We start from the raw sequence: 143,125 nt of genomic DNA on the forward strand, positions 1-143,125 counted from the left end.
ACCAGTATTTGAGGCGTTTCTGCGTTGCGTACGTTGATCCCAAAGTTGGATACTCCAACTTTTTGGAAGCACAGCTCCTAACGCAGCAGGGCAGTGGAATCACTGAAAGCCTCCTGGGATGCAGGTGAACTGTCAAGCCGTGGGAGGGAAGTCAAGTCTGGGATTCGCTGGTAGGTGCTGGCAGCAATCAGGCAGAGGAAACGGGGAGTACTTCAGAAGTGTTTTGGGGCTGAAAGAGACCGAAAACAGGAAAAGCTGCTTAAATCACTGTGCAGTACTTGTGGTTGCACCAGAGAGCGTGGATTGCCGCTTTGAGGTCAGGACCACAGGGGGAGGTTGACGGGACCAATTTGTCAGGCAGCCCGGACCTGCCCGAGGTGCTCAGCGCTCCGGCAGTCCCATCCCCTGCTGCCTGGCAGACAGCAGCTGTCCTTAGCTCTCTGCTCCCGCCTTAAGGTGTTTCACTTGCCAAAATGTAACCAGTGAAATGCCTGCGAATGGATTGCACACGCTCCGTAAAGGCCTTAAAATTGCTGGATTTATGCTACATGTATGTGTTTCTACCCATCAGATCTGGAATGTTTTTATCTACCCTTCAGTCATTCAGCAAATGTTATTGCTGAGTTGTTATTTTAAACATCTTTTTGAGTAACCTCGGGGATGTGATATGAAATTTTGCTGTCACCGAAAGTAAAATCCGTGTGGTTATGGACCACGTGAAGGATTTCATGTTGATTTACGAAGGCCGTGTCCTGGCTGAGAATCTCTTGGTAACTTGTTTCAAATTCCCAATTGACAAAGCTGTTCACAATCCCCAACAACTTAAACTACAACCTCTGGGAGTGTAGTTACTCCATCCGTACAGACTATCTTGAAAGATGTATTTTCAGTTCACATCCTTGTGCTGTAGCTCTTTATTTAGTAATAAATAAGACACAACTGTGTCTTTCTACCTAACTATTGTTTTTCAGTATTTACCTTTGCACAAATAGAGGGAACAGTTACCCCAAACAGGGTATAAGGAGGCAGCCTACCAAAGGTCCTCACAGGAACTGAAGGTGCACTTCTTGCTCTTGTCATTATTTTGATCTAAAAGGGAAAAACATTCATATTGTTTTGTGAGTGAATGTGATCACAACGACACTACGGCTGGATAGATGTCACCAGTTCTGCAGCAATGTAAAAATGAACAAAATGACCAGGTTTCAAGCAGTGCTCAGCGTGGTCACCAGGCACCTCACAAGGAGGGAGAACAGTCTCTCTGTCAAGACCTGTCAGAGAGGATCAGGATTTAGGGATTTCTTTCTGCAGTTGTCTGGATCTTCGTTACCCCTGCACCTCCGTTTCCTCGTTGATAAAATGGGAATTGTGTTATTTTCTTATTTGCTAGCCCTGGAGTGCTGCCAGGCTTGCTTAACTCATTAATATTCTAAGATGTTTTCTGAGGCTCTGGGATGAAAATACTTCAGTAAAGTATGTAAATAGTGCAAAAAATAATTTAGCTACTCCAAGTGGATTAGTTTCCTTGTTTGGGCTACAGAATTAATACCTTCAACTAAACACCATGTGCCTCTTTATGGAGTAATTTTTTTTTGGTACAACACGTCTGTTTTAAAGAAAAAGAATATCTGAGGTATGTGATTAAAAACCCAACCAGTTCATGTAGTTTTTCTTCTACCTGTAATGACAGATTTCCTTTATGATTTATTACAACCCGAGCTCCTGTACCTGTGAACTGCAGTGGCTTTGTAAATTTTGTTGAGGTTTTCATTTGAACGTATACTGAGAATTTTTTAAACACCGAATTGAGTCTAATATATAACAAACCGAACCCTGTTAAATCCGTCTTAATTGAAAATATTTTGTTGTAATAAAGAAAAAAATAAATCCAGATTTTATAAGCATTTAACGTGGTGTTCATGCTGTTTTTCTGTACCTGTTTGGAATAGGTAAGAGTTGTGGTAACTCTGCAGTGAGCTGCTTGTCTCTGTCTCCGTCCGGGCTGCCTGGATCAGCCAGAGCACCCCAGGCCATTCTTCATATTTAAAATAGCAATCTGCAAAATGTTTGACTGCTTTGCTTTTTAAATCAGGAAAAGGATCAGGAGAGGATGCAGCACATCTTAGCGTTCTGAACGGGAGAACCTTTCACTGGAAACCTTCGATCTCCTCACTTCTTCCAAAGAAAGGGATTGGCGTGTTGAAGATGGAGCCACCACCAATTTGCTTCAGTGTGTTGCCTGCAGCAGTAGTGATATCTGGTGTTAGAGAAGAGCATCCAGAAAACTTCTAAGTCGCTAATAAATGTTAGCAATTCACCAAGGTGTATGAGGCAGGAGACTGCAACCTCACTTTGTTATCCACGTAAACGTTAGGTCCTTCTCTAAGATGCTTTCAGATTTTTTTTTTTTTTTTTTAATTTTTATTTTTTTGTCTCAAACATCCTGCAGTAGTAAGTCTCTGGGGTCCAAATAAACATTTTGCTCAAAAAAAAAAAAAAAAAAAAGTCCCTTTTGTAACTTCTTCCAAAATACTTCAAAAACAGATGCAGTCTATCTGCCTTTGCAGGTTTTTTTTCCATCTTATACGTATCTCTCTTATGCCCCTCTGGTCTGTTTGTCTTCCCAGAGGTGAGCAAACCCCAGCAGTGTGGGTTTGGGGATACTTTATCTTATTTTTATTTTTTTTCTCTTGCAACCTTGTTTCTTGAGGCAAGGGCACAGGTTTGCAGAGGCTCAGCTCCCCTGAAGCCCCTGGGCTTGGAGCATCCTCCTGTTGGCTTTGGGCATCAAGAGCTTTGGCGTGTACAAAATGGGAGGAGGTCAAAGAGTACCGGTCCTGGGTCAGAGACCACAACAGGATCCTTGGTGAAGTCCTGGCCCAACCAACCTGTCGCGTGTTGATTGCACGCTTGGATTTTGTTTCTTACCTCACTTCAGCTGCCTCCAGTGACAGCCACACTCCAGAGCAGGCAGCATCCGTGAGGTGCTGTTTAAATTATCATTAATCATTAAAATGTTGCCACTCTCTGAGCGTTATTTTGCATGTCAAAATGTTTTTTTCTTAATTTATGGAGAAAAAGACATTGACGGTGTAGATATGTTTAATTCTACCCCCTTTATCCTGCTATAAATGGAGTGGCATCGCAGCTTCTCGCTGCATTCCCCATGGTTACCTTTTTCCGTGGAGGTTCTGCAGAAGCACAGTGCTGCTTCTCTGGATAAGAGAAACCCCAAACCGCAGGGACGTGGCCCTGCAGCGTGGAAGATGCTTCTGACCCTTGGGCTGTGGCAGCGGCCGTGTTTTCCTTTCTGTCTGCCGAGGAGGAGGACTCGCGGTGGCGGCTCCTCGTGCAAGAGCGGAGGGAGGACAGAGCAGATGGAGGATGCAGGCCACTTGCTCCCCCTCCAGCTTTCTGCATTCTCCGCATATTTGTAAAACAACTTTTGTTGTACGTTGAATTGAATTCTAAGAGCGCCATTAAAACACAGAAGCGCTTCTCTCTGACCTATTACTCTGCATTCATGTTGGTAAAATTTTGGATGAGTTTCCATCGTCCTCCCGCCAGTTCTTTGTCAGGGTGAAGGGTTTAGTTGGCTCCGCTCAGCCACTCTCTAGCTGAAATTGTTCATTTAAATCGTTATAAAAATCCACTCTTTTCCAATGCGAATCCTATATCCCCAGATTCAGGCACCGCTGCCAGTGCAAAGATTTCGAATTCTTTCAGTGCAATCGCACTGCATCAGTCCAAAGCCAAATTACAAACACTTATCCACAATTCCCCTTACTCAGCTTTACGCTATTTTTTTTTTTTCCAGCAGGCAACAATAGCCATAGAAGTATAGGAAAAGATTATTAGAGGGGCTTAAGGAATGCTCGATCAATTCCTTCGAAAGCTGCGGTATAATTCTAGCACAGCTTCTCACAGCAGAAGGAAAACCGTTCAGCTCTGTCACTGAATATATTTTTAGTGCGCGGTTCTTTAATGTCCCCGTAATTAAGAGAGATCACCGCCACGGGAAGATGAAGCACGCAACAAAAGATCAAGTGATTGTTTAAGCTAGAGTTAAATGAGCCAGGGCGAGCAAGCTCACTGACGTGGAGAAAAAGCCTCCTTTGTATCCTCTGTTCTTTCGCAATTAGCAGAGCCAAGCGCACTTGTGGGACTTGTTTGTTCTACCTCCAGTGATGGATAGCGCTCAGGTCACGAAGCGACGCCTTGGTCGGTCGGGATTTCTCCTGCGGGCTTGTTAAAACATCCCTCACGTCAGGCCTGTCCTGGAGCCCGGGGACGAGGGACCGGCCCTGCTTCCCCCTTAGCCAAGGTTCAGCCCCCCTGCAGGCAGCTACCAGAGTTGGTTGGGGTGCGAGGGGGCAAAGCCTGCTGGAAACACGGGCACAAGAGCGGGCTCCAGTTGTGGCGGCGCCTCACGAGAAGCGAAATTTCCGCGGCCAGCGGAGAGAGGAGCGATCACTGTCCAGCAAAATTACAATCTGAATGGTCTGCCATTTTCGGTGCTGGGATGGGATGGCAGCGATTGCTATAGAAACTTCTGCGAGCGAGACAGAGAGGTTTTCCAGCGCTGGGAACTGCAAATCGAGGAGGTTAGACTGGGTGCAAAGCCCATTCAGTGAGGCAGCTGCCAGTTGAGCCTCTTTGCCAAGTAAATTGGAGGAAAAGCTGAATAAAATGGCCCCCGAACGCACCAGGCAAATTAAATTTCAGTCCCAGCCTCCTGGCTGGGGCTGGTGGGAGATGGCTCGGGCGCGGGGTGCACCTGCGGGCGCTCGTGCTCTGCCTGGGGCACGGCAGGGCACCGGTGAGATGAGGGACGGAGGGGGGGCTGATAAAGGGGGTCTGTGGGGAAAAAGCAAAAACACCTCTCTGTGAATCGATGGGATCGCCTGTCTTCCTGTCTTGCACTTTTCAAGGATTCTGGTCCTTCACTGGAAAAAAAATCTTGCATTGAAGTACAACAAATTATATGGCACGTGTTCACAGGAGCAGTGCGATTTGTCTTACAGCATCGGGGTGAAAAATTTAGCAATATAGAGCTTATCAAATCCATGAAGTGTTTACCATACATAACACTTCTCTGCAGAAACAAATGATGCACTTTTGGTATTAAGTGTAATTGGCAGTTCGCTCTAACTCTATTCATTTACAATTTCTAGATACAGAGATCTTTAAATCTTACAGACATCCTCCTCTGCTATCGGAGCATCTGAAGACTGCTTGCTCTGATTAAGACAATGTCTGTTGTTGTCCACTTTTTTTTTTATTTTTTTATGTGCATTGATTATTTGTTTTACTAATGGCTAATACGGAGCTGCCACACGGCAGGTACCTATACACACACATGTATGTGTACTCGAGGGCCTACTAATGGGCTTTTCAGCCCTTGTGGACTGTAACTGCTCCCGCAGTCAGGAGTTAAGGCTTGGTTAATGGACTCTAATCTGTCAATTCTTGAACAATTTAGGAAATTAGTTATTGACATAATGGAGAAATTATCTGAGTGTATCACAGCAACCCATACTTGAGGACACCTCCATCTGCTAAGGTTGACCCTAATAATTAACAGCCTTGCCCAGAGCCCCAGAGGTGCTTTACAAGGCACAAGGCTGAAGGTTAAATAGCTTCTGTGCATCAGCTGTGCTCATTACACCAGGATGTCTGTAATCACTTTCCTGAAGCCACAGCAGCTTGTTAATTGATTGCTCTCATTTTACCGTCCTTCCATGGCTCCCCTGGACCATTGCGAAGCTTTGCCCTTGTCCTTGCCCGGTTGCCTTTGGCTGTTCAGCCTGCGACCAGGTGTGCCAGGCAGGACACCAGCAGCCTCCTGTCCAACCTTGTGCCACCACAGTCAGGTATCAAGGCTCCTCCTTTTGGTTCCTCAGGGTTTGTCTGACTTACAGTTTTCCAAAATGAGAAGGTGGTGATGAATCCAAGGCGAGGTGTCATAAGTGACTTGGTGTGTGAGAGCTGCTCCAGCTGGAAAAGCCCAGCAAAACAAACAAGAAAACACGACAGAAAAGCCTTCTGAGTGGATAACTCCTTTGCCAGCCAATGTGGAGCTGTTAATGACATGCTCCTGCCTACATCCCAAGTGAGAAACAAGATGCCAAGCCTTGATCCTCTGGTCTAAACCCTCCAGTGCACTTGGGTACCTCATTAGAGTAAAAGATATTTCCCTAGTAGCAGGAGTAGGGCTTTAGCACCCAGTGTGTAACTGTAAGCAGGGGCTAAAAACAGGGGTTTCAGCAGTGCTTCTCATTTCTTGGCTTAAAAGCAGATGCAAGCTCCCCTCTTCCCATTGCTTTTGCTCCACAACACTTCCCATGCTCATACAAAGGGGATGCACAAAGACCTCTGGGCCGCTAGGAAGATTTTACTAGGGCTGAGATACTCCTGGTGAGCTGAAGGAAGAGGCTAGACAAGAAGTCAGGATTTGTCAATTCCCCGTTAACTTTGGTACGTTTAGCACCAGTGGCAATAAACAAGTTCACTGCTGTATTTTAGGCAGCATTAGGCAATGCTCTTCCATAGCCAAAAACGTAGAACCCAGGCTGAAACGGGATAAGCCAAAAATGAACATGAAATTCTGCACCTGAGCACAGGATGCCAGTCCCTGCTCCTGCTCTGCAGGAATACCTTTGTACTTGGACTGTGGAGGCCGAACCCCTCATCTGCCATCATCTAGCTCCACCATGTGTTGGGATCTCTTGCCATAGGGGAGAGATTTATTTATTTTTTCTCATGCCAACTTGCAAGCAACAGCGATATTCTCTCTAAAATGTTGTGTTTCAATACTAGCAGGCAGTTCTGCATAAATCTCACGTTATTTGTGAGGTTTGGTAGCTCTTTCTGCTGAAACTTGTTCCCCGTTCTCCTTCATTTGTCTTCTCCAGAGCACGCATATCTGGCCTCTTCGCTGGCCAAAAAAATAGCAAGCTGGGATGGTGAAATTCAGGTTTTGCAAAGATGTATCTGGGTACCTGTCCTTAGAACAAAGGAAGGAGCCACCAGGACAGCCGTGACCCCCACAAAACTTGCATCTCCTGGGGCTTGAAAACTTTGCCCACCTGCTCTTTAGTCAATTATTTATTGGGAGATTGGACTAGATGACCTCTCAAGGTCCCTTCCAGTCCCCAAAATTCTGTGATTATGTGATGTATCCCTGGTGATAAAATGGGTTGTGTGAACCAGGACTGTGACTAAGGCTTTCTCTTACTCTTATTTATTTAATAACTTTAATAATTAAAAAACGCATTGGTAAACTTACAGAAAAAAAAGTTCTGTCAAGACTCGGTTGGCGTTTGCCTGCAAGTAAGAGGAAGACCACGAGATGGCAGGGTCGTATCACGGCATCGGTCCTGCTGGTTTGAAGCCACCTGGAAAGGGAGGAGGGATTTGATGCTGCTTCTGCCACGCTGTTGTGCAAGCTAACATTGACAGCCTCTGGCCGGATAATCGCTGTTACTGTCAAAGATTTTATTTTATTTTTTTTTTCCCCCTACAATTTCCAAGAAAGTAAGAAGTGGATAAAATATGCAGATGGCTTTCAACTTGCTGCTAGACTGAGAACAAAATAAAGTACGTATACAGTACTAACTTGGATGGAGGTGGACTTTAGAAAGTGCCAGGAAAAAAAAAAAAAGAGAAGAAAAAGAAAAAAGAAAAAAAAAAAAAGTAAACTCTAAATACCTGTGCCCCTGGCACAGCATAAAACTTCAGGCTCTCTTCAGCATAAGCCAGATCTCCCTTTGGCATATCTGGCTTATGCTGCGACTGCCAGGGCTGAGCAAGCGATGTGCTTCATGATCACGTATTAAGAAGTCAGTTCAACTTTTCAGACCCACCTTGGTGGTTTCGCTTCGCAGTGCACACTGCCGTTGGTGTGACTAATGCCCCCAGCCACCTAGAAAGGTCTCAGCCAAGGCTTTGTTCTGGCACTGCCTTTGTGCAGACACATCGACAGATCCCTGTGTTGCAATTGGCCTCTGGGACTTCATTTAATTCTGGGGTGCTCAGCGCATGCACAGGAGGCCGTGTGACAAAGGGAGAATTACCCAACTTCAGGTGCAGCTGTGAATTACCCAACTTCAAGGCAGCTGCGATGACAAGATACTGTCCGTATCTCAGTGGGGAAATCTCCTTAGTGCAATGTCTCCCTCTTTATCTGCTGGGATCCTGATGTTGTTCTCAAAAATTCATGACACCTGGAACAGATTTGGAGCTGACATGACCTCATTTCTTCCCAGTAGTATGAGCCTGTGGCCCTTTAGCTGGAGAAGTCTGGCTTCTGAGCAAGCCCAAAACTGCTGCTCTGAGATTTGGAGCACTTATAGGATTTGTCTTACGGTGGACTTCTCAAAGAAAACCCCGTGACTATGCCTCTACAAAAAGCGATGGACCTTCCCTGGGCTTGCTGTGGTAAGAGCTTTGGGAAGCTCACCAGTCCTGTTCTGCCACCTCTTCATCACCACAGTCTCTCCACTCCTCCTCCTGCACGTGGTTCAGCCTGCAGCAATCCCGTCCACTGCCTATGCCCTGAGGAGAACGAGCAGGCTGTGCCTGCCACACCACAAGTGTGAAGAAGGCAGGGAAGGAGATGGCTCAACCTCCCTTTAACATGCCATGTACTCTCGTTGCTTTGCTGCTTGTTGTTTGGTTGGTTGGTGTGGTGGAAGCTCTTTGTGGGGGCTTCCCTCTGTGACTTCCTTTTCCAGGCTCATATCCTCGGCTGGCTGGTTCAAGCAGGTCCTTGCACAGCCAAGTTTTGCTCTTTTGAGGCACCCAACTCTCCTCAGGTACTGTGCAAGCACCCCTCACGGCATTCAGAGAGCTGGATATTTGAACAGTCAGTATTGTGGCATATTGAAGAGCCCTTTGGGCTGGATATCTTAGTCCTCAAGCTCTAAAAATGCTTTGATGGAACTGACTTTTCTGGAAAATGAACTGGATCGCCGGGGTAACCAAATCACAAAAGCACACAGGACACAACCAACACACAGAGGGATACAGATGCTTGCTGAAAAGTTCTATGGGCACGGCAAAATTAAACAAAACTGGATGTCCTAGAAAACAGTTTTCACTTTCATCATGTCTCTTGGCTGGATTCCACAGCATCGCAGAAACGTTCCTGCAAGAATTGATTACTTCTCTCATCCTGGGCTCTGGAGAGCTTCCCACGCCACTCAGAATAGGTAGGACTTTTTGAGCACTGGCTTAGAGGTGAGATCTCAGCCAGCTGGGCAAAGCTACCATCTTTCGGTTACACATTACTATGCATATGACTGAATCCTGCCATCCAAGAGCGAAAAGAAAGGGGAGTAAAAGTCCTAGCATCTTATTTTACCCACATGGAGCAGCAGGATGCGCAAATAAATGCGGATGAACTACATGGGGGATGGGGTGGGACAGTGAGCTGAACCAGAGAGCAAAGGTGGATGTTTTCCTGACACTGAGAATAACCTTCGGCTGCCTAGTGATTGAGCAAGTGGAGCCAAGCAACAGAATCAAGTCAAAAGCAGTATCTCCCCTCAGTTTTGAAGAATTGTTATTATATTCATGGGTTCAGTTCAGCCTAGAATTCAATACCACAAGTGAACGTTCTCTGAAGCTTGGGAATATTCCGGATCGGCTCCTGCCTTGGTCTTTTTTCAGCTGCAGTCTTTGCAGATAAGATCAGCCATTGCAAGGCTTCACGTGGTGCCCCGACTGAGCCGCTGCCAGCTCTCCAGCCACAGCGTGATCCTTCCTGTGTCCTCTGTGCCCTCCTGGGTTGGAGCTCCTTGCTCGTGTAGATACTCCTGCTTTCCTCAGGCACGTGGGACTCTGACTTTTTAACAGCTGCATGGAAACCTACTTGCATTTCCTCAAAGAAGAAAGAAGACAAGAATTTAAAAGTGTTTCTTACTCTTAAAAAGATCTTTTTCAACATAGAAATAAGCTCAGGAGTCTCGGTACTTGGACATCTTAGTTCAAATCTCTGATCTTCTTCTGAATTCCCATGTTTCATATGTAGACTCCGCGTACCAGGTTAACAGCTCATGTGTATTGACAGTAACTGGATCTCTCTCCATCCCTCTGTTTGCCTTGTTTCAGCTCTCACTTTGTACCTCTGGAGGCAGACTCCAATTAGAGCTCAAGAGAACAGCAAATTCTTACATCGTCCCAAGCAGACGGGGAGAAAGTGCGAGAGCACCGGGACCCTGGAAAAATCAACAGGAAATGAGAAATTCTTGATTTCCAACAACAACTGGTTTTCCAGGAGAGAAGTCTTGTTTTTAAAATGAGATTAGGACACTTTTCTAGATACAGGTTGCAGGAGAAGTTATTTTGCAAAGATACCTTTGCATGTCAAGAGCTAGAGTATCTACAGATTTGAACTTCTGAATTAAAGAAACTTTATCAAAATTCTCCTGACAAGCTCTTATCTAAGCACAAAACCTCCATGTGAAATCTGTGGAAGAGAGAACTCATGTTGTCGAAGTATGAGAAATAAATGATCCCAGAATAAGTAAAAATACCTCCAAGATCTCCTGCACCAGAAGCTATCAGTGTTGTACAGTACATTGAACCTGGTGGCAAAGGAAATACAAGGAAATGGGTTCTGAGGAAACTAGGAGGCCTGGAGGATGGGTGAGCATGAAGTTTGAGAAGATGAAATAACAACAAACAAAAAGAAAAATGCTCATCCAAACTATTGCACGAGCAGCTGGGCATCACAGCTTTTTACTCACACTCTACTAAGACGAAAGACACTGCGGGCTTGTGGACTGGTGAAAAACTGGTATTGAAATTGGTGTTGAGAATACAGTAACGGAGCCCTGAGCAGGTAAAAGATACAGCCCTCTTAGACACAGGGCACATTAACATGCCAGCGACGGGGCTGTCATTTCAATCCTTCCCTTCCGCTTTCTGCTCAGTGCTATTTTTCTCAGTCTCTGAGAGGTGAAGGACAGATGGGAACCGTTAGATCTTTGTAGATCCTCTGGGAACTGTAAGTCAGCCCTCCTGTATATCACAGCCCTTCAAACCTCACCTGCTTACCTTGACTTAGACTTGCCTACAGCATCCTTCGTGCTTTGAGATGCAGTTAGAGCCCATCCATCAGAAACAAGCCCATCTTGGCTTGGGCATACCTGTAAAATGTGCCAACTGCCCTGACAGCTTGTTGCAGTGATTAATCACCTTCAGCCTAACAAATTTGTGCTCAGGTTTTCATATTAATTTATCCGGTTGCAGCTTCCTGCTACACATTCCCATAACTTACCAGATTAAAGAGCCTTTCAGTAGCTGATATTTTTCTCCCAATGAAGTTCCTTAGCCACTGTAATCAATTCTCTGCTCAGTCTTTCTTTGATAAGCTAGGGAGAGTGAGTGCTGCAAGTCTCCAATTGCAAAGCGTTTTCTTCAGGGTTTGAATCATTTCGTGTGGGGAAAAGTGGTCTGGGGAGAAGATAATCCCCTCCATGTTTGAGTAGAAGGGAACAAAAATACGTGATGGCTAACATTTTATAAGATAGGGTTTGACTAGAACAACAGACACTTTATCTTCTGGCACAGTCTTCTCCCTCATCTTATGTCAGTGGCAGAAAATGCTGAATCACAAACCTGGAGCTTAAAAAAAAAAAAAAAAGAAAAATAAAGAAGTACTTCATAAGCAGAAGAAACATATCTTACATCATTTCATGCTTCCTGCTCTGCTCTCTGGTGCCACGTTCCTCATTTTCAGGCTGTTTTAAAGGTCAATTTCACAGAACAAATCCGGCATGGGAAATATGCTGCCTCATCACTCTGGGATCTCTTCTCACGTGATGACTCCCAAGTCCCATTCCCACAAGTAGAACAGTTCCCATCATCAATGCTGCATTAAAAAAAAAAAAAAATCATTTTTTTATAAGGTATTTTTTCTTTCCGTTCTCCAAGTTAATATTTATTGCCACCACCGCCTCATTTCATAGGCTGGGGGCTTCTTCAACAGTGTTATGCTGGTGCCATCTACGGGCAAGTAGCAGTGCTGCCAGTCCTACAAAGTAGGACTAAACTAACACCTAAACTGACTATTCTCAGGAAAGTTTGAAAGGGCTTTAAAGAGGATTTTATTTAAGATCACCCAACAGCTACGATATAGGATCTGGATAAAAGTTAATCACGGACTGTAATTACTTCTGGTATTTGTCATAATCCTAACTGTGTATTCGTTCAACTGGCTTCATCTTGCCTGAGAAATTTTGATGCTATAATTTGGGCAGGAGAGGTCATGGTGCCGATCCAGAAGAAGTATGCATACTCTATTTATTTAAAACAGAAGAATTTGGACATATTTGAAATGACTACTATTGATTATCAAATGTTTAAAGAATGATGGAGGGCGCGACAGTGAGAAACAAGCTTCAGTGCTATGGGAAAGTTGCAGGTTAATTTACTTGCTTAATAAATTTAACTTTTCTAAAAATGTAAGAGTTTAAACTTAATAGAGGAACCAGTCAGCTACTCTGTTAGTTATGAATTACAAATATATACTGACAAAATAGTCTGACTGAGGTATTAAAGTTACTCCAAACTCCTGCTGGCACAAAGTGCATGGCCATCTTGCCAGGCTCAACCTCTTGGTCTTGGTCCCTGCAGAACTGGTGAAAGAAAAACGTTCAGGTCCCAAGAGCAAAGACTGCCCTGCAGCTTGTCATTCAGCAACAAGCAAGTGGCTCGGGCCCTTCGCAAGAAGAAGGTCCATAAGGCTGTAGGACTGCAAGACCAAACGTCAAGGGAAGGGCTGCAGCAGTTGCACAAAAAGAACTGAGGCGAAAAGTCCCCTGCTAATGGAGTCAGAACAAAAACGTTTGGCTAGGATTTCTGGAAGAAGGAGCCAGAGGTGTTTGCGAATAAGCACAAGAATAGGCACTTCCAGTTACTACCGAATTGTAAACAAAAGTACTTTTGTGTGCACCCGGATTACTTGCTCTTATTTTCTCTTGCAGTCACATGCTTATGTGGGCCTGTACGGTCTGACAACATGATTCATTAAGGCATCTTAAACTGCAACCAAGTATTGTACAATTTAATATGACTTTGCTTGAACTTTCCTGTTACTTAGTATAATCTATTTCATAACTGTATTGCTTACATGGCCAAATCCCCAGTGAATTCTTTAAAAGTTTTTGTTGCTATATGCACTGTATTTCCAAAGTGGTTCAGATTTATGGGCTCCCCCCCCCCCCGTCATTGTTTCATTGTTTCGGGGGCATCCCCTTCTTTTCAGCAGATTGAAACATCCAGTAATGTGAAACAGATTTGGTGACCCTATAGCACTAAATCACGCTTTGCAGTGCTTTATTCCTGCTCCAAAAGACTTTATGCATTAGCGGGTACATAAAATTGCACCAGAGAGTGAATACATATTGAAAAGTAATAAATGATTCCATATGGCCTTAATTTTTCAAAGCAGCTCACCGCTGTTTTAAAGCAATAGTGTTTAATTTTCCTATTAGGAGGATTTTTAAATAGCTCTTCTGACCCATTGATATGGGAACACTCTCACTTCAGGTATTTTCCCCCAGCTTGAGAGTTTTGGGTGCACCAACAATTTTCACAGTTAAATTGTGTCCTTGGGTAGCTGGCTAGCAAGGATACAATTAGCCATGGTGGTTAATTTGTTCCTTTTTTTTTTTTTTTTTCTTCAGAAAAGCTTGTGTCATCACTGCTGTGAAGACACAGGTCACAAAGCCTCTGTGAGCAAACTGAATAGCCTGTGTTCCTCTTCGAGCTTCTTGTACTTGAACATCTGTCAGACCTGTAGTTCCTCCCAGATTTTCCATGTCACTTCCAAGGAAAAAAAAATCCATTTTGTTAACACAAGGCTTACAATAGCTCTACCTTGATACGTTTTAAGCTAAATAGGCCTATCATGAAGAGCAGCTCCTGCCTTTAGAAGCAGCAGGCTCCTCAGCAGATCAGTTCTCAGTGTGTAATCAATTACATGTGCTCACACAAATGCCACACCAAAAAAAAAATAATTAAAAAATAAAATAAAAATAAATAAAAAATCAGGTTTCACTTTTAGTAAAATCCAGTTTTGCTCCAGAGGTAAACAGCAGTGAGTGGCTTAAGCCACGCATCTCTTGCACAGTGGTGTGCGAGGCTGAAGGAAATGATTTTGCAGGGCAGGGTGCGTACGGACGAGGGAATTCAATTTCTCAGATTCCAGGAGGAGTTTGCAGGGCAGTTAGCTGTAATTGCATGCCCCAAGTGCGCTGAAGTGACATTCACATAAGCCACAAGGAATGCAAGTCCTCTCATACCCAGAGCAGGCCCTGGGCTGAGCTGAGGCATTCAAGTCCAGAACCACCGCCCCAAACACTCCTGCTCCTGCTGCCTGATCCTAGAGGCTCCTATTTTTAGTCTGTGAAGATGCAGGACATTCTGCTTTGGGCATACCCAGAACCGCCCCACGCTGGGCAGCTCCACACCTCTCCTCCCCCTTGACCCAGCTCAGGAATTGGGTGCTCGGACACGTCCCTGTGCAAGATGAGCCCCACGGCCTCCTCTGAGCACACCCAGCACATACCAGCGGGCTCCAGCCCCCCAACACAGCCCTGCTGCCACCGCTGTTCCCAAAAGGGGGTGGCGGGCAGGAGGTGCCACAGCAGGGACACTCCGAAAATGTCACCCCATCCCCACCCCCCGGCTGGAGGCAGCTCCTGAGTCAGCAGCCGCCCGGTTCCTCGGGCTGGCGGGGAGAGGAGCAGCTGCAAGTGCTTATCATCGACTTCCCCACCACGTGCCCAGACGACCGGCTGCTTTTGCTTAGCACTTCACCAGCCCCTTTGAACCCTTTCTCAGCTCCTCAGGGGGGCTTCCTTTCCTCCTCGCCCCAGCGACAGGAGATTTGGGGTCATCTTCTCCCCTTTTTGCCTGGTGGGGCTCAGATGGATCTCCCTGAGCTTCCTGAAGAGCACCTCATCAGGCTGGCCCTACACGTGCTCCATGTCCAGCCAGCCTGCCCAACTTGTACCGCTGCCTGAGGGAGAGGGTGGGGATGTGGGACTCATGGGCACGATCACGGAGAGGCCGTGACCTAGCAGTAATAATATGGCCATGGGGAAGGGAGGGAGGGTGTTCAGCCCCCTTGTCCCCATCTGCCTGTGTCGAATGTTTGTCTGAGGGCAAAAGGACTTTATGGGCTGCCCAGAGAGGTTGGGGGTGCCCCATCCCTGGAGGTGCTCAAGGCCAGGCTGGATGGGGCTTTGGGCAGCCTGGGCTGGTGGGAGGCATCCCTGCCCATGGCAGGGGGGTGGAATGAGGTCTTTAAGGTCCCTTCCAGCATAAATTACTCCGTGGTAAGGACCAGCACCTACAAGCTCTGACAGAGATGTGCAGCGAGAGGCGCTGGGTGCTCGGATCTCTTCCAGTCACCTCGGACTGGAGAAAAATGGGGCAGCCCACAGCCTCCTCAACCAGCAGCCATACAGGGCCGGTCATCAGGTGAGGGTCTGGGGCAGCACCACAACCATCGTGCCAGTCACTCAGGGCCGTTTATTACGCAGGGGACTCGTGCAGCAGCACCATGGCTGCGAGGGCGGTCACTCAGCTCCCCTCAGCTAACGGGGCACCGGGCAGGGGCAGCCCCCTGAGGGGCCGCGGTCCCCAGCGGCCGTTTACCGGCCACCTGAGGCAGCCCCGCCGCCCCCCGCCCCGCTTTACTCGATTGTTTATTATTTTCCAGGGGGCGGCGGCGGGGCGGAGGCGCCGGCCAATGGGAGGCGTCGCCGCCTTGACGGGCGTGGGGCGCCGGCCAATAGGCGGCGAGGGTGGGCCCCGGCGGTCACGCGCGGCTCCAGAGCATGACATCATCTGTTTGCACGCCGCAGCCTAGCTTGGTGCGGGCGGGGCCGCGGCCAGGGGGCGGGGCCTCCACGAGGGGGCGTGGCCGCAGCGAAGGGGCGGGGTCTAGGGCGGGAGCGGGCGTTAACGGCCGCGGCCTAGCGCGCGGGCGCGGGGTGCTGTGACTGAGGGGACGGGGGTGGGGGGCGGTTAAACGGCCCCCGGGGCGCTGACAGGATTAAATCCTCTGATGCCACCTGAGCTGAATGCCACAAAATAATAATGATAATAAAGTGTTTCTCGATGGGTCTTAACCGGTTTGGTTCACTTCAGTTGTTGCATTTTCTCCTAAGTCTTCGCAAGCTATGGTGCAAACTTAAAAAAAAGACAATAAAATCAGATTTAAAAGGTTTTGTAAAAGGCAATCAGTTTTATTTTTTTTTTTCCACTCTCTTCCTGGCCCTCAAAGTGTGCTTGGGCCACATCCACAGCACGTCAGAAACTTGGCTGCTGGTTAAGATGGAAGCCGAGCGCCGTGTCCTTAACAGAACTTTAAAAAAGGGGATTTCAGGAAAATACCACTATTCTGGGGCTTGTAAATAAAGCTGAGAGAGCTGGTGGCACAGCTGTGTGGGGTTATGTGTGGCTGTTATTAGGTGAATTAAATACTGATGGAAGCCCTTCTCAGTCCACGAGAGGCTGGGAGTCTTGTCCTACAAAGAGGGAGGCCTCTTTAATAAAAATTTGAAGCTACAGGGTTGAATTTTCCCACCTCCAGTTGTTTTTTTTTATTATTATTTGGTTGGTTTTGAGGGTTCAGTTGTAAAGGTTGTGCTCCCCAAACCATCAAGATCACTGGGGGAAGAGTAGTAATGTCACCGTTTCCTTCTGCTGCTGCACTTCTCTTCCTTCCCCTCCCCTCTGTTACAGCGTTTGGTCAGCCAGTTCGTAGGCTGCGATCCAACCTCAACTGATCTCTAAATTGCAGCTCATCCCTTTGAGGAAAATTTTGGAGTGGGAACTCTGTCGCTGTCTTTGGCAACCCCCTTGTGTCTCCACGGCACTGTTTGGACCCTTGCTCTATGTCTATCTGCCAGTCAGCCAATCTTTCCTTCATAACTTTGGAGCCCATTAGCCAGTTTTAGCCAAACTGGGCAGAAAGGCTAAAGTCTCAAAGTCTGAAGCTGGCTGGCTCCTTGATGACATTTTCTAATCAGTGCTCAGGTTGCTCTGAATCGGGCGCAAAACCCGCTGCCCTTTGCCCAGCCCATGTTTAGTAAGGAACTGTGGGAAGAACAAAAAAATAGTCAGAAGTTGCCGATGGGAGGGCTAGGCACAGTTATTGCAGTGGGCACGAAGCCTTTGGAGACCTGGCTGCAGGTGGCTCACAAAAGGGCCCGTTATGTACTTGGTTGTGTGAAGTCCATGCAGACAATGCAGCCATTGTTTAAGGCAACTGCAATATAACATTGTCTTGCTGAACAGCAGTTACACTTTACAATGGATGGTGATAAGGGTGAGGAAAAGTTCCAGGTCTGCCCCCCCACACCCCAAGGCAACTTTAGCTGTGCCTCCAAGCGTACACCTATGCTTCTGCAATAGCATGTTTGTAGAAAGAGGCAAAGCCAGAAATGTGACCTGCACTTCTCCAGCTACCAGCCCAGCGGGAATGTAGGTTATGGCAGAAGGAAGGAGTGATCAGATCTGGGTTACTGCTAGAAACTGGTGCACGAACATCTGATGAGAAGCTTACTTTCTGAATCAACAAAATGGAAGACTCGGGAGGAAAACTGAGCTGACAATAGCCTTCTGTAGTCGCACATAAAAGCTTAAAAGACTTAATCTCAACAAAGAAAAATCACTTATAAGGAATGCCACCCAGAGGGTTGTCATAGGACTGCTACTTTCCCCTAGGCACTATGCCATAGGCCCCTCATCTCATGGGTCTTGAATGGTCCATGTGTGACCTGGATAACACACAGCAATGACTCAGCTGCAAAGGAGCTGTGACCCTACTGGATCCATATTGGCTCCTGTCTATGGCATGGAGAGCAGCTTTTAAAGGAATACATAACTTAAAAAGGTGTAGGAACACATACATTGTTGTGGAGGTCCTCTGAATTAGATCATCCCTTGCTGTATGAGCATTTAATAGTCATAAAATATTGGAACTTCTTTCTTTCTCTCTTTCTCTCTTTCTCTCTTTCTCTCTTTCTCTCTCTCCCTCTCTTTCTCTTTCTCTCTCTCTTTCTCTCTTTCCTTCATTCTTCAGTGAATCCTTCCTGTGATTCAAGGAAAAGGCATGGTTGCATAGAAGTCACTGAACTCCGTTTTCTGTCCAAGAACGTGATTGCCACGCAACCCTCTCTGCAAGAAGGTGGCTGCCTAATCCACCATGCTGGATACTTGTTCCTAATATCTGCTCTCCCTACTCAAGTGTATAAAAGGAGGTGCGGAGGAAGACACAACACTGAAACACTCTCAGTCTAAGTAGGCACAGTAAGTGAGTGAGTTTTTCAGATGGCCTCGGGGCTGGCCTAACTTTATTCCTGTTGAAGTTAGCGATAAAACTCCCATAAACTGAGACTTTCTGAAAATCCCACCCTTGGGGCATTGAAGTACTTAACAGAAGAGACTGGAAATCGTGCAGGTTTTAGATTCAATTTTGATCAGTTTTTATACTTCGCTGCAGTGGTCCCAGTCACAGCACAGTGGTAACAACGGGTTCCTCTGTCTTTCCATTTGGCTCGCACACATCTGGTAAGCCAAATGTATAGGAACAATTAAGCTGTGGTTTTAATCCTGCCTCTAAATGGCACTATAACGCGCACGCAAATGCTGCGCGGAGGTATGGGGAACCGGTACAGTGACTTGCACGATTAATGCTGCGTGGCTGCAACACCCGTGGATTTTGAGGAGGAAAGGTAATCCTGCAGTAAAGGGCCGGGGCTGGCACTCGGGAGATCTGGTTTTATTTCTCAGTTCTGACACGGGCTTCCTGTATGACCTCAGCAGAGTCATGTAATTGCTCAGTGCCTCAGTCCATCATCTCTTTAATAGGGTTACTACTTATTTCCTTTCTCCCGCCCTGGCCTGCCTTACTTAGGCTGCAATTCTGTCTGGGAGTGGAGCATTTCTGACCACGTGCAGGGCCTTCACCTAGTACAATGAGCCCTAATGGCAATGCCTGTGCAGTAATGCAATGCCAATTAAATAAATAAATGAAGACGATAATATCATTTAGGACGAGATTTTCAGCTTGTAATCCAGCCCAAGGTCAGAGCGCTGCAATTCCCCGGAACCTCGGGACCTGAGGAAACGCTCTGTGGGGAGGTTTCAGCGCCAGCCACGCACAGCCCCGAGCACCGGCAGATTTTGGGAAAGGCTTTGGTGTCCGGCACAGCTTGGCAGCTGCTCTGGCTCTGCTGCATGTCACGAGCAGGGCCTCCTCGTGGACGAACGAGGTCGTTGGCCAAGCACCTTCCCATCACACACCCTCTTGGTTCGTGACTCTTCAGTGTTACTGCACTCCTCCTCCCCTAGCAGCTGCTAGATAGTGTTCCCAACGCCAGCATCAGTCGCTGGTGGTGTCCTTCTGAGGGACCGAGCTGCCTCGCATTCCCGTGAGGGGCCGTGTCGCAACGAGAGCCGCAGCGGGGCACACGACCCAAAAGGGAGCTGCGGTGAAAATCATTTCCATGACCCGAACCTGCATTTATTCTGATTAATTCAGTGTCTCCTGCTATATTTAGACAGCTGAGGATTAATTGTATGCATGCTGAAACGCTGTCCCTGGTAATAAAATCACGCTGAACTACTCCTAACGAGTGCCACTTGAATTCGAAGCCTATCTGGAGCCAGAGGGCTTTGCCCTTACTTAGCAGGACATGTGAGGCACCCGGGATCAGGGCCTCACTGCTCTCTAACCCCACCGAACGGTTTTCAAACCTCATCGCTCGTCTGTGATGCCAGATAAATCAGGAATAATTTCTCTAGAAAACAGCAGTTCTATGGAGAAACGCTTCAGAAGCACGCGTGCTTTTTTTGTCTGGTGCCCGGGTCGACCCTGTTTTTGCCCTGAATCTAGTCCGTGACGAGGCTGACCCAAGACCGGGCAAGAACTGATAGGTACACGTCGCTATGTTCTGTATTTGTAACGACATCCGTATTAATAGCTCTATATCCTTCGGCTTTGTGGGTCAGCCCTTCTCCCAACCCGTAATTAGCGGCGTCGTCAGGCGAGCTGCTCCGGCGGGCTCTCTGCAACAGCCTCGTGCTCGGGGCAGCGGGACTGCGCGCACGTGGGTGCGTGGAAGTCCTGAGAAGTGGCAGGATGAATCGGGCTCCCCAAAATAAAGCTCGCCAAATGTGACTTGTACGCAAATTTACATCCCGTGAGGGTGACCTGGAGGGGAAGCAGCGTGGCTGCGGCTGCCAGCGCTGGTTTTAAGGCAGAGCCAGGTGCTGAAGATGGGTTGGACGTGAGGAGAAAACCCCAAGCGTCGCTTAAAATCCACATGAAGCGAGGAACATGGGGTCCCTCGCAGCACCACGCCGCACTCTGCACCTCCCCCAGCACCCAGCCACTCGGGCCGGCCCCCCAAAAGCCCCAAAACCGCCCCCAGCTCCCCTCGGGGACCAGAGGAGGAGCCGGGGCACAGAGGAGGGACCCACCCCGGTCCCTCCCCGCCGGGGCGGCCCCTGCGCGACGCCGCCCGTGGGCGGGCCAGGCGGCGCCGTGAGGTTAGGTTGCGGCTCCCTGCGTGCGCCTATAACTTTGTGTTGCTGCCCGTGGTTGTTAGGAGGAGGAGGAGGAGGAGGGATGTGCAAGGAGCCGGCGACCAGCCGAGTGACAGCCCGCTGCTGCTGCTGCTTTTCGGGAGGGCTGCGGCAGCCCGGCTGCTGGCATCGCTCGGCTCTCGCCAGCCGCTCGCGGAGGCTCCGCCGCTTTCGCCTCCTTCGCCTTTAAAGGGAAGGCTCCGAGGAGCCCAAGGCGCAGGAGCAGGAGGAGCAGGAGCAGGAGCAGCAGGAGCCGTGCGGCAGCGCTGCTTTTGCCTCCCCGGCAATTGGGATCGCTGCTGCTGCCGCTGCTGCTGGCGGCGAGGAGGTGGCCGCGGACACCCCCCCCCCCCCCCAGCATCCCCTCCCGGTGCTGCTCTCCCCCGCTGTGCCCGGGCTCGGGGAATGACTTGAGCGAAAAGGGGGGAAAGCTGTCAAGATGGCAGCAGCAGGAGCAAGGAGGTTATGAGCGTGGTGTTGCTGCTGGAACAAAACCCCTGCTCGGCGGCGGCGGCCCTGGGGAGGGCTGAAAGCTTCCGGACCTGTTGGAAGACCGGCGATTTGATCTGCTCCTCTGCCTCTCCCTGCGAGAAGAAGGATTTTATCGGCGATTATTTTTTTTTTTAATTATTATTATTATTATTTTTTTCTTGAAACCCCCGGGGTGGCCTTCACCAGATTTTTGGGGCGGAGGGGGCACCGCAAAGTGACGGGCTCACGCTAGCATGCACCTGGCCGGCTGCAAAGACTCGGGCTCCCTTTAGGGCGCTCTGAAGAAAAGGAGGGGAAAAAAAAAAAAAAGAAAAAAGAAAACCCACAAAGTCTCGGCTGCACCCCGAAGGACCGGAGGCTCCGGGACCAAAGGGGGGTGTTTGTGTGTGTGTAGGGGGGGTCCCGTCCCGTCCTGTCCTGTCCTGTCCGCATGGAGTGAGGCGCCCCGGGGCCAAGATGGCAGAGGCGTCGCCCCCCGCCCCGCTGTCGCCGCTGGCCGTGGAGCTGGACCCCGAGTTCGAGCCGCAGAGCCGCCCCCGCTCCTGCACCTGGCCCCTGCAGAGGCCCGAGCTGCAGCCCAGCCCCGCCAAGCCCCCGGGCGAGCCGCCCGCCGACGCCGCCTCCATGATCCCCGAGGAGGACGACGACGACGACGAGGGGGGCGCCTCGGCCATGGCCGTCGGCGGCGGCGAGGAGGAGGCGGCGGCGGCCGCTGTGGTGCCGGAGGAGGCGGCTCGGCTGCTGGCCCCGCTGCCCGGGGGGGGCTCGGAGGGGCCGAGCTCGTCGCCGGGGGGTGCTGCAGGAGGAGGAGGAGGAGGAGGAGGAGGAGGGGGGCTCGGAGGGAGCCCGGCGGCGGCGGCGGCAGCGCCGAGGAAGTGCTCGTCGCGGCGCAACGCCTGGGGCAACCTGTCGTACGCCGACCTGATCACCCGCGCCATCGAGAGCTCGCCCGAGAAGCGGCTCACCCTGTCGCAGATCTACGACTGGATGGTCCGCTGCGTGCCCTACTTCAAGGACAAGGGCGACAGCAACAGCTCGGCCGGCTGGAAGGTGAGGGGGAAAAATTGGGGGTCGCCCCGTCGCCTGCCGCGAGTGGGATGCGGCTGCCGGCGCGAGGTTTTGCTTAAAAATAGGTTTAAGGGGGATGAAATGGGGTGGGGGGTGTGTGGGGTGCGTCGCTGGTGCCCTGTGCAGGTGGTGGAGTGAGGGGAGATGCTGGAGCAGGCTGGTCTGCTGTAGGTGGGGGTGAGCAGGAAGAGCATAAAAAGTGCCCCCAAAAGTCTAAAAAGGGCTTTATTTAAAGCCATAAACATAATTCTCAAAGGCTTGTTGTTTTGAAGTTGCACGCACCGTATGGCTCGCGATTGCAGCGAGCGGAGTTGCTTTCACGCAGCGCCAGCCCTAGTCTCAAAGCTCAGCGCCAGAGCAGCTCCTGTTTCCTTCAAGGAAAAAAAAAAAAAGAAAACACAAAAAAACCAAAACCACAGCAGCACAGCAAACCCAGCGATCTGCCACACGTGCCCCACAGGCAGCAGAGGGAAACCCAGGGCTTGGCGTCTCTCCGGGACGCTGGCCGAGCCGTGGAGCTGGTGGCCGTGTGGCCACCCTGCACGTTGGCTTGGCGTCCCCTGCACTGACGGTGCTGCTCTCGGGGCTCTTCCTCCCGTGGTGGTGCCAGCCAGCAGCCCGGATCGCTGCTGTTCTAATAAATGAGACGAAAAGAAGCCGATGGAGCCCGGTCTGTGGGTTGTTTACCCAGCGCACGCGGCGTGCAGCTGGGGCTTTGCTCTCCTGTGCGCAGCCCGAGGCCTAGCAGCGGCTGGTGCGGCGTGCGAGGCAGGCTGCGAGCTCGTCCCAGACCTGCTCCGTCCTTCCCTGCTCCCTAGGGCCGTCCCTCGGCGTCCCCGGTGCCGAAATGTCAGGTACATGCAGCCAGGAGGGTGCTTCTGGACGCGGCTCCAGGCTGGGGAGGGAGATCCCGGCGGGATGGAGCCGAGGGATGATGTTCGGGGCATCCGACAGGGAGTGAGCAAAAGGTAAATTGGTGGGGGAGTTTGTTGGTTTTACGGGGAAATCGGCTTTTACACTGCGGATCTCTCAGTCTTTGGAGCAGGGGATAACTTCTGTGCGGCAAATCAGTCAGAGCTATCGCAGGGATGAAACGTCTCCGGCTGTGCTCGTGCCAGCAGCTCTGTCTCACATTTCGGTTCCCGAGTAGGACCTGCTGTCAGGAGCTGAATTTTGCAGCTGTACGGTTTTTACCTTCCAGACAGAGCCCTGTAGAGGAAGCATTCTGCTGATGTGCTCGTCTCAGGCTTGGGGAGATACGAGCACAAAGTTTATATCGGTGGCGCAGCTGGTTTGAGACAGGGATCGGTTGTGCAGCTTTCGCTGCCGTGCGAGGTGCAGGGCTTTGAAGTGACTTCACGAATGTGACACGGATCGTGACAAAGGGTTAAACCTCACCACGGCAGCCCCGGCCTCCCTGAGTGGTTTGGCATCATGTGCAGAGAGAGGCAGGGGCTTTAGCTGTCAGCTGCTGTGACAAATCCCGCTTTTTTTATCTGATCCTTTGAATTTTCAGTAAATACCTGCCTTGAAAGACAACTCACCAGGTTATCAAGCTGGTAGCATTTTGGCTGAATTGGGTGGCAAAACTCCCATTCGCTTCAGCAGAAGCAGGATCCGGGCCGTAACGCCAAGTGCTTTACATTGATTAGTATGCTTAATACAGTCACATTTTTTTTTTCTGACAATTTATACTGTTAATTTGATATTGATTCCTTTTCTGAGCAGCATTAACTGGTACTTGGAGCTAATTAAAATGTTAAAAACTTGGATCCCTTGAGATTTCTCCGATATAATTTAGTTCAGAAGTTCCTCGCAAGCCTTCAGGATGACCTTTTGCAGAATACGCAGGCACATCGGTGGCAGAAAAATCTCCCTCTTTAAATGACTGTGAGCTGCCTTTGAAAGTTAGGGTAAGGCGTAGGGTCGCGTTCAGGGAGCGTGCGTTTGTGTGTGGGTGGTAGGGGCGTCCTGAAAGGGGCAAAGGAGAGGTCAGGAGCTAATCATTTGCTAGGCTTCCAGAACTGCAAAATGCAGCTCCTAGCAGGGCGAGAGTTTCTTTCACGCCGTGCCTGTACGTTCAGGAGAGAAATACTTCAGTCGCCTGGAAAGTAAATGAGTTTCTGCAGAAGCAACACTCTTAAATAGAGACTCCATCTTAGTCTCCCGATGCTAAAACACATTATATGTTATTATCATCTCTGTTTCCCTCACAGGTAATGAATACAACTCTTCAGGAACTAATGTCAGCTTTTCACATCAGACTTTTTTTCAGATTGCTAGTTACCCTGAGGTTTTAAATGAACAGAAAATACTTCTGCATCAGGAGGCTTTTATCTTAATTTAGAATATTTTTACACAACTAAGTTCATCCTTGAAGGCTGTAAGTACATTTAGCAACGTTCTCCTCTAGCCCTGAGAGGGAAAATTGTCATTTTAAGCAAAGGTAACTTGTTTGGTTATGTATTATTATATGTGAAATATTAATGCTGTTTCCAGTGAGATGTGCTGAAGACCATAATCCGTAAGCATAGCCAGGATTACACTCCTCAAAACAATTATTCTAAGAGCTATAAATTAAAGTTACAACTATCGTTCGGCTACACTTTTTTTTTCTTTCTTTCTTTTTTTTTCTTTTTCGCCTAGGGCATTAAAGCAGAAGTGAATATTTCAGATGTGGTTAGGAAGGCATATATTACGTTTCCGCTCCTTCAGATAAGGTTTGCCCCGTGCACACGCCAGCAGCCTCCTTGCTTTGTCCCCCGGTGGGATGTCAGCTACGCCAGCGCTGCCCGGCAGCTCAGAGGGGCAGCAGCCTGCAGGGCGTCCCCCTGGAGCCGGCGTGCTTCGCGCGCTGTTGCATGCCACCCTCAGCCCGGCTCGCTGCGATCCTGCGTGCTTTCGAATCACGGGGAAGGATTTAGATGCGTGCTTCGATATCTGCTGACTGTCTGGAATAGTTGTGGCAAGGCAGCGTTTAAATCCGCTATCACCGGAGCTGGGGGGAAAGGTTTGCGAGGGAGCTGGCTCCACTGCAAGGCCGGGTGTTGCAGTTACTTCCACGGGGTTCCTCGATGGGTAGAGCTCCCCGTGTTCCCAAATACGAGTGTCTGTTTCCTGACCCACGTCCTGCAGTCGCAGAACTAGTGTGGTGACTTTTTTCCCCCCATTTTTTTTCCCCAAATACTGAGGATGCAGCAATTTGCTATACTCGGTAGTCTTAACATAGAAAACCAAACAGCCTTCTATCCACGTATATAGTAGAGGTTCCTGGTGTCACCAGAGCATGTTGAAGTACTTCCCTACCTTTTCCTATAACCCTATTTTGTGATTTCTTGCAGCACTGTCTTGTGAAACGCAGCCTTTTCTGCATGAAGAGCACACTAGGGGGACTGTTTTCCTCTTGGTTGAGCAGTATCGCAAGACTGCGAATCTGGTCCCTCATACGCAGATATCAGTAACTCCCAAATTTAAATACAGCTGATTTGCTTAGTTTTGCTTTTATACCAGAAGCTTGTTTGCTTTACACCTGTGGCATTTGTCTTCCTCGAGAAAGATAAATACTAACCGCTGGGATATTTACTTTGGAGCGTAGATTTTTGGAAACTTTGTACACAGACGTTCATTACCTTGCTTTATTGACCGGCATGTCCTGAAGTCTTGCAATTCCTTCAGCGTGGCAAACGTGCGAGTCTTTTCTCTGATTACTGAGACTTGAAAAGACTCGAGAAATTTGCCAGCCATGTAGACAGATGCCTAAATCTGTTAGCCAGATGCTAATATGCAAGATGTGTGGGACGTTTTTTATCATCTTTTTGCAAAGGATGTGGGAAGGAAGCAACACCACTCTCTGTTCTTCTTATTTCTTCTTCCTCAGAACAGCAAATAGCTTCTTTATCAGGAGCAGCAGTGTAAAACTAGAATTTGCATCAGCTTCATTTTTCTCCGTCGCTTTCTTTTTAAGACTTTGTTTCCCAGTTAACTGCTAGCATTAGTATTTTTTTTTTCCAACCTTCTATTATATTCTTTTTTTTCCTAATTTTGAGCTTCCTTGCTTGCCCATGCAGAAGGGCTTAGGTTACAAACTATAGTCTGTTCATTTTAAGTTTTGATCTAGTGGGGCAAGCACGGGTTTAAGCACGTGAATAGTTCCTTGGGACTTTACTGGGATTACTTGTGTGCTTAAACTTACAGCTTAAGCATCTTACCTGACCAAAGCCTTACTAGGCTATAACTTCACGAAATGCTCTGTAACATTTGTAAGTAAAGTTTGTGCTGAGCAGAACAGAGAGATACACAATTCCAGCCCCAAATTCAAAACTGCTAGGTGACAGCTTCTTGCATCAAACAGGAATATAGTTTAGTGTCAAAGTAATAAATGACTTTTTAACTTTGCATTAGAAGCCACGTGTAGCTACTAGCACACATCATTATTTTGTACCTGATCTCACTTTTCCCTTGCCCATACGGGCAGGTAACAGCTATTAGAGGAGACACAGGTCTTGGGTAGCTCTGGAGAGTCACTGACATTGTTTCCTCCCCCGTGCGACAGCAAGGAGCACGTCTGCTTAAGGGCTTGCTAAATACAGATATAAACACATCGCCTCGGTGAATGTCATCGGCTGTAAAGAGTCACAGGCTCTGGTATGGGCAAACAAGTGTTTTTCAGGAAAGATCCAGTCTTCCCCATGTTTGTGCAGTAGGTTTCTGGGCACCAGGCACAGATTACAGTGCCATGCAGTGAGAAGGAGATGATCACACTGGGGAAGAGAGGTGGGCAGCACTCCTGCTGTGGGATGTCCTGCCTCCACTTGGCTTTGCCCACGTACAGCCAGCGGTGTCTCTTGCACGGGGCCATTTTGCATTCGGGTCATTTTGGTGCTTCTGCAAGCCAGGAGCTTGGAGGAGTGAACAGGGAGAGCGTGCAGTCAGCATGAAATCGCCCCCAAAATCACGGCGGGTGCACTTCGTCCAGAGGGGGTGAAGCGACCGTCTTGGGGATAAAGCACATCTCAGGGCGAGCAGCCAGATCATTTCTCAAGGTGGCAGCCTCCTAAATGTGCCCTGCAAGGTTTTGGCAGCCAACTTGTTGGTGTGAAGTCTGGAAACTCCGTTGTGAAGATCACTTCTTGCTTGCAGGGCGATTACAGCGGTTCGTGGTGCAGCAGCAGCTTGCCAGGGGAGAAACCAAAAATGCTCCCGAGTGCAAGTTGCTACTCAGACTAAAACCTTCACATGTTCATGTTTCTCTCCCGCTTCTGGAACAGCTTTCCTGCTATCTCTGTCACGGAAAAAGTGCCCAAGGGCAGGGTTGTAATATGGCAGCTAGAGATTACCTTTTAAAGGTGTACGGCCCTCCTCATCTCGAGGCAGGATCTCTCCGGTGGAGGGTGAGCTCCGAGCATCTGACTGACGTTCCTGCTGCGGCCAAAAGCTCCCGTTCCCAAATCCACGTGGGAAAGGGGCCACAGCCTCGGCGTGTCCTGGGGCTCAGGGCCCGCAGCGAGCACCGGGCCCGCCGATAACGCGGCGCCGAGGGAGCCGCGGGTTTTTTGATGTGGCTTTTCTGGGGGCTGACAATCCGTGCAGCGGTTCGGTAGCACAAAAAACCAAAATGTTGAAGTCATGCGCTCCGCCGTTCGGTTTTCAGTACTGCAGGCTCAGCACATCAGGAGTTAAGTGAAGATTAGGTTTAACCTTTTGTTGGCCCTTTGTTTCTACTTCTACAAACTTGGACTGTTCCTCTTTATTACAATTTCCTGAGCGTTGCCACACACTAAGCTTGGAAAATGAGGTGTATTTAGCCAATTTATGGCCTGACATATGTTAATTAACATTAATTACCTGCTTGAATAGTCCATTTAGCACTTATTATTAAAAAGTGGCTTGTCTACAGAAGGGGATTTTCCTTCGGAGGGAGATGTTTTGTTCTAACTTGCTTCAGACCAAGCCAGGATGGGGCATACCGTGCTTCTTTGCGAGGCTGTGCCGGCTTTCTTGTGCTCCAGTTGTGCGTGACGGGATACCATACGCTGGGCAAAAGTTGTCACGGGTCTAAAACCTGTGAGATGAGGACAGCCATAAGCAGAGATCACTCGCCCAGTCTCCAAAGTGCCAGTATTTCGTTAAAAATCCCATTCCTCGCTTCTCCAACCCCCAAGTCCTCATTCCTGTCCCGGGAGACTCCAGAGGTGTTATTAAGGCTATTGAAAGATCCCTACTGATACTAAATGCCTCTGCAAGGTTTCACTGATGGAAAAACGCCTTTCTGGGGATTTGTACTGATAAATGCCTTGCGAAGATTGGGTCTGCTAACACACTTGCAGTAACGAACAGAATTAATTGCTTGCTTGATCAAAACATGCTATGTACTCGCGAGCTGAATTATGAAATGCGGTGTTCTCACTTGAACTCGTTTATTCAGCAAGGTGTTCTGCTTTTTTTTTCTTTTTTTTTTTTTTTTTTTTTTTCTTCTGCTTGTATTTTGCTATTAATTTCTGCCCCCGCTGGCAGGGCCGGCACTCGCTGGGGTCTGCCCACCCCAGGGCTTTCCTGGACCTCCGTCTCCTCCTGAAGAGCACCCTGGGGACGTGCGTGACACGGTCCTAAGGAAAAGTTTTGGGGAGGTTTGCTGGCTCCCCAGTCTCATGAGGAGGAAGGAGCCGAACCGGGCTGGATGCCAGCGTTTTGGCAGGGAGGTGACATCTGTTTATCGTGGCCCCAGAGGGCTGGGAGGCCAGCAGATAAGCAGGGAGGCTGGTGAGGAGCGGGCGCAGCCTGCTGTGGGAAAGCAGATAGAGGGGCACCCAAACACGCGGGCACGCGGCCGCGCAGCTTTCAGTGGGGGCACAAATCCTTCTGCAGGGGTCCAGCCCAGTTTATCACAGTCCACAGGTATCTGAGAGCAGGGCCTGACTCTTAAAATTCTAAGATTTTTTTTTAATTCCTCTTAAAATGTATTTATTTCAAATAAATTATTTTAGGACATGACTTCAGCGTTGCATTTTTTTTTATCTAGAGTGTGGACCACATTATCTAGATATATCCTCCAGTTATGCATCTCTTAAAACCTCCTGTATTTTTTTTTTCCTCTCCATGCAAGCTCTTCAAGCAGACATTTCAGCGCTCTGTAGATGGGTGGTGACAAAAGGTCGCCCCACCTTCCCACATGAAATTCACTGTGTAAACACACTTTAAAACGCAAGACGTAATCCAGATTAAAACTTTATGACCGGGGTGTTTGTGAAGTCAGACTGTGAACTCCTAATCTTGGGTAAATATATTTGCTAGTGCTTCATGGAGGATTTATTGGTTTCGTATATAAAGTTCTAGATATGCTTAGGACATAAAATGGGTTCCTGATAAGAGTGAACAGTGCTAAACAAAGAGGGTTTCAGTGTAAGACTTCCACAGCCTCCTTTTTTTGCTGGTTGGTTTTGCTCTGAGAGCAGTGATGCGGTTTCTTGAAAGCCTATAACCTGTTGTTTGCTCTGCAAAGCTGCTCTGGCCCTTACCTAATTTCAAGAGAAGATTTTTTCCAGGAATTCTAGGGAGAAGGTGACGCCGGTTCAGGCCGTGTCCTGAGATGCGCTGTAAGCTGAGACCGGTGAGGCCGCTGTCCCTGCTTTGTGCAACACTATCTGCTGGGTTTAAAAGTGTGGGGGAACTCAAAACCATTTGTCTGCCATGTCGGGTTTCAGAGTGACTGGTATTTCTTGAAGTATTCATCAAGACCTGCAGCGGGAGGCGGCTGTGCCTGCTCTGCCTTTGGAGGAGAATAGCCTTGACGCCAAGAGCGATGCTGCCACCGAGAAGCTGTAAAAAAAACCCTTGAACATTTTGTGAACCTTGTGCAAGCAGCTTCTACTTCGGTACAGCCTGAGCCACGTACGTGGCCCAGATAAGTAGGCCACGTCTAAAATCTTGGAACTGAAAATGGAAATCGTGTCAGAGCTCTGAATGGCTCGGGCCAGAGGTTTCCAGCCTGCAGACCTTCCGTGATTATTTGCATCGTTACGGTGGCAGTGTGATTCTCAACTTCCCCAAGCTGATTTATTTCTTGCCCCACTGCTCTTACAACTTGGTTCCTGCGTGGTGAAAGCACTTCAGATTAAAACGTGCGAGGAGGTTTGCATAATTGAAGTGAGAGAGAAATCTCTTACGAAGAGGGGTTTTCCAGAAAACCCTGGGAAAGGGAGCCGTAAAGTTACAAAGGTGTTTGAAAATCAACAGCAAGGCCATTTGAAGTAGGAAAACTGAGGGAAAGTGGTGGGTAGGAGGAGGAAGGGCACTGCGAGCGAGCAGTGGGAAGTAAATCAACCCGAGGTATGTCTGTAGGCATCTGATGTCTACGGGGCCTAGTGGGGTAGCTTGGAGCAGGTGGAGGAAGCATACTGTTTACCTAATTAGAAACATAAATAAAATCTTTCCAACGTTTTACTCAATTAAAACGCATCGGAAGCATATGTCAGGCTTCTCACAGCCAGGAAAACTCGCTCGTGCCCCGCCGTTCCCCGGGGAGGATCTTCCTAGCCCACCTTCTTCAGGGCTCTGTGGGGTAGAAGCTCTCCTGGCCAGAGGGTGCAGGGGGAGCAGTGGGATGAGGCCGTGGTTAAAACTGCGAGGCTGAAATCCTTTACCCAGCACTGTACCCATTTCCAGCAGGATTTGTGTCGTTGGGGAACTGGAAACCCGAGGAAAAAGGTGATGATTGGAATCAGTGAGGGCAGGATTTCAGCTCTGTGTGCTTACTGAGGAGTGGTGGTGGGCAGCAGGGCCTGGGCTGCTGCACAGTACGGGCAGCTCCGTCTCCCCAGTGGATTTTAGGCACCGAGGAGACAACGATGATGCTAATTGCAAGAGAGACTACTTAACTGCTGTGTGCTCTGTTGGAAACGAAGGGGGAATAACGCTGATTGAATGACCTATTTTGACTTTCTCAGTGTAATACGTTTAGTGTTGTAGTCTGTTTCTGGACGGTGAATTATAATTTTATCAAATCCTGCTGGAAATGGGTACAGTGCTGGGTAAAGGATTTCAGCCTCGCAGTTTTAACCACGGAGTTCCTCTCGCCACTTGACTTGGTGGCAAGAAGAGCTTTTTCTCTTTCATCTGGAAAGGTCTTTTGCTATGCAACACAGTGACAGCAGGTTTTTTTTTTAATACAAAATAGGGACCTGTCAGGAAGAATATAAAACGGGGCACTGAAGGAGTCTAATTTAGAAGCAGAAAGGGCATAAATCTCCACCTCTTTCTGATGACAGTAGGCCAAAGTACAGAAATGTTCCTCTGCTTGTAAAATGCAGCCCTGATAGCAGGAAGAAGTTGTGTTAAAGGCACAGCTGTACCTAACCCCGCCACAAGTTTTTCCACGTTCTTTGCAGTACAGGGCTGGATGTTACATAAGGGGATTCTTGGATGACGAAGTGCCTCTGTTAGGATGTGCTCTGCTTATTGTGTAGTTACAGAAATTGTTTGCTGTTTTGGACCAGTGTCAGGCAGCATAATACTGAATAAGTCCCAGATGAATGTGGGTGGTGAAAGGAGAAAAATAACTTCAAATAAAGAGGGGTATTATCAGCTGAACAGCCAGCGTTGATCCTATGGTGCTGAAAAATGGAAGCAGAAAAGAAGTAGTCTATTTTTTCTTTTCTTTTCTTTTTTAAAATGGAAAATCTTAGCCAAAGGATCTGTTTGGACGAGAGTTTGGTGCACTTCTTAAACTTGCAGCGAGCTGGCGTTGGCGCAGCAGTGCCGTGAAGTACACAGAGAGAGGCCGGGAGTACAAACAAGCCTCCCAAACTTGAGCGCGTCGTCAGATTCTTTGTCCTTTTAGGACAACGTGACCTGTAGCGTCACTTGCAGCTGCTGGATCCAAGAGTATAAATAGTGAAAAGAACACTGATTTGGCCAGGAGAAAATGTTCATTTTGGGTTTTTCCAACAGCTGTGTCAGGACTTTACCCTGGCAAAAGCTTCTCACATGTCTTTTTTTTTTTTTTAATTCAGGCTCGTACTAAGCATGTAGTATGACAACACTTTCTAGTTAAAGGAAAAAAAATAGTAGCAAGTTGAGAAATAATGTGGATTTGGTGTACTCTCAGCCTGAAGGAAAAACGGTTTGCTCGAACGCTATGGTAACAATAGCTTCAGAAATTAAGTATGGATTTCCTTCGATTGTAGTTGAATCATCACCTCTTACTAAATTTATCCAGTATTGAGTGCCTGGTTTCTGGTTTGACATTTTCCTTTGGATGGTGGTTGCTTTTTTAAAGCTCCGCATGGGCTGAGGGATGATAGCTTCCTTATTTTCTGCAGGAAACGCTGTCGAGTAGCAAACCACCGATTCCTCCTCGTAGCTACGGACGAGCTCAGGGCCGCAGCTTTAGCCCCAGATATGACGAGTGGGGTGCAAGCCATGGCAGCCACGTGCCTTTCCCATCTGCCAGGAGCAGACAGGGAGCAGGAAAGTAGGATTTCGCATGGCTTGAGTATCTGGAGTATTCCTGTGGATACTCCATGACTCCTGGAGAATCTGCCTGGGTAGTTCTCACTGCTCAGTGAAGTGCCAAACAGAAGGTACTGAGTGAGAGCGTACTTCATTTATACTGAAATCTACACCAAAAAAGAAATGTTTCTATATAAAAGCCAAGTGCTTGGAAGTTGAAAGTGTCGGAGTCGCCTCTCTGGCGTGGAATTTCTTCTCTCGTTCCCTGCGACACCATCATTAGTAACAAGCTCACACGCTCTGTCCACCCCCAGCCTCTAGTTGGGCTGGGTGCTTCGAGGGGTATCAGGGTTTCAGTTCACCCGCGGTGCTCTCTGCGTGGGCCCCGTGCCATGCTGGTTGCACAGCGCTCACACTCAGCTCTGAGTAAGGAAATACGCCCTTCCCTGTCTGCTGCTCCGTGTCATCGCCTCCCCAGCATCCCCATGCTCCCAGGAGAGCATCGTCCCCCTGCTCCTGGCCAGAGCCAGCCCTGCATCCTCTCTCAACCCCAAGCTCCTGCTCTGTGCAGCTCTCCTTCCTTTTCCCATCATCTCTCACCTCCTCACTTTCCATATCAGCTCTCATCTATCTAGCCAAGTTCTTTATCCAGCTCTTGGTTCCCAGTTTCTCCCCTCTCCTGGGATTTCCTATTTCCAGCGTCTTGCCTAGCCCAGGCTGCTTACCCTCTTTCCAATCATACTTTCAGTTCAGGTTTGCAAAGCTATTAGCAACTGGGAGCAGGATTTTATAATAGGAAGTGTTGGACAATATGAGGTGTAGGTGGGGCGCACAGCACCACCTCTAATTTACAACTTTGTTTATTTTGTTAACTAATCCAGCCGTAGGTAAGCAGTCCTGGAGCTGTCGGTGTGCAAATCCTTAGTCATTTGAGTAGTCTTATTCACTGCTGATACCGTGTAAGTAGGGATTGCTCGTTTGTGTAAGCGATGACCCAGCCTTAGAGAGACCTCAGTCTACTGTGGTGTGCCCTGAGCAAGACAGCTAACGCTGTCTGAGATGATTCATTTCATGGTGCTGCTGCACAGTCCTTAAAATAGTGATCATTTTGGACAAAAATCTTGGAATCCTATTCCTTGCCTGCTTTGTGGTGAGTTGAAGTAGGTGTTTGACTGCCCTCCTTTCCCCTCCCCACTGCAAATTGCAAGGTTTTGTTGAGAGAGGATGAAGGTGGCTTCCTACCTGGATGAATGGGTTGTGAAATGGGTTGGAAGTGCTCTCTGGCTCCTCTCCGACCTTCCTGCGTTCGAACAGGCAGCCACAAGGTCAAAATAAGCTCATCACCCATTTTATCACTTACCCAGTGGTCCCCACCTGATTGATCGTTTTGCTGATGCGTGCTAGTTCAGTGACCTGCACTGTTGGCTAATTGTCTTTGATATTCCACCAAAGTCAAAAGAGAAATTAAGCATCAGCTCCTGAAAAGCTTGTGATGTATTTAATGGTACGTGTAGTGATCGTTGTAATTTCCTTGGTGAGAGGCTGATCCTTTTTCCTTCCCTATTGCTGAGGAGAGACTAGACATTACAAGTTCCTCACTGATAGTATGTAAGATAAGAAAGCATACAGTCCACAGGCAGAGCATATCCTGCATCCCTCTGTCTTGGTATATTTAGTTTAGAAAATATTTGAGCCTTTTCTTAGTGTAGCTCCTTGGTTTTCTTCTATCTTCTGCATCTGCTGCAAGCTTCGTGCCTTGTCTTTGATGATCCTGGTAATCATCACCTAGCTTTTGCCATAGTCAGGAGGCAGCTTGCTATGGACCTGGAGCTAGGTGAACTCATGTACGGGCACAAATAACCCTATATTGATCTTTCAAAGAGCTTAAGTGCAGAGCACGTGGTTTATGAGCCCCTTATTTTGAGCCTTATCATGAAGGAACTTTAATCAGGTAACAGTCGGGCCTTTTTTCCATAGCAATAAAGTGCGTGCACACAGGTATTGCAACAAGTGGTGCAAAGGCAAATCTGGCAAATCTCCTGCAAGAGAAACCTGCAGTTTGTTCTCCACCTCTCCTCTCCCAGGCACTCCAGTGGCTCGGGAGGCCGAGGGGTTCACGAGCAGTGGCTGATAGGGTTCGGATACCGTGCTTCAGTTTCCCAGGCTATTGATAACAGCTGTTCGGTCACAGATCCCCGGGTCATGATGTACTGGGATTTTCTGCTGGTTGTGACCTTGGGGGGGAATTAGACTGGATGTAATGCTTCCAAGAATTGGAGACGCCTGTGCCATCGAGCTGGGACACATTGCTGGATCAATTACTAGCACTGGCAGGATTTTGCTGTAGGGGAATCTTGCAGCTCCATCGCAGTCTTGTTATTAGTAGATTATTGTTAATTGGCTTTAATACAAAGCCAGATATTTGCAGGGAGGGGGGACCTTATATAGCTGGTTTCTGTGAAGTGGTTTCCCTGTGTGCAGCCCTGGTGCAGTGCATCCCCTAGTGCTGCACATTTGGCCTGGAATCGACTTCCCCAAAGGAGGAATTGCTGCATGGTGGCCCCAGCCTTCTCCAAAGCAGCCAGCGGTGACACCAGAACTGTCTGCACGAAGTCGTAGCATTTTTGTAATGTGGCCATGAGTCGTGGTTCGGGGACTTGGCACTTCTGCAACTCAAGCTGCCGTGGCCTAGGCCCTCCGCGAGCTTTGGAGGCCGGGTGGCTTCCCGGTGACCCGGGCAGGTTTCATGTACAGCCCCGGGGCTAAATCCAGGCCACAGTCAGGCGACACGGGGCAGTCGTTACGCGATGTGCTGGGCCACATTTAACTCCTGACCTCACAGATCCCCAATGTGCTTCTTCGCAGGGCACCAGCGAGCGCGCCGTGACCCCGCTTCACGGGCTCTCAGCCCCGTGTTTCGGCCTGAAGGATCAGAGCCAGCCCCGGGGGGGTCATTTACCCCTTTTAGCCCCTTTTTCCTTCTCAATGTCTGTTTCTGCACAGCACAGTGTTGGCACAGGGCGGTCGAGCCGCAGCCCTGTTTGTGTTCACACGTGCTCGTGTGGCGGCTCAAGTCACTGGGAAGCTTTCCTCTGTGGAAATGCGGCTCCCCCCTAATCCAGGCCGCCCGCTATTTACTTCCTTTGTAATTGCCTGTCAAAGCATCGCATTGAAATCCAGCCCTCGTAGGGTTTTCCTCAAAATGCCCGCGTGGTATTAAGCCGGGCAGGAGCTCCGAATGTAAACATGTTTACACAAAAACGGGGAGCCGGCAGCGCTTTAGCGGCCAAAAGCAGCGCGATTACGTGCTGGAGGGGCACTGAAAAAAGTGGTTTTGCCTCCAGAAGTAAATCCTGACGAGAAGTGCCTGTGTGTGCCGGGCCTGGTGATGCCTCAGGGAGGGAGAAAGGGTCTGGGAGCCTGTGGGGATGCTCCTCGGGGCCTGAAGGACGCTCGTCGGGCCCTGAAGGAAAACTTGAAAAGCTGAGGGAGATCCTAGGCTGTCTCTACCAGCTCTTTGTTTTAGATTTTCCCGGGCAGCAATGAGGAGTGCTGGGAGGGTGCTGTTTCATAACTGGGAGTTGGGCGTCCTTCCCGGGCTGTCGTATTTGGGGCCGGCACACTCGCCTCCCCCCAACCCCCCCCCCAGCACATTGTTTACTTCCTCCGTACGTTCTGGGACATTCAGTCCTAAGGAGCACGATACGCTTGCATAAACACTGCAGCCAGATTTATCTCTCAATCCTATCTTTCCTTTCCAGTCTTGGAAAGTGATTAATCTCCAGCACACATTTTGTTCTTTGATTGCAGGGCGGTTCTTCTGTAATCATTTACAGTTCTGCAGAGCCGGAGCGCTGACTTGCTGGAGCGTTTCTGCCGTGCCTCCGCTGCTGCTGCTAAGGGAGAGGCTTTGGGAGCGGGACAATCCGCTCTGCAGCCCTGTTCAGCGTACGAAACCACGTGCTTGTACTTTGTGTGCTCTCCAAGCATGGAGAAAAAAAGCCAAATGCACTCATCTATAAGCGCAGACGGGTGTCCGTGCAGCGGGACAGGCTGGGGGTTGGTTTATGGATTGTAAAACTGTTAGGGTGCATTTGTGGGTTCACATAACTTTTATTTCCCATGCACATTGCATATTGAAGCTTACACCAGGTAAAAATCCTCAGCCTGTGTGGTTATAAGAAGCTGCACGTGCCACTTAGTGTCTGACGAAGACAGAAAAGTGAAGAATCAAATCAGAAAATCTGCCCTGTCTCTCCTGCATCGAGGTTTTTCCATGCGCCCTTTGTATTTTTTTGTTTGCTTTCCGTGTTTTCCAGCGTGTGGTGTACAATAAGGCAGAAAGGAGGTAGGAGAGGTGACAACCTTGAGTTAACACGCCGTGGGTTAGAGATTAGGCTATGAAGCAGAGCTTTGTTTGGCGTGAGTGTCTGAGCTGTGAACCGCTCGTTCTTCTTTCAGTAAAACTGTGAAAATTAGGTGCAAAAAAAAATCAGAGAAAGCCACGTGATTTTGGGGTGAGACTACAATTTTGGGTTCTGATGCATTGCTAGTTGTCCCACACACCACTTGGGACAAAGCACTTCCCGTCACCTTACAACAAACCAAAAAAAGCCGGACACCACCCCACTAATGTACTGTCTGCAAAGGGCAGGAAAAGCTGAGGGCACTGCAAGTGCAGGGTGTCTGTTCAGTGAGATGCCCAGGGGACCTCAGGCCAGAAATCAGGACAAAAAAAGTCTGCCAGCAGCCTTCCCTGTTGGTCTGATCTCGAGAGCAGGGCAGGACAAAGGAGGGGGGTTTCCTCTGACTGCAAATCCAGCAGCTGTTTTATATAGGCGGATGTCAGAAGAGGATCCTGGCCACCCCGTGCCAGGAGGAGCACCAGCACACAGGCGAGCAGTGACCCGGGGCTGTTCTTGTAACCCCCAGCCCCTGCTTTACTGGCACAGAGGGATGTCCAGAGCATCTGATCACAAATTTCACTTCTGTCTTCAGCATTTCAGCATTTAGTTGCATTGTTCCTTCCATGAAGTTGTGCATATACTTTTTCTAATTTATCCTAGAAGTGCAAATTTCTGTAAAATCCTTTTGCAAAGTCCTCAATTATAAACAAAAGGGGATTTAAAAGCAAGGAGGAGGAAGACAAAAGCTCTTGTAAAGCGATGTCTCTTCAGGAAAACTGCCAAATGGTGTAAAGAAGAGACAAATTCAGAGGGTGTGCATGTATACAGGTACCCAACTGCTTGGTTGGACTCAGTGCTGTGATAAAGACAGCTGCCCTGTGGCTGAAGGAGGGGAACATGCTGCTTCGGGCTGTGAATTGGCACCATCTCCGTGCCAGTGGGCTTAGCCCCTTGGTTAGGTCATATCTGAGGAAGGGACCATGTAAATAACATTTTCCTGTGGTTGTGAGCACAGCTGTCCGTGGAAGGGTTTCTAGGAAATGCTGGGCTCAGTACAAAGCAGCCATACACTGAAAACTTGAGGCCCCGTCCCAGCAGGCAGAAAGGAGCCTTCACCTCAGCGTGGGTTAATTATTTGTTCATAGCTGGCTGAGCAGGCAGGGTGGTCGTGGATGAGGCATGAGGCTGTGAGACTATGTCCAGGGGACACTAACATTCCTGAGAGTCAGGAGGTGTCATCCTTAGCCCCCCAAAATGTAATGTCATGAGCACGTTAGGGATCGTGCAAAAACCTTGGAAAGAAAAGAAGTTCGGGGCTTGAATGTATTCGATTATGGAAAGATACATGTGCTGACAGCAAGATGTTTTCGAGTGGGACGGGTACCTTGGAGGGAGGTTTTGGCCGAGGACCAGCTGCTGGGAACATCTGTCTGAACATCCTGACTGCAGGCTGGCTGGGCGCAGTCGCGAGCTGCTTCTTGGAGCCCTTCTGAGAGCTTGGTGTGACTGCTGGGTGGAGGTGGCTGTTCCTCCGAGTGGGCCCCTCGGCTTTTTAACTGTGAGGTTAACTCGGCTTTTTTGCCCGCTGTGAGGGAGAATGGAAACAAGATGTTCTGTTGCTGGAGATGGTCATTTTTCCAGCCAGACCTGCGTTTGTGTGAGGAAGACCCTTTGCCAGGCTGGACGGGTGAGTTTAGGAAGGACACAGGGGGAAGCCACTGGCTCCTTATCACACATCCCATCCGTGGACAACCCCTGAACTGTGAAGGTGTCCCAGAACAGTGGAAGAAGCTGTTAAACCGCACGCTGCCACCGTGCCCTCTCCTTGTTTCCTCTCCCAGTGCAGCCAGAGTGTGTATTCATCTTCACCCAAAGAGTTCGTTTTCACGTGGAGTGAGACCTGCCCCATGTCCTATTTTTTGGTCACCCGTAAAGAAACCTGGATGTTATGTTCTAAACTTCTAACGAGGCTGCAATTTAATTTCTTTATTTCATGCTAAAAGTTGGTTCAGGGTGCAGTCTTGAAAGCACCTCCTGTGCAACGTAGAACGGGGCCCAAAGAGAGGAAATGAAATCAGAAATGGAGAAAAGTTATTTTAATCATAAATAGCTGCGGTAGGAAGGTAGCTGTTTATATGTGCAATAGTACAGTACCTACTGTGTGTATTTTGGGAGAACCTGAGAATAGCAGCTGCGCTGAAATACATGACAGCAAAGTCAAATATAGTTTAGGTTTAAAAAGAGAAAAAAAAAAAAAAAGTGCTGCCGAGGGTAGAATGGCAGCCTGTGGGTGTTATCTCTCTCCCCTGCAGGGCAAGGGGCAGCCTGTGACTGCGGTGTTTGTTTGGGAACGCCGAGTTCCAGTAACGGGATCCGTCCCGCTCCTATCAGTGCTGGTAGGCACCCCATAACATTTCCCCGGGTCCTGCACGAGGCTGACAGCTCCGTCTCCCCTGCTCTGCCTTCCCCAAACACCGCGTTTTCAGGGGTTTTGCAGCTGATGGACCTGGCGGGTTGCAGATCTACGGGACCGGGAAGCAGCAAAGCCGCAGGCACCAAACCCAGGGCGCTTGCAAACACGCTGAGGTCAGAAGGATCAAAACCTAAATTAAACTTGTCCCTGAAATTTGGGGCTGAATCACAAATTCAGGAAGTTGTACATGAAAATTGGTCTGGGCACTGTTTCCTTCCTAAGAGTTCTGCAGCTAAAAATAATGTCTTGCGCCATAGTTATAAATAATACGGGCTTTTTTTCTTTTTTTTTCCCCCCCTTCTAATTAAATTGTTACTCTTGCCACGGTGAAAGGAAAGGGAAAAGATAATAACATGAATCTGGCTGAACAAGTATGCAGCTTACAGGTTTCAGCCCGAGTGTTTGCAACTGCACCTGGTGCTGATGGTCTCACACTGATACATTTAGTTGTCAGAATTCAAAGAAGGTGCTCGGGAGGGATCTGCAGGGGGGTTGTGTCTCTGTCGTTTGAGAAATATTGTTGTTCCTGCAATCTCACCCCAAGTGGGCTTTCCTTGTGCTTCCGAAGTAGAGAAGTTACTTTTTGAAAGGAACTATAGTGTTTTTTTTCTAAATTTTGGATGAGCGGGTATCAATCCCACCTATTTCAGGCTCTGCGTCAACGCTGAGGGAAGTTGCCTGCGTTTTGCTGCTGGGGTCTGTTGGCTGCCTTTTAGCAGAATTCACTGTTTGCTGAGGATCGCCCCAGAGCCCACTTGCAGCGGCACGGATCCTGCCAGCACGCCGCTAATGGCCAGTGAAAGCAGTAATCCCGGAGGCCTAAGGGGATAACGACAGTCAATAACATGGCTGCCCATCTTTCAGCTTAATCGTGACATCTTTTGAGGTGGAGAGAGGGTGATTTTTCCGCGTGGGTCCACGGTTTGGGGAAAAAGCAGCGTCCTGAAAATCAGGATAGGGCAGCGAAGTCGGTCTGCCTGGGTGATAAGTGAGACGTACCACGGCTACCTAGCGCTGGGCACACACTCAAATATTTACTGGGCTGAAATTTGCTATCACACACACACAGACATTAAAAAAAAAAAAAAAAAAAAAAAAAAAAAAGGCGGCGAGGCAGCTGTGTGGTTTCCCTGGCAGTGATGCAACGCTGCTGACACACTGGGACAGGACGGAGCAGCACGTTCTGTGACAGCACGGCGTGTTCCCCGTGCCACCGGCGCGGCGTTGCACAGGCTGAAGGCTGTCTCTAATGCCAGCACTTCGCCGAGTGCTTCATTTTCAAGCCGGTGTTTGGACATAACAGCTCGAGGAGCGTTTTTGAAATTAACACGTAGCTATTGCATGGGTATGATTTCTAAAACAATTCCCTTCGCCGTGCCTTCCCGTGGCTTCTATTTGCAGTATTTTAAGAGGTTTAAGACTTTATTTTTTTTAATTACAACGCAGACAAGGTATTTACCAATTTCTCATTCACTTGTCAGCTGCTCTGCAAGAATGCAAATCTAGCAGGAAAAAGAAAAACAAAAACAAACAAAAAACATACTCGAATGTGCTTGCAAACAGCAAACAGAACTCCCAGTATGCTTTTTATTGGTTTACTGCTTTGTCCCGTCATCGTCTGCTGGCCTCCCAGAACAAGCTACAGCACAGGCAGAAAGAATACTGTAATACTGAAAGACCTGAAGAGAAAAAAGCGTAAGCACACACACACACACACACAAAATAATAAAATGAAAAGGGGGTCAGAGAGAAAATCAGTGAGTAAGTGAGTCTGTTTGGTTAAGGAATTGAATGGGTAGCAAATACTTCGCTGTGCGTGTGGAAAATATGAGTTGGCTTTTGCAACAGCGTTTTATGGGAAGGAAGATCAAGGGTTCATGAGCAGAAATACTTATTCATAAAACATAGCTACAAAGACAAGCTACTTGTTGTGCTTCTGCCCATTTGCTTTAAGTCCAATCTGGCTGAATCATTTCTAGGAATGGAGTGGGTAACTGGATTTCCAGCTTCCTCTTAGTCCCTGGCTTTTCTCCGGTGTGGCTGCTGATTAGTGCTGGTTGTACCGAGTTTTATGTTAAGGGCATGTGCCTGTCTGCTTGATTGCTAAAGTGTTTACCACCTTGGGATCTAAGCACAATCCACTTGAAACTGGATTAAAACAGCTGCCTCGTTTCACAGAGGCCTTTTAACAGCTATCAGACAGCAAGCAGCAGCTGACCTGGGTGGGATTTTGATCTGATGCTCAGAAAATGAAAGGCTCTTTCCCATCACCAGTCCTATCACCACACTCTCTGTGTGGTTTTTGACAAAAGCAAACCTAACCCAAGGATTTCCCTGAGTGTCTGAGGTCTTTTAACAAGCTGAAGATGTGGTGAAGCCAAGCTCTGCAGCAGGTGTAACATTTATTAGTGTGATCAGTAGGATTTTTTGTATGTTTCTGTGCAGAATTTTGCTTTTCTTAAGGCACAACCCCACAGAGGTCTGTTTTCCGTTCTTGAAGTGGCTCATATAGAGCCTGAAAAATCTGTCACCTTTTCTGTCCCATTCTTCCCGACTGCTGGGGTCGTGTTGCCTCCGTTCTTCGAGTGTACTGAAGTTTTATTTATTAATTTTTTTTTTCATTTGGTAGCAGAGAAGCAGAAAGCTCAGTGAGTGCTTTTCAGAGGGTCTGGGCCCCTGATGTCTTCGTCATGATTCAGAAATGGTTGGTGCCATATCTGAGGACTTGGTTAGCACTTCTGTTGGAAGGCAAGGGACCCAGTCCCTGCAACACAAGCAAAATTTTGATTTGGCTACAAAAACCTCACTTATCTCGTTGACGAATATAAACCTTTGGGTGTTAGCTAGCAAGTTCTAGCATTTACTATTTTGATTTTTGAAACTCGACTCTGAAAGAGTCACAGTTCGGAGCGTGTGTTCTTTTTCTTCTGAAAGAGGAAAGTTATTTTTTTAAGGCAGTCTTGGTACAAGGTGCAAACTGATTTTTTTTAGCAGCAAGTGATGAAGCTTTCTAGAGGAAGAAGGTTCTCAGTAAAGCTGTCACCTCTGTGTTCTGCAATTAACCTAGGCTTAACAAATGGCTTGAGAGGTCTAACAAAGTTTATTAAAAGCAATTTATTTACCTAAACCAAGGCTGTGTGAAGATGCCGTGACTGAATGGACTCAAAACCGTCTATAATGATTTTGTGGGGACAAGAGAAGTTTTTGGTTTTAATCCATTGATGTGATCTTTTCCCCCTTCGCTCCTGGCTTTTCTACCTCTGTGCCCATTTTTTTTTCCGAGAGTGTTTGTGTGATCCTCCGCTGTTATCAGCCCAAATTAGATTCCAGGTTCCTTGGGGCAGCAGCCTTGCCTTGCCTCATGGCTCTGAAAGGGCTCCACGCAGCCAAACAGATCCCGGCTATTTACAGTTACCACCCTGTTTTTATTGCGTGCCTCTCTCAGGCTCTTCTGCCGAGGCGATGCTGCAGCAGATAAGAAACCTTCCTTCTGCTTTGGAGCAGCTATTGCACCTCGGGGGGACGCCTGCTGTGGGGGAGGATGGAGGAGCCAGGGCACAGCAGCTTCAGCCGGGACGCTCACAGCTTTCCATGCCCTCTGCTGGGGTCTGCCCCTCCTGCTGGGGGCAGCCGAAGGCTGGCATCAGAAATACCCAGTGTCCGTCTCAATTATCCTTCTCGTAGGTCCGAGACGTCTTTTGGTGTCCACCCAGAAAACTTTGCACTAATGTAATCTCCGAGGCAGCTTTTTCTGGGGCTGGGCCGCTTCTCCAGGTGTTGGCTCTGCAAGCTCTCAACTGAAGCCAAGGAAATATTTCACCCTGCCCTTACCGCTCGCCCTGACTCCTTCTATGTTTAAAACAAACAGCATATAAATTAATGTGAAAATCAGCCAAGTCAGTGCCAGAAGCTTTATGATGGCAAAATAGTAATTAACAGCTGCTATCTCTTCCCTTCTCATGGGCTGCCAGGTCGGCCTTTTCTGTCTGTCCTGTTCTCAGTGCCAGGCGAGGCCGGGCTGACCTGCAGCTCGTACCCCTCGGTCCCACTGCCATTTTGTCTTCGGGGCCACCCTTCAACCCCAGGGGTGGGGATCACCAAACCCTGGCGTGTGAGACCCTTTGGCATGGTGTGCTGGAGTCAGGGGTGTTTTAGGAATTTTCTGTCTCTTTTTCCCCCCAGCCACCTGAGGAAAGCAAACCTCTTTCTTATAGAAATAAATATTTATTTCGCTATTATCCCTAATACGTGAAGCAATTAAGATTGTTCGTTATTCTGCAAGACGAGCAAAAACAAAGACGTTCCTCTCTTCCCCCAACCTCTTCCATGTTGTGCAAGTGGTTTCACTTGGAGGCTGTGTGTTTCTGGAAGTTTCCTGACTTCTTGCATGTTAGGCCGGCAAAATTTAAATCCAAAGGTTTCGAGGCAACTGCCTACGTGATCTTGCAAACGTTGTCTCGTATGGGGTGATCCGACCAGGCCATTTGAAGATGGAGGATGTTTACACCTTCTCGCGGCGCGTGGTTTGTGGATATCCTCCCTCAGGCGCTAGGGCATGGACGGCTTCCCCGGCAGGGAGCACAGGGCTGAGCGAGGCTCCAGCGCTTGGCCTCGGTGGCCTGGTCAGGGCCATCAGCCTCAGTGAATCCCAAATAAAGCTCTGCTCCTCGTATATTTTTATTTTTTAGTTTTTATTATTAAATGGAGCTCCATAAAACTGGACTCCAGCACGGCCTGTGCAGGAGGCCGCAGAGGTTGGAGCACTGCCGTCACCTTCAGGGGCATCGCCAAGCACTGTCCCTGCCCTGTCCCTGACACCGACTTGTCCCCTGCCAGCCTCTTCCCAGTGTGCAGGGTCCAGCCCCTGTCAGAAATGGTCCCCAAAAGCCCCTAGGACCTGGGGGGCAGTCCAGGAGGAGAAAGAGCAGCGAGCTGTGTAGGTGTGAGCTGTGCACTGCCCTTGGGCTTCGAGTCCCTGGTGTCTTGTATTTAGTGCTGTAGGTGTAGCCTGAGGGCTTTTAGCCTTTGGTGGGACACAACACCTCCTCCAGTGCTGCTGTCTCGCTGCCATCTGGCTAATCCTCCTCCTTTCGTTAGCTGTGTTGTCTGAGCACCAGCCAACCAAGTAACCAGAGGCCCAGGGTGATCAAGCTGGATACAGGCTGGGCTGTGGTGTTTTCAGCTTTAAATCTCCTACTTCGTGTGTCTGTTCATGAGGAGATGCAGACCTCCAGGAAACCTGTTACCCTGCTTGGGGATGCTAATTCCACTGCTTAGGACAGAGGGAAACTGGCTTTAGGATCCACCCATTTCACGGTAGTGGTCTCCCTCAGAGCAGCCTTTCCTTTCTTCTCTTTCTAGCATAGTCTTCAGCCTGCTTGGAGATGTACATTTGTTCTCAGAAAAGAGCTGCAACATGTGGTCTCTGTCTCAGGCATTTTAGCATGAAGAGGGTGCTGCTGCTTGTCAGGCTCTCAGGACAGGACCATTTCACCCTCCCAGAGCCACCTTACCAAAGGGCTCCGTTGGATGCGGTGTCCAGAAATGTAGCTCAGAAATCCGAAGTTTCCTTTGTGGTAGTTTAAAGATGTAATTCTGTGTAGGTAATTAGATCTGTTCAGAACAAGCATACGATGTGCCTAGTCTTCTGTGCATCATTTCCCTGTGGCTTACAGCAGTAGGTTGGTGTTATCATTGGATCACTCTTTTGGTCGGGAGCTATCTCTCCGTAGCAGAATGAAGATGTACTAATAATATCGCTGCGTACTACAACAGGTGAAACAGTTCCTCCTAAGCAGAAATCATTTTAGGATTTGGATTTAATTGAATCGATTTGAGAACAAGTTTTTAAATCCCTTACTTATTTTAGATAGTTCCCAGTGATTAGGTTTATTTGCCCTTCAGTAACCTCTCCTGTTTCTTTGTCTCTAGTGATTATTTTTGTGTTTCATTATTTTTTAGCCCTGTGTGCATGGTGGTCAGTTTGCTGTCTGGCACGAGTTACTTGGATTCTAAGCAAGAAGAAAATGAAAAATAATTTGTAGTTGCATACTTGTCATTTTGATTTTATACAAGCACAGATGCGGGATTATGCCAGACAAGTCATACGTACACCTAATATTCCATAAGCTTATGGTTTAATTCAGGATGGTCTTCTGTATCGTTTAACTCAGAGAAGTGGGAATGAAAATCAACTTAATGTCATAATGATTACGTTCATTTTAGACCAGAGCTGTTTTTTCCATAGGGTCTTAAGGAACGGTGTGAATTTTTCCAAACAATAGAAGAACATACTGATTGATATATATATATATATATACATATATATATGTATGTATGTATATATGTATTTATATATGTTTCAGTTCCCATGTTCAGGCATCATTTTACAATCTCTTGCTTCAGCATGACAGTTGTTCCATCAAAGTCAGTATGGCTTGGTATGGGGAGAGTTTTTAGGCTGTGCATAAACAAGTGCTGTCCAGAAATTGCATTTTCCCAATAACGTCCTCTTTTCAAGACAAGGACTTGCAGGAGCATTCCCACAACACACGGCAGCTCCTGCTTAGCAGCTGTAGAGCTTTGCAACTGTCTCTACTGGGCACGCATCTCTTTTGCCTCAAAAGGACATCGCTTTAACTTACAGCAGTCCTGCAGTCAAGCAGGACACTTCTGTGTAAGCACCAAAGTCCCATTAAGGCAGCACAAAAGCTAGCTCATTTAGTGTTGAAAGGCTCAGCGGTCTGCCTGTCTGTGTTGGTAGCCTCTCTGCTCGAGAAGAAAGTCATTTGGGAGTTTGACTATTATTATTATTGTTTTCAGTCTGTCTTGACGTGTTGTTGGAATGTAGCTCAGACGGTTACAGTGTTATGACAAGCTGACTAAAATTAGTACCATATTTTACATTGTTTTAGAGAGTGACCTCCCCTCACTTGGGAAATATTAAGAAGCTCATCTTATTTCCCAGCATCTCTTTATAAATGTATGTTAATTTACTCTAGCTTGGACTGAATTTATAACACGGGAAATGAAGTCAGATTTAGAAGATTTAAAAGAGCTGGTTCTTGAACTTTAGAGGTTCCTCTTAAGTAGTCTAGACAGTTCTAAATGTCTCCTTTTTTTTTTTTTTTCCTTCTTCTTTATTCATTTATTTTTAAATTTTTTCTTGTTTTCCATTCTGGAATACCTGAACCAGATAAAGGAGTTTTCAGTATTACTTCTCTGGAAATTTATCTGTGCATTCCATGATACTTTAGCTAAAAAGATCACCAAAGAAAACACAGACCTAAAGCTGTTTCATTCCTTTTACGTTGTTAATCTGATTATTTAAATGTGATCTTAAGGCAACCAAGAATCAGAGAGCATATACAAGCTCTCTTTGTTGAATTTTTTGAATTGCACTACATTTCTCAATCACAAATCTGGCATGTGGATGAAAAGACCACCGGGCTTGCTCCACAGCAATTGCCTTCCATGTTCCTCTGCTTGGATGGATGGATGCAACCTTGTTTGCAACCTTGTGCCCTGAACCCTCTTCTCTAGTCACTTGCTAAGACAGATATGCAAGATGCTCTTTATTTTCTTTTATTATTGTTATTATTATTTATTTTATTTAAAAATTACAAGCACCAAAGTAGAACTTAGTCTAACATCTAGTGTTTTATATCAGAGGAATTACCAATGGGTTTGAATGTCTTGAACAGCCGTGAGGGAAGTGCTTATATTCACCACTGAATTGCTTCCCTCAGAGCTTTGGTCAAAACTATTTGGGAGCAAATTAGTAGGTTTTTCTTTATAAAACCAATTTTAATTCATTTATTTCTAAAACTGAAGGACCCGATATCTTCTCTAGCCGGTGACCTTTACAGCAACTTTTATCAGTTGAAGAGAAAAATGCTTGTGATGCACTCTTTGGATAATTGCAGTTTTCTCTAACAAGGTTGACATAGTTGAGATGGGAGCTGCTTGGAGATTTTTCCCACAGCAGTCAGAGCCTTTGGACCTGAATCATCTTGGGCTGATGAACATTTTGAGATAAAAAGGTGGGCGTTCCGCAGGGCTTTCAGGGGTCCTCAGGGCTGCTGCAAACCTCAGCTGTCTTTTTGATGTCCGTGCCTCTAGCAGCAGCTTGTGCCCATATTTATAAGTTTCTGAGCACTCAGAAACCTGTTTCTGATGGACAAAAAGGTGACCTCTTGTTGCATTTAAGTCAGGCAACTTTAGCTGTGGTCTTCATGCAGAGTGTTCAGCGGAGAGCAGACATCTCCATCTAGCTGGATGAGCAGCTTTTTGAACGTAGACAAACCTTCGCCTTTATTAGCAGATGGGTGATTGTTGCCTTAGGGCACCTTTTGCATTGCATTTTGTAAATTTTTGGGGGTGGGAGGACCTGTTAGGCACAGCCCAAGCCTGCTGGTGTCTTGCTGTGCCCATCGCTCTGTTGATACCGGAGGGCATCCCCCGGCCCAGCCCATGTGGTCCCATACATCCATTATAGCTCCGGGGGCTTCTCTGCTTCAGGTGCCTGGACTTCTTAGCGTTTTGACTCTTTCTCATGTTCTCAAATTAAAATTTCCCAGCTTTCAGGGCTCGTACTTCTCCCATCTTTCAGGAATCCAGATTAGAGGCAAGTGAGAAGTGGTGGTTGTCGGCCGTGGACCCAGTCCCGGCTGAAGCTCGGGCAGTAATCTCATTTTGTCAAAAGCAAACAAAAGCTGTGCTCTCCTCAGCAGCCAGCAAAATGGCTGACCTGAGCAGATCTGCTCATTAGGTCCGTAACTTGCTTCATCTCCCTCCCATGCAATTACTCGCAGAGAGGAAAACTCCCATCACATATTTTCATTCGCCCCATCCAGGCTTGAGGACTTAGTCTAGAAAGATTAAACTTGTGTTTGTGCTCACTGCCAAGACACTGCGTTTTTTTTCTCCACTGGAGAATAAATTAATTCCCTTTTGCTGAGTGAGAATTGAAAGCTGTTTGTTACGAAGGGAAAGAAGGCGCCAAATCTTTCGCCTTCTGTCTCGTAGACGTGGGCACGTGAACTGGACCAGCCCTGCTTTTGACCCTCCTTCCCCTCTTTCCCAGGGATGTTTAGTGTACATCAGCACCAGAATTAGGTTTCTGAAGCCAGGAGCGACAGAAATGGCTTGAATTTAAATACTTCTTAATTTATATTTATAGTCAATCATGCTTTCTGATGTTTGCATGTGAACAGTGATGAGGAGACCATCAGGTGTCCTGGAAGACGTGGTCTCGTAGCTCCCCTTGGTTTTTAGTGGGGTATGAGCAAAAAGCTGTCCTCGAAAGATCCCTCTGTGAACGCCTAGTGTTTTGTGATGAGTTGGTCTTTCTCCAGCAGTCTTTGAAGCTACTGTTTTCCTGAACTTACCAGAACTACCAACCGAGGCTTTCTATTCAAATATTTAAAAGATCGTAATTGCTTTAATTAAAAAAAAAACATGCACACACCTGCACTTGATTTATATTACAAATACCTGTATTATCAGGTTGTATTTGCCAGGGTAAATACCTGAAAGGTTTTCAGAAACTCATTACACCGAAGCTCATGGACTGAGCTGGCCTGTTTCTCAGGTTTCACAAGGTTTTGTCCTATCTTTGTGCGTGTACGCATGTTTATATGGGTGGATGTGTGCCCTTGCACCTACCCTACCAAGAAGCAACTCGTGCGAAGAGCTGCGATCACCCTCGCTCAGGCCAAATACTCATTGCCATATTTTCAAGAATTATTGCAAACGCTGTTAAAATTGTCTTGATTCCCAAGTTTGCTCAAACCTAGATGGGCCGAGTCTCTCTTCTAGATGCAAACTAAAGCAACGTGAACGAGCTTTGCTGCACGTGAGAGCCCGGCCTGGAGTAATCACCCCTTTGTGCCTAGGAGCATACATTCACCCAAATAATGTCACACACAGCAAAGTGAGAATTAATGTCATGAAAACGGGGGCCACAGATAATGATCTGCTACCTTGAAATCTTCCTTTTTTTTTTTTTTTTTTCTCTCTATGGATTTATATTGTTTGCTTTTGCTCCCACTTAAAAATTTACCTTGGAAGGAAATAGAAGGTAGGGGCTGGTATTTTCCTTAAACGTGGAAAAATTGTGAAAAAGCCCTAACCAGCAAGCCCCAGAGGTGGGGGAAAGTGGTGGGAAGGTGGGACACTGTTTCTCCTCACCTTTGTCCAAGGAGTGGAGCTGTTTTGGCATTTCCTACCCAAGTGATGGAGGGTGTCGCTGGCCTGGTGGCGGGTGGGAAGACACACGTGCAAAATCTGGAAGGAGCTTTCAGTTCTCAGTGCAAAAAGCCATCCCTGTTCGAAAGTGGTCTCGTGAAGGAGTCGAGCAAACAATGCTATCATAATGCATCTTCTCTTTCTTTGCGTGCAGTTGTCACTAGAGATTTGTAACTCTTTTCTTGGTTCATTGTTCCCTGGCTAGTGTGTACTCTCCATTCAGTAGTGCCAGAATTAAGATGAAGCCTGCCTGTTTCAATAAGGCTGCTTTGTTGTCAAAATGGCAGCGCTTGTATAGAAATTGGACTGACTCCAACAGAGCTTGCACGATACACTGCAAAACTATTGTCATATGATCCTTTTTATTTCTAAGAAAAAGCCTGTTCTCAAAAAAAAAAAAAAAAAAAAAAGACAGAACGGTCCTTTTTTTTTCTGTTTTGTTAGGAAAAAAAAAAAAAATCACCAGAAAATTCTTTCTATGAATAATTAGCTGCAAATTTGAAAAACATGCCTGGTGATTGAGTATAATAAAGAGGCTGGATTAAGTGAAGTGACATTAATGTAGAAATATGATGGAGCTGCATCTACTTCATTTTATGTAGCAGCGGCCCCGATTGATCAAGTCACAAGTGTAAGCGAGCACGTAGTGTTCAGCGAGAAGGGATGGAAGACAATTGCCTTCATGAAGAGGAAGGGAGAGACATTAGAGGCATGCAAAATGCCCTTGTGGTTTCGGAAAATGAAGCTCCTCTTGCCTACCTGCCTTTCGTCAAGGCATGGAGAAGGGAGGACTTGCTCTAAATGAGGGTGAGAGGAGAGCATCCCTTGGTCCTCTGTCCTCATCGAGCACTTAGTACCACCAGGCCCTCATCCAGGCCAGGCAGAGGGCAGGACGTATCCTTATGAGAAAGAAATGAACTGCTAATGCCTGCTCGTGCTAATAATGGAAATTGCTGTTTTAACTCAAAGTATTTTAATTTCTAAGAATTATTTCCTCCATGCTGGAGAAAAATCATATGTTAAGAGAGGACTTCTTATCAACTAAGGTCCAGGTGTTGGATTTGAAAAGAGAGTTCTCCTCCTTTTATTATTTTTTCTTCCATTCGTGTGCAAAAAAATAGGCGAAGACGTTTTATGATAATTATTGATACTAATCATTAACCAAGAAACGTTATTATAAGAATTGTGTGTTACTGCTAGGGTAATGTAAGGAGAAATTGCCTAGACGAATTTTGTAAAGTGTGTCGTTTTCCTTTTTTTTTTATTAGTGCACTTTTTTCTTAATATGCAAGAAGTCTCCTTTTGTGATGCTTTGTGACGTTTAAATCTTTCTTCTTTGGCTTGTGTTTTGCAGTGGTGTGATAATATTTGTATAGGTTTTGCTAGCTACAAATTGTAATTGAGTTCCCAGCACATACAGACTGGAATTAATAGCTTTTAAAGCTGGAGGGACCCATTATGCTCATTGTCTGACGGCTGCGTGAATACAGGACATTGAATTTCATCTAATAATTCTTGCATCAAGCACGTAAATCCTGGCTAGGCTTGAGGATACTTTAAAGGCAAACAGTCCTGATTTAAAGACTTCAGATGATAAAGCTCTTGGAAGTTTTTGCAGTGGTTAATTATCCTCTTTTTTTTTTTTTTTTTTTTTTTCTTTTTGGTAAGGATTTTGGTACTGCTGTTCCACTCTGAATTTGTCAAGCCACTGCCTTTTTAATTTTCATATGCTAACTTAGCTGATATCTGCTATCAGAGATCTTTGGTTCATACGAAATTTGTAGTTACTGTTGGATAAACCGTGAGCTGCAGAACTCAGTACTGTTGGTGACTTCTTTATCTTCTGTTGTAATAATCTGTATGTATAACCTAAGTGTATTTGTAATAGCCAGGCAGGACTTACAGGAATAGGTAAGTTACTGAACAGAGACATTAAGCATAAATATATTGCTGAACAGAGGAATTCCAAAACCATCTCAGACGTTCATTTGGATGCCCACAGCCCTTTGGTCTGCAGATTTAGCCATGAGGCTTGGAGTTGCCTCACAGAAATACAGATCTGATTCCTCGTCTCCCAACCTTCAGCCATCGCAGGGTGGGCACCAAGTGTGGACACATCATTGTTCCCAAGTCTCTTGATCCACTGCCACGCCAGCAGCATCTGTCTTTGTAACAGGGGTATGAAAGGCCATAAAAGTTCATTTCTATTAGAAATTTTCTTTCAGTAATAGATTTTGTAGTGACCATCAAGTTTCCTTTCCTTTCCTTTCCTTTCCTTTCCTTTCCTTTCCTTTCCTTTCCTTTCCTTTCCTTTCCTTTCCTTTCCTTTCCTTTCCTTTCCTTTCCTTTCCTTTCCTTTCCTTTCCTTTCCTTTCCTTTCCTTTCCTTTCCTTTCCTTTCCTTTCCTTTCCTTTCCTTTCCTTTCCTTTCCTTTCCTTTCCTTTCCTTTCCTTTCCTTTCCTTTCCTTTCCTTTCCTTTCCTTTCCTTTCCTTTCCTTTCCTTTCCTTTCCTTTCCTTTCCTTTCCTTTCCTTTCCTCTCCTCTCCTCTCCTCTCCTCTCCTCTCCTCTCCTCTCCTCTCCTCTCCTCTCCTCTCCTCTCCTCTCCTCTCCTCTCCTCTCCTCTCCTCTCCTCTCCTCTCCTCTCCTCTCCTCTCCTCTCCTCTCCTCTCCTCTCCTCTCCTCTCCTCTCCTCTCCTCTCCTCTCCTCTCCTCTCCTCTCCTCTCCTCTCCTCTCCTCTCCTCTCCTCTCCTCTCCTCTCCTCTCCTCTCCTCTCCTCTCCTCTCCTCTCCTCTCCTCTCCTCTCCTCTCCTCTCCTCTCCTCTCCTCTCCTCTCCTCTCCTCTCCTCTCCTCTCCTCTCCTCTCCTCTCCTCTCCTCTCCTCTCCTCTCCTCTCCTCTCCTCTCCTCTCCTCTCCTCTCCTCTCCTCTCCTCTCCTCTCCTCTCCTCTCCTCTCCTCTCCTCTCTTTTAATTGGATTTGCTTTGTGGATTTTTGCTTGTGTGGCATTGTAGTTGAATACATTTTGTACGTCAGAGTTCCAGAATCTTCCTTTCTCCCCCAAGCCCTCTCAGCTGGGAAGGACAGATTTCTTTACCTGCACTTCAGATACGCCAAGTGTTTGAGTGTTTTAAGTGCTAAGTGTTCTAAGTTTTAAGTGGGAATAATGTGCAACCTCCATTCCGTCAGTCGTGTCCCCACAAAGTAGAGGTGTATTCATTCCTTGGCAGCCCACGGGGAGCTCTGTGACCATTTTGGGTTGCTCCTGCCTTAATCCAAATCCACGGCTCTCCAAGTCCGTGGCACGAGGCAGGTTACTGCGGGTCACTTGGCAGCGTGCAGGTTGAGCGAGGCGCCCACGTGGCGCTTGGGCAGGGGACGGGAGCCTGACAGGTAAGCTGAGTAAATGGATTAGCTGTAAGCAGGCCTATTGTTGGCACCGCCTGAGGATGGATTGGGAGCCACGCAGTCACGTCCTGCCAGCGATACCCTTTCATCCGCCGCTTACAGGAGGCGTATCACAAATAGACTGGCCTACATCGAAACCATTCCTGGAGGAGAGGGGCAACTTGGAGCAAAGCCACACCATTTCCAAGAAGGAGGGGAGGGCGAGCGGGGAAGGAGCATTAAGCCGAGCGTGTCTCTGCCCGTCTCTGCCTGAGTGCTTGAGATGCTACGGACAAATAATTCCTTCGAGGCACGCGGCGCTGCTGTCTTCCTCAGGACCTTCGTGGAGTAGCTTTTACCTTTAACTATTTTTAAAGGTTGGCTTGAGGGGCAGACAGACGAGGAAGGTCGCTGAAGAGGGCGCCTGTGCGTTTTATGAACGCGACTGCTTGGGAGGGGGAACCGCTGTTAAAAGAACCGTCGTGTGCTTCTTCAGCCTTAGCGTTTTTAGAGAAAGTGCCAGTCTGCCAACAAAAATCACGGTGTATTCCTACACTCCCTGTCCAGGAAGGATACCCAGCCCTATCCTCTTTGCCCAAAATGCAAGGGAACGTGGCTCCCGGCGCTGGCTGGGCCACCGCTGATGGTGCCCCACGGCTTCTCTGCAGGGTGAGCTTCCCAATCCACAGCTCTGGGGCTTGCTTTTGGTGGCGTGGTTTGAGCTGTGCTTCTGGTGTCTGCCCCCAGAGCTCCTGGAAACGCTGAGGAAGCTTTGCAGCATTGCAAGTGTTGGACCGGGTGACTCGCCGCGATCAAAGGAGGCTTTGGGATGGATGTTTATGCGGGTGTTTATTACCTGCTATTGTCTCTCATATTATCTAAGATCACTGTAGCTGAAAGAGCTCAGGCAGAACACTGTTGCCCCTCTGATTTTCCTTTTTGTGCTCTTTGCGCTCTGGAGGGATGGGCAGTCTGCTGTCCCTCTTCCTTCAGGGGCAGCGGGGTCCCCAGGAGCAGCCTCCTGGATTAGGTCTTTGCTGGCTTAAGTTGTGCTGTTGAGGAAATTCTCTTCACTCCCAGTCTTTCCCCTTCTGGCACTTTGGCACACAAGGTCCCAAGGAGTGATCTCTTTAGGTGAGAAGAAGACTTCCCTAGTCCCAGCATCAGGTGGGCCTTCCACCTGGGTATATAGAAACCTCTTCAGGCAGGCTGTGTAGGACTGCAAACACACAGAGCTCCTGGGCAATTCCCAGCCCTAGCCCCACCCTCTCTCTTTCTCTTTTTTCCTTTTCCTTTTTTCATTTTATTAAGCTAATGCATTTTTGAGATGATAGCAGGTCTTTGATGAAGATAAAGACATTTTCATTGTGCTCATGAAAGCCCCGTGTAAGGTAAATGACTGCCACGCAAACCGCATAGCTTAAGAGTCCTGCTTGTTTCTGCGATAGGGAGTTGTGTGAATTAACGCCGTTTTATCACCTAGAAACAATCTTTTTGCTATCTGCAGGCAAAAAGAGTCCAGGAAATAGAATAAAAATCTGGGTGCTTTGTATGTGCAAGCTAGGACTGCTCAGAGGGCACGCTGAGCACTGGAGGATGGCAGGAACAACTTCCCTCTGGGACCTGTCCTCGCCCCACCACAGCCCCCATCCTGAAAGGCACAGACTTCTCTGAGTCATCTGTGGGAGATGGGACAAAGAGTCCATCCCCAAAACGTGCACGTTCAGGATCAGCCCGTCCTCTCCTCTGTCTCCCCCACGGATTGTGCCCATTGTCAGAGGCTGCAGAGCCACCCGGGTCTGCGTCAGATTTGTTGCCACACGTAAGTGGAACAAATTTTGCAATTTCGTCAAGTGCGCGTCTATCTTTTGATGTTTCTCCCCCTGAGTAACAGGATTGCAAGTCACAGCGGTGGTGCAAGCCGAGTTAGATCCCTTTTCAGACATCGGGCTGCACAGGACATGGCGTGGCAGGCGATGGGCAGTGGGGCATGTGCCGTGTCCAGCACAGCGCTCCCTGAGGAACACTTACATAAATGTTCTCCAAAGAAATTCACTGGCAACATGGAAAAGGAAAAGGTCGTCCTTTCTTTTGACAGAGGCAATGAGGCTTTGATTTGTGCGAGGCTGCAGCAGAGGCTGTTGATGGTTTCAGGCCAAGCAAAGGCCCGGAGGTTCTCTCTCATTGCTCCAACCAGGCCTGGAGAAGCAGCAGCAGAAGTTCCTAACACACTGGTGTTCAATTAAAACATCTACCTATTTAATTTTCAGCCACAAAAGGCTTCCACGTTTTTAAATGGGAAGTATTACTGAAAATATTTGAGGATGTCAGGACGGCGTGTGCTGTGGTGCACCTGTGCTGGGAGCAGATGAACTGCTCAAATAGCTGAGTTAAATAAGATCCACCTGCAGGTACCCAGCGCCTTCAGCCGCTCACGTCCACGAAGCTCTCTCTATTGGTGAAAGGGAGATTGAAACAGGCGAGGTCTCCTCTAATTTGCTTGTTCGGACAGACAGATTTTAGGATGAGAGAGACCCACGTATCCATTTATCCAGAGCTGCCCACGTCAGGTCAGAGCCCGTTGGAAGCACGGCACATTTTTTAGGAAGACATTGACTTCAAACAATTGGTCTAATAGGATTACTCATTTTCTGATGCGTTTGATTTTAAATCTTTGTAAATCTCCACATGGCTCATTTCCCCCTCAAAATCATTTTTCTTTTTTCCATGTGAAATATCGCACACTTACACTGAACAGAATTCATATTAACATAGCATGGAAATAATGCAATTTGAGTAGGTCCAATTTCCATTTGATTTTTTTTTTAAAGGCTTTATATTAATGCAGATCTTAGAATACCGTACAACATTGCCTGCAAATACAGGCATGAAATTACTGTGCTGCTTAACTGCCTGCAATTCACCAGCCAGGCTGAAGAGCTTTCTCAGTGCCTTGCAGCAGGTCAAAGGAACTACTTCAGCTGCATTCTTCCCCTGCCATTTGTGTGATTGCACATTGCTGCTACCATAGGAATGTTGAAGTGGTATTTCACATAATTTTGCTCCTTTGGCAGTTCTTCACAGAGGACTTTGTGAAGCTGCAATGATCCATTTGAACTCCACTTCAGGCATTTAACGTGTCAAAGAGCGGGTATGTGCCATCAGCTCGGGCCTCATTTTATGTGAAGAATTGATGAATTTCGCTTCAGGAATGTTAATCAACCCATTTCGAGTTCAGGTACGAACTCCTTACATAACTGCCTTTTATAGAGGGAACGAATCCACACAACCCTCGCCTGTCCCCCCTCGCTTCTGCGATTTCTTTCTCCCCCTGCAGCCCTGCTCGTCACTTATTCCCCTGAGAGGATTCCATAATCTAGATTATGGCCCAAGGCGAGACCTACATAAGCATATGGTGCACGTTGCACGTTGCATTATCTGAAGTCATGAGGGTGTGATTAATGGGCTTAGAGTTTTAATTTGGCCTGCCTTGCTCTTATGTCTCTCCCAAGTGAGGTGGCAAAGCCTGACAAGTGACTGCTGGATGCACACACACCGTGTTGAGGTGACACTCACCTCCTTGGGCAGCTGTTGGAGGTAAACCTGTGGTGAGGGCAGGAGGGAAGCTCCCAGCTTGCTTCCTCTGGTGAGGTTCATCAGACGTGCAGGTGCTGTCAAAGAAGAGCATGCACGAGCTCTGTAGACCAGGGAATAAAACCCTCCATGTACTGTCAACGCTGCTGAGCCAGGAGTCCAGTCTGCCCGGCCAATTCATCATTTGGAAGCTGAAGGTTGTACCTTCTTCGTGAAATTTAGTGCATAAAATGATTTGTTAACATAATACATGGCTGTCCAGGAAAAATACGGTAGGAGGCTGTTCTGCACAAATAACGAGATGCAGTGGCTGGCCAGGCAGCTCTGTGCTGGAGGGACAGGGGCTGTCTGCACTGCTGTGCTGTCTGGCGCAGTGGGAGAGGATGAGTACCTGAAAACAGCTGGTGTAGGGGCTCCTGTATCTACACTAAATTTAAACTTTGCATCTTATTCCACATTATTCCACAGAATCACAGAATTGAAGGGGTTGGAAGGGACCTCGAAAGATCATCGGGTCCAACCCCCCTGCCAAAGCAGGTTCCTTAGAGCAGGCTGCCCAGGTAGGCATCAGACGGGCCTTAAATATCTCCAGAGAAGGAGACTCCACAGAATTTACTCAGATTTTACACAGATTTACACAGATTTACTCCAGCGATGGGGGCTGGTGGTCCACTGCACCTCCTACTACCACCCCATCTGCTGCAAGGAAGATGGGTCGAGCTCTCCAGGTGAAAACTGGTTTATTGCAGCTGAGTGCCCTCCAAGTATTTCCAAGTATTTGCCTCTTTTGCGACAAAACATGCATTTCATTCATAAAATAATTTTGAATGGATAGCCCTAAGTATGGGATGTGCTTGTCAAGAGATCAGCTTGCTTGTCAGCCATGTTATCTAGCTAATATTTCAACTGCAATAGAAAGAGTTGTGTTTGCTTGTAGTAACCCGTCGTAGAAAGGAAAAAAGCTTGTTTCAGGCCAGCTTGCTTAAGGTAGCGAAATTAGCTTTAGAGATACAGCAGTTGCAGTCGTATCTGTTTTATCCGTGGTGCAGTGTTCAAACAAACTAAATTGGACGCATTGTTTGTGGGCTGATAGTCAGAATTCTAAGTTTTTATTTATCTTGGAAAGATCTAATGGTTTGTTTTTAGTAAAAACAATCCTGCTAATTTTTACGTTAGGCAGCCAAACGTTGTTGGCTTAGCTATCTATGTCCTCAGAACTGCTGTTTTTAATTTTTGGATTTGGAACAAAAACAGCATCCTATGTTCAATGCAAAACTTTCCTCAGCAGGTTGAGACAAAAAAGAAAGCGATTGTATCACGGACTGTATGTGCTTAGCAGCTGAGCTTTCTGAATCCCTGGTTACAACAACAAACCCCCCCCAAACATGCATATAGCCAGCTTGTGATTTTATTGTTGAAGTCGGATGGCCTTTCCTAAAACGAGTTTTAATGGACAAGCAAGCACGAATGTATTCCTGTACTTGTGCAACTGAAGTTTATGAAATATGATTGGAAAAATACACAGAATAATTGGGCACATCCTGTACTTAGTGAATCACCAGGCTAGTGCAATAAACATTGCTGCGTTCAGGAATTTAGATCTATGCCCCGCTTTGCCAAGAACATTGGGAATTGCTTGGGATCGTGGATGATCTACAGCACAGGCTACCTGGACCGTACTCTGTGCGAGGGTTTGCTTCTCTTCCTATTTTGTGTGCTGAGGTAATTGCAGGTTTCGTGACACAGGCATTAGTCCAAGGCTGTGACACCTCACATCTGCTCACACTAACAGGGTGGGACCTAGGAAACAAAACAGGAGCTGTGGCTGGACCTGTGCATACATTGTTATGACAAAGAAGAAAGGGTCCTGAGCACCGAAGTACATGTCCTAAACAATGTATTTCTTCAGAGAAACAGCCTTTTGTCTTCAAAAGTAAAAGCAAAAGCTACGAGCATTTGATAGCTCCAATATTGTTTGGCAGATAACAGGGATAAATTTGTGGACATGTTTAAGAAATCACTGAATTACCAGAAAACAGGCTGTTACTTAAGGAACATGAAAACCATTCCGAAGCCAGAAATAAACACAGTGTCAAAATCTGCTCCTGAATACACACGTGGCTCTCGCAAAATGTGAGGGCGCAGCACATGCACAGACTTAATGGGATCTCGATGGAAACCATCCAGGGCTGGAGTCTGGCTCCTGGTGAAATGAGGACTGCTGTCTGGCTAGGGCTGACGTTCAGGTCTCAAGCTGGGGATGTTTTCTTCCTTCAAGGAAATCTGCGGGTAGTAATCAAACAGAAAGATGGGGCGGCTGGTGTGCAAGGCTCCTGCACGCAACGTTGGGCGTCCTCCGTCTTCTTCGCATTTATGGTATCATTGAACCGAAAGGGAGAATATAAGTGCTCTATCAAAGCCAACAGTAGGTTCATCAGGAGTCTGCAAGGATGGAGTCACGGGTCTCCCAGGGAACAGCTAGGGAACAAGAGCCAAGAAAGTTGGAATAGGTTGGAAAAGTCGTAGTAGCCCTTTGCTGGGAAATTTGGAGAGTTGCTTCTGCTCGGAGTAGCAGGACAGACGGCAAGAAATGGCATCCCTGACATTTCTAACTATATTGACAAAATTTTGGGAGGTTGAACTTCAAAAGCGTCGCCTTTTATGTTGAAGTGGTAGCCTCTCTTGGGGGAAGAGAGATGGATTCAACCAGCAGAAGGTGCACACAGATCTCCTCGCCCTCCCGGCTAAAAGCAGTAATGGTGCAGAATGTTCTGGGGGAGGCGAGATCAATTTTCTGCACTTCAACGCAGCTGCAGCAGCGCTGGCCATACAGTAAGTGGCTCAATCTATGGTGATCTTTTTTAATGATGAAACTATTATGTGCTACATCTCCCATAAAGGCATTTTGTTTTCTAATTCTCTACCCCTGGTTCCCAGAAACATGAGTAATGAGGCTTTTAGCAGGGAGGTGGAAATGCTCCCTGAGACGTGCCACCAGGATAGGACGTGTGCTGCTGGTTCACGCCGTGGCTAGTATTAGGGAGATGGGGGCTTAATTGGCTTGAACTTCTGCTCACCCCTAAAATTAAATCCAAAGCGTTTTTATCAAGTTCAGATGAGGTCCCTCCCTCTGTTTGACTCCCAGCAGAGCTCCGTCCTATTGTGGAAGTCCTGGTGTTGTCTCTGCTCCTGCTCAGGGTTTCAGGGGGAATGGCAGCACATTTTGGATGGAGTAGCTGAACCCTCGCCTGCAAGACGCTCAGGTGGTGAGGGAAGGCAGGTTGTTACTCCGAGAGCTGCCTTTCCCACATCAAGTAGATTTGCATCGGGCCATTGCATGAATCAGATCTCGATCTTCATTATCATAAAATGCAGTGAGGAAAATCCCTTTCCGAGCGCCTTCCTACAGCGTACGGATCCAGAGATCAAGCACCGCGCCGTGCCCAGCGAATGGGCCTTGTATGTATTTTATTAATGCAAGTGTAATGTAATTATTCTCTTGTCCATCTGGCAGGTGGTGTTTTCATTAAGAAGTGAATAATCTAAGCTATAGGCTCTGTAAAGGGGGATGAGTATGGAGGAGATTCAGGTCATCTGCTGGGGGACCATAAATAGAAGCTAACAAGGGAGTCCTTTCTGTCCTTGCCTACAAAACCCGAAAATCTGTTGCTTTTATTTTTCCTCTAGCAGGCTGCTCGCAAGCTTAGAAGCTGGTCTGTTAATGAAATCTTTTCACCATCACGCAGTTTAACTCCTCATTTGTGGTAGTGGCTGGAGGCTCAGCGTGCAAAAAATAGGTGTTATATAAGAGAAGGAAAATTAAGTCCTTATATAAACCACTATGCATAGGAAGATGAGATTAAAATCACATTTCTGGAGGTGAACAGCACATCTCTGAGTGTAAGCACTATTTGAAAAAAGAAATATGGATTACCTAAAGCTTTTTATTAATGTAGAAGGTCTTGATTAAAAAAAAAAATGCTAAAAATCATGCAGAAAATGAACAACAGGCCTGAGCCGTCCTACAGAAAGTTTTGTGAAGTGTGTGCAGAGCCTACACTTTCCAAACAAAATCCGATTGCTCTGTGACCTTCTGCGTGGCATCTTCTGTTTCCGGACAAAGTTTTCAGATGTCCACATGGAAACGAGAGCAATTTCCTCTTTCCATGTCCTAGCAAGACTTTTCTTGGCACAAGTGACAGCACAAGGCCTACTTTTGAGTTCTGCCCTGGAAAGATATAAATATCCTGGCAGCGTCCCAGGAACGTTCAAGCAAGGATTAGGTTTTATTTTTTATCTGGTAGCATTCAGGGAAACCTATCAGGGTGACCAGACTGGGAGGGGTGTTCACTTGGTAAAGCCTGTAAGTCTAGAAGAAAACTGAGCTTTTTTTTTTTTTTTTTTTTTTTTTAATTCTATCCTTTTAAATTTAGGAGGGGCGCTAAAACGATGACACTGGGCATCGTTTCCTCATGTATGCTGTGGGTATTGACAGGCAGAAGGTTAGAGATTGCGCTGCTGCTGTGTAAAGGAGCAGATTTCCATTCAGACAGGCTTGTTATTTCCCAGAGGAGCCTGCTTATTTTTCTTCCTGGTAAATCTCGGGTCGACTGGCATCCACGTTCAGTGGTTGTTCAGATGTGGTGGAGCGTGGAGGATGCTGCTCAGCCTTGTGCCTCATCTCCCTGACTTCCAGCAAAGCACCCGTGTGGATGCTCCTCTTGGCAGAGCCATCCTGAAGTGATGGAAACCACAACCAAACCTGAGCAGCAGCCCCTCAAAAATCGCTCTAGAGGCTGGGTGCCGAACAACGTGGTGTTGTCTGGAGCTGCTGATATAATTCCTTCCAGTTAAGGATGCTGCCGAGCCTCTTTCTTTTGTAGGTACTGAGAATATGTGAGGGGAGATATTTAACCACTGCACAAGCTGCTCGGTGCAAGGAGCAATGGAAGCCGGAATAGTAAATGGAGCATCCTACGCGGATGTTGAGCAAGAGCAAGGCTGTAAAAAGCAGGGGTGACCCTGTGCCAGGCATGCTTTTTCCTCTCTATTTAAAATGTTATTTATACCCCAGACTTCCCCGGGTGTTATCCAAAAAGAAGGACTGTGCAGATTGGTCTTTATCCTAAGGCTTCTTTGATATCCTTTGCTTAGGAGGGTTCCTCGGTTTTTGCCGGAGTCGGTGATGTAAATGTTTTAAGAGTTTTATTGTTTCAAACAAGAATCAGCTTCTCTGACTGTATCAAGCCTCAGTCATTTGTACGTATGTGTGAAGGTCAGCGGGCTTGTCAGATACCCTATCGTAAATCCTGTCACTAAATCAATTTCTTTTAATTAAAAAAATGCGCTGCTCTTCGGAAGAAGTGCCTCCTTTCATGGAGACAAAACCCATTACAAACCAGTGAAAACACAACGCCCATGAGCTCTCTGCTGCTCTCAACCTGCCTGTTTGCTGCAGCAGGTGAGTTTTTTGGGTGTTTAAAACCTTGGTGGTCAGAAGGAGCTCCTCTTTCCCCTGCTCCGAAGGAAATGGCCCCTGTGGTGACAACATCACCTAACTTTGCAAGATCAAACACAGAAAAAGCCAACAGCAGAAACCAGGTAGCCAAGCCAACAGGTGAGAGACGCCCAAGCCCCCTCCCTGCTCCCCCTGCCACGTTTGCACCAGCACCACACGCAGGTCTGACACAACGGCGAAGAGCAAGCCAGGATTTCTCATTCGTTTAGTAATTCCCTTGGGGTTATACTCTTAGATTACTTAATGACTTAGTGTATACCCCGTCTGGAAGATAAGCAGGCATAATTCATTGCAGGCAGGTCATTCATCCTGGGAGATAACCAGCAACTACGTGCCATAGGGAGCAGGGAGATAAAGATACTATACATCAGCAGCAGTAGTTCAAGGTTTCAACCTCTCCGCCTCCTTCTGTGACCCAGAAGTCATTTGCAGTTGATTATTCAGCCATTTGCTCTCTTTAGAGAGGAGTACACTGGCAGCACTAGTAGAAGTGAATGCATTTTCCTTTCTGCCCGTGCCTTTCAACACAGCCCTAGCAGATCTGTGCCTGGAAGTACACGTCCTTGTGTAGCTTACAGGCTTTAGTGCTGGTTTTGAGAAGTTATTGTAAAATGTTCTCGGTTTTTCTGGAGTTATTTAAGTGGTGACGGCTGCTCATCTGCTTCTTGCAGTGCTGAAAGGGGGAGAGAGCAGGAGGTGCGTCGCTGGAGAGTGTGCAAAGTCTGTGCTCATGGCAGTATGTAGCCCTGCACATGCTTGCACCTTGATAACTTCCAGTTTCAGTCCAAGAGAAGCTTTTAGGGGTCCAGTTTTGGCCATATATATGTTTCAAACTGAGGCAGAAAGATAGAAAGGGTGCATATTGCATAGTATGTAGCATTACTTGGTTTTCCTGTAAAAATAAAATTATTTTCAGCGTCAGCGTTTACATTTTAAAATTGAACGAGTTGCATCGAAACATGCCGCTCCTAAGTCAGCAAATATTAGGATCAGACATCCAACGTGACCTCTCTCTAGTTAACATTCCCTCCTCCAAAAATCTGCAGCGTGTAATCAGAAATCAACATCTTGAGATACCCTGTGTGGCAAAGATAACGATTGACTCAGCAGGTATTTTATGATGACTAACTCTCGGCGAAATATTTTTCTCTTCTCTCCACACACAGCAGAAGAAATAGCAAGTACAAGGCTTTTGATACGGACATGTGATGGCCGTGGTGTGATTCACAGTGTGTGATGTTGCTTTATTCGAGGAGGAGGGAAGGGAGAGAAAGAGACTATTTGTGTTTGTTTGTTTTCTAATTACTCGAGCTGTTTTTTTCTTTGACTCAGCAACTGCGAACAGTACGTACTGTACTACTGTAACCGGCAGTCAGGGCTGGGAAGTCAAACGGCGGTGATGATAAAAGTAAGTATCCTGCATCTTCAGAAGGGATTAGGAGGAGATGGAGGAATTAGTCTCGTTGTGGCTTTGTGTGGTGTTACGGTCCCTTTCTGCATCAGTGCTATTCAGTAGGTAATTTTCAGAACTGTATTAAGTGAGGTACTACAAACAAACGAGAAACTAGAGCAGTTTTATTTTCTCTAAATATTCTCCGTTTATGAAACCTACCTGGTTAGATGAAGGAAATATTGACCTTGCACCAGAAACCACTCCGCAAAGAAAATGAGTCTTTACTTCAGTAGTGCTTATGACTGATTTGGAGAGCGTCTGAAGAAAGGAGTGGAGAGTGAATGTCACTTGATTGCCATGAAATACCCCAAACCTTATGATGCTTGCCTGTCAGTCTGCGTGCTGCACATAAAAACTTCTGCTCTTTATGGCATTATTTGCTTGGTTGTCTTATTCAAAACAGTGTGAATTCTAGCTTCCAAGGCAAGCCCATACTACTTCTAAAGGTGCTAAGTAGCATTTGTGTTTTCACGTCGAGAAGAAAACTTGTAGTGGATTGCAAGGGATTCTCTCTGCAGGACCCCAAGAAGAATTTGCAGCCTGGTGACTGCTTTGTGCAAGAAGGGGTGCCCACTACTGCACTTGGTGTGTTTGCAAGTTTTGCCAGTCTGCTTCATTAATGCAAGATGTTCACGTGTCAGGTTATGTCAGGTTATACAAGGTTTTCTGGCTCTGTGGGGGAAGAGCCCCACTTTAGCCAGTCATTCACTGGGGTTAGCTGGGTGTGCATTTTAAGCTGGATGTCCAGACAGAAAAGTTGGTGTTGGTGGTCCCTGGGGAGCAAATTCCAGAGACTTTCTCTTTGAAAGAGCCACGGCCCTTCAATAACTGGGAATTGTAAAATGGTTACTGCTGTGTCTCACAGGCTAGAAGCCCTGCAAACCGTGTTCCTCCACTTTCTCAGGTGCTCTTCTGAGAAGTTGGAAGAGTTGAGGAGGTTTTGTGGGAAGGCAGTGGGGGTGGATGGGCTTCTCACCCAGCTTCTTGCATGAGCAACAGCTCCCGTCAGCTTCTTCCCAGAGGCTGTGACAGTTTTTGAATGCTTTACTCTATACTCTTGCTTCCAAAGCTCATGGCAGTACTAAAAAAACTTAAATGTGTCCTCTTGCAGCCTTTAATTACGTGATAAAAGCCATGTCTATTTTAAAGCCTATTCTTTTTTCTGGACAGTGTGACCTGTGGATGGCATTCTCTGGTAAAGGAATAGGACTTCACATTTGCTTGTGCTGTCTTTTCCCTGTTCCTTACCATACTTTTTTTTCACTCCAGAATGGCTCTCTGTGATTGTAATTGCAGTAAGTACATTTGATAATACAGAAGTGACCTATTTTGAGCACAGTTCAGTGGTTCAGCTGATTCTGCAGTTGCCTGTAGGGTTTGCTGGTGATGTTCGTCAGTTGCTCCTGGGCTCACAAAAGCCCAGTAGGGTAAGTATGGCCAGCATGACATGCAGCAGGCCAGGAAAGTTCAGGGTGGTGGAGGAGGATGGACCAGGCAGGTGTGAATGGTTTGAACTGAGTGCTATAAGGCAGGGTGAAAGCCTCTGGAGCAGATGGGAGGACCAAAACAGACCTCATAAATAACTGTTGGAGGTCCCTTGTACAGGTTGGTTGATACCCCAGTGGCATGGCCAGACGTTGTGCCAAATACCATGCTCACCAGTGAACGTGTGATACTGCTAGCATCTGAGGAATGTGCTCAAGTATTAAAAATGAGATGACCTGGGACCCATGACCATAAGCAGATGACCTGGGGCCCATGAATATAAGCACCATTTGCAGCACGAGGCCTGGTAGCTGCATAATAGAAAGGTTCTTGAATATGGCTTTTTTTTTCCTGAGTTTGGTCCCAAACCAGAGGTGAAATAATGGCAGAATTTGCTTTCTTAGAAGCTGCAGTCACCTCCATGCTCATGAAGATTCAAGGTGCAGTTCTTTGGACTAGAGGCTGGGTATAGATGTATGTCTGTAGTGCTTGCCTTTTTTTTTCCCCCCTTAAATCTCACAGAAGACACCGTGAAGTACTTCCTCACTCTTCACTGCAAAGCACTTTAATACCTATCTTTCATCTAAACCTGACTCAAAATGTGAAAGTTAGCATTACTGATTTCAAACGAGATGAATCCAGGTATGTCTATCATAAAGCGGATCTTTAAATTTTACGGCTCTTGGAGGGCAGCTTTTGGGAAGATTAACAAGTCAAATTCAGTAAGACAAAATGCGTAGAGAAGCCAAGTTCACGCCACTGTTTAGGGACAGATTATTAAAGATTGCCACTAAAGGTTTTAGAAGATAAGCACATTACACAGTGATACGGCATATCCAGCAATTAGTGCTAATCATACACTGCTTCAGTTTGTAGCGAGGCTGGACATGTGCGAGTGGCTTTCTTCAGATGAAAATTAAAACGTTAAAAATAAGTTAGGATAATCTGTACTCGCATATCACAGTCTGGGTGCATTACAGGGAGTTAAAAATAACTGAGTTTTTAAACTCCGTAGTGAGAAGTTAACATCTTGGACTTAAAAAAAAAAAAAAGAAAAAAAAGAAGAAACACAAGGGAAAAAAACAGATTCAAGAAGTGTAAAGGGCCTTGTTTACCAAAATACGTAGACATGTAATTAAGTTCATCTTTCTTCAGAAAAGCAGGCGAGCACCTGCTTAAATCTAAATGTGCTTAAGTAGTGTTTACTTCAAGAAACACTTAAGCATGTTTGAAGTTAATCATACACACAAAGATCTTCCCGAGTGAAGCCTTGCCTACAGACAAAGGGAGAAAGGTGCTTCACAACTCCAGGATGATTATAGGTGTGCGCCGCCGTGCTGATTTCGGAACCTGGAGGAAGTTGGTGCCCAGATCTAATTGAAAGTCAATGAGCCTGCAGCATCTAATTGTCTGAGGTCCCTCTGAAAGCCTCGACCTCTTTTAAATGCTGACAAACGAGCAAGGTGCTGGCTCCGACGAACTGATTTCGCAGCTCACCAACGCCGCGTTGCGCCCCAGATGCTCGGCGTTGAGGACGTGTTTCTCCAGTGCTGCCAAACGCCAGTGCTGCTTTCCAGATTTTTGTGAACTGACAAAAAAAAAAAAAAGGCATCAATCCCAGCGTGTTTACATGTATGTATCGCCCGACTCGCAGGTTGCTCCCATCGAGGAGTCTTGCATAACGGGGCCTGCGGGATCTCCGAGACGGCCTTTGTTTTTGTTATTAAAGATGACTGGCAGCAATATGCCCTTGGAAAGTTTGCATACTTCTCCATTTGCTCTTCCACTTGCACGTAGACAAGTAGAGCCCAACTCGCGCAGCAGCCTGTCACATGCGATTTGTATTCTTTGTTTGAGAAGCAGCTTGTAGACAAAAACCCGTTTGCTTCTCCCTTTTGTTGCATTAAGCCATTACCGAGGGGATTTCAGAGGCACAAACGAGTTAGGCACCTGATTTCTGCTGACTTGAGTAGGATTCAAGGCACCTGCCACAGGCCTCTGGTGACTGAAAATCTCCCCACAGGCTTTGGCTCGCCGAAAGCTTCTTCATTTCATTTGGAAAGGGATGAATAAGCAGCACGTGTTCTTTGGGGGATGATGGCCTCGTCTCGTTAGAGCTCTTAGCATGCACACTACATGAAATCCAGCCGTAAATGCTAGGGCAGCTTTGCCACGGCTTTTCTGCAGTCACCTACCTCCGTCGCAGCGAGCGGGGCAGGCAGCCAGGGCTTTCTGCTGGGCTGCCTGTCACTTGCTTTTGTTAGACCTTTTCCACGTTGTCTCCTGTACCATCAAAGTGTGATTTCTCAGTGACTTTTTGATTAACCCTGGTTATTATATTTTTTTGGGAGGGGGGGTGGACCGTTCAGCTGCAGGAGGAGTTTGCAAGCGCTGGAGCAACACAGCAGCGCAGGTAATAGCAGGCTTTGCATAGCTAGTAGGTTTCAAAAGCTGATACCAAAGACTGTTTTTAAAGAGGGAAGCACTTTGAAGGAAACTGAAAGCGTTTCGCATGGTGCAATCTGCACGTCCTATCTCACATCTTTTCCTGTCTCTATACACTAGCCAATCCTTGCTAGGGCATAAGCACCAGAAAAGCTTAATTTTCCCTAGATGCTGTTATGTTTCAATCGGGGCAAGTTAAAACGTTTAATAATTTAAAATTGCGCATGCAGCCTAATTGGGTTTCTGGTTTGCTCTCTGCGGCTGAGTTTCCAGCCCCGTGCTTAGAGCTGCCCTGGCGCGGAGGGGCACGCTCTGCCCCTGCTCTGCCCCCACACACGGGTCAGGAGGAAAGACCGGGACCTGTTGTGCTATTTATTTATTTTTAACTGCTTATTTATTTTTAGCTGCTTGTTTTCTGAGCTGCAGGTTCGGGGCTCCCAGAGCTAAGGCAGAGGTTAATCGCCGCCGCCTCGATTGCCGCGGCACAGCCGCTCCTGCACCTGAGTCCCCTGGGAGCAGCGCTGAGAACGGCGGCTGCTGCCCCGTTTGCTTTCGCGTGACACCCACAGAGTTCATCTGTTTCACCGCTTGCTCGCCTGCACTTCTCGAACAATGTATGCTGTGTGCATTGTTCATTTTTCTGGCTGTCACTCAAGCAGAAAGCCAACTTTTTGCACTTGAAGCCAAAAGCGAGAGAAGTATTCTCGCCATATTCGTAATTAGTCTCGGTAATGAGTTAACCCGTTGAATACCTCTTGCAAAGTACGCTCGGTGGAAGGGGAAGGATTGAAAAATTGTTGTAGTTTAGGCACGTACTGAAATTTAAGTACTTCTACTTTACTGGATGATGCATAGAAACTCCAGGCAGTAAGAAATACAGAGGAACTCGCAGTGAGATCTTGAGCAGTCATTAGTGTGGATGATTTTGATACATAGATTAATGCACAACAAATAATACATGTTCTGGTTTTTGAGCCAAGGCTATAATTCAGCTAAGAGGCTTGCACATAGTACAAATGAAGGCAGCATCAAAATTGGCTCCCTTCTCTTTTATTTGTACAGCTTCTTTCGAACCTTTCCTCCCGTCCTTTATTGGGCTCTCTAAGAAAGAAACACACAAAAGGCTAGTGGGTATAACCTGTGATTTTCGTGTCATTCTGCTTATTTATACAGGACTGCTTTTCACCACTTCTATGTCTTCAGTGGAAAGGGGCTTGGCAGCAGTACTGTGAGTCCTAGGAAAGGTGCTGCCATTCATTTGGCAGGGCAAGGGAACGCTGCAAAGCGTACTACAGGCATGTAATATCCCTCATTACAATCACGAGCGCGAGGATATTAATGTTGTGACATGTGAATTATTATTTTGCAACGCCAGTCACTGCCAGCATCCTCTGTTGCGCTGGCTGTGGGGAGCAGCATGTAGGGCCGAGACAATAAATTATCAGGGATAAAAAATAAAACAGGTTGCAAGTGTTTCCCGTAACACGCTGTTTGTTTTCACCACAGCATTTTTTGGTAGTTCTGACAAAAGCAGCGCAGTAACGCTGATTTTGGTGCAGAGTTTTTTGGGAGGAGAGCGCAGCACGAGGGCCCTTCACCGGGATCGCTAATGACAGGGTGCAGTAGCCTCACCGCTGCCTTATTAGCGCAATATTAAGGACGTGCTCGGTGGAGGCTCCATCAATAGCACTGCCAGCTCTCCACATGCAGCAGGAGCAAGGTCTCCATTAGGACCTTGACTCACCGGGCGGCGGGGTGAAGCTCACACCTCGTCCTCGCTGGTGGAGGTTCACCCTGGAGGGAAGGCGGGCGGCGTTGGCCCCGTCAGCCCAGCCCCGAGGGCTGTGCTGGGGCCGGACGGCTTCGTTTTGTGGATAGGACAGGAGACATAGCCTGATCCTGTGGGTGGGGATCAGGGCTGGAGGCTGCCCACGGGGCGTGATGGAGGAGTTCACGGGGCTGTGCTGGTGGGGAGCTGTCTGTCCCCGTCCCACAGGCTGTCCCTGCTGTCTCTGTGCCCAACTAATGCCATTAATGTGGGATTTTGGGGCTTGCCCTGTGTGGTCCCATGGTCTGACCCACAGGTGCATCCACTGGGGACGTGGCAGTGGCTCCTCACAGCGCCCACACCATCATGGCCTCCACGTGTAGGCCTCGGCCAGCACGGCTGGGCTCCCGTCTCCTTGCCCGCCTGCCTGCTTGTGTCCCCTTGGCTCTGGCCTCTAATCCCGGCTTGAAATTTCAAATATTGACCAAGTTCATTCTTGACTGCTTACAGCTGTAGAAACCGGGCTCCGATAAGGCTGTGTTTAATGAGGATATTGGTGGTAAAGAGCTTTGTTGGCTAGACAGAGCTTTGCCTTGCTGAGCTGCGCTGCGGTGGGCGAGGAAGAGGAGCTCCCCCTGCTTGGGCAGCATGGCAGCAGGTAGGAAAACCGGGGGGCAATGCCTCTTTCTCCCTCCAAGAGTTACCCCACAGAGCCTCTTCACAGCAGCTGCGAGCAGCACGAGCAGCCAGAGTAAACGTACTGCTGCGGAGAGCCTTAACTCTTCAACAAATGCCAAAAATAAAAGCAGCTTACCTTACTTTTTCCACCTTACATAGCAGTTTCCAACCACATCAAGTGAAACATCTAGGTGGGTGTATAGTGTTTATCATCACTGAGTAATACACGTTACATTAACTGGGACATGTGTTTTGTTCCTGGCTACTGCTTTTAAAATGGTTTTTAGTGAGGGCAGGAAAAATGATTGAAGCTAGATTGTCGCTTTATAGATAGCAAGGTGTTCCTGTTTTGGGGGGGAGAGCTAGGAAAGTAATACCTTTATTTAAAAAAATAATCCTTCCACTACAGTTGTAAATAGACTGCAAGACAGGCAGTGGACAGACGTACAGAATCCAGTGGTGCAGGTCTGCTTTCTGTAAGAGATGCTGTAAGAGTGGTTTTCCGCTCACATTCATCTGCAGCAATTGTGTTTTCCAGGATCTGAGAATTGTTTACATAGCTGACAGCAAAATTTTCTACCCAAAGCAACAAAAAATTGCAAACAGAAGCTGTGCGTTTTTCCCCCACACTCTCTCTTGTATTTGCTCTGCAAGCCTCTTCCCGGTGAGAGGTGCACTCGAAGGTGGGAGCTACCCAAGCTGAGGAGGAGGGCACATGGGATGCAGGCTGTGGCTGAGCATCCTTACCCAGGGTGGCAATTTGGGGAGCAAGGAGGGCTGGAGACCACTGAGGGGGCAGCACAAATGGTGCTGCTGGTGCAACGATGCTTTGTAAATGAAGGGGCTTCTGTCTGCTCCGTAAAATCAGGGTGAGGTGAAGACTGAGTCTACTGTTTTTTTTCCAGGCTCTGAAAGTTAGAAATGCACTGAATATAGACCCAGAGGATATGCAGGAGCTAGGGTGAGGGGAGTGCTGCTGCATCTGGAGATGCTGGACAAAGAAAACCTTGTTACCTTGCGGCACTTCAGCCTTTGATGCATTCATTTTAGTCACAAGATGTTCAAGTTTAACCAGGGGTTGGCAGCCAGACGGACCGTGAGGCAGCTCACAGAGTGAGTCAGTCTAGGCGAGAGTGGAGAGTCATCCACATAAAGGTAACCTATTAAAACATTTTCACAGAAAGTTGTGCTTTTTTTTTTTTTTTTTTCCATCCTCTCCAGGTTTTCATGTTTTTGTAGTAAAATCTTGGGTTTTCATTCCTGTTAGTTTTCCAGTTGATACCTTGCTTCCTGCCTGCCCTGCCACCCAGTCGCATCCCCACCTCCTCAGAAGAGAGATGGGGGCATTTTGTTTGCCTGACCCATAGCGCAGCCATTCTTGATGGTCAGATAACCTCGCCTTTTTGAGGAGCTGTCGGGCAGAAGTACAGTCAGCATAAAAACTTGCAGCAATGTCTCTGTGTTTCTTTACCACTTCCCCGCTCCCCGTCTCCAGCTGCAGCAGCTGTACTTCCTTTTGTCGGGTCCCAGACACCCTTTTGCCTCTTTGAGGACTGAAAAGCAGCTGTAAATTTAAGGCACGCAGTTGGCTGCCCGTGGCTTGGTGTGGCCCCGGTTCTGTAGTCGGGCAGACTCTTCAGGAACAACTGTTTGCTTGCCTTTCTTTCTAGAAAGTTGTGGCCTTCGGGCTGCATCACATGGTGGTGTTTTTCTCCCTAAAAAATAGGGGAGAAAAGAAGTCCATTTGTTTATGCCAGATTTTCTCAGACGGAGACAAATGGGAAACTTTCTGCTCTAAACTAGGGTAGAGACATGCCTTTGATTGAGGTTTATCGGTTTGTTATCTTGTCATTTGATGCCAGTTTAATTACTGTAGAAGCGCCACAGTGAGGAGCTAGTGATTTTTTTCTGAAGTAAGAGAAACAAAAAAGAAGGATTAAACAGTTTACTATCTAAGGCTAAAATTGCAGGTATCCAGCACTTCATCTGCTTCATTGGAAGAGAAACCTTTGGTGCTCTGAAACAAGCCTCATGTCTGGGACAAGCTGGGGCCACGGGGAGCCTCGACTGCCAGCTTTGGCATCTGGGATGCCCGAAATGGGGCAACATGGCTCGTCCTGCTCTCCATCCCTCTCTTCTTTGCCCTCTCTGCCAGCATGGCGCTCCTCTCCTGTAGGGGATGGAGAGGGTGTGCTGGGCTGTTTACTGTAGGGCTCTGTGGGGCTGCTTTAATAGCAAAATAGTTAAAAAAAAAAAAAAAAAAACAAAAACAACCAGGCAGGCAAGACGGTGGCTGCTGGTAAAATGACTCTGGGAAGATGCCTCAGGGGGGATTAAGATACAATGCCTGAGCTATTAACTGGGAAGATCCTACCTCCTCAGCTCCAGTTTGTTTTGCCAGTGCTGAGAAGGAACAGATCAAAGGCACTATAAACGGTTAAAAAAATCTCTCCAGGCAGAAAGGAGGCAGTTGTTTGGGAGCTGCTCGCTGGGAGCAGACACCTGCCCGCCAGTCTGCAGGAATCCCAGCTTCTCGGCAGCTCCCGAAACATGTGGTGGTGCGGGACCCGGCGAGGAAAGACATACGTCCCTTATTGCATCGGGTTTGGGAAACATTATGCCACCTCCTTTCTGTTGGTGGTAAACCTTGTGGAAGCTGTTTTGTGGTGCTGCCGGCAGCCAACAGGCCCCGGGGACCCTGAGTGCTGCCCTGTGGGGTCCCCGAGCCCCGCAGGCACTTTTGGAGGGATGCAGCTGTGGCAGGGAGCCTGAGCATCGCTGTTCACTGTGTTGGTGTGAGCTGCTCCGGCACACCCCGGGGCAAGCCACAAATCCCTGCTGGGCAGGAGGGTGCTCAGGGGCTCGGCAGGTAACGCTGCCTTCCTCCCACAGAGCAGCATCCTTGGCAGGAGGTGAATATGGCCACGGGTAGAAGTTCAGCCCTCAGATTAAGGCCTGTAGCTCCAGGGGGGGCTGGGCGTGCTGAGCAGTCTCCGTTGCAATCCATCGTGTCTTCTCTGAGGGTTTCCAAAATCAGAGAAATCCATCTCCTCCTCTGTGTCAGGCACAGTTCTCCCCTCACGACCCTGACTTCTCCACAGCAGGACCGGGGCACGGCATGACGGAGAAACCTGAGGTCAAACCTGCCGCAGGCGTGACGTGAGGCAGCAGCCTCCAAATTTCGGAGGCGTAAGCTCTGCCCTTTCCATCTCTTTCCTGCCACACGTCGCTTCTCGCCGTCAAGTTGTTTGCTTGGCTGGACGGCAGCATCCTCTGGCTGGTGCTATCTCCGCGGGCGCATATGGTCCTGCTGATAGCGCGCCCCGCCTCAGAGCCGGGGGTGGCGGTGGCCCAGGCAGGAAGAAATGGGCTGCGAGCGAGGCTCTGCACATCCCATCTGCCCAGGGGAAGCACCAGTCAGCTCTTATCGGCCACGAGGTGTAGAAATCGAGTTAGCAGGCAAGTCGATGGCCGACATCAGCACTCGGGGCAAGGTGATAACCCAGGGCCCCTCGCGGGCGGCACTCCTCGTGTCGGTAGTGAGGGCTGCTGTGGAAAGGGAAACCCAGTAGTGCACTTCTGCTTCCATCTCGCTTTCCCCCGCCTTTCCTTCGTGCTCAAAACGTTGTTCTCGCTGTCATTCGGGGCAAGAGGAGCGGAGCCTGTCCTTGCTGTGGAGGCAGAGAAGGCTTTGCCCTGTTATTTCATGAAGCGCGTTGTTGTGACACACCGCCCGGCTCCTCGCATCACTCAGTGCTTCATTAGTCTGTCACTGTACGAGCGTATTAAATGACAAGCTAAAAAAAAAACAAAAAACAACACACAAGACAGCACAACGGGCCATTAAAATTCATAGAGGATATCAAATATTCAAAGTTAAGGGCTGCAAAAAGCAGCAGTTTGCTGTAAAGACCCATACCTGGGGTTGCACAAACGGAGTGAAGAACTGGGAATCCCGGCGGCCAGCTGCTTCCAGTGCGTTTTTCACATGATTAGTTACCTTCAGTGCTAACCTGCACATGTTCGGCTGTAGTTTTAGCTCCCAAATATTTGGGCCGTGCTAAGCCTTTGCTAGAAGGCCTCCCCTACCTCCCTGGCCTCCTCTACCCCAGTCTGTAATAGGTAAGTTTTTCGAGGCTTCTATCTCCAACATTTCTAAAACCAATTCCTTCTTGGAATCCAGTCGAACATGAGGAAAGCGAGGTGCTGATCAGGTGAAGTCACACCGAAGTCCTGCGCCACATCCTGCCGGCTGTCAGTACCAGCAACTGTTGCTACGTACCGCGGGGAAGGTGATACCCCAGCCTCTCCTCAGGGCCTGAAAGCTCTCATTTCAGCACTCCCTGGGCCTCCGTTACCTGCTGACGTGTGTCCCAGGCTTCTCCTTGCAGTTTTACATGCCGGGACAGCAGTGAAAGTGTTCACATCGTGTCCTGCAGGATGCTGAATTTCTCTGTTTGCTTTTCCTCAAAGCAGTGGTGGGGGTGTGCCACATCTGCTGTGTGCTTTTTATTTCACCCCGTGCTCAGGCAAGGGTAGATCCCCCTCCTGATGAGCATGTGACAGCCATTAATACAAGACTTTGGCTTTGTGTTACCACCTGAGCTCCTCTGGTGTCAGGCCGACCTCTCTCGCTCTGTCCCAGGGATCTAGGAGCCGTCCTGTCCCCATTTCATGCCACTGCGTGCTGCTCCGGCCCTGCCAGCTGGCTCCTGCCCCAGCAAGGACAGAGCAGCAGGAGCTGGGCTGCCTCTCTCCCTGCTTCGTCCCGAGCTGACCCCCACCCACCGGGGTCTCGTGGTGCCGGGAGCGGGACGAGAGCGGCGTGCTCAGCGCACCGGGTCGTGCCAGAGCGCCTTGGCAGCCGTCCCCCGGTCTGTGTGCGTGCAAAGCGGATTACTCGCGGCCTTTGTCTTCGTTTTGCTACACTTGTAAGCAGAACGTGTGAGCCCCGGCTTCGTCTTTGGCGGCGGTGGATTGGAGATACGATCCTGTCGCTGTACAATGCCTCCTTTTTCTGTCAGGGCTTGTGGTTGCAAACAGTAGGGTGTCAGGTTCTAGCGCTGTCCTAATCCCAGGGCAGAGCGGGGAAGGAGAGGGGGCAAGGCAGAAGAAAGCGTGCCCTGCTGCCCCAAGCCATGCCACCGGTTCGAGGCACTGTTATTCCCAGGGACTGCTTTCCAAGCATGTCTATCATCCCAAAATACAGCGGCGAGCCAGAGCGAAGTGACATGTACGTGCACGTAAATAGTGGAGTAAGTAAGTTTTGCCTTTCGCCAAATAAAAAAATAAATCTGGATGTGAAAAGGAGTGGAGGAAAAAAAAAAAAAAAAAGGGCTGAGTACCAAACTGCGGCTCATTCAAAGCAGCTTGGGAAAATATCTTGAGGTAGCCTTTCCTGAAAGCCTTTGAAATTCAAACCGTGGACTCTTGCCTCCTGGCGCACAGACCGATTCCTCCTCCTGGAAGACTGTGACTAACAGTTGCCCTTTCTCTCCCTCTTTTCAATACCCTTGAATCACAGAGCTTGCAGTTCTGCTTCCCTTGGTTCAGCTCTGAAGCCTTAAGGACCGTGTCAGGGCAGCGAAGAGAACAGCGAGTACTGGACGCAGGGGAAGGCAGAGGGAGGACGTTGCCCTGTCTTCAGGCCCTCATCCTGCAAATCTTTTCTCCTGCAGAAGGTCAGGCAGGTTTGGGAAGGTGGGCACAAGCACCCGTGGCCTTCCCAGGGGCTCCCTGATGGTGTAGGACTGTTCCCTGTGTGCCGTGTACCCCGTGGGCTCCCCTGCACCGTGCCTCTGTCCCACCAGGATGCAGCAGCTGGCGGAGCTGGCAGCTGCTGCAGATGCAGGGAAACGCCGGTCCCTCAGCTGCTCCCTCCCACTTCCTTCCCCGATGTCAGCGGGGACGCTTGTCCGGCTGAAACCTCACGTCTGCCACCAGAGGAGCACACCCAGAGGCTGTGCTGCCTCCCCGTCTCTCCCCGTGTCGCGGGAGGAAAAAAAGCCTTGACGGAGATGGGTTGTGCGGGGTCATCCCGTAGTACCTGTGGTGATGGCAACGCTTGGTGGCTGAAGCATTTGATTTGTTAACCTTAGAAAAGGATGCCATTAAACACTGTATTTAGCTCCTCAGGGGAAGCAGCCTAGTTTCTCCTTCGTTTTCCTTTTCTCATCCCGGTTTTAACATCAGTGACTCAGCTGTCACTCCGCTTCCGAAGGACCGCTGGGGTTATAACTGCGGTTGGACAGCACCGGGAACCCACTTCTGCTGGAAAACAATTAATATGGTCTATTTTCACCTCAAAGATAGAAAACTGCTAGAAGGTTTTCATTAACTTTTGCAAGCTTTGAAACTTGCCTATGGAAGAAATTGGAAACAAAGATGTGTGCCTGTCCCCATAAGCATTTGCCACTCACTGCTCCTTTCTTTTCTGCCCTCATCTGCTCAGCTGCAACTCCAAGGGCCTTGTTCCTTAGGTGCCTTTATTATGAAAATGATACCTGGCGTGCTTAGGAGGCCTGGCATTCTTGAGCTGTGAATAATGCGAACAGAGTCATAGAGCAAATAGCGATGAACAACGGCACCGTCATTCGTAGCATTGTCCTTTTAAAATCCACCCATGTCTTGGCCACGTAGGTGTGAAAAAAGGACTTCTTTTCAAGCGATGGAGCTCCACTAACATAAGTCACTAACGCCACTCGCTGTATCCCATCCCAAACAGGTCTTGAAACCCATTGCCCTCATGTCTCCACAGTCGCCTCTGAAAAATAGCCCAGTCCGGAGCGATACGAACTCAAAGTCCCCATCGTGGCCGAGCGTTGGCTTCAGGATGTGTGACTCACAGGTGCAGGTTCAAGCTGGGAACATGAAAGGGCTCCACTCATCCTTCTGCTATTCGGGCCCTGCTGTCGGGGCGGGGTGCTAAGAAAGCACGGGGAGGTGCCGGAGCGCTCGGACCTGGCCTGGCTGTGTGCTTGACATTTAGCACCTGCGACTGGGATCATAGCGTTGGCAGCGACGGTAGCTTCCCGGATTAGGTAAAGAGCTTAAAAAATGACAGAGATTTTCATACCTGCACATATACCTCAATTCTGAGGTTTCTGGGATGGTGCTGCTGCCAGTTACGTGTGAAACAGGAATGTCCTGCTTGCTGTAGCAAAGGACTGATTCATTGGCAGCATAATAGGTGTCATCTTCCCTTTTGTCAGCTCCTGAGGTGTACTTTGCCCCTGCAATGAACAGAAAATAAATTAAAAAAAAAAAAATCCAGTAAAACCAGTAACGTGCAAGTCATCCGAGTGAGCTGAGGTCCGGTTCAAACAGAGTTAGGTCAGGCTGAGATGAACCTGAAAGGGTGGAAGGAGAGCTTGGTGTGAGCGAGGACGAGCTCCCGGGATGCTGCCGTGCCCTGCGAGGCGCAGGGAGGGACCTTCCCAAAGCAGGCACAGAGCCATCTCGCAGTCACCCAGGCTGGGGGAGGCAAATCAACTTTTAAGGCTCCAGAAAGCTTTTTTTCTATAGGAAATAAAAGAAAAATCGAATTGTGGGAGAACGCAGGCAGGGCACCGCAGCATGGCAGGCTGAGCCCTGTGCCTCTGCTGAATTTTCGGCAGGGCTGTTTTGGGGGCTGGGTGTCCCTGAAGGGCTGCTGACGTGAACCTGTGGTGTAAAACTGGTGAGAAGATGGGTATTTTTGTCTGTCCATTTCATCTGGCGTAGCATGAGCTTTGTATTTGCAGAAAGCAAAGTCTGTGTGATTTTTCAAGTATATTCCTAAGTGTTCAAAGTATGTTCCCCAACACTGAGGGAGAAGCTAGGAAACCATAAGAAACAGAGAAGGAAAAGGCTTAGGGGGACTTGTATTCTCTAGCCTATACCCGGGATGAAACAAGAACCCACATCAGAACCCATCAAAAGGAAAACTGATGACTTTGTACCTTCCCAAAGTATTAATATTTCATGGCTACCATTATGTTCTGAAGAGCGCACAGCTCGTATGTATGTTGGTAGCACCACGACTGCCTGGTGAAAGAGAAGACCCCCGTTCTTCAGGCTGCTCTGTTCCCTCACCCTAATTTGCAGCCCATCCTTTCACACTGCTGCTGACTCTGGATTTTGGGAGGTGCAGCTCTGCTTTGTCACCCAGCCTGACGTCCCCAAGGGCCGCTGCCCCAAAAGCCAGAGCCAGACCAGGTACCTTCAGGCACATCCCTTGCGTCCCCCATGCCCAGGGGTGCGGAGCAGGAGCCCGCGTCCCTTCCCTGTGCCAGTTCCAGCTGAAGTGCATCGTATTTTAAAATGCACTTACTTGTTTTTAATCAGATAATGTCTACTGGTTCGATAATAAACTAATTACGTGCTTAAAATAGCGCGGGAGAGGGGTCCTGTTTCAGATTAGTCACATAATAGAGGTGCCCAGGGCTGTTCTGGAGGTTGCTTGAAGGCTTTCTCGTGCGAGAAGGTCTCATGTGCCTGCTCCAGCTTACTCAGGCCTGGTCAAACTCGGTCGGCCGACAGCGTATCAGATCTGTTCCTCTAATCAGTCACATGTTAGGCAGAACTGTCACCAGATTTGCAATTTAATAGGTGCAGCTCAACACTTCCAATTAATGCAGGCCGTGTACTTAGCGATCTATCATTTCAGAGCTGTGTCACTTCAGAGCTGGCACTCGGCAGAGCCGCCTGCGAGACAGCGCTGTGCTTTGCTAAGGCAACTCACCCCGACTTTAGTTGCATTTCCCAGGCTTAGCAAGTGTTCAAAAAAATCAACACATAGCTGCAGAAACCTCTAAAACAAATCACAGAAGGGCTGAGGTGGGCAAGGACCTCTGGAGGCCACTTGCTCCAACCCCTGCTCAAGCAGGGGCACCCAGAGCTGCTTGCCCAGGATGTGTCCAGGGGGCTTTTGAAGATGTCCAGGAAGCCTCTCTGAGCAACCTGTGCTCCTTCACTCCGTCACCCACACAGCAAAGTGCTCAGAGGGAGCCTCTGTGTTTCTCTTTGTGCCCATTGCCCCTGGGCACCACTGAATTGTGCATAAATACAGATTTATAATAGGTGATTCAGCATCGACGGGCTTTTGTGTGATCTTCCCTGGGAAGCTGCTATTTTTAGTGAATTATTATAAGCGGTAGCATCACTCCCATTTATTTATAAAGGCACGAAAGAACACCCATACACGTTTCCAAATAGTCGATGTGTAGTAGCGGCCATATGCTGAGAGTGAGCAGAGACACAGCCTCGGCACCCTGGTTTCCACAACCCTGCTTGGGGGTTTTGCTGGGACCTTTGCATCTAGGAAACAAAAAGCAGAGGGGAAAGTTCTTCTTCTAGTTAAGAGAAACAAACCCATAGGCTTCAGGGTGGAAGCCTGCCTCGCAGTGAAATTGCATCGTTTTCATTGAGGTCTCACTCAGTGACCACTGAGGTTTGGGAGGACTCTCCTGTTAGCTTCAGCAGCTGCTGGATCGGGTGCACGATGAAAATAGGAGCTATTTTTATGAAAGATACCAAGTGGATGATATTCGGGTTGATGAGGTTGCGTGTGCTTGCACATCTCCTAGGGCTCCTGGTGGAACAGAGGAGAAGAAGTGCATCGGTGCCCTGCCAGAGGTGCTCTACAAATACAGGGTGATGCTGTTTCCAGAGTCAATACCATGGAAACAATTGAAATGCCAGGGTTATCCTTAAAAAAAAATAGAGAAAAAAAAAAAAAGTTATCTGTGTGTCCATCATGGCTTTTTTTATGCAACCCCTTGCTTTTAAGGTCCCTTAAAAAACAGTAAGTGGTGACGTTTTTTGGTTTTACCAGTTGTGTTTGTGTGGCAGTCAGGCCCGCACTGATGTGCCTTGGGATTTTCACGAATTCAGCACCTTGCAAGATCAATGTCTGAAAGTAAATTCCTGCTCTTAATTAAGTTCAACCCTTTGATTGAAATTAATTGCGTTCTTTAATTTTGTGCAGACACGGTACAAAGCAGGTGGAAAGGGATGAAAAAGGAGGCTCTTGACAAGGTGCCTTTAGCAACTCCCGATGCTGCCGTGTGGTTCTGGAGCCTTAATCCCATTTTAATACGGAAAAGCATCAGCTCCTTATACAGAGGCAAGCACTTACATTTTTAGCAGCTTATATTTTTACAGCGTAGGTGTCTGCTGGCACGGGGAGCAGTTGCTGAGTGCCCAGGCGAAGGGGGGACACGGCCATGGGCTGGGTTGCAGGAAGGGGATGTTCTCCCCAGCCCTTCAGGAGTGAAAATAGCTGGGCAAAAGCTTGCTCAGGCAGCTTCTAAACATGTAAAAATATACGTATACACATTGCATGGCCATTGCCATTGCTCTTTATGGAGCTGTTACACTTTTTATCCTCAGACTGTGTTCCTTCTCCGCAGCTGCACTAGTTAAACTACCAGCATTTCCCTCGCCCTGTTTCCCTTCTCCCAACACGCAGTGGAAAAAAAATAAACTGCAAGCAGCGTGCTCTGCTCACAGCAAAACAAATGTTATTTATTAGAGTCCTCCTGTGGTCAGTAGACGTCTGACTGTAAAATAACTGGAGATTTTTCTGCTAACTGGAAGTGTGATGCGCTGAGACGATTTCCAGGCAGCGTATATTTTCAGCTGAGCTTTATTTACGTCAGCGTAGTGATTTGCAATATCAGTGTTTGCAAAGAGTGAGGCAGCAGTTGTTTTAATTAGACTTCTTTTTTTTTTTTTTTTTGGTGGAAAAGCTTTTAATTGCGCTGTGACTAAGTCCCCTCAGCTCCGCATTTCGAGATGCCTTTCCCTTAGGAAGGGAGGGCACCCACCTCCTCTGGGGGCACATATCCTGTCCTTGTGTAAGGGAGCAGCCCCGGGGCATGAGGCGTGCATCTCGGGGTTTGTTTGCCCTCCTCTAACCAAGTTCTTCCGTCATAATTTGGCATAGTGCAGAGTCCTTGGTTTGGGACCGCTGGAGGTATGTGCCCTGCTCGTCTGTGGTTGGTTCTCAAAAAAGATCTCTCTTTTTTTATGCAATTTGCTTAATGCTGTTTTTTTCCCCTGAAACTTTCATAATTTAGGGAGACTACAACAAACCAAAAATACGTGATTTTTGGTTTTGTATGGAAAAAGTACAGGCAATTAAAAAGATGTAAGACATGGCTGGGCAAATATTGTTGGAGGACTTGTGTTTTAATTCTTGCTTTTTCTCTATCTCCAGTACCTTCACCACTTTATTACATTATTTTTTTTCCTGATTTGCAAAAACTTACGGGAAAGATGAGCTCTGAGACCCATTTGGGCTGGGGATGCTTAAGCTCCTTGAGAAGAGCAGCACTGCAGCCTTTCCCTACTGAGTGGCTACCATACAACCTCATCTGGTGAAGTTAGAGCATTAAATATGTTAATAAAGTGTAAAATGAAGTATAGTTCTCCCAAGTGAGCGTTAGCAGCAGTTACGGGCCTGCAGATCGTGTTTGTTTTCCTCTCATCGTTTCCCAGTATCCCAATTGTTAAAATAAACCGCTGCTTTTGATTTGTAGTAGCAACTTTACGGCTTAGGAGCCCGTATCTGAAATAATGAATTAACTTCTCCTTGCAAAACACTGAAATGAAAACAGAGCAGTGTGTAACTTGGACCCGGCAGCCACCAGCTGCACCTCATCTTGCTAATCTTCAGCCTCCTTTTTTTTTCTTTTTTTTTGGGCCTTTAAGAGTTAAGTTACACAACTCTCTTTATTTTTAAAGTGAGTGGATTCCTTGTTGCGTGGTTGAGAATGATAAATTGATACCACATGTTGCTCCCAGACAAAAAAGACTCTGTGTTGCAGTGGAAGCACTTGCAGCTGGTGTCTGAGTTAATGGACGGGCTCCACAAGGTAAACACAGTTTGGAAGAGGCTGAAGCAGACACGGGCTGGAGGAGCTGGGGGGGGGGGATTTTGTCTGTCTTAAAGGCTCGAGCATTTGCTGCTTTGGCTCGGCCAGGGCTGTGTGTTGAAATAACGCATGGCCTAAGCTTTTCCGGGAGGCTCGTGTATATGTTTGCACCAAATCAGGTATACGGCACGATGGAAATGTTTGAGTGTCCTCCCTGGGAGCTTATCCGTCCGCACTCGTACCAAAATACCAAGAGGGATGTGTAATTAGGACATGGTAGCTGATTTCATTTATTTTCCTGAGCAAAAACGTGGCTGATTCCCTCAAGGAGCATTAATAAAAACGGGAGTAGCAGATCAGCACTGCCCCTGGTCAGCAGTGACTCCCTGTGTGGCCCCAGGTTTTGGAGTAGTAGTGTCACCCCATGTGTTGCTGCTCGGGCTCCTATGGGGTGCTCAGCTCCGATTATATTGCTAGTGAGTGCTGGTGTGCTATCTTGCCAGCCCTTGGCCTGCTGTTTCACAAAACCAGGCAGGTTTAGATGAAAACCCAAGGGGCGTGAGGTGTATGGTGAAGAGAAGTGCCTAGCAAATGGGGCAGGGAAGATTGGGACCACTTCTGATGCCACCACCGAGCTTTCCTCATCCCAGGGGCTGCCTTTGGGAAGCCTCATATCCCACAGACTCAGCACATCGAGGCAGGACCCCGCCGTCCCCAGCTCTGTCAGGGCTGAGCGCCTACCCTTCCTCCGCCATTTTCCCTGTGGTGCCATCGCTTGGCCTCACAGCGCCTTCTTCTGATGCCTTCCCCTTCAGCTCTGCGTGGGTCTGCTCCACCCCACACCGCTGCCGTCCCCTTCTCCAGATGTCCTGGTCCTCTCCTTCCCTCTCTCCACCTTCCGTGCTCAGCTTCTGGCCTCCCCAGCAGCGTCACTCCACCTGCCCATCTCCTCACAGCCTTGCCCCCACCTGTCTGTCAGAGGCACATAATCCCCCTCACAGACATATGTATTTTAATTTAACGAAAGTGCGCCTTCCTGAGGCGCTGTACCACATCAGCCCTGCCTCATCTGCTCCTCTCTGCTGGGTCTTCCTCGCCTTCAGGGCCAAAAACTTTTCTGCAGGACCACTTCCAGAGGGACTGGGACCCAGCTGGGCCAGGCACAGTGCCATATGTTCTTCATCTTATCTGCAGGAACCTCAGTCTTCTGGCTCTTGGTAGGGCATGCAGCCTACTTCAAGTCGGGTATAAATAGTAACGCTAATAAAGGGAGGAGCTCGTCATATTTATTTTCTGCTCTGCTCTTGTACAGTCCTTGTGTTGTAGCCTTCAGTGGTATGTGAGCTCTTTCCAAGGTGTCTGCAGCCTGGCTAGCATCTGTCCCGCGGACATATGGTCTCCAGGACAGATTCATGGGCGTTCCTTTCTAGATCTTTTAAAGTTTCTCGTTGCATTTTGGCATGGAAAAATGTGTTTTGTTTCCATCATAGTGGCCTACTCCTTCCCTCAAATAAGCCAGAACAAATTCCCATTAATGGGAGCAGCAGCGGGTTCAAATCGCAAACTGTGTTTTCGTTCCTTCCCCACCTCCTCTGTGGTTTGTCGCAGGATCATACGTTGCTAGTGCACATGCCTGGGAGCAGAGGTTGTGCCACAACGTTTTCCTATACTTTATGCAGCTGTGAACATTCACTGACAATCCTGAAACAGGTAGCAAGCACAGTTATTTCCATCCAGGTAGCAGCCTGGTAGCCCAGCGCAGCAGCCTTCACTCGCTGATTTCCATAGCAAAACTCGCTTGTGAAAGCATAATAGGGTCCAGCCATAATTTGATTTGGCAGGGCATCCAACACATGGAGAAACCAAGAAACTCAGATACTGTTGTTGAAGAGGTTAACGGGGGAGGCTACATGAAAGAAGTGGGTTTCAAGGCAGTGTTTGAACAGAGGGTGGAGATGAGGTACACAAAAATAAATTGGCCCGTAATTATGTGTAAGAAAACAGTTTTTCTGCAGGAGAAAAGTAAAGAAAAACAGAAGCTGGAGCATAAATGGCGTATTGTATAACGTAAAGGAAAACAAACTGCTTGGATTTTTTCATAACTAACAATTTTCAGTGCAAAAGTATTATTACATTCTGCTATTATTTGTGTGATACCAACACTGAGCGAAAAGATATTATAGGGAGATTACGCATGTGCACATATATCCACACATGCAGGAACCCTCATCCTAAAATGTTCTTCAATTTTGCGTTTTTACCAACTGACCATTTGGGATTTTTTGTGGTTTTAGACCAGATGTTTTCATACTATACCTACCACCAGCAGAAATTCATGAGAATACCAGAGGTCACACACTGTTGGCTGCTGGCACTTGGGCTGAGTGTTTTCACATTTGAAGCTGTATGGCAGTCTACATATGCCACCTTGGGTGTTTCTTTTCTGCTTTTGGAGAATTTTGTCATCTGTAGGTATCACTGTGGTGCTTATTCTTGTATCCAGCATTTGTAGGTTGTGTACATGATGGTGTTTGGTGTGGTGTTCTAGCTCTGGTCATCCTAATCCAGCCACCCGGAGAGATTCCCATGCAGATATTCTCACATGTAGTTGTCACAGGGGATGAATGCAAGAGCTACCTGCACTGATGCAGTACAATCTTGAATATCAGGAAATAATGTTTTAAAATAGAAATTAAAAATAAAAATATCAACAAAACCAGCGGTCTGCTGCCAGTTGAGAGAAACATGAGGAAGTTAGCAGTGGTGCCTAGTTATTAGAAGTTAGAAGCAGACTTTTACCAGGCTCAGAATACAGTTAAAAATGTTCATCAGCTAAACAATAAGAAACTTTTCCCTCCTTAGACTGAAGAGTTATGGTGCTGCACCTCACTCCAACATATTTTAATGGCATTATAGTTCCTTGGAAGTAGATGAGTTTACAGTTGAAGTGCTGACCCAAACTTGTCTCGAGTGCGTCTGCAAAGCCTGGTCTGCTGTTTTGTGCAAATGGTTTAAAACAGAGCAGTTGCTATTTTGAACCGCAGTCAATACGATTTCTCTTTTCATCGCAAACGCGTCTGCTGTCTGCATGTGAGAAGAACTTCAGGCATGTTTTCCATTTCACAATCTGACAAAAACCACAACACTTAGAGGGGGGAGAAGGCATCTTATGCTGAGAAGGATTGTTTAAAAAAAAAAGCTGGGCTGTATTTCTTCATACATCCAGCGTGTCTCCAGTTCACATATGTCAAACATCCATTTATCCTTACGAGGCAAGTGCTGAGATGCTTGTGAATGATTTGCTGATTGATGCGTTCTTTGCGCGTTTAAACCTGGAATTTCTTCAGTGCTTTGTAAATTAAGGTCATTTATTCTGGGTGGTTTGATCGTGCTATCGTCCTGTTGACACTGTGCTTTTAAAGCGTGCTGGTAGAACAAATGTAATTTTATTCTCTTTATAGCTGGTATTTGCTGAAATTTAGGGAAAAGTGCAACTTTTTAAACCTGACCGTCTTTAACATGCAGGAATAGCACAACTGTTTTGTCAAAAGAATATGGCATCACTCCAAAAATCTTTGACTTGCACATGGGGAAAAAAAATCCAGCCCCTTGGAAGCATTCTCAGTTGCCAATACTACTTGCATGTCCTTTCTTGAGCCTTATTTTAAGCCCCAAATCAGCAGGATGAGTAGAGCTGGATTTTTTTTCCCAATTTTTGGGGTGTAAATCTGGTGGGGTTTCACTGGGGCTAACACAGGAGCTGTTTTTTGTGGTGTCCTCTACAACACGGGGTAGACGGCTTTGTGCAACTTCATACGGATGAGTAGGATACTATGAGGACACTATAGCAGGGGGGCAGCTGGCGAGCTGCTGTGGTATGGGTGTAATTCTGGTGCCTCTCATGGAGAAAGAAGGCACAGCTTGGTCCACCACCCAAGAAACCCACAGTGATGTCCTACAGGGCCCGTGGTTTTTACCGATGTGGTCTTCATGTGATGTTGGTTTTGCGGTGGAGGTTTTGGGGTAGCAAAAGAAGTGCTGGCCTTGACGTTTCGTTTTCTTCCTTTCCCGCAGAACTCCATCCGGCACAACTTGTCGCTCCACAGCCGCTTCATCAGGGTGCAGAACGAGGGCACCGGGAAGAGCTCCTGGTGGATGATCAATCCAGACGGCGGAAAAGTGGGCAAGGCGCCACGCAGACGCGCCGTGTCCATGGACAACAGCAACAAGTACACCAAGAGCAGAGGGCGGGCGGCTAAGAAAAAAGCAGCCCTGCAAACGGCCCAGGAGGCAAGCGAGGACAGCCCTTCCCAGCTCTCCAAGTGGCCGGGGAGCCCAACGTCCCGCAGCAGCGATGAGCTGGACGCCTGGACGGATTTTCGCTCCCGGACGAATTCCAACGCCAGTACGATAAGCGGCCGCTTGTCCCCCATTTTGGCAAGCACCGAGCTAGATGATGTTCAAGACGACGACGCTCCGCTTTCTCCCATGCTGTACAGCAGTCCATCGAGCTTGTCCCCCTCGGTAAACAAACCGTGTACCGTGGAGTTGCCTAGGTTGACTGATATGGCCGGGACAATGAATTTGAACGATGGACTGACAGATAACCTCATGGATGATCTCTTGGACAATATAACACTCCCTTCCTCCCAGCAGTCACCCACGGGAGGGATGATGCAGAGGAGCTCCAGCTTTCCGTATGGTTCCAAAGGTTCGGGGCTGGGTTCCCCCTCGAGTAGTTTCAACAACGCCGTGTTCGGGCCCTCGTCCCTGAACTCCCTCCGCCAGTCGCCCATGCAGACCATTCAGGAGAACAAGCAGGCCACCTTCTCTTCCATGTCCCATTACAACAACCAGACGCTGCAGGATCTGCTCGCCTCCGATGCGCTCAGCCACAGCGATGTCATGATGACGCAGTCCGACCCGCTCATGTCCCAAGCCAGCACAGCTGTGTCCGCCCAAAACTCCCGCAGGAACATCATGCTCCGCAACGACCCCATGATGTCGTTTGCCGCGCAGTCCAGCCAGGGCGGTCTGGTCAATCAGAGCCTGCCCCATCACCAGCACCAGTCTCACAACTCTCCTCTTAGCGGCAGCCGTGCCTTGTCCAATTCCATCAGTAACATAGGCTTGAGTGACTCGAACAGCTTGGGTTCCTCCAAACATCAGCAGTCGCCCGTCAACCAGTCTATGCAAACACTTTCTGACCCGCTCTCAGGCTCCTCTTTGTACTCCTCTAGCGTGAACCTCCCGGTCATGGGACACGAGAAATTCCCGAGTGACTTGGACCTGGATATTTTCAATGGGAGCTTGGAGTGTGACATGGAGTCCATCATCCGCAGTGAACTCATGGATGCAGATGGGCTGGATTTTAACTTTGATTCCCTCATCTCAGCTCAGAACGTTGTCAGTCTGAATGTGGGGAACTTCACTGGTGCTAAACAGGCTTCATCACAGAGTTGGGTACCAGGCTGAAGGATCTTTCAGAACAGGGAAAAATGGGCAAACAGGTCAGTGCCCCGTGGATGTGCTAAAATGCTGGGTTCCGTAGTTTTATTGGAGTCTGTACCAAACACTTAATTGTTAGCGCACACTAATGGCACTAATTGGGCTTGTGATGGCTTGCTGTGTTTTGGTATGCAACAGCTACAACCAAGAAAAATTCGGAGGTGTGGAGGGAAATGAGGCTAAGCTATAAAAGCGGCTCGGCTGCCACCATGTCAGCACGCATCTGATGCTACGTGTCCTTCTTAATTTAGGCATAAGAAATGTTAATGACAAATCAGGCAAACCCAGGTGGAATATTTGTGGGTTCCAGGAATCAGAGAGCCCCAGCTTGCCTTCTTTGAAGTCGCAACAGGTGGATCCGTCTCTGCAGCCGATGCTGCACGTAGCCAAGCCGTGTTACACGGGCACGGGGCGAGGGGCTTTGCAGTCAGTGCAGCAGTACTGCGGCAGGGGAGGAGGGAGAGTGCCCTTGAAAGATCAGTGCTGGCACAGATCTGGGCTGAATTAGAGGTGTACTGCTGCTGCGGTACAGCTGCGCTAGTGCAATTGTTTGGTTTTAGTCTTTAATGTAATTGCTAACGAAAGAAAAGTGGCAAATCAAGGGATTATATTTTGAAATAACAAAGGTAGGATCCTGGTCGCAGGAACATCCTGTTCTAAGTGCTTTAAATACGCAGAAAAATTGTTGGTCCCTCTCAGGACTTGTGTAGATATCATTTCCTTTTGGACTCCACCAAGAGAATATCTTAAGGTTTGGGTTCTGACACCAGTGCTTTTGAAATATTTGCCTCCTCAGATTATTTTTTCCAGATTTTTGTGGTTTTTCTCTGTGTTTCTTTTCCACATCTGGGGACACCAGAGCCTGTAAATGTTGTTCCTGTCATCCTTTGTGATTCTGCAGGTTGCTGCCCATACCTCTCTGCCTGCTTCCACGTACATACTCCCTGACTCATCGAGTAGGTTCCACACAAAGTGCCCTTTCTCCTTTGTTTATTTATTAGTATAAGGGAGTAGATTTCAAAACACAGTAGGATAAAAGGTTAGCTATAAATTATTGAAAGTATTGTGTTAACTTCAGAACAGTGTGCAGAGCATCCCAACACTGAGGCTAAAAGAGGCATTCACTCGGTTTGCAGCTGACTTCCAACTTTCTTATTTCCTTTCTTACTATCCTGTAGAGGACTCGTGCATGGGATGGCATCGTGGCAAGGACAGGGCACCAGCTGAATTCTGCTTTTATTTCAGCTCCAGTGCTTGATAATGTAATAAAGGAAAAGGGGAGAGAAAAGAAAAGTGGTTCATGAATTGGGAAGCAAAAACTTGCAGCAGGTCGCGTTTGTCGATCAGTTGCCTCTTCCTCCAGGTGCATGAGCTTTGTGGATTTAGAAACCCTCTTTGCCTGAGGTGAAACACCCAAGGGTACATTCTGCTTAAAGCAGAGATGTTACTGACAGCTGTGCTTGACACACTTCCAGCAGGGTGATGTTTTAGCATCGTCACTTACTGTGTGTGGGTAGAAGGTGCCAGGGGAGACCCACCAGCAGCACCAGGGAGGCACTCCACCTCGCCAGGGCTCCCAGCTGCCTCTCAACCCTGTCCTGCACCATGCAGGGAGAGCAAAATCACCTCATCCTTCCCAGGCTGTGCCCTCAGAGGAGAGGATCCAATGCATTTGTGTGCAAGGAGCCTCGTTTCAGAGGACAGATTTATTAAGGAGATGGCTCTCCTCAGTGAATTAACGTCTACTCATCTGTGGAAGCCTTTTTCTCTCTCTCTGGCAGCCGGACTGGCTGCTATGGGGTGCCTCCAGTGTCAGATGTGAGTGCAGGTGATTTCTGCTGTGCTGGTTCACCTCCACAGGTCCTGCTCTGCTGAGCATCACCGCTGAAGAGCTGGCCTCTGAGCGAGTGCCTCCCGTTTTGGTAGGAGCATCTCACATGAAGTCAGGTGTCATCAGCCTGAGTTGTTTTCTCAGCTATTTTTCTGCCTCGCTGTAGCACAGGGACCCCCTGAATTAAAATCTCCTCTCAGTGCTTTTCATGACCCCAGTAACAAAGCTTTGTGGGCTTGGAGGCTGGGAAACACTTTCAGCAGAACAGCCTGATGCTTGCTCATGTTAAATCCATTCCACGAAGTGAAGCAGTCACAATGGGCTCCTGGCATACCTCAGAGGGCTGTGTTTTCTATGAAAAATAAGGGAAAAGCTGGAGTCAGCTTTCAGGAAGAAAAGAAAGCAGCCAAATACACAGTTCTTTAGCTTATACGTACCCTACATATAGAACCAAATTCGTTTGGATTTTCCTCCTACAAGAAGGAAAGAAGGGAATCAATGTGCTTTTTTCTGATGTTATTCACACAGCCATGATTTTCCCCTATCCCTGCTTGCTTCCCAAGAGCACTGAATCTGCCCGTCACCCACGCAGGTAATCACCGGGTTGTTTCTTCAGCCCATTTATCAGTACGTGAAGACATCACTGTTGCCTAGCCTTTCTCCAGAATGCCTTTTATTTATAACCCAGTGGGTCCTCCCTCGCTCTGCTGGTGTTCCCACCACTTTGGCTCTTTGCTCTGTGCTCCTTCTCAGCCCAAGGGAGTTGTATTCACCCGAAGAGCAGCCCCAAGCAAACCGATGGGGGCTCTCCCCATCAATTTGGGGCAGAAATGGGGGATATACGGGGAGCTGGTGATCAGCAACCGCTCTGGCATCAAAACCCCTTGAAGAAGCTGTTTTTGCCTCAGTTATTCCAGCAATCCAGCTTTGGAGAGAGCCCCGCAGCCGGCGATGCTGGCAGGGCTTGGGAAGGGGGTGGAGGGCGGCTCCGTGCAAGTAGGGCAGGAACTTCTTGAGCTGGTTTTGATGTCTGCAAAACTCATCTAGCTGCATCTTCTGGGAGAGGTTTTAATGTGCCATTTAGCCGGATCCCTCTGGGCGCTGTAACAGAGCTGTGCTGAAGCCACGTTGACTTGTTTGAAAGTGAGAAGCAAAATACTTCACAGAGCAGTTAGAGCCACTCCTTTTACCCGAGCATCGCTGAAGTCCCAAGTCATCTTACTGTAGGAGTGCACGAGTCTCTAAGAGCAGTGTCCTGAATTAGTTCGCAGAATTTGATGGTTAACATCACTGATAAATCAAAATCCCAGGAGATGTAATAAAAGGCCTGTTTGTGTTTCATTAGTCTGTATCTGTTAGGACTAGCTGCTGATTTGTTCGTTTACATTCGGCCTCTTTCTGGGCAAAATTCATACCAGTGACAAACCCGTAGGCCTGAGGATGACTAAAAGACCATCTTAAAAGTTGAAATAGTAAAGAGATCCCTTTGGATGCAGTTTGTCCCCATTGAATCAGAGCACTCTGACAGGACAACGTGCCACGAGGAGGGTGATTGTCATTCTTTTCCACAAACCTTGCTTTCTGCATGTTAAAGCTGACACGTGGAGGGCAGATCTGGTGGACCCTGGCTGCCTCAGCCCCATGGCTGCGCTCCCTCCTCTCTCAGTTTCCAAAATGAGGTCTCACAGGCAGGGCCGACAGGTTTCCTGTGCGGCTACCTTGAAGAAATCCAGAAGCAGTTCAAGAGGAGCAAATTCTTCTGCTCCGTTTCTAACAGGTCGGTGGTTAAGGCGGTGGCGCGCTTTTCGTGTTTCAGCGCTGTTTCAGCCAGCCCGCCTTTTGAGAAGTGGTTTTGTGACTAGCCGAGCGTCACGTGCGCCAAGTTCAGTCTTTGAGCAAAAAATATCCCTGTGGAAAACTTGGTATTTCTCTGCGAACAGGTATCCTATTAACTCCAGGGAGGGCCTGCCCCGAGCAGGCTCCCCAGGGGCCTGCCCTGTGCCTGTGGGGAAGCTGCAGCCTCTGCTGCTGTACTGCTGCCACCTCAGGCACCGCTGGGCCTTGGTCCCTGCTGTGGCATTGCCGGCGGCCACTGTCCCCAGCTCGGCTCCAGAAAGTCCTTGTCACGGCCCCGTGTCGATGGGAAGCAGCAGCAGATGGGGCTGCTCCTCCCCAGGCCGGGCCGGCTGAGCCAGGAGGGTGCTCGCGGGGCCTCAGCGGGGGTGAAGGCACAGGAACGTGATGGATCCCTTCGCTCCTCCTGGAAGAGCTTGGGCTATTTATTTATTTAAACCTAAGTTTTTGTTTTCGGGTTATTACCCGAGGGAAAAGGTCCCTCAAAACCAGCTCTCTGTCCGCAGGCTCAGCGGTCGGCAGCCGAAGCCCAGATAGTGGTCTGGTCCTGTGGTTTGGGTGTTCTGTTTTTGCGATATATATATCCATATTTCGGTGCCTCATGCTTTGTCATGTGATTCAGCAGCAATAATTAGGCAGAAACTTGCTGTCCCTGCAGATGCCAAGATTACAGGATGACATACTCTCACCAGATGACAGCACAAACTGGTATTTTTAGAGCAGCCCGCATCAACTGGTCTCCCCAGTGCTTTCCTCCCCGGATCGGCAGCGCTTGGGTTTCATTAGAGAACGAGTCTTGCAAATGTCTTTTTTCACGTGAATGAGCCGTTATATGATTGTTTAGAGCTGAGGATCAGCGTTCGTCCCGGGTCATGCTCTTGCCCAATAGCTGGGCTGGTTACAGGTGGTTTGTTTTTTTATTTCTGCCTTTTCATCCGGGCCTTTAAACAGCCCCCTAAAAAGCATATTTTCTTCAAGAAGTGCATAATAAGAGAGTTTTTTTTTAGAAACACAGCATCATGCAGCTGAGGAAAGGTCAGGATCTTCTTTCATGGCAATTCAGTGCTCAGCCACAGTGATGAGCTGACAGGCGGAGAGGCTTGAGTCTTAGCTTCATGACAGCCAAAGGGCACAGGTACGGCGTGGGCAACAGGAGTGCATGCAGCTGAGCAGTGCTGTGAGTAAATAGCCGGGCTTTTTCTCCTGGCCTGAAGAAAGATTGTGAGGGATAGATGCTCGCACAGCCTCCCCCTGGGCTCCTGGTGCTGGAGGTGGAGAGCGAGAGTCTCCTGCAGGATGGTCGCAGCAGCGTTGCCCCCCATCAAGCCTCCACGTGGGGACACCGGCCCCATTAACTCAGGTACCAGCAGTTGGGTGGCAGGGCTCCGGCCCGGTTTGTGGGGCCGTTTAATCAGCTTTTCCACTCAGATTACCACGCGGGGCGGCCCTTGTGGAGTCTGGCGGAGCAGACATCTGTTGGGCAGCAAGCGGACGGGGACACGGCTCAGCTAACAGAGGCTGCTGCGTGGCTGAGGCTGTCTGCGATTGCTCCAGGGAAAAAAGGATACTTCCCAGAGGGTGCTGTGGAGAATAGCGTGTGTTCGTGCACTTTTTCATCTGAGCTGAGTACCTAGCCCGTTGTTCTTCCTCGCGCTGCCTCCTCCTGCAAACTGCTTCTCTCAGCTTCCACAGGTATTTCATACAAGTGTAGAGAAGATCTGGTTTAGAGGAAGGGCCTTGCCTCTCTTGCCTCCTCCTAACACTTCTAAGTCCTGGTAGAGGAGGTTCTGCCTTACATCAGCTTGGTGGAAATCCTTCTCGGTGATCCATGTGAGCATTACTGGCCTGCGCTTGGCAGAGAAAAAGAGACAGTCTATGAGGACATTCAGAAAAAGAGTACATAGCAGGTTTCCATGGCACTGTAAAATGCGTAATTCACGATGTTTCCAGTCAGGTAGGTACCCTTTACTCTCCAGCTTGGAAAGCAACATTTGTTCTCCAGATTCAAAGGCATAAGCAAAATCCTTCTCTGTATTTGCACAGGTATAGTAGTTATCCATCCTCTTCTCATCCACAGCAGAGGTCTCTTTGCCAGTGCTCCCATGGGCCTTTTATTCAGCTGATGTCCTCTCCCCCTTTTAAAAGTTATATTTTGCAAGCATTTTGGTTCTTCTTGGTTGACCAGGGCAGGGGATTGAACCCAGCCAGATGTGGATGGTTCTCAAAAGCAATTGGATGTCAGCAGTGCTTGTGCTGGAAAGCCAGCGTAGCTGCACGTTGGCATCTCTGTAGGTGTAAAAACAAGTGGCACAACATATGGTCTTTTTGTTTGGGCAACAACACAGTGACATATGCAGTGTCGTCTGTACGAGCCTGCTCCTCTTGCAAACAAGTGCAGAATTTCCTGTGGATTGGGTGGTTTAGTACCAGGTCCCAAGACATAAAGAAAACCCCAATCTGTTTTTCCTTGAAGTGTGTGAGCATGGGTGGGCCAATTTCTCTCCAGGTGTCTTCTTCTCCTCTGTAAAATGGGTAGAAGGGACCTCGGCCACCTTTGAGTGGGAAGTGAACTGTCCAGAGGACCCTCCCTTGCTGGAAATTTGCCAGGCTTTCCTTGACAAGGCTTTGAGTAATCTAACCTAAGCTTCAGAAGAAGGTTGGTCCAGATGATGTTCAGAAGTCCCCTCCAACCTAGACTTCTCTATGATTCTGTGAAGAGTAGTTCTTCAAAAGCTTCATAAACAGTTGTGAAAGTTCGACTTTTTTTTTTTTTTTTAACCTATTCACATGCATAAAAGAGATGGCAATGTATTAATGATTAGATTACATTCAATACGTGTTTATCAGAAAAGTAGAAGAGCAAAAATCTTCTCTTTCTTTTGTTTTTCCCCTGTTGTCCTGACAAACTATAAAGTGCGTGGCAAGGTAAATGTAGATTTAGATGAGCAAGTGCTGAGATCAGTAGAGCTAACGTCATTTTGTGCTCATCTCCTCGCCATGCAGTCTAGTTTAAATCTTCACAGAGGCTTATTCTGTACAGGGGTGTGAAAAGAAAGGCCCAGCTTTTGGCCAAGCTGTGAACTTCTGTGATGCTGCAGGTTGGTTGTGCAGGAGCAAGCAGCAGTGGTGTTACAGATACGACGAACAGCACGGGCCTCTGCAAGGAGCAAGGAGGCAGAGGAAGGTCTATCAGAACAGCATTCATGCCAGTAGCTGTGGCACCTCGCTGAGGTCCCGGGCAAGCCTTTTGTTGCAGAGCTAACACAGGGAGAACGATTTGACATCTGCAGGTGCATTTACTTCCAAAGCATTTGGTTGTCTGCTATGGTTTGCAGCGTGTTTTGGAGAGAAGCAGCAGCCACAGAAGGAAAGGATACGCTTTCGTGCTCTACGTGCCTGTGCAAGTACCAGCACAGCAATTTTTTAGCTCCCATATGTCCCAGTTCTCTGCTGCTCTCTTCCTCTTTCCATTCTTTTCCCCTTGTTCTCTGAGTCTGAACCAGAAAAAAAAAAAAAAATCTATTTTTCTGAGTACAGTTCAAAGAGGAAAAGTGAAGTTGCAACATGCCTGAAAGTTCAGGCCCTTGTGAGACAGTGCATGAAGCTGCCAGCTCTCTGCTTTCCCTTGGACTTTGCATCCTGACCTCAGCATTGCATTTTGGCACGGTGCCACTCTGGTGCAGCATATGCTTGGCCTGAATGGGAGCACAGTGACATACCTGCCATGGCATCAGCATTTTTATTCTCTTCTTGCCCAGAGAAGCTGTGGGTGCCCCATCCCTGGCGGTGCTCAAGGCCAGGCTGGATGGGGCTTTGGGCAGCCTGGGCTGGTGGGAGGTGTCCCTGCCCATGGCAGGGGGTTGGGACTGGATGGTGTTGAAGGCCCCTTGCAACCCAAACCATTCTGTGGTTCTATGAAAAATCTCACGCTGCAACTTTGTCGTTGCAGAAGGCCACAAGAGTTATTTTCCTTGTTCAGGTCTAGCAAATACTTTTGTGTTCTTCAGTGTTGAACCGTGAAAACCTATGGCAGAATATTAACTTAAACAACAAAAAGGCTGTAAACATGCCTAATCATGCCCTGCTTTTGAGCCTAACCCCAATTTAAAGAAGAAGCTGTACTGCTGGTGGCAATGACAGAAGCAAGGGACAGAGGCACTGGAACAAGTGCATATCTGTCACAAAAGGACACGAGTTTCCTTCAAAATGTTTACATTTTTACACTCTGTGGACTTGTAAAAGGCGTTATTGGGATTTCTTGTCTCTGGGGAGTCGTACTGAGTGGCACCCAGGGAAAACTCTCGTCTTACAGACCTTTGGGTGGTGATATTTTTCAAGATGCAATATCCACTCAGCAAGGTTTCCAGCCAAACCAGCGGGTCCTCAGTGGGCTGCTTAACAGAGGAGGTGTGTGTTGAGGGTGCAGAGTCAAGTACTACAATCAAGGAAAGGATCACATCCCTTTTCTTTTTGCAACCCACTGCAGGAATTTCCCGTGCTGCAGTAGGAACCAAAGGGAGAAAGCAGCACGGAGCAGATGAGGCTTCAGAGCTTGTCTGATAGAGCATAAACTGGCAAGGGGCTTGGGAGACCACCTTCCCCTTAGGTGGTGGAGACGTGATGTGAGACAGAGGTGAGGAAATGTTATTGCTGGGAGGGTCATCACAGCATTAAGACACACATTAAGGCAAGAGTAGCATTTATAGGAGGTCAGTAGCAAGGTAGAGGATGGGAGGGCGTAGGAAAGGACAGAAGGAATACAGAAATCTTTGCTTTTCTCTTCCACCAAAAAGGATAAACAGATTTAGCATCTAGGGCTCAGATGTCTGTGGGAAGTGATGAAGCAAGAGTTCATCCCAAACTACCCCTAATTTAATGCTTTTTCTGTTTCTCTTTTAAAGTTGTCATTTTCACCAACCACATGCATGTGTGGTTGCACAAGCTATAGTTTGATACAGTACTTTGGCTTCTTCTGATGTCCAGCAGATGGGTCTTGTCCAAGCCTTCTGTGCCCAAGGGGTCAAAACACCAGAGTGGGATTGCCTCTGCTTCCAGTGCGAGCCCAGGTGTCAGCTCAGTTGTGGTGACTGCACTTCAGAAGAAAATTCTGATTTTCTTAGAAAGTCTAAGAAAAGACTGAGCAAAAAAAAAATCTAAAACAGTTCAGGAGAAAGTCTAAAATGCCTTTCCATTCTCTGATGATTGAAAATGGGCTTCAGGTTTGGCAGAGGAGCTGGGGAGCTTTTTAAGGGAGAAGTGAATTTTCCAGAGGGTGGCTTAGGGAGTGTAGGCAAATGATGCCCTTCCTCTGTCTGGGAGTCCCCCCCAGCTTTGGGGAATGAGGCCGTGCTGCAGGTAAGAGCCAAGGGAATGGGTTTGCTGCAGTGAGTGAGCCATGGCAACCTCCCAGCTGCTGCCACAGCACTGCTTTCGAGCACTGATCTCTAACCCACCAGCCCTGCTAGATTTCCCTTTTCTTCTATCTACCCGTTGCCTCTATTCCATATATTTTTGCAGTCACTCTCATGCATGTGCCTCTGTTGCTTTTTCCCCCCAAAAGGGGACCCAGAAGTAAGTAAAGGCCAGAAAACAGAACAAAGGGGGACTGCAGCACCTTACCTGGGCTTGTTGCCCATAAGGGACAGCATCGTCCTGCCTCACTGGAGGAGATTCCCCTGCAGATACGCAGCTTTCCCTAATGCCACGGGGAACGGGAGAAAATGTGGTGGAGAACCACTGCTACATGAAAATGTAGCCGGAGCATTTGCTTCCCTGCTTGGCATAGTGTTCAGTGCTGTGAACCTAACTCAGGGTTGATGGAGGCTTTTTGTGGTCAGACAGAAAGTGAGAGCGCGTGGGTCTGCTACGGACTGCAGCGGCGTGTGGGTTAAGGCTTTGATCTACTCCTTGCCGTTTTTTAATCCATCTGCAAAGTCTGCGTAAACAGAACCGTGAAAATCGAGTGTGTTTCGGTTCTGCTATGAGCAGCTTCCACCTCCTCCATGCATTTGTCTTGGGTAAGCCCCAGTCCCACGAAGGTTTAGAGGAGAAGCACTGGGCAGAGCCACTGACACAAATCCTGCCTGTGATCGCCTGTCCCCCTCTTTTTTCCTTTGTCTCCTCTTCAGTAGCACTGTGCTTTACATAAGTTTTTAATTTAAATGTTAAACACCGCTCTGGTACTTACTCAGGAGTTTCTCTCCTTATTTCCTTTTTAATTAATGGCCCCATTTGGAGCCAGCAGGACTCACTCGGGTTAAGCCCGTGGGTGCTGACTGAGCCGTGCCCTCCTGAGGAGCCTGGGCCTTGGGAAGCCACCAGCCTCCAGCCTCCCTGCAAAGGGATGCGCTCGTTTGGTCTGCAGACAGGCCACTGGTTATACTGGGACTTACTGGGCCCGTCTGGGGAACTCGTGGTGACCTTGTTGTGGCCACGGGGACACGCTTACCCAGCGGAGCCATTGCCAGACAGTCACATTAGCAGAGGGCTAGCATTAATTTGCTCTTTGGAAACGAAGAAATCAATATGTTGATCCAGTCGGAAATCCCTTTATTCGTCCAACAGTCTCCCCCAAAACCCTGCCCGTAATTAAGGCTAAAGCCAAATTTTGTTTGGGCGAAAGGCACAATCTGTCTGCTCCCTAAGCCACCCTGAATGAAGCTCTCCCCTAATGGCGCGGGGAGCAGCTGTCGCCCTGGTGCTCTAATAACCGTCAGACAAAATGATTAAAGTCCCATCCATCATTCAGCATTATCGGGATAGGTCATTTTAATAAAACTCTATTGTGGGATCAGTGCCTGGCACCTTAGAAAGGAGGATCCTGGGGACAGTCTGAGCAGGAACCATACCCCGTCGGGTGGTTTCCCTCACAGGAGCCGCGCTGCCAGATCAGGCCAGCAGTGCCCCTACATGTTCCTGGGCATTTTACAGAGTAAAAACATTCCTGTAATCGACTTGGGTTGCTTCAGCAAGTGTCCCCGTGTTCTTACACTGTGTAAAAAATCACCAATCGTTCATCACGGAAGGCCGTCACAAGGCTTTGGGTGGTGGTGGGGACTAGGCCCCAGTTTCAGAAGCCACCTGAGGCAGATACTAAGGAGGAGTTACATGACAGCACTTTGCTGTATGTCGAAGCTTCTGGGTGCCAACAAATCAAAATTGCTTATCAGTGCAAACTCACTGGGTTTGGAGGTTTACTCGGGTGGCTTTTTGTTGTAGATTTGTGGGTTGTTTTTTTTTCCTACACGTAGCAATCTCACTCTTCTCTTTTTCTTCCTCTCCAGGCCCTCAAACTGACACGAGATGTAGAGAGAGAACCCTTTGCCAAATCTGCTGTCAGCAAGTGGACAGTGATACTGTTTACAGCTTACGACCTTTGTGAACCCTGCATTATTTTCCTAACAAAGCAGACTGTTAATAGGCCCCACACCTGAGTGAAGATCCTCTTCTTTTTTTTTTTTTTTTCCTCTTACGTTTTTTTTTTTGGAATTGAACTCATTCTGAAGTATGCAAAATCTTCCTTTTCTGGGATGGCCAAGCACCTGCTGTGGAGACAATGTTCAGCACCATCCTGTTGAGAACACACTGTGTAGCCTTTACAGTAGTTACTTGTCAATGAGTATGTGGTGTTTCAATATATTAATGGTTTATGGGATGTTTTAAGTTGGCTTTTCTTTTTGGAGGTTTTTCCTGTCTGCCCGCCCTCCTCCTCCCCCGAGCCTCCAGTTTGATTTCCTTAGATTTTTTTTGACCATTTTTGCTTTCTCTCTTTCCTGGGGAATCTGAAACACTGCTTACGCTCGAGAAAGCGATCACAACCCACCACCAGGGCTTTCCGAATATACAGCATCCATTACGCCAAGCGACCGGCCGAATTCCAGAGGGAGGCGATCTCGTGTGGTCTGTTTGCCCGTTGGGTTGCTTTGTTTCTTTTCCTTTCTTAATTCTTTTCCTTCAACTTCATGGTACGCCCCCGTGTTCAAGCATGGAGCCAGGGCTGATGGCGAAGCGAGGGAGAACCGGCGAGGGAAACCTCCCGGCTGGTGCTGGCGAGGACAGGACGGACTGACCGCGGGTGCCGCTGCCCTCCTCGCCTCCTGGGCTGCAGGACCCCGCTCGCTGCCCACCAGAGCAGGCTCCCCACCTGCTGTACATTAGTTAGAAGTTTTAGGCTGAGCTGCCCTTTGCTGCTGGACACGGTGAGAGTCACCACCCGGAGGGATCATTCTGGAGAAGAGAAAATGAAGGGAAACGCCGCTTCGCAGGAGAGGGGAGCCAACGGGCAGTGCATCAGCAAGTCACTCGCACAGGTCATTGCAGTGTGTTATTGCATCAGTGATCCTTTTTTTTTTTTTTTTTTCCTTTTTTTTTTGACATATCCTTGGTGATTTTTTTCCTTCTCGTCGTTGTCTAACCCACTGTGGAAGAAGAAGCAGGAGAGGGAATGGCAAGGTGACAATACACAAATGGCTTTTCATCCGAGCATAGATTGTAACAGGATAAATGACACTGAAAGACAAGGCAGTTTTATATATTTTGCTTCTTGAGATTTTTCTTTTGTAAAATGAATAATAATTAATAATAATGAATAAAAGGTATGGTGCTGTATAGATCCTCTCTATAATCTGGAAAGTTTGATTACTTTTTATTAGTATCTTGGGTGGGAGGGATACAAAAAAAAAGAGGGGAAAACACCAATGGTACATAAGAACTTGGTATGAAGACGTTCTGAATAGGACAGTGTATACATAATTCTCCAAAGCGATATATGACGTTTTGTTTTTGTTTTGTTTTTTTTGTTTCTTTGCATAAAGGCATTATGCATATAAATATATAAATATATTTTATTATGTACAGAAATGGATCATTATGCATGGATGTTAGGAAAACCGACTAGCATTTTAACCCAAAGTTTCCGTGCATGAGCTGCCACCGGTCCGTGTACCATGCAACGTGGAGTGACTCCCTCGCGCCACTGCCACCGCACACGCACACGCACACGCACAGTCATGCACGCCCACGCCAGCGCTCGTGGGTCCTCCCTCGCTCCTCACTTCCCAGGTCCCCGAGGTGACGTTGGTGAAATAACAGCTCCCGCCCCTTACCCCGTGTGATGGAAGTTTTGTTCCGTATCGTAGCCCCCCTCGCGCTCACGCTCTTCCCCTACAGGCACCCCTCTTGGTTTCGCCCCGTGGTTATGACTGTGTAAAACTCTGTGCAGTTGTGGTTATCGTCGCCCCGTAGCATATCAACTCTTCCAAGCAGCCAAGGGTTTACCATTCTCATTTTTATTTTTATTTTTTAAAAAAAAAGAAAACTTCTCCCCATGCCCCATGGATTCGGATACAGGACACACACTGCACCCCTACCTTGGAGATTATCCCAGCACCTGCTGAAGAGGGATGGTCTTGCACAACCTCTTCAGTTTGGTTTGGTTTCTGCTGCTCGTTTTTGTGGCCAAAACTTTCAAACTGAAGTGCCTCATGTCGGGCATCACAAGTCTGGGGCTTGGACGTGGTGTCACGGGGCTGTCGCTCCTCAAACTGAGGTGCCTCAAGGGCCACCCCGTCCGCATGCTGAGGTGCCTAAAAATTGCCCTCGTCTCCAGAGGTGCCGAGCAAATAAATGTATCCTAATGAATTCAAAAGGTCACTTGTTTAGGTGTCAAAATACAGATAAAAATTGCTAATTTGGGGAAAATACCTTTTGAAAACTTTGGCCTTTTGAGTTTTCAAACATTCTCCCGCATAGTTTTCCCTCTGAAACCACGTAAAACAGATAACAGCCCAGAAAATTACACTGGAGTCACTTAAACACTCTGTCTAAACAGAAGGTCTAAGGTGGCATTTACGCAGTTCCCTACTCACAGTTTTGGGGGTTTATTTCATAATTTTGTCATTTCTTTTTTTTTTTTTCTCATGAGAACAATTGGATAGTTGGCCACTGCTTAACTCCGGAAATCTTTGTGCCACTGCTTCAAAAAGTTAACCTTTTAGGTCATGTATTTCTCTCGAATGATGTCATTGCTTGGCAATCAGTGTCCTGTAATTGTTTTTAGTACACGATATGCATTAGGAATTGACAACAGATGCGAAGGGGGACCAGACACATTTCGTTACTATGGGTTGGAAAAATGGATTGTACATTTGGCTTCACATGTTTAACTTTTTTTAAAAAAAGTTGCATGATTGGAAAAAATATGTATACAGTATCTGTAAAACTGTTTTATCTGTTTTTGTTTCAAGCCATGTAAATTGGAAGAATATGAAATCCACAGCCTTAGCGCGCATGGCCGTCTTGACATACCGAAGAGCTGAACAGTTTATACTTTTCATTTGGGCTATCTTGTACTTTCATTTGAAAGCAGACACTCTCATGTTGCAGTCTTACTGAGGATTTTATAAAATAAGAATAACTAAAAGATAAAAAAAAAAAAAAAAAAAAAGATGCTGCCCTGGATGAATATACTACCTTACTACACAGAGATCGGAAGGAAGTTTGTTTTGGAGCAAATCCTGCCCCGTTCCAGACGAAGTAGCGACGCAGTGCTTACTCCACTTGGTGTTAGTAGATATTGCCTTGTGTATTCCATTTTAAATTGTAATCTAGTTTGTAAAAGAGATGGTGACGCATGTAAATAAAGCATAATGGATCTCTACATTGCACAATCGCCTTCGCTCTGCTTTGTTGTCCTGGGCATCTAGAGCATGGAAGAGGGGTGGGGAGGGGACACCGGCGGTGGCAGGGGACACCAGGCACAGGGCTGCATGAGGTCCTGTGGCTCTGCAGAGGCATCTCCAGGAGGGTTGCCCATGACTTCATGTCCCTTTGGCTGTAGGAAACAGGCAAGGCAGAGTTAACAAAACCACCCGTCCCAGGTGCTGCAAAAGGGGACTGTCCCCGGGGTGTTGGGTGGGCGAGCAGGCTCGGTGCCCCTCTGCAAATATCTGAAGGGCAGCAGAGCAGTGAGGATGCCAGGTGAGGGTGGTGACAGATGAGATGGAGAAAAATCCTTCCGACGTTGCACCCCGCTGCTGCAGCCCAGCTCGAGCTTCCCGGGAGAAAACCAGCCCGACTGTAACCCAGCCAGAAGAGCTGCATCCCCCTGGGCTTGGCTGGCTTTCAAACCATGCTCGAAAAATGTCTGGAGCACTTGAAACCACCCATTTGGGATTTGGGATAAGAAACCCAGCAGCCTGACTCAGCAGAAAGTTGTATCGGCGGCTCTGGCCGAGGCGCAGGAGAGCGTGCTGAGAAACATGAGACGCGTCGGCAGAAGTTGCCCTCCCGCCCTGACAGGAAGCCGCAGATGTGCATGTTTTCTGGAGTCGCTTTTCAAAAGCAAATGATAGCTCCAAAAAAAGAGGAGCCTTTTCGTGCAGCAGGGAGAGGTTATGGTGGTGCTGGGGGTGCCTTGTCCGTGCAAGGCTTGCTGCGAAGTGCTGCAGCACAAAAGCAGCCTGGATAAGGATACGGTCAGAAAATAGCTTTTTATTAAGAATTGTGCATTATCTCCCAGAAAAAATTGATCTATTTTGCTGAGTTTTCCAGGGGCTCCTCCAGCTCTGGTCCTCCTCCTCCTTGGCATTACTCCCCAGGCATTTGGGATGATCAGTGAGAGCCCTCAGCCCCGTGAGGTGCCAACGTGGAGGGGCCTCAGCCTTGACCCGAATTTAGGTGGGGGCAGCAGCAACTTCGAGCCGATCGAATCCCATAAAAGCTCTGCGCTGAGCCGACTTGGTTGTGTTGTGCAATGTCTTCACGGCGACCCGCGGTTCACCCGGCCTTGAAATAAATAGATCATCTTTATCTTGCAGAATACTTTCAAAATAAAGCCCAAACATCTTGGAGCTCTCCAAGTCCCAGAAGGCAAAAAGGCCTTTCGAGCTGCTGCCGAGACTGGTGAGGCAACCCTGAGCTATTTCGGGAGCTCCCCACCGCATGTGCTGAGTCGCTGGTTAGGCCAGCCCAGGGAAAACAACGTTTTACAGCTATTGCTTGGCTACTGCTGCCAAGGAAGTTAGGGGTGCTTTCAAGAAGCTCGAGATAAGCAAATCTGGGAGTCTGCCTCTTTTTTTTTTTTTCTCTTCTGAAGCAGTCATGGTGACTGATATCTCGCTTTTCAAAAGGAGGACTTCTCGGGCCAAGCGGAGCCCAAGCCAGATGAAGCAGATAGGCAGATATCTCCGCCTGGCACACGGAGTCATCCCACCACTGGCGACTTCTGCGGTGCCTCATCGCTTCCCTCTTTGCCCTACCCAGCCCACACAGCTTTTTTTCCCACTCACTCTGCCTGTGCCATTTTTTTTCCTTTTTCTTCTTTTTTTTTTTTCCTTTTTTTTTTTTTTTTTTTTGGATGAAAATCCTATTATCATGCAAAAATGAAACAGAAAATTCCATTAGAAGGAACAAAAAAAAAAAAAAAAAAAAAAAAAAAAAAGAGTTAAGTGTGTTTCTTTTACTGTTATTTAAATCTTTAGAAAACTTCGCAATTGTCTGGTAAAATTCTGAAACTTTGTTCTGGATTTTTTTTTTTTCTTTTTGCACTCGGATTTTCTTTTCATACTAATGACACCCATAGTTTTGCATGTGCCACAACATTTACTTGATAGAACAAAGCGTCTCCTGTTTGTATTATTTGATGCTTTGATGACATACCAAGGAGAAGATTTTATCTGGAAAACAAGATAAAATGTCTCGATTCAGAAGTAGCGATTGGCCTAAATGACGTGCAGGTTTAACAATATCTATATCCTGTGAATGACACCTAATGAAACGGGAGAAAAATAATAAAAATGTCATCTCATAAAAGTCTTTCCAGTTTCCAAAACGAAAACGAGCCAGATCAGGTGCTTCCCCCTTGAACTCTCCTTCTTTTCTAGGGGACACCTTAAAATTTTGTGCTTGAAGTGCAGCGAAATTGCCAAGTGCTGCCTTTCCCATGGAGGGCTGAGCATGCAGGTGAGGGATGGGAGCTCTCAAACAAACATCCCTCCACTCAGCAGGATGGGGTTCAGGGAGCACACGGCTGCAGGACAAGCTCCTTGGAGGGCTTGGCCTCCCTTGGTGCGTAGGTCAGACTTGGACCTGTGCCGGAGGAGCAGAGACCCCAGACTCTTGGCACCCTCCCATCCAGGATACCAAGGTCCAGCCTTTCCAAGCCCCCACCATGAACAAGGGGCGTTATATCTATGCAGCCTCTCATGTTGCATTTATTTTTTTCAGTCAAAAAAAGGAGCATATTTTACCAGCACTTTATTTTAAATCTCTATAGGCTCCTCTATTTTAAGGCTATCCAGGCTTGTATACCATAACTAGTTTATGGATGAATGTCCTGGAGAAAAGTCAGTACTTAGAAGCAATTTGTAAGACATGAAATGCTATTTTTTTTTTAAAAAAAAGTAATCCTTTTATTCATTAAATGAAATCCATTGTCATTTGCACTACTCTTGAGAGTCATACTTGCAATATCAAACTGGGTTATCAGCCTCAGTGTGCATCCATTAAGAAAAATTTATAGCAATGCTGTCTCATTTCTACAGAAGTTTCTGCTATGCACTGTCACTCAGCCTGGTAGACTCCTATGGAAAAGCCGCAATTTAAGTCAAAACTCCACTGTGCCTGAGTGGTTTTAAAATTACAGCATCCTTCAGAGCTAGGAGGTATCCCTGTCTCCTCCCGAGGAAGGCAGCTACCTTTGGGTGTCTGCTCTGAAGCCTCTGCATCTGGGACTCTAGCTAGAAGCAGGTAGGATGGGGGAAGGTCAGGTGTGGATGTACGAGTGTCTTCACTTTGTAACTGAGTTGTGGTTGCTCTGCAGTCGGAGTAAGGCAGGACTGCCTTGTCTTCACCAAGGGGTCAGTGCAAACTGGCTTACTGCAGCAGTTTTGGGGAAGTTGCCCCCGAGCAGCTAATACACGTAGACACAAAGCTTCCCTCCCTTTTCTCCAGCTCATCTGCAGCTAGCATTTTAAGGTAATTTCGCCCTGTTTCATTTTGCTCTGTTTTTCACTAGAGGACACAAAGGTGATAATTCATCTGCAGAAAGTGCCCTGAATTGCTGGGCCCTTGGGGACCTGGCTGAGATTCTGCTGCTGCGTTTCCAAACTCTGAAAGCTCCTGCCTGAATATCTTTGCTTTTCTGAAGTTTCTTCACCTTACCTCGCTAAAGCTTTGTTCCCTTTCTGAGGAAGGGCCTTAGGGGAGATGACACGATGTTGCTGTTAGCAGGAGTCTCTCACGGTTTGGTTCTCCCTCACAAATGCATGGGTTGATCTGCTCCCACCTGGCCTGCATCATGGAATATGCTTAAGAGTGGATTTTTTTGTACCAGCAGAGAAAATTGCAAGAGATGTGAGGAAGACAGGAATCTCAAGTAAAGCAATGCATGGAAAAGGCCCAAAAAATGCAGTCCTTTAAGTCATATGTTGCTGTGGGGGCACCTGAAACACTCTTTCGTGCCCTTCAGGCATTCTTTGATCCATATCTGAAGCCACCCATGTTTCCCACTGCTGTCAGAAATGGTCTTCCTAACCTCTGATCTTCAGAAGTCTTTCTTTGAATTGACTTTTTTTTTCCTCTGACTTTTTTTACATTCTCTGGTTTTCTAAGGCCAGATATTAAAATGTTTGTGGGCACAGTAATGTCGGTTATGGGTATGATTATTTTTAATGATGTTTTTATACAAGCAAGAATCCCAGCGTAGACACAGTTGGCTGGCAGGAGCTGTTTGCCAGTACAACTCACTTCATTCCAGCTATGCTGGCAAGAAGCTGTCTTTTTTTTTGCTGCTACAAACTATGTCTGAGTCTGAAGACCAAGTTTGCTGGCCCAGCTACACCAGCCACCTTTTTTAAATATATGCTAAAGTGTAAATGTTATTTTGCACAGAATGGCAAGTCTGCAGCCAATATAAACTGTTGGCTGCATTCAAAGGTCTGCTAAGGTCAGGAGATGTGGAGCTGAGTGTGAGTGAAAATGGTTTGTGGCCCTCTTACCAGGTATGGCTGCTCAAACCGACAAGAGCACACTACTTCAGAGCGAGCCTCTGCAGCCAAAGGAATGGGGAAAATGAATGCCTCTCGCCTTTTTTAAAAGTCTCTCTCTTTGCTCATGCTCTGCTGGGCCTTTCTGTGAGAAATGGATGTTGTAAAGCACCTTTGTGCAGCCTAGGTGCAGCCCAGAGTAACGCCATGCCGCCGGCCCTCTGGCAGTGCTGGCATTTGTGACCCTGGTCCATAATCCGTCGAATAAAGTTGGCAACCTCTGGTTCTCTTTATTTGAGCCAGTCAAAAATCTGCCAACTTCTCTTGAAGGTTATGAGAATTTGAATGTTTCGTGATGATCACATCATCTGTAAGTGAACAAAAATCTTATCTGTTCCATTTCCACTGTAATTGACAGCCCTCCGTAGATGCGTGTGCAGCATTTCAGGCTGAACCTGAAGGTCAGATTTATCATACAGGCAGACTGGGTGAGCTCATGGTTGAGGAAAAACCAGCTAAAGGTGTCTTGTCTAACATATCTGTACACACATGCACACTTCTTTTTGGTCTAGCCTTGTCTCACACATCACTTATGTGCCAAGGATGGAGCTGTGCAAGGATTGTAAAGGTGAAGGGTCCGAACAAAGAAGATTAATTCAGAAATGGGTAAAATTCCATTTTTCTGACCCCTCTCATCTGAAACCCTCGTTACACCAAACTGCTCAAGCTCCCTGTCAGCCTTTAAGCACTTTACTCCCAAACTTGGTGTACCCAAGGCCTGGGTCATGCTGCACACAGAAAGTCCCTTTCCCATGGGGACTTCCCTGTCATATCCCATAGGCCACGTCTTGGAGGTGGAGGCTGGTCCTCCACCGAGACACTTCAACAGCTATCAGCTCTCTCATGCGAATTTCCAAGGCAGGACACCGCGTGTTATCTCCCCTCCCACCCATGCCATCCTCCTCCTGTGGGCCTAATCTCCTGCCACACGTGTCCCCATGAGGCCTGCTCCACCCAGCTGCATTCCCATGGCCGTGGGGGCCTGGAAACCTGAAAGCTGGCCACAGCCTCTGTCTGCTGGCCCAGCAGCCTCAGGACACGTGCTGCACACCCTAAGCAGGGCCTACATGCAGAACATGGGGTACTGCCAGATATTCCCACATAAACCCTGGGAGAAGGCTTTGTTCTACATTTTCGGAGAAGCACTCCCCGGGGTGGGTGCACACTCATCACACACACACGGTCTCGCAGAGGAGTGATGAGTATCTCCCTCCTTGCATCACAGGCATTTCAGGGGACCTCTGGCCCCATCCCACTTCTCTTCAGCAATTTTCAGTGGTGGCTTGGGCTGGATGGGGTAGGATATACACTCACAAAGGCTGCAGGAGACACCATGCTGCAAGGCTTCCCTGAATCCTTCCTTCAGCAAGCTCAAAGTGGCCTTGAGGAACAGAGAGAGAGAATCAACAAGATGAAATGTTGTAGACAAAAGTGTACAGCGCCGTGCTAAGGAAGGAGAAATCAGTTATGTTTATGCCATGTGGGGCACTAACATCCACAATGAAAAAAAAAAAAAAAAAGAGGTGTTGTGGGCACAAATGAGCTAGAAATTGCCCAAGCTACTGCTGAGGTGTTGTAGCAGCCTTGGGCACTGGAGAAACTCTGGAGACACGTAGAGAGAATGAGTGGAGACAGAGAGGATGGGGATCTATGAGAAAAGGCCAGCCGTATGTTAGAACAGGTTGAGAGGGGCCACAAGTTTCCCTTTATTTAGTAGATGACTTGAAAAACCCTTCCTGCCCACTAAGGAAAGGACATAAACCTGTGTTTCATTTGCAGCAAATGTAGCTTATGTTCTAGCTAGGAGGGTAGTTGACACCTTTCCTAGAGGTGTGGACTCTTCTTCATTAAGAGTGTTTTTGGGAGACAACCATTTGCCTTGGTCTTGCCTCAGAACTGGAGATACGCTGGTTCCTCAGGTTCCTTCTAATCTTACATGTATGCTCTGTGACTTCCCTCAGAGAGTTAAAACAGGTTTAGAAACAAACTAAAAAAAAAAAAAAAAGAAAAAAGGAAAAAAAAAAAAAAAAAAAAGTGAAGAGTCTTCTGCTCTTTCCTACCTGAGGCAGAGGTCTCTATGTACAGTAGCAAATCGTTATCTCTTCCCCTGGGCTGAGCATAGCAGGCATTGAGCAATGTTGTCCCAGTTTGTTGACACATGAGCCAGGGTTTGCCCTGGACCCCAGAGAGGTATTGACATGACCCAGCTGCCTGCTGAGCAGCCTGGGTGTGTTTGGTTTCCTCCTGCTTTCTAGTGTCTCCCTTTGCCCCCAGAGAAGCGGCACGTTGTCCTGGTTCATTCTCAGAGACGTCTTGCCACAAACAGAAGTCATTTACTCCACTTTCTGGTGAGACTGGAGGCTCAGAGAAGATCCCCCATCCTGTAGGTTTCTTCTTCATCGGGAAGGGTCTGATGGGCTGCATCAGAAGACACTCTGAGTGGGAAGGCCCCACCAACCAAAGGGACAGGGCTGGGATGGGGAAGGCATGGTGGAGCAGGAGAGGCGACTCTTGGTGAGCAATTGCTTATCAGAAAGCCCAGGGCTGGAGAAAGAAGCAGCACAGCCAGCCAGTAACTTGGACTGGACTTGGGCTCCCAGACAGAAAAAACAAACCACCACATTTTCGGTGTTTACATTAGATGTTTATTTTACAGTCCGTTTCACAATCCATTTCTCTTCTTGCTTTGCAGTGAATTGATTTATGGTGCCGCAGATCCTATCTGGCTGCCCTGCCCAGAGCACGCACTTGGAAAAAAGTCTTGGAAAAGGGGTCTTAGTGTTGTTGCTGTTTTGTCTACAACTTCCCCTACGTACTCCTTAAGCTAGAGTAGTTTCTTCCAAACCACAATAAGTTGGTATTTTTCTCCCTCGCACTTGCATTGGTATTTTGAAGGGTTGTGGCTCAGGTCCTGGGAGAAAAACCAGAGCAAATAATGAAAGCAAACAGGCAATGGGCACAAACTGGGACACAGGAGATTCCCTCTGAGCACCAGGCAGCTCTTCTGTGCTGTGCAAGTGACGAAGCACAGGCACAGGTCCACAGAGGCTGTGGGGTCTTCTCCCTTGGAGATCCTCAAAAGCCCCCTGGACATGGTCCTTGGGGAGCAGCTCTGGGTGTCCCTGCTTGAGCAGGGGTTGGAGCAGGTGGCCTCCAGACGCCCCTGCCCACCTCAGCCCTCCTGTGATGCTGTGATCCCCTCAAGTCTGGCCTCAGAGGAATTTGGGAGGCTGTGCTGCTTCATCAGCTTCATCAAGATGCAAAAAAAAGGTGTCACGTTTTACTGAGAAAATATTGATCTGGTGGAAAATCCCTGAGCAAAATTTCATTGCGTGCTTTAAAGGAGAAGGATTCACTGCTTCCTCATACAGGGCCAGGTGAATAACTGGACCCAACCTAAAAGAAGAAGGAAGTGCCTTTAAAAAAATAGAGGTGTGGTGATGACACTGTCGTGCTTTCCACGCCTTGTGCAATCTGTGACGCGCGCGGCTTCTGAAGAGCCTGTTCCCCAGTCACGCTTAGATCACTCCCTGAAAACAACAATAAAAGACCAATAAGTTGGCTGGCTGCAGGGTTTTGTTCCTTTTGCCCAGTAAAACTGCATTCACCACAAGCAAACGTGGCTTTTTGTGGGCTCGTGTGACTGAAATGGTGGTTCCTATAAATCCCAGCCAGCAGTTTTGAAAGGGGAGCACGTCAGCCCTCCCAGTTCTGCTTGTCGCCACTAATTGTCCTAACGAGATGTTTGCGAACGGGCAGCAGGAAACAGATCAGTTTCATGCAGAGGGCACCGAGGGCCTGTGGCTACCTAAATTTGTACCTAAATGTCTCCACACAGACTTGTTCTGCAAGCTACACCATTCAACCTGCAGTTTTGTAAAGAACTGTGTGTGGGGGCTTCATGTTCAGAGATTGCCTTCGGATTCAACTTGTCTACAACAAGGGAACCAGTTCTCAAATAAATGCTTTCCAGCTATAGGATACTGGTCCAAATTTAGCCTGCTCCTGCACTGGTAAAATTTCTTACAGACTATATGAAAATACCTGATTTTTCTTCCTTTCTTACAAAAAGTGCGGGTGCATTTATTTAACTGAGGAATGATTCTTTCTTATCTGCAGTAATTCTGCAGGCATTGGGGAACGATGTTGGAAATAGAGAAGTGAAATGGCCGGGCAAGCATTAACGTCTCTGCTTTTGTGCATGTGGGGATTAAATACTTAAAAGGAAGATCTGCTAAGTCTCACAATTTCATGTGTCAATAACGCCTCTGAACAGTACGTTAAAGAATAATAATACATATATAAAGACTGCGAGTATGAAAATTGCCTCTAGATGAGGAAAATCGTATATGATAAAGTCCAACAAAGCCTTGAACATTTGCATCAATGCTGTGAGTTGGGGTTGGGTTTAGGGGTTTCTTTTCCTCTAACTGAATCTGTGCGTTTTATCCAGGATAGCACTGCTTGAGAGTGGCTTGGAGATGCTTCTAAAAATCTGTAAGAAAATCAAAGACAGAAATGGAAATCTGCGCAGTGGCAACACCAGCGAGGGTGAGGGTTGTTCCTGCAGGACTATCAGGAGTTACATTTCACAAGAGAGAAACCTTCTCCCCGGATAATTTTTCATAGCCAGCAAGCATGCCTTGCACAGTTTCTGTCTTGCAACAGAAGCTGTACACGGAGATTTTGTCTCCCTACCTGACCTCTCTGCCTTGCAACGGAGCGCCACCAGCCCTCAGGGGAAAAACCCAGCCCCTGGGGACTCCTGCTGACACCTCCCTGCCTGCCTCCTGTCCCCAGCAGGCCACCAGAAGGAGCAGTGATGGATGGGGCTGCCGAGGCTGCCCAGGGGACCTGGAGGAATGGCAGCAGGACTTTCACAGGCTGGAGGCCCCCAAGAATGGATGAGGGGTGGGGGCACCCAGGGATTGCTCCTGAGCTCAGCTGAGCACCCCAACATTGCAGAGATGCTGTGGGTACGCCGACATTGCAGAGATGCCATGGGTGCCACGGTTTTGCAAAGGATCCACAGGTCCCCTGCCACTGCAGAGGTGTTGGGGAGCACTCAGGTAGGCTCCATCCAGCCTCTCGCTGCCTGCCCTTCCTCCCCCAGGTCCTACGTGCTTGGCTGTTTGCCTGCTTCCCTGCAGCCAAGTTTTGCTCTTCCCTCCCCGTCACGTCCCTGACTGTGGCTTTGGCAAAGACAACACCTGAGCAAACCCCACCAGGGCTTTGCCAAGCAGAGCAGAAGCAGAGCAGCCTACACTTTACACGAGTGCCCCAAAAACTGCCCATAACCTCTCACGCTCGGTGTAAACTCTGCCCGAGAGGCATTTGCACAACACAGGCTTTCTCCGGGCAAGCCTGCCTTCATGTAGAGCAGAAGTGGAGAGGTCGGCACACTCTCCTCCTCTCCTGCCCCACCATCTGCCCAGCTCCTAAAACCCAAAATCCCAAGGGGGAGGATTTCACCGGTGTTTTGCAATATCCTTCCTCCATCTGTTTTTGCTGACTCTGTTTCTCAGGCTGTTGGCTACAGTCAAGGGTAGTAGCTGGTCAAGGACAGCCTGGTCCCGTGCTTCTCTGCTCCTCAGAGCAGCAGGGACAAAGGGAGATGCAGTTTTGAAAACACATTTGTATTATTTTGTAATTTCTTGCGAATCTTAGAGCAAGTACAGCAACCCATGAATGCAAAAGAAACAGAGGAAAGCAGTAAGTAAAGGGATTGTCAATATCTGCAATGAGGATTGGAAAATGGCAAGCATAACCGTATTAAAAACTAATGGAGATGGATCTGCTTGAATCCAGGTCTCCTTTGTCTGGAAGTCAAATGTGGTGCCCAGCGAGGATGTCCAGCTCCCAGTCACCCAGCAGCTTAACTCCTGAAGCTTTTCTTCTTGCAGCAGGCTCCATAGGAGTGTGTATCCACAAATTTTTTAATACAAAAATCCTGGCAGATGCCAAGGAATGGTTTGCCAGCACGTTATTCCACCATATCTCCGGACTATAAGATTAAGGCAAATCTACGCTATCTCTTCAGAGCAGTTTGTACTTAGCAGCATGGCACGTGTAATATTTATCCAGGCAAATCTTCTCCTAAACATGTGTGCCTGAAACAGGGCACAGGCTCAGGGCTTGCCACATGCAGGGTGCATGGTGTGGCAGTACCAGGGGTGCCAGCAGCCGTGCCCCAGGGCAGTGCAGCTTCATGTAGGATAGGCAGCACAGGGGTCTGCTGCGGGGTATCGGAGAGCTGGGGACCCGAGGATGCAGAGCAGTTGTAACAGAGCAAGCTGCTGGCATGAAAAAAGCTCCTGCTCTTTGTTCTGCATCCAGAAATGGGCTGTGATATCGGGAAGAGATGGATCAGAGATGCGCGGAGCGCTACTTTATCTTGCTGATTGCGAGGGACTGCATTAATAGGGCTGCTGAATGCTGATAGGGGCTGCTATAGCAAGGAGAGCCAACCCATGGGGACAGGTATGTATTTTTATGTCATGCTTTAAGCCATTGAATAGCACTAGGTGGGAGTGGGGTGAACCAGAGCAAGAGTTGGGTTAAAAGATGTCCTTTATGCTACAGAAAACTACTTGAACTCATTTGCCTTTAGTGTATATGAAAAAAAAAGTGTGTTAAATTAGTTCTGATAAAGTGCTAACTGCATGAATTACATTCACAGGCAGGAAAAGTGCAAATTCTTATCATAAGTCTTGCCATGCAGCCTTTTGGGCTTTGGGTGTTTTTTGTCCAACCCCCATAGGACTGTACTCGAGGCCTTTCCCAAATAATAGCATCACTTGTAGGAAACCCCGTGATGCTTCTGCATCCCTGCCAACCCTGGGACAGGAATGCCGAATGTGCTTGCATTTCAGATGATTTGATTAACCTTTTTTTAAGTCCGGGACAGGCCGTTGAACCAACTCGGACACTTTTTCTGTGTTTCAAAGGCCCAAGGTGTTTTTCACCCAGTCCCTCCCCTTTCTCATAGCGTGCAGAAAGCCTGCAGCTACAGGCTTCTGCCCCCATTCATTCTCCTGACATATAATAAGTGAGTGCATCAGGAAGACCTCTCTTCTCTCCCCATGCAAAAGGAGCATTTTCGTGAAAACACACGGGCACGGGGCGATCACAGAGGTTCTCCCTTCCTGTCATGCTTGACTGAAACCAGCCAACACTTTCAAGAGCTTCTGTACAGGCTGTGTCTGACCTTATTCAGCTTGTTTCCACAGACAACCAACTTAAGCAAATCCTGAGCTGACCCAAATGCCTTTGCAGAAGATGAAATTTCTTCAATTGTCTCCTGCTCCCTGGAGCTCCTCAGAAGGGTTTTGGGTCTTTCTATGGCCTTTTGTCTCTGTCCCTCCCAAAAGCACTTATCTGAAGTGTTTGAATATGCTTGCAAGCATTTTCCCTCTTGCAGAGGTGGTTCTGTGGCACAAGGTCTGGCAGCTTTTTGTCTTGGCTGACGGGGTTGTTCATGTTGTTAATGGTCATAAAATTATCCCACCCTCTGCTAGTACCAGTTGTTTTTGGACTAGAGGGCCAGCACAACCCTTGACGCTTCAGCATTTCACAGGCTGGCAGTGAGAGCTAGCTATGAACTGATCCGTGCGGCAAGTTACAGCTGTGGCATTGCTTCACTTAAACTTTTCCACGTGTTGACTTCAGGACCAGAGTTTCTTTGCAACTCCTCCGTATGTAAATGTGAGACCTCATTTTTTCCTCTGCGCTTGTTGTGATGGAGTCTGAAAAATTAGCTCCTCTGAAAGCCAGGCTATTTTGGGTTTGCTAGAATGAACTTTTCTTTCCAGACAAATGGAGTACTGGGCTAAGGTTAAACTTCATGATTCAGTCCTTCAGCCTGCAACCACTTTTCTCCCTTGGCACGGGGCTGAGGTGACACAGGGTAGAGACTATTTCCTTCAAAGAAAAAGCAAAAAGTTCTTCCAAGAAGGCCTGAAATACCTACAGCCTGAAAAGTCCCTCAGGAATATAATTTATGGTGCTTGTTTGGACAGGAGGGGAATATCAGGTATATAGTTTTATCTTCTCAATGTTCATGTCTCTTTCTATGATCATTCACTAAGAATTATACCTTAATATTACAATCAAAGACATGTATTTAATTCTCATGGTGCCTACAAGACACTACAGGCTCCTCTGAAGCCCCCTGAAACTGCGAAGTGTTTCACAACGTATCAGGAGTTGATTTGCAATGGGAATCAATATGCTAATTATTGTGTCAACACTTGCTGTTTCATTGTGTTTCTTGGCTTCATGTCCCGAGGTACACAGGCACGTACTGTCCCGGCTCACCCGTGGCGTGTAAGTGATGCGATGCGATGGTCACACAACTCGTCGGAAGAGATGCAACCCAAAGATGAAGAAGACCGGTAGGGTTTGTACTGTCTTATCCAGTCCAGCTTCATTCTGTCAGGGAACATCAATTAAATCAGATGAAGAAATTAAGCAGCTTTTGTCTAGCCGGTAAGTTAAACAAATATTGATTAAAATAAAACGATTGTTAAACAGATGAGTCAAAATAACTACCATACCGATGAGTATGGTTTGCATAACATGAAGTGTTGTTGGAGTACAAGTGTCAAATGTGGGCTCAAAAATGTTCTCCTTCTTCATTTTATTTATTTCTAACATGGTTGTGCCCTGAGTCATGGACCAAAAATAGCCAGGCCAGGCTCTCTTCTACCTCAGAACAAAAAGATGAACTTTGCCTCTTGGCTTCTTCTGCAGACTCACGCCTCCTTGGGACGCCAGGGTGATGCGCACGGAGGAGCATGAGGAACAGGCGGGTGGTACGGCTTTAACCTCGTGGCTCCCAGCACGAAACAATACAAACACAGGGCGCACACCACGTGTGACTGCGGAATAGTTGGCTCTAAAATTCCTGCCATATAATACTCTGCGACAGGGCGAGGCTGAGAGCTATCCAGGAGTTCAGCCAAAATGGTCCTGGGAGCTTGGAGAAAGCAACCAGAAGACCCTGGCTGTCTCTGATAGCTCTTAGTTGCTCTGTGGTAGCCAGTGGCTAAGCTGCGTAGGAAAAATTGTAACACAAACTTGGGTTTTGCTTCCAGACTTTTTAAAGTGCTTGCTATAGGGGCTATGTATACGTGCGAGGCATGGGGAGGAGCAGCGATGTCGTGGAAGGGTACTGTGGACTGGGATAAGGGGTTGCGTGCTTCTTTCCTCATCCTTGGTGTCCCTGGCTGCCTGAAAACACAGTACAGATGAAAGGCTCAGAGAGCTCCTCATGTCTAGGTACTCCCAGGGCAAAGGAGAGTGTCCTTTTCCTCGTACACCTTCTGCATGAGGAAAATATATATATAAATATATATATATTTGTCTCTTTACCATAAGGATGAAAAGGAAAAGTTAGGAAAGGTTTATGGTCTATTTATATTTACAAATAATTTTCAGACAAAGTTCTTGTAAGTCTCCATCACAAAGAGCTAGAAAGAAAAACAAAACAATTTATACACGGTGCTACTCCACACCCGAGGCAACCGTCAAAGCATTTTCTTCATCACAGGAAGCTCGACTTTGCCAGCGCTGCCAAGGCTGGAGGCTATCGAGCCTCTAGAGGCTGGTGGTAAGCCTTTTCCTTTGAACAAGCACAACTTTGGGTGGGTTTTTGCCAATGTGAGAGTTGATGCATGTGCAGAGGGAAGCTAACCTGGAGGTGAACTACCCTGCTGCTGGCTTATCTCTCTTTTTTTTTTTTTTTTCTCTTTTATTTTGCTTTTCTTTTACTATCACATTTCTGGGCTGCATTTGTCAAGGTTATGTTCTAACACCTTCCCTAATATTTTGACTTGACATGTCAGCATTTTGTTTTCAAGTTGCTAACTATTATCAGATTACTGATTTTCCTGAGCTTCTCTTCAGCTGCAAGCCTCTTAGCTGAGAAAGTACTTGACTGAACCCTGGGTATTCTTGACAAGACCCACTAAAAAATGGGATGCTTTCCCTCATTTGCCTTCAGTAATCGACCTTGGGGCAGCTCTGGCCATGGGATGCCTCCAGCAGCTGCTGTCCCAGGTGAGCACAAAGGGTCACAGCACAGAAACGCCTTCAGGCCCCGCGGGTGTCAATAGGTCTGCTCACCCCTGCCAAGTGTAGTCATGCATTTTAAGTTTCTTCCTGAATCAGGGTCTTAATTCTTGTGCCATTTCACTGGAACGAAGAGGTCGGGTTATTTATACGTTGGCCATGTTTGTGTGCTATCAATGCCTTTGGGGCTCCGTTTCCCGGTACTCCTTTTTCCCTCTGGGTCTCAGGTCCCAGCTACTCCCTCCTAATGCAATAGCAGGCATTGCCCTACCACTGGCCACGCCAGCACCCTCCATTAGTGCCTCCCTGACCTAGCCAACAGCTCGGGCTGGCAGCCAGGGAAGGCCCACATAATTTATAGCTCGTCAGAGAAGCCGACCAGCCCACGGTCTTCCTGTTTTGTAAAGAGACCTCTCACCCAGACACCGCTGCCATGGGTGCACTGGAAAGGCAGGAAGATAAAGTAGTGCACAGACAAGCCTTGGCCCCGTCCCTTTGTTTTCGCTGCTGTTCTTTCAGCCAGGCACGCGCTCAAGCAATATCAGCGTGACTTGATACAACCAGGAGGCGACGCTGGCATGTTTGGAGCTACGCAGATGTCCCAAGGTATTTCACAATGTGGGTGCTGTTTCGCACCCAGCCACTGAATGTGGAACACGAGACGTGGATTTGGCTCTGCTAAGGTTCCTCTGCTCAGGCCAGGGTCCAGCTCAACAACAACCTCTTACACATTTTGTTTGACTGCTGTCCTATAGCATCCTATAGGCCTTGCTGACCCCGTGCGTGGGCTGACCCCAAAGCTTCTACATCCCTCAGCCATTTTCAGGGTGCATCCATGGCTCTTTTGGTCTGGAATTGCTGTATGGTCCTCTGACACGTGGCTTGATCTCAAAACTGCAGAAGAGGGGCTTTCCTTCAGAAAGCCGTGTGCCCACAGACTGCATGGAGATGGTCTGAGCTGCCAGCAGCCACCCTAAAAGCCCAGCTCCCCACTTCAGGCACCAAGCAACTGCTGTTGCTGTGAGAAGATATTTTCATGTAATCAAATGGGAAAACAAAGGAACAAACAAACAAGAAACCCCTATGGGTTCTCCTTCACAATAGCACTTGTGGTGCACCTGCTCTTGGGTGGAGAAGTTATTTTTCATTAGCTGCTAAGCTGACACATCCAGTGGATTGATGAGGTTAGATAAAACGAGGAGCAGATCTTGAGAGACGCACTCCTGAGGCAGATCCCAGCCCCATCCAGGCCAGGGCAGACCCCTTGCTCGGAGGGTGTGAGCACAGACAAGATCGGTCAAGGGAAATCTCTTCTGACATCGCTTGGATGCAGCCCGCTCCTGGCCTCCAGGCCGTGAGAAACATTTTCTGCTGATGTTTAGGGCACATCGGGACGATAACTAACTGCACACCACCCCGGCTGCCCTGCGTCACCCAGCCTAAAAGTTTCTGGCAACATTTTGCTGAGAAGCTCTTGCATTGCTGATGCTCACATACGGGCTTGGAAATTCGGCAGGAACAAAGCGGAGGGGGCAGAAACGTGCTTCGTCTTTCTTCCTTTTGCTGCCACTTGATGCTTTTGGCTGAGATAAAAGCTCTTTTGGTAAATATTCATATCTTCATTCCGTGCTTTGGCAATCTGGGCAGACTGCATTATTTGCTGATGCTTCATGCAAGGAGTGGTAGGACCCAGATCTTCTTGGATGTGACAACCAGCAAGCATCTTCATCAGCGAACGAGTACAAGATGGTGCTGTTTTGATGTGCAATTAAGTTGCTGTTGATCTAGTCACAGAAAAGAGCTTTGAACTGAGTAGATCTCACTGCTTGAAGCAAATGGGGAAATAAAAACAAACAGGTATGCATCTGAGACAGTTTTCCAACAGGCAAACTGATGAAGTGAGGTGATGCTGGCCAGCAAAGGTGGCTTGGGTGGAGAAGGTGCGGGCTGGAGCACGGGGCAGGCGGGAGGACCTGGGGCACCCTGCCTGCCCTTTGCAAGGTGGGAGGGAGGGCCTGATCAGCAAATAAAGCGATCATTCGGAGGCCAAGAAATGCAGGTTTACAGTGGGGACAGTCAAAAGTAAACCTGAGCTGGAACTTGCAAAGTATTCCAAAGAAAATGGGGAAAGCTTCAAACACGAATGTAAGAGAAAAGCAGAGTCAGGCTGCTGTGCAGTAAATGAGATTAAAGATAATCTAGGCATGGCCTAAAATCAAAGGAGTATTTTACCTCTGCTCTCATTTTTGGAAGACAAATCCTAGGGGCAAAAGCAGGCTGGTTAATGGGAACAAGGATATGGAAATGGAACTGCTACCATGGGGGAAGCAGCGCTCCCAGCACGGCTGCATTGCTCCTGGGGAGGGAAGAGACTCTGGAAAGACCAGCGTCAAAGGTGGCACATCCAACAGCAACCGTTTTGGTAGATGTGAGGGACCATGTGATGGCAGGACATCTTTTACAACACATTTGCTTGTGCAGGGTTAAAAAATAATCCATCCAGCTGCAGTCCTTGTAGCTCTGACCTCACCGGTATGCAAGGCTTTGGAACATGCCTGGCAGGTTCATTAAAAATGCAAAGGCACATCAAAAAATGGGATAAAATGCAACCAGAGGTACATCATGCCAGACTGACTCGATGGCTCTCTTTGATAACACAATTATTTTTCCAGACAGTTGATATCTGCCAGATTTCCTTTATCTGGGCTACTTTAATGTATTTGGTATGACGTCAAGTGTGAAACTACTGATGTTGCTGGAGACAAAATAGGTGAGCGGAGGGATCGCCTGGTTGCAAAGAAGAGGAGACAACGAGCACGGAGGGTGGAAATGCCAGGCTAGAAGCTACATGGCAGTGTTTTTTGAATAGGTTTGGGAGCAATTTTGATTTAACATTTCCATTAATGGCATGCTCCTGGCCCACATGAGCACCGTGCTGATGAAATGTGCCAGCACACGGCTGTGACGCGTGGTGGATACAGAGGTGGTTTGGAGGCCAGGCAGGACGAATGGGACACGTCGAGAGTGGCCGTAATAAAAGGAGGATGACATTCAAGTAAAAGACAAAAAGTCACACAGGTGAAGCCTGGTGTCAGAGGCGGCTTTTGCTATTAACAGGGAGTGAATCAATCAGGGAAAACACTGAGGAGAAAGAAAAACCAGCATTAGACAGTCATAGAATCACGTGCTGCCGGCTTGATCTTTACATTGCATCTATTTCCAGATGAGATGAGGAAATATTAGTACCAACCATACATCTTCCCTCTTCCCTTTATTCAGGAAAGGTGCATGAGCAGCTGCAGGGGGAAAAGCAGGGGACCTCTCTGCAGGAGGACGCAGGGAGGTCCTGGCTGCTGCTGCACTGAAATTTATTTTGTTTTCTTTGGCTCAGGAGCACGAGCAGCCCCCGAGGCAAGTGGTGGAGGCAGCGGAGGGTCAAGCAGGGAGAAGCGGGAAGCACCGGGCTGGGCACAGCTCGGCGGTGCCAAACGGCTTCGCCCCCACTCCTGGGAGCTGCCGGCGCTCCCACCCGCAGTGCCAGCTCTAACCACAGCTCCCAGTGAGGGGCGGCTGCAGATGTGTGCAATCAGGTTTTGTTTTAATATATTTTTTTCCTTAAAGCCTGGAAAAACAGCTTTAAAATTAATACAGCCAGCTACTTGGTAGCTGGAGCAATACACTATGGATTGCTCTGCACGGTGAGCAGAAGAGGAGTTCTTCTGCATGTGTGGTGGAAAAGGGAATTTGCAGGAGAGCCCCAGATTCAGCCTTAACAAACAGGTAGGAGCAGAGTCAGAGCCCCTGGCTATGCCTCAAGCCAGCCAGACATGAAGCAACCCCAGCCTGGAAGTGGTATCGCCCTGTCTGAGAGGGGCTGTTGCTGGGGGCTATCAGATAAGACCCAGCAAGTTGCTAAGAAATGGCTTCCAGCCGAAGTTTGCCTCCCAAATATTCAGCACAGCAAGGGGAGCAAAGGTGCTTGGGTCTGTGTGAACCAGGCTGGAGAGCTGACCCCTTTACGTTTCTGAATGTCGTTGGCTTTCCTAGGAATTAATATTGCCTCCATCATTGCTACCTTCCTATTGAGAGGGGAGGGAGGGAAGGGAGGGAAGGGAGACTGTTAGAGAAAAGAAAATAAGAAAAAGAAGAGCTGGATGCCCACACTAAACCACAAGAATGAGAAGTGGAGGCTCGTGGAAGTTGTGTAAGACCAGCACGGTGTTTGCAGGTTTGGAAACACATCCAGGAGGGCTCGGTCCTCTCGCGAGGGCAACCTGGAGCAGAGCAGGACTGTCCCACCAGGGGCAGCGTATCGATAGATGTGCTGGTGTTGAGAAGCTAAGTCAAATACAATTATTAAACTGATCATTCATATTCCATTCTGTTCGCTGTGGGAAGATACTCCTTTTGGGGTTAGGTTTATGGGCCTTACAGACTGTCGGAGTGAAGCTAATTAGCAAGAGCAATCCAAATGGAACAACGACTGGTAATTGTTGCTAATGATGCAAGCACGTTACAGCAGCTAAAACGAAATCTTGGGTTGTGAGCAGCTCTGAAAGGCAAACAAACATTCACAGTTGTGTATGGAGGTTGTATGCACACCCACCTCGCTGCTAGGGGTGGTTTAGCTGAGCTCCCGTCTCTAAAAGAGCAGTTATTTGCCAAATGCTTCCCAGTGGTCAATGGAAGAAAACAGTACAAGAAATGAAAGACCTGGGGAGTTGTGGTGGGAGAGGCAGGCAGGGCGGGCAGGGAGCTGCAGCACAAGGCGCTGCCAAAGCCCTGGACAAATGCGGCAGCCCTGGAACCAGCACATGGGCTGAAAGCCATTCCCTGCTTTGCTTTCACCAAGGCAAACCTCAGCTGCCTCCAGAGCCGACTGAAAAAAACAGGGTCCCTTTGACTTGCACAGGCTCTGGATTGTGCCTCCGTGCAGGTGCAGGGCCTGGAGCCTGGGAGCCAGACCATGGCGGGCTCCACAGCTGCTCGGTGCCGCTCTTGGCACACGTCTCCTGCTCCACCGAGCAAGCACGGGGCGGGACGCTGTCCAAATAGTTTGGATTAAGTTTGGATCCTGAATTATGCAACGCACGAACACACACAAAAAAACTAGTTTGTTGCTTCTGCCACCGGAGGTGGGCATGCGGGCCCTCCCCGCCCTGCTGCCAGCCCTGCCTCTGAGGGCAGCAGTGGAAGGACCTGGTCCCCAGCCTGCCTCTCTGCTTTTGTTTGCGGACCCCAAATCAGAGTGCTGATGGCCACGGTGCTCAGTTTGTGAAAACTGCCCTGCTGAAACTGCCAGTGGAGCTGGGACAACTCGTAGCAATCGTGGATTTGGCCCAGTGCTGAGCTTTGGTTCTTACATGGGATGGCCCTGGTCCTGTGCCTCGTTTCTCTCTTTTTAGCCTTTAAATGTTTTGGATGCATCTTCAGTTCAAGGCCTATTCCACGGAGGTTTTTCAGTAGGATGGGTTTTGGACTTGTATAGGAAAGCTGTGGGGAAAAGTGGTTGAACTGTGTCATTTTGTTTTTTTAGAGGTTAAGCAAAAGTTAGCTGTTTTTTTTTTGTTGTTGTTTGTTTGGTTGGTTGGATGGTTGTTTTTTTTTGGTAATAACTGTGAATGTAAATTGTCACGAGATACTCTGGACAGTTGTTCTACTTATCTGTCTTTCCAAATGTGTGTGGGCAGTGCACTTGATACAGGAGATAATTGGAGGAGATACTTAATGCAAAACTCCCCTTTACGTTACGTTTTCTATGGGATAAAAGAGGAGTGTTATAACAGCCAAGGGTGGGCAGGAAAGAGTAAGGAGAAATGTGAGAGTAAGAGTTTTGAGACCGTGACTGTGTCCCGTGGCCCCCAGCACAAGAGAGACTTGGATGTACTGGAAAGAGTCTTATGGAGGGCCACCAAGATGATGAAGGGCCTGGAGGACCTCTCCTGTGAGGAGAGGCTGAGAGAGCTGGGGCTGTTCAGCCTGGAGAAGAGGAGGCTCAGGGGGAAGTTAGCAGTTGTAGATCTTAAATAAATGCCAACAAAATGGCTGGCAAAATCTAACCTAGATTCTTTTGATTGAAATAACATTTAAGAGTGATCTGAGATAACTGATTTCTTCTTCTTTTTTTTTTTTTCTTCAAATTTCAATCTGATTTTTCAATTATTTTTTAATAGTTTTAGCAGAATTTTTTTAAATCTGGGGGAAAGAAACCTTTCTTCTGCATAGTCCCCCTCTTCCTGATGCAGGCTTTGAGTCAATATGAGTTCATCAAAAGGCACTCAGTTTTGTCAAGGACTTGTAAAATTAAGCATTATAAAGCTGTGAAAGTAATCAGTATGTGTAATGTATTTTGAGGACTTTTTTTTTTTTTTTTTTTTTTTTTTTTCCAGTGACTGGCATGAAACATTTTTTCATATATTCAAATTCATACCTAGAAATGCACTTTCCACAGTTAAGAGTGTCAAAAGAACTTCATTTTTATCTGTTAAAAATAATTATGGGATTTGACTTTTTCTATGCTTTTATTTCTACAGGAGTATAAATGGTGATTTCTTTTATTACTCTTTGCTATTCAGATATGTCAAGGAATTTCAAAGAAAAACAAAACTTTGCCACTAAAAACAAAATTCCTGCACTACCAGGTAACCTTTTTTAATTTTATTTTTTATATATATATTTTTTAAACACTGAGTGAATTGTTTCTTTGGAAATGATTTGAATAAGAGAATGCATAAAAACAAAACTTCCATTTTTGGAGATATTCAAAACTCACTTGAACAAGGCACTGAGGAGCCTGAACTAATGCAGGAACAGGTCCTGTGCTGAGCAAGAAGTTGGACAATATGAGCTCTAGAGGTCTTTTCTGACCCATCCTATTCCACATTACTAACATCAAGTTTTGTCAATTCATCATTTTTAGACTATTCATTCTACTCTTATTTTAATCTAGAGTTCTTCCAGACCCAAACACATTTTTTATCAAAACCTGTCAGAATTCATTCATCTCTTCACATTATAAGTTACAATAAATAAATGTTACCTTCAACCAGAAGGATCCAAAATTGTAGAGACCTCTTGGTGTCTCCTTAAGAAGAGTGAACAAGTGCTCAAGAGGAGTCTCATGACCTAGTCTAGCACTGCCAGTTAAGCTCAGAGATATGGCCAGGCTCCAGAAGGTCTCCTATATTACAGCAAAAATTCTTTACCAGAAAAACTAAACATGCTGAAAGGCGCCAATAACACCCACCCAGAGCACAAAGTATTTTGCTAATTCACTTCCAACTATTGCGTAAGAACAGAACCAGTAAGATAACTTTCAGAATATTACAATCTAGTTGTTATTATTTTTTAACAGCTTCAAAATACTCAATAAACTAAACAAACAAACAAACAAACAAACAAACAACACTTATGTCTTATTACCAAATAAATAAGTCTCACTACATTTAACTAAAATTGCCTGATGTTTTAAATGCACTTTTGCAGACAAACCGTGACACAAGTTTCTCACACGCATGCACTGAAGTTATCAGTCCATGGGGTGCTAAGGCATGGCAGCAGGGGTTGTGTATGGACACCCCAGTACTGTGCTGGCTTGGTTGCAGGAACACGGGGGACACTGACACACATCACACAGTGTCCTGAAAGCAGCTGAGAAGAACATAAATCTTATTTATTCTAGAATCTGAGAACCTGCAAATGTGGTTTGTGGTTTACATACCTAACAGCCAAGAGTGGCTGTCAGTAGCACAAAGGCTTCTGAGCAGCTCCTCAGAAGCTTAAAAGGCAAAAATGGCAATTGCATTTATTGATTGGAATGGCATCATCGCTTCTCTCCTTGATTTGCATTTAGGCTGTTCCAAGGTGTTTACTCTCAGTGTCCGCCCCATCCCCTTCACACAGGCTCTGTGTACAGCTTGTAGATGAGCTCCTTAAGGAGAAGTCTGCAGGACTTTGGGATGTCCTCAAAGACATGTGCACTGATGGAAGGGAGGAAAGCCAGCCACAGGGACCTGCTCCACTGAGTGCCATGCAAAAAACCTGCAAGTATTTTGCATCTGCCACCCGCCAGCAGCTGCAGTGCCTGCTAGAAATGGCCAGCAGCATGCAGGAATGCATGGCCTTGATGGTGTTTTGTACTGAAATCTCTGATTTGCTGAATAATACTCAATTTCCTTCAATAATGTTCTTCTTTGGTGAATTTTGTCAGATATGTTCACCTCACATTTCCAATTAGAGGAAGCCCCTTCTCACAAGGCAAAGCAAATAGCATTATGCTTGTAAGTTCCCTCATAAAAATCTCTTTCAAATCTCATAGTTCCCAGTCCACCAGTTCCCTGTACTTCTTCTGTCTTTCTCTTCCCTTTTCTCCACATGACCTCTTCTCCAGTCGTTTGCTTTCCTCTGGGTTGACGTTTTGTCCTGTCTGTTGCTGCAGAGCTGGAGGAGGCAGCAGCAGGAACAGAAGAACCAACAGGTGGAGGGATGGGGGAACACATGCTCCCACGTGCTTGTGGACATGGAAGTGTGATGGGAGATCTGCATCAGACCAGGATAAGATTTATGGCATCTGAATCCCACCTCAGTCCCTAACATTTGCTGTCGGATGTCCCTTCGTTCCTGCATAAACCCAACATGCTTTAACCTAATGCAATAAACCTTGTTAAACTTACAAAATGTGATTAGCAAAGAACAAAGAATTCCTCCTACTTTCTTTATTGTGTCTAATTTATGTACTGCCTCATCCTTCCAGTGCAGGTTGATAATATTTAAAGGGCACTGAGATGTGATAATAGCATACTGCACTTGCCGATGTATTATGAAATGTATCCCATTAGCCACTTTATATCTGAAAGGCCGAAAAATTTCCACCTAGCAACAGAAAGGCATTTAGGATTAAAAAAAATACTTGGCAGGCAGTCAGCATGTTAAACTACGCCGGGAGGAACCCAATCAGAGGTTTCTAGAGACAACAGGAGAGTACAAAAGTTGCCGTCGGTGCTGCCCATCACAGAGCCTGAAGCTAATTCAAGGCTCCATGCCCTTGAGGGGCACGAGGCGGGTGAAGGGCAGCCCGGTGGCAGCTGTGTGCTGGGGAGGTTGCTGGGGGCTGCAGAGGAGCAGCGAGTCGGCAGTGCTCCAGCTCACCTGGTCCCCACCGTGTCATGCTCCCACTCGTTGTGCGGGTGGAGGAGCTGCCACAGGGACCTTCCTCTGCTTAAAAAACCTGACCCACTACCAAAAATACCCCGTGACTGATGGTGTTGGTGAGTGAGATCGAGACACTTCTGTTAAGATTTCTCATTTTCCTCCTGTATGCAAAATAAACAACTAAGAACATAATGGGTGCAAGGGACCTTATCCCTGGAAACCAGAGCAAGCAGAGAGCTTCAGTTTTGGGCAACAAGCAAGCCATGCACAAAGGACAAGAACTTTTCCCGTCCTTTGTGTATATCATTAACTACTTAGAAAAGTTTTTTTGTTTGTTTGTTTGTTTTTTCAGTGATCTGTAATTTATCCTGAAACATAGGGTAAGCATATTGTTTACAGACATGTTTTTCCTAGGCCAGGCAAAGGCCACAGTATTTTTTTCCAAGTGCTCTGTGTTTTAACCATGCTCAGATTTCCACTCAACCCTTTTCCTTTGGAGAAGGAGGTCTCCTAACAGAAGAGGAGTGTGCAACCCGCTAACGTCCTTGTGTAGCTCAAGAGCTGCACACTGAAGAGAAACAGCCAACAATACTTTATTTCCCATCAGCCGTGCCCATGCCCAGAACTGGAGATTTCAGAGGGCTGCCAAAAAAACTTCTACAGCCTTTGGTAAAACTCAGAAAAATTCTCCTGCCTCAGAAGGACATGAGCCTCAACCTCACAGTGCTACATTGCCAGAAAGTCATCCTAAAATGAGATGGAGGAGATGGAGGGATTGCTTTTCCATTTGTGAAGTGCCACTATTGTATCTGACCCCAGTGAGCAAAACGAACAAAATGAATACAAATGAGCATAGGAAATGCCTGTGACCACTCAGACTGGCTTCTGGTCCTGGAGGGAGCTGGTTTATTTATAGGATAGTTTTTTGTTTTATGTTTTTTGTTTTTTTCTGCTGCACAGTGAAGACCTTCAAAGGAAGGAGGGACAAGCTTCATCAGCCCCAGCCTTGTTAGAGAGGCAGGGGATGTACCTGCAGGAGTCATTGCTCACAGTAAGTACGTGGACACTGATGGACATCTCAGGCCATTTGCCATGATAAGAGGAATGGATCGTGTCCTCCACTGGGATTCATCCTCCTCCTCCAAAGGCAGGGAAAGGTGTTTGCCTTGTTTTAGTAGTGGTAGTGACTGTATTTGTGCCCAGCCTTGAAGAATGGCTCCACGATGCCTGAAGCACCAGTGGAATTACTCTGAACTAAGTGTTTGGTGAAGGTGAAGAGCAAAGAAACACCACCCGTGCTCTCTGCAGCCTGCCTTCCAACTGCTTCCCAGCACCAAAGGCTTGCTGGTGCTCCCACTGAAGGTGCGAACTAGCACAGCAGTGCTGGGCCGTGGAGGGTGGCCTGTTGGTGGTTATCTAAGAGGTCTTCAGATGCTTTGTTTCTTATTCCCACCTGCTGGAGGCACTGCTGTGGCTCATACCTTCTGCCCTGAGAAAAGTTCTTAAACAGAAGTCACTTTATTTTAGTTTGGGAACAAGTCATAACCTGTAATTTGAAGGCAGAACCATGTAATCATAGAATAACCCAGGTTGGAAGGGATCCACAAGGATCACCAAGTCCAACCCCTGGCTCCACACAGGACCACCCAAAAACCAGCCCATGTGTCTGAGAGCCTTGTCCAAACACTTCTTGAACTCTGGCAGGCTCAGTGCCCTGACCACTGCCCTGGGGAGCCTGTCCCAGTGCCTGACCCCCCTCTGGGTGCAGACCCTTTCCCTAACCCCCAGCCTGACCCTCCCCTGTCCCAGCTCCATGCCGTCCCCTCAGGTCCTGTCGCTGTCCCCAGAGAGCAGAGCTCAGCGCCTGCCCCTCCGCTCCCCTCATCCCTTGTGAGGGAGCTGCAGGCCGCCATGAGGCCTCCCCTCGGCCTGCTCTGCTTGGGGCTGAGCACACCAAGGCACCTCAGCCGCTCCTCACACGTCTTGCCCTCCAGACCCTTCACCATCTTTGCAGCCCTCCTTTGGACACTATCTAATTGTTTTGTGTCCTTCTTATCGTGTGGTGCCCCAAACTGCACGCTGATAGCTGAATTTGCCATGCACTTCCCTTCTGTTCAGCTGAGTCTTTGTGCATCCCGCCATGAATTAGGCAGGGCAAATACAGCCAGACAAAACAGGGGCTGAAACTTGCCATCAGAGCCAGGCCTCATCACAGTCGGTGCCCAAGGCTGGAATTCAGTCATGGTGGAGCTGATAATAACACACAGCAAAGAGCAGAGTCCTTTGCTGCCGTTGCTGAAAGCATGAAAAATACCATCTTAATTTAGAGACTTATTATGGCACATTATGGCAGGGCATGCCAATAAATGTGGAGCAAAGTAGAAGTGCTCTGCTACAGTATGTACTCTTATTGCAATAAGGAAAAGAAAAAAAAAAAAAAAAAACAACTTCTGGAAATAGAGTTTTGAAAGAAGAAAGAATGTTCTGCTGTTTATTCAACAATAAAAAAAAAAAAAAAAAAAAAGTGATGACATCCACACAATGCCCTCTCTTTAAAGTGGGTAAAAATAAACTAAAATGAACCAAGGCTCAGAAAGATACTTTTTCACCTCTTGAAAACTGTTAATCATCTCTGTGGCCTGCGGAATATTCCACTCAAGTGTTTTGTATCTTTTTTTCAGATTTGCTTTTCATCATGCTTAATATGTCTGTTTTATCAAATTTCAGACTTAAAAATAACAAAGCTAACCACTGAAGAAACAGGCACCTCTAAATGGCATTCAGTGACTTTAATTTTTACTGGATGAGGCAAAGCAGAAATCCCAGAGGACGTTACCATGAGCTCCGAACAAGCATGAGATGCTTGTGGGGTCCCTCTGGTCAGACCTGCCCCCTCTTTGTGGGTTTCTAATGGGGAAAGCAGAGGTGGGGAGCAGACCTGCTGGACCTGGTCATCTCAGCTTCAGCAGAACCATCATCTCTTGGTCCTCACTGCCTTTGCAGACCAGGAAACAGGAATGGTGGATAAAATGCAGAGTACGATGGTACCATGGGCTTCTGGCAGTTAGGGCTGTGTTTTTGTCATCCAACATGTCACGTGAATCCATCTCTTGGTTTCTTAGTGAAAAACTATAGAAATCCTCAATTCAGGGGCAAACTATTGGCCTTTTTTTCTTTGTAGTTAACCAGTGCAGAGGTTATTCTCATGAGTTATAAAGCATTCTCCAGCAGTGAAGGAGTGTTTGGGATTTCCAGCATTAATGCTTGTAAGAAATCATTTGGCTGTCACTAACGTTATGTAAATAGATGGTTCATGTTTATACTCCACAAAACACATTTACAAGAAAAAGGCTGACTAATTCAGAGGTCAGCTTCTAATTCAAGGTTAGCGCTCAACAGTTTTTTCTTGCCTGCCAAATAAAACCACTAAAGGCTAAATTAAAACCATGTGCTCTAACCTACCTTTATGCAATTACTGATATAAAGAGGGTGGAAGCAGTTTCGCTATCAAATTTAATGCCAATAAGGAGTACGGGGAAAAGTTGTCCTACAGAAGCTTTTGCACAAGGAAGTGAACCAAGACTGCCCTGCCTAGAAGGTGTGAAGTCCTCCAGTACCTTTCAGTGGAGTGTCAGTTACGGACTGCAGGCTTGATTTGCCAGGAATCCACTGCAATAAATAGAAATTTAATCAGAAAAATACTCCTGTTCTGCAGGAAGAGCTATTGTTACAGGAAAACTCCAAAAACAAAGTGATCAGCATGATGAAATTTACCCTTCTTTTAGATGTCTGGATACCCCTATCTTTTTTTAACCTAACTTTTTTTTTATCCCTATCTATATTTTTAACTTTTCAGGTCTAAATAAAACTTAAAGGTGGCCCAGCACCTTCTTAAAACATTTGGCCAGAGGAGAGTGGGAACATTCAGTTGGAGGCTAGGCAGAAAGTCAGTGATACTACTCAGCCTCTGCCAGATGAGAAGTAGGGTGCTATGTTTCCATTCAGCCCCGCATGCAAACTCCCAAGTGGTTTGAGGAGTGAAATCTGCCTGGCCCCTTCTCCCAATGCTCCCACGTCTAAGAAATATTTGGTCCGGGTCCGTGAATGTGTGACATGGTGATATAAACCACATGGTGATATAAATTCAAGTGCTGTTGAGTGGTGGGACCATATCCACATGTATGTGACTCCCATGTGCAGAGCCAGCCCAGTCACGAGCTTCCTGAGTCCTTGGCCACTGAGCTATGGGCCTTATTGAGATCGTTTATTCTTGCCACCAATCCCAAACACTTCTAGTGCTTACAGTTTTAGAGGAAAGTCTTAGTTTCACTAATGGAGAGTTTAGTTGTGCAGCATTTGTCTCTGGAGCCAGACACTTCATAGAGCAGATTTCTTTCTTGCAAAATCACTGCAGCTATATGAAGTAACCTTCTAACTTGGGAGCATAAAATACACAATGGACTATGAAATAAATAATGAATGCTCACACTTCTTCACCCCACTACAAACAGCCACTTAATTCATGTGTTGCATGGGTTTGCTCCCTCCCAGAGCATCAGATGTTTCGCTGGTTCAAATGCTCAAATGTTCTGCTTTTCACCACTCCTGAGTGTGGGTATTTGTGTTGCCTACAGGTGCATCCTGCCCAAAACAGAAATCATAGGCAGGGCTCCAGGCCTGAGGCATCATCACATAAGAAAAGCTCATTAAAGAAGGAAAACAGTATGTTTTATTGCAAATGTCCAGTCAATGTAGTGGTCAGTGGAATGTTTTGAAACATGTAGCTATCCAGTCCTTTGTGTTAGGCCTGCAAACTCCTGAGAAACCTTACAGACTTGGACACCAAGCTGACACTACAGCCTGAAAACTGAAGCATCTGTCCAGAGCAAAATAAAGATCTGGTTGCAAGTAAGGAAAGTGCTAAGTATTCACTCTCCCAGCAGGATATCTGAGATGCTGAACGTCAGCTGCCTTTGCTGAAATCTCTCTTATTTCCCATTTTATCTTCTTATTTCAGGTGTTACACCCATACAGTACCTTTAAATCAAGAAGATCCTAAACTTCTTTCCAAATTGAACCATCACCAAAATGTAAAGAAAGGAATTTTAAGTGCATGCCCAGACTAGAGGTGGTCAACCAAGAAGAACTGCAGTGAAGATTGCGTGATACTCAATATTTTGGTATGTTAAAATGGTGATCACATACTCTTATAATAGGCTCAATACTGCCTGTAAATCTAGCAGAGTATTTGAGGTCTACTGACCCAGCAGAAAGGGGAAATAAACAGAGTGATTATAACCCAAGATTGAGTTGATGTAATTTTAATCAATCAAGTTACACCTGTACCTGGATTGTGATCGTGACCAGAGTGGTAAGATGCCTTCCACACAGCAAGATATACAGCCTAAAAAGAAAGAGCTTTGGGCTTTCGGATTAAGTGGAGAAATGGTTTTGAATGGATCAGTCAAGACAGCAATAATTGCCATGAGGCTTAATGTAGCTTGTGCAGAAAATGTTTCTAAATTGCTTATGGTGGATTGTCAGATGTAAGAGCAGACAGATTGAGCAGATTGTGAAAATAATCCCAGCACAGCTTCCAACAACAGAAGTTAAACTTTTTTGTTGTTGTTGTTGCTAAGAAATGTGAAATTATAAGAAACAGTAATACCAATTGATGGAAAAACAACAAAAGCGTACAGTATCGTTAGCTATAGTCATTCATTGTGTATCATCCGATTAAGAGAACTTGCTGAGTTGTAGTTTCCAAGACTTGCCCTTAGATGAAATGATACATCTTGGCAGGAAAGGTCTTCTGTATTGACAAGTGCATAGCGAAGCTCTTTGTAAATTGAGAAAACAGTTTTTGAAACTTTGCTGAAAAGAGCATATTTTTCCCTTTGCTCACTGGAGCCTCAAATCTTACTAAAACGCTTCCAAAGGTTTTTCATTATCTGAAAGGGGACTTATCAGCTGCTTGCCCGAGTATCTGCAACATTGTAATGAAGCCATGTTAGGAGTATCTGTAAAAACAATAAGCTATATCACAAACAAATTATTTGAATTTCAATAATATCCTGATTTAGAGATGCTAGTATTAACGCTGTATATTAATGCTAGTATATACTCTCTAAAAACTAATGAGAGTAAGTAAAGCAAAAAATGAGAATGAATGACTGCTTCTGGCTAACTGTTGAAATCATATATATTGCATGTAGAGCAAGGGCCATTAAGGGATGATCATTTAATCTTGAGGGTTATGCATAGCTTTCAGTCACTTAGGGATTTTAATCATCCGTCAAAATGTCAGAATTACAAACTTTTGTCAGCCATCAATTCATGGGAACGATGAGGCATGCCTTCGCATGACAGTTTCTCTCTATACCCTAAAGTCGAAAGATCTTAAAATGTTTTCCAGCTCATAGAAGTTATTTTTGTGCAGTAGTTAAGAATTGCTCAATTGCAATGCTTAAATTCTTTAAGGATGAGAAAGTGATGAAGGGAAGATGTTTTCAGTGACTGAATACTCCTTATCTTCATCTCATGCTGTGCTAAAAGTTTGACTGCTCTAATTTTAAAGCTATCTAATCTTTTATGTGCTAAAGCACATGAAATCATGCATTATTGGAAATATGAATTACAAGAAGTGTTCATTTACATGGTGCTACATATAACCTTTATCTAAAATGCATTGTCATTTTAAAAAATCACTTAGTGATAGTTTCTGGTTCTCAAATAAACTCTTCTTTCAGAGAACAAAATTGCTTCGACCTGATTGAGATACTTTACTTGGGAAAACAGCAAATTTTTTGAGGAAGTCCATACACATTAGGGCATGTTTTGATGCTTGACAATGACTTGGATATGAGTCTTGTGCATAAAGGATGTTCTTCACTGGGAGATCCATTCAAGTGAGTGTGCATGCCTCAGGAGACTCACGCTGGCAAACAGTCACATATCCTTTCTTTAGAAATGCGAGGTTTTCAATTTCTTAGAACATGTGGATTGTGTTACATTCATTTCACTGTTGCATCCAAGGCATGGATGAATATTTTCTTTGTATACATGTAGTTGGAAAGATTGCAGAAATCTAGAAAAGACAAACTCTGCTTAAGGTTGAGCTTCCAAATGAAAGCAATTTTAATTCTAGAAGCAAGAACTTTTTATCAATTGATTTCTTTAAGATGTACTTAAATGTACTAAAATGATGCTTATCTGTTTGCCAATACACCGAAGCTTATCACAGTGGAATGCTTCACTTGAGAGCAGTGGAAATTTCCACCTTAGAGAATAGCACACGATACTCGAAAGGCAAAACAGTGTTTCCCTAAAATGTCCTCTAAAATAAAGTTCCCAATTTCTACTCAGAAAGGTGGCCAACCTGCTTGAGAATGGTTCGTTCAGGATTGATTATTTGTTCCACAAAACCGAAATAAAGCGCGAGCCTGCACCAAGGCTTTAGTTTAGTCACAGGACTTGGGGTTTTGTTTTTTGTTTTCAAGTGTCACTAAATCTTTCTCCCTGCTCCTCCACTGTGAGATTAATTATTTTCCGTGCAAGGGCTCTTCTTTCAAAGTCTTCCATTATTCTGTTTTGGCCATAGTGGGGAACTTATCCAAGTCAACAGAAAGGCAGCCTTTATCACGAGAGGCTGCTCATGAAGTGGATGGTTTCATACATTACTGTGGGAGAATTGCCTTAACATAGCCTATTCACGCTGATGTGCCAGGTGCATCCACTTACGCAGCTCAAAACGCTGCTACCACCACATCCTCCGCTGCCAAGGCCATTATGTGCTCTGAGTGATGGAGCAAGAGGCAGGACTTAGATCTTCTCTGCTGGGAAGTGGAGGGAGAGAGACCAATCTTTGTGCCTTGGAAAAAAAAAACAACAACTGCTGTAGAGAGCCTTTTAACTCTCTGTTGCTCTGCGCTGATGGAGCTTCAGAAGATGGGGAGGAAAATAGCAGGAGCTTAGAGCAAGGCTCTGCTCTGCATCGCTGCCCCGAGATGCTGTAAAGAGGACAAAGGGAAACTCGGATATAAATAGAGAATGACATTTTCCTTGCATTGTCCACAATGAATACATTTGTACACGAACAAAATCATTGGAACGAGACAGCATGCATGCTTGCTGCTGAAGAAAAGCCTGTTTGTGCTTAGTACATTGGAGACATTGTTCGAAAATAGTTCATCCTTTTGTAAATATTGCCTCTGCATTGGTGCCAGGGTTGCTGTTGGTTTGTGCTATCAGCTGAGTAAGTATCAGTCATGCACGTGCTGCGGGGAGAAATTTTAATGTGGGCACCGGCTTTAAAAGGAGCAAATTATCCTCCTAAGGACTGTCCTGTTCATTTTTAGTTAATGCAGCTTGCTCTCCCCCTGTTCTTGTTTCTTCCAGGCTTACCCTGTTTTCTTGCATATAAAGTAGGGACTGTTGTGTGTGAGCAACTGAGAAAACAAATGCTCTTCCCCTTCTCTGTAGAAGTTATACAACAGCTCTAAAATAAGGGGGGGGCAAGCCACAGGGGGAAATAAAAGGGTATTTAATTCGTGTCACCAGGAGATGAAACTTGCCCCAGCCTTCAGGTGCTGCTGGTATGTGCACAGATGAGTAGAGAGCCTTTTTCAGGCCAAATCCTGGAAATGTTGCCTCTGCTTTTCATCTGTAAAGATACGGCTACAGCGGCTTAGGCTGTGTGCTCTGCCTGTGCGAAGTGGCCTAATTCTGCCGCTGCCAGCGGAGCAGCACCACGCAGGAGACCTTGGCTCTTTGGTTTGTTTGCTTGCTTGCTGGAAGGACATGCAGGTGGCAACGTTTCTTTTTCCACAAGTTTTGAGATTCCATCAAAACTAATACTTCTGTGAGATGCAAAATCAAATCTATGAAATGAAGAAAGTATGTTCTGCACCCGGTGGAAGCCTTCTTGTATCCCTGGTTCTAAATCAGATCTGATGGATAAGACAGGTTTGTATTCGTCCCCCAAACCAGCTTTTGGGCATACAATATAGGAAAAGATCAGAGTTCATTAACATACTGAGATAATGAACCAAAACTTGCCTTTAAGTATGCTTGTGCGGCTCCATTGTTGATAGTGAGAAGGAACTGGCTGCAAATGAGACAGAATTAAACCATTAAATGAAAAAAAAAAAAAACACCTTCCTGTGCTGTATGGCATCAAAACACTCGTAACCTGAACAAATCGTGCAGCCTGCCTTTAGTCGATGGACAAAATGGGCTTTCCGGAGCACAACCAACACGACCCGCTTCGGGTCGCTAGTTCAGCCTGGGATGACCTGTGCTATAGCAGTGCCTCTTTCTCTCTCATAAATGAGATTTCAGACAAGAGGCGTGTGCTGTAGATGCTTAAAGACGAGGTGAATGCAAAGTTTTTTTGTTAGCAGAGCTGTACTAACAGATTTTAGCGCTAGCTTTGGATTAACGTGTTAAAAAATGAGGGCAACGCAAGAGCTGTTGCTGCGAACAAGGATGCATCTGTTGGGATTTAACAGACAGTGGTTAGTCTGGGAGGTAATTCTCACTGCTATGCTATTCATCCAAAAAGCATTTCACCACCGTGTTGGTTTTGGCAACCCAGAAAGCTTGCAGGTGTGGGGAAGTGTGGAGGATTCGGTGTCGGTCTGCTCCCCGGCTGTGCCAGATGAGATCTGGTTTCAGAGAAAGCCTTTGGACATGAGCAGTCTTTGAGCAACCCCTGGCAGATGAGGCCTGGCTCTAGGTGGACCTGTCCTCTTCTTAAATCCTGGTATCCATACCCAGCAGGATGGATCTGTCTTGATTACGAAGCTCTTCCTCTGTGCTATGGTCAGCGATGCTACAAATTATGAAACCTGTTCTTCATCCAGCACGTGTGTAAGAACCCAGCAGGGGGGAAGGCAACCTTACAGATGCATCTTCTATTAAAATTGCAAGTATTTTATCTCGCTTTGGATATGCCATACTGCCCCCATTTCTCTGCCTGATTAGGAATAGGCTTTTATGTCCTGAAAACCTCCTTCTCCAGGAGGGAAATTAATATATTTGTATCTCAGAATACTGTTCTCCATCAAGAGAAAGTGCAATTGGAAACTACATAAATTGCAGGACCCTCCAGCATTTCATGATAGCAGGCAAATACAGTTATCCCTCTGACACAGACAAATACACCGGGGGAAAGGGAGCGACTGACTTGCCCAAAAGGAAGTCAATGGAAGAGCCGAAAATTACACCTTTTAAAAATGCTGTGATGTTCAGGCAATTTTGAAAATGTTTCTCTCCCCTAAAGAAGGTGTAGCTCAAGCTCAAATCAAACGTGGTAGGAGCTACCGCAACAGGCTGATGCAGTTCCTGAGGATAACGATGCCCCACATCCTGAAGATTGCTGTACTCTTCCACTCTCCGCTTTTATCTCTGTGACCATGCCCCGAAGCTCCAACGTGGCACCCTTCAGACCAGGCGTCCGGACTCTGCAATCCGTGCAGAAACAGCCGTGTTGTATTAGCGCCTTTATGAATGCACCACGATTGCAGTCGCTTAACTGGTTCCTTCTTTTTTTTTTTTTTGCCATGTCATTGCAGTAATAAAAATTTCACATGCTGATGTCTCCTTAAAAAAAGGAAAATAATCTATAGGTTGAAGATGAATGTCCAAAGACTGTACTAATTAATTTATGGAGAATTTACTTCATACCTGATAATATGATTGATTGGAAATTAGTCCATCATTTGTTGCTTCAGGCATTCCTGATAAATAACTTAATGCAGTTAGTTTTCATGCCATCTTAACTCAGATTTCCTTGGTCTGCCATTCAGGAGCTATTTGGAGCATGTGAAATAGTAGATAATTGTCTGCAAAACTGTTGCATCCATTTTTGTTTGTTTGTTTGTTTGGAATCATATGTGCATGATTTTCATGCATGTAGTAGTCAATTATCAGTTATATTAAGTATAGAATTAAAAAATAAATAAAAAAGCAAGACATTAAAGTTCTTAATTCAGTCTTTTTTATTATTAATCAAAAGCTTTGTGGCTACATTGTACAAGGTGACAAATGTGGGGCTTTTTTTTTTTTTAATTTTTATTTTTTTTCCATATGGGTTACACTTACATGAAGTACACAGTTGGGAAGGCTGCACTAAGCCAACTCCACAGCCCAAACTGCTTTCATTTGAGCTTCAAACAACTTCGGCCCTCGTTTCAGTGTGGCTGTCTGCATGTTTTGCAGTGCTGCAATGAGGCCAGGATTCCACCAATGTTTCAGTCGTTTAAAAAGAACAAGAAAATCTGGTTAACAAAGGGAACCAAAATGCTTTAGTAGTGAACTGAGGTTGACTAGAAATGGGAATTTCAATGAAACCCAAAATCCATTTCTGTAGCATGCGTTGCTGTGTTTGACCTTCGTATATGGTAGAACTCAGTGAACTTCTCAGGTTCTGTAAGAAACTCAAAAGAATCATAAAAATAAAGATGGGGATAATCATACTCCTGTCAAAGGTACTTCAGCAAACAGAAGATCAGAAAGTTGACATTGTAGAAGTAGCGACTGATCCCTCCGAGAAGTAGAGGGCTGAGTAGTCAAGGAGACAGCAGACATCCTAGGTTAGTATTTCCTTCCTCCCTGGATGCAACTCTGCAGCAGGTATAAAGCCTTGCCCTTGTCCTATATTTCTGCTGAGTACAAGTGGAAGTTTATCTGTAACTTTATGGGATGGAATGACAACAAAAATAGCGCAATACAATGGAGTTATTTCAAAATACAGTTCCTCTCAGTATTGAGTAGTTACTTGCTAGAACATAAACAGGGAGTTAAATACAAATATTCAAGAGAAAGCATTGCCGACAAGAGAACGCCCTACCTTAGCCTTGAGAGTGATTTAAAGCAAGCAATTTTGTTAATAGGATTCTAGCAGGAGCCTATACTACGAGCTTTTACCACTGTCTTTAGATGACAATTTGCCATCGTAAACCTAATGTATTATTTATTCTAATTTGCTTTTATCATCCAGGTGTCCCCCTTCAAACCAGGGACCTTTGTTCCAGGCACTGTAAAAATTCATTAGAAATGTGCCTGGAGAGATTAAGATGAGTATCTGGCTACATCTTGGCCTTGATTGCAAAGGAGCACACTGTCAAGCCTCTTAATAACGTATTTACTGATGTTCAACTAGATGCTAGAGAACAAAATTGATCATTGTGCTTAAAAATGCTTGCTGCTGCCTTACAGCGGTGAAAAATGTTAGCATTCATCATACATATGGCAGACCTGTTGGCAGAACACCAGTTCCACAATCACTCTTCGTGTCCTGTGAAGGATCTGCTTTCTCGCTGGCCTCAGTTTTCCACAGGTACCTGAGCAGCACAGGAGAGAAAAGCTGTGGGAGTCGGAGAGGAAGAGCTCTTTGGGGCAAAGGGAATTTGTAATGCAACCCCAAATAGAACAGAAAAAGAACAGGAAGATCATCGCAAAGCTCTACCAGGGCAAATAATCCTATTCACTAGGCCTAAGAGGACTTGGTCTTGAGTTTCTGTGAATATTATTCCTACTGAGAAGCTGTTCTTAGAGCAACCTTACTCTCAGAACTAAAACCCACCTAGTTTCAATTTTACTCATTGTTATGCCGCCTGAGTAGCAACTAGCTCTTTTCCCATCTTTGTTTACTTCTTTCACACGTTTTTTTTAAAAACCATCCCCTGTCTTTCTTTTACTAGGTTAATGAATGTAATCCTTTTAAACAACTTCTCACAAAACAACCTCCTTTTTGTCCTGAGCAGCTCTACTTCTGTCCGTTTCCCATTTCCTGAGCACAGGTGACCAGAACAAGACGCTGCCGCAGATGAGATGTGGACAGGAAAGCTGTGGTTGTACTGGAAACCCCTCATTTGTTATAAGCAAGACCTGTGTTTGCTTCTTTCCCAGCTGCATCACACCAGTGGCCTACGGGTCATCCCATGACCTTCTCAGACACTCATGTCCATGTTGTAGAGTCCAGCTCCCGATCTCCCAGCTGAAACACTTACTAGTTCCTTAGTGTGCTTTTTAAATACGTTTACCTGCTTTTATTACAATGGACAGTTGAGTCCTCTTCTGTACTGACAGCAACTCGCACCTCATGTGCTGTTGGCAGATTTCAGCAGTGCAGCTGATGCTGTTCGTGAGGGTCATTAATCACAGCACTAACTAACCCTGATCATCAAGGAACTCCTGATTGCCTCATCTAGGAAACCATGTCAACAGCCTGCCACCACATCTTTTACCCAGTGTTTTGCATGTGCGTGTCACAGTTCTGGTGGAAAGGCTCTCTCCTGCTGACTAACGATTTTCAGAGTGCCACTGCAACAACAGCTTCACAATTATTAATAGATGTGATCTGGAAGGATAACAGAGGGGAAGACGGGTGCAAATAAGGGTCAGAGCATTTCAAGGTAACTTAAGGTTTTTAGAAGTTGTCTTTTAACTTGAAGCAACCTTACTGAAGCTGTTTAGTTCTGCTCATTTTCTTTTTAAGACTTTATAAAATTGTCAAGATATGATTAGCCCTCAGCTAGCCTAGAAGTGCAAAAATCCTGGAATAGCAAATGGCAGGATTTAGAGGCTCTAACTTTTGTGGCCTTCTCAGTTACATTCTAAAAACTCCAGGAAACCCATTACTTCACCAACATCTCCGTGAATCACTTACGTGGGGGTGAAATGACGAAAAAAAAAAATAAATTAGTTCTGTTCCCACTTTCTTAATTCCTGAGTGGGAAAATTTGTAGATTGGTCTTTGGATCCAAGTAGAAAAGGAGCCAACTCAAATAGGATTTTAAAAACAAGCAGAGCTGCTGATTAAAATATTGGAAAAAAATGGGACCACCCACCAAGAAATCAGACACAAGGAAGCACAGGAATTGAATAGGAAGCAAAGAATGGAATAAATGGAAAATTAAAAAAATGCCATAAAGCTTTCCTAAGAGTAGATTATGCCACAATAGCCACACATTAAAAAAAAAAAAAATAAAACAAAAAAAATAAAACAAAAACAACATCAACAAAAAAACACAAAACACCACTTTTCTAAATCAAGGAAATGAGTAAGCCTCATCTTACTGGAATTCAGGAAAATATTTGCTAGTACACTACTTGAAAAACAAATGAACAAACAATAACAAAAAAACCAACAACCAACCAACCAAACAAAAAAAGAATTAAGCTAAGGAAGACAGCAATTACTAAATAAACTCTGAATATAAGCCTGCGAAGTTGTTTTGAAGGGGAACTCTCAGGCTAAGGAAAGGTTACTAGTGGACTTACTTACAGAACAATCCCAGCCAGATTGTATTAATTATTTTTGTGGAGTACCTTAACCAAGGAATTAAGCATACGATCAGCTGATGACACCAAGCTGGGACACTGTTAGCACAAAGGAGGACTGAAATTTCATGTAACAAAGGGCACAAAACTCATTTTACATGATGGGCTTGATTCAATATCCTGGAACCTGGCACACACCGAACTGAGCAAAAGCTCTCAGGTATGGTATTTTCACCATACAGATAAACCCCACTGGTCACGTTTCTTAGCTGTGCTGCAGGCACAGAAATATATCAAATAAAATTGCTCGAAAAAATGCCTAAAGACAAATTTCATACAGCAAGTTCCATGGGAAGACAAAGAGAGGCAAGAAAAATTGTTTTTTATTTGTTTAATTAGAGACAATCATAATGTTACTTAACTTGCAGAAACACAACAACCCAAATCCTCCAGCATAATCTAATTCTTATTTTTACAAGTTATTTGTGAGTGCCACTCAGCCCTTGTGCATCCTGATCTCCCTTCAATCTTACAGACATAATCTGCAAACTGGAGATTAAACTACTAGATCAATAGAAGCAATACAATGTGACACTAAGTCCGTTGATCCTGGAAAAATATTTCCAAATTTGGTCTCTTGCTCCTAGAGCTGTCAAATGAAGCCAGTGTAGGACACTAAGTCAGGAGCAGTGTACTTCTTTCTGAAAACTTACCTGGAATAACGTCCTGTGATGTGCCTGAGGTATTGCAATACTCAAGAGAACCTCTGTTTCATGAGCCAGGCTGGTTCATCTCTAGTCCTGCACCGTATCAGGTGCGTGCACCAGCTCACGTCTATAGTCGTGCAAAGCGTAGAGATTCCTGAACAAATCTGGGCATGCCAGAAAACTCACAGGAAGCCTGGGGCTTGGATGAAACTGATGACACCCTTCTTGTAAAAAGCTTTCTGACACCCTTCTCATGCAATGCCATTGTAATAGTGCAAAGGTCAAGGTCATAACCTTGGAATGAGTAACAAGAACTTTACTATCAGCATCCATAAAACAAAGGTAAGCTAGGTGTCTCATTAAATCCTCAAGGCTTGTGAGATATTGGTAGCATGCAGCTCTGCAAAGAATAAAAAAGAAGTTAAAATATCAAAATATTAGCTGCTGTATTTCTAGCAGGGCTAGGAAGGTGTTAATGCCACCACAAAAGGTCCTGATGAGATCTTACCTCGAATATTGTGCATGCTTCTAATCCAGCATGTTGATAAAAGATTTACTGAAGTGGAAAAGGTGCAAAGAAGGGTTAGAAAAATGGCTGGGGGAAAGGCATCCTCTTCTGTGACAGGTATAGCACAGTTATTTTGGCAGAACCAAGGCTGAGTAGGTTTGGGGAGTAATCTATGAAAAGCAAGTAATCCATGAAAGCTCAAGAGGTGACAGATTGGAAGGGACTTTTTACTTAGGGAGGGAGAAAGGCTATTTAAACCGAAGTCAAAGACGTTTACAGAACATGAGGGTGTCAGCTGGCTTTGACTACACGTTATTAGAAATCTTTAACCATTTAGAGGAATGGAAATTAGGAGCAACCTTACAACAAGGGTACTGTCAAGATGGAGTTCGATACCTCTGCAAATAACTTGCATGGCACAACATGGCTGTCCACAACAGCTGGGATCAGAGCCAATGGCGGAGGAGGTCTTCACCAGTCTTTTCTATGTCAGGATCAGAACCGAGTCTGAAAGCTTTGAATTTCCACATGCATATCAAATTAACACATTTGCCACCAGCCAGTTTATCACCACCTGCTATCTTGCATTCAATTGTGTTACACAAGAGTGTAAATTAACGTGAAGTGCAATTCTCGTAATTATTATAGTTGGGGAACAAATGGGGCTGCGCATATGCAAGTATCTAATTAGTCATGTAGTGGTTGCATGTATGTGGAAATACCCTGTTTGACTACGAAATCACACTGAAGGCTTCGGCTTATACAACGATGCCTGTAGTTGCTACTCTTGCATAAGGAGAATTAGGCCTTCTGTTTTAATAATGCTGCACCATTCCGTTCAATTCTGAGCCCTTAATCTTGCATCACAATACAGCATTCCTGTAGCAACAAATACTGGTGTAGTTTTCAAATTTTCCATTTTGTGAGATGCCAGTTCCTGGCTTGAGGTAAATGGATACAGTGGACTACCTTGACACAAAATTAGATTAATCTTAACTGAAAAGAATCCCAGCGTAGCTGTAATAGTAAAAAGAATATGACTTTATCTACTCAGGCATTTTAGTTTTCAGTCTTCTTTTCTCACGAGAGCTCTATAGCCTTAGTATGTCACAAGTAGTTTCACCAGCTCTGTTTGTTTTAGACTGAGACAACTTGGCCTTATTAGCTCCTTCTATCCCCTCCAGTTTTGGTGGGGTCCCAAGTGCCTCCTTAGTTATATTGCAAAAGGAAATCCTCAGAAACCACATAAAGCCCTAAAAAAGCTGAGGGCAAAATTGAGTGGATCTCTGTTCTCCTTGGCAGCATCCTCCCCTTGTGCAGTGCTGCCACGGGTGTCAACGGAAGCTCTGCGAAGAGAAAGAGAATCACAGGCCACAGGTTGACTGGCTCTCCACGGCAGAAAGGCCACACTCGTTCCTAGTACCTTTTCTGTAGCTGCTGTATGCTTACAGGAGTGTGTTGCTGGGATTTCTAGGACAGAATGTCATCACTGCAGCACTTCTGTAATTTGCAGACAATGGACTATGAAATAGAAATGTAGTTCAGAGGACCGGGCATAGGATGAGGTCCCGCTGTCTAAGGCTGGCAAGATACTTGCCTTTCTACTCAATTTGTAGGGGCACCTGCTTGTTTCTGAATTATTACTGCTTCTTTTAGGTTTGTGTTTTTACTTAGATCTTTTCTCCAGGAAATGAGAATTTATTTTGCTTATACATAGTAATTAGGATTGCTCCTAATTAATAATTCATTTTAACATTTTATTTCCTTCCCCCTCTCCCAGAGCAGACATTTAAATAGTTCTGTACGTGCACATACGCATACCCCATCACATTTATTTCAGCATAAGCATGAATACCGTGAACCAAAAGTTTGGCATCCCTACGACTGTGAAGGCTGACTGCCACCTATGGGCAGGAGCTCATGTTAGCATATTTAGATAAAATTTTAATATTATTCTTTGTAATTAATTCAATTTGTAATTATTTTAGCAGGACAGAGTTTCAATTCATTTGCTATATACTTTTTCCACAGCAACCATTTAACATCCTCTGAAAGCTGAGTATTAAAACCAGCGCTTTTACGAAGGAGCATCAGCTTTACAGTGAGTAAAAAAAAAAATGGGGTAGGATGTTCTTATTTTTATTATTCTGACTAAGGAATAAATAGAAGCACCCTGTTTCTCCAAGCAAAGAAGTGAGACTCAAAGGCACACAGCCAGGTACACCGCACTAGATAA

The 143,125-nt window shown here is 46.9% G+C and overlaps 1 protein-coding gene across 1 annotated transcript; it reads left to right on the plus strand.

The window, feature by feature from the left end:
• Window positions 1-21,398: 21,398 nt before the first annotated feature.
• Window positions 21,399-98,575, plus strand: FOXO3 (forkhead box O3). The gene is made up of 3 exons (XM_032185516.1): window positions 21,399-22,155; window positions 86,005-87,440; window positions 98,407-98,575. The coding sequence occupies exons 1-2, from the start codon at window positions 21,562-21,564 to the stop codon at window positions 87,403-87,405; spliced, it is 1,995 nt and encodes a 664-aa protein (XP_032041407.1). The 5' UTR covers window positions 21,399-21,561; the 3' UTR covers window positions 87,406-87,440; window positions 98,407-98,575.
• The last annotated feature ends 44,550 nt before the right edge of the window (window positions 98,576-143,125 follow it).

Source organism: Aythya fuligula, chromosome 3 (assembly GCF_009819795.1).
Source record: "Aythya fuligula isolate bAytFul2 chromosome 3, bAytFul2.pri, whole genome shotgun sequence".
Taxonomy (NCBI): Eukaryota; Metazoa; Chordata; class Aves; order Anseriformes; family Anatidae; genus Aythya; species Aythya fuligula.

Excerpts from the sequence above, each read along its gene's own strand:
- FOXO3 (XM_032185516.1), top strand. The coding sequence starts at position 21,562 with ATGGCAGAGGCGTCGCCCCCCGCCCCGCTGTCGCCGCTGGCCGTGGAG. Across the intron at positions 22,156-86,004 it reads ACAGCTCGGCCGGCTGGAAG|AACTCCATCCGGCACAACTT; the intron begins GTGAGGGGGAAA and ends CCTTTCCCGCAG.